The 125336-nt window shown below is 34.5% G+C and overlaps 3 pseudogenes; all 3 read right to left on the minus strand.

Moving 5' to 3' along the window:
* Positions 1 to 28334: 28334 nt before the first annotated feature.
* Positions 28335 to 28979, minus strand: LOC149223486 (L-lactate dehydrogenase A pseudogene; annotated as a pseudogene).
* Positions 28980 to 38632: 9653 nt separating this feature from the next.
* On the minus strand, positions 38633 to 83041 carry LOC149223487 (L-lactate dehydrogenase B-like; annotated as a pseudogene).
* A 20241-nt stretch (positions 83042 to 103282) lies between these two features.
* On the minus strand, positions 103283 to 104603 carry LOC149223488 (L-lactate dehydrogenase B pseudogene; annotated as a pseudogene).
* Between the last annotated feature and the right edge of the window lie 20733 nt (positions 104604 to 125336).

Below are 125336 nucleotides of genomic sequence, written 5' to 3' on the forward strand. Positions count from 1 at the left end.
CAATAAAATTAAGTATTTTTAATTTAACGCGACGAATGAATCTTGTGGCATTGCGTTATGATTGGAATCAGAGACTAATTTTAATTAAGTTGATAGAATATAGAATTTTTTGTTTTTTATTTTTAATAAAAAATTATATACATGGTTTAGATTTAATAATGTAAGAATAATTTTAGTTGTATACACTATTTAATCAATAAAATTAAGTATTTTTAATTTATTATTTTTTTATCTTTATTATTATGTTAGTATTACAAATGATACATAAATATTTTTAAATGAATATTCACTAATTATATACCATTTAATCATTTTTTTTTTACACAATACCATTTCTAACTTGGTCTGTGTTGAGAACAACAATAGTTATTGCTTCTCTAGTGAGATAAATTAATCTAATACAATAATCAATTAGGATCTAATTGTTGTTGTTTCTTCATCCATATCAAAAATTAGAGTCCCTCACCCCATTATCTATATATATATATATATATATAGCATTCATTTATATGTTAATCTTTTCATTTTACAAAAACTCATTGCCCCACTTCCATATTGTTAAATTGAATTACAAAGAAAATTGCAATTTTATCATTAGCCAAGTAGTAGCACCATGTAGCTACTCCTATTCACATATATTTAGTTGAAAGACTCATATAAGCACAATTTATTTTCTTGCAATATAGTGTTTTAAAGTCATTTTTGTTCATTCTTCAAATAAATGTGCATAAGGAAATAATTATTTAAAAAATATGCCCTAAACATATTTTAACTATGATGTTGTTAGCCTAAGGTATAAGGTTAATGGGAAGATTAATATTCAGTTTGGTTTAATACTTCTTAAATTTTGGTTTTCCTATATATTTTTGGATAATTTTTTTAGAAATTATATAGGAATTTGTTAAGATTGTAGGTTTTAGGTATGTAGTTTATAGTTTAAATATCAAATTATTTTTTCTAAAAATTAAATTTATTTATATATTCAAAAGTAAAATATAAACAATTAAAAATTACATTAATATGAAGAAAATATAACAACTTCATACAAACAAACAAAAATTAAAATGTAAAATAATTAAACTCATACTTATTTAATTATAATTTTTTAAAAATGTTGGGTCCAATTGTAATGGTTACAGCTCATTGGAGCTCTCAAATGTTTCACACTATACAATCATTTTTTATATTAATACTAACTAGTCATATTTTCAATGTTTCGTAGATGTATAGAAATCAAGTTTATAGTCATATAAAAACTTCAATAATCCAAAATCTCCAAATATTAAAATAGATTCCAACACTGAATAGCCAAGCTATTGAAAACCAAATGTATCTCTCAAACCTCTAATTAATCGAAGTCCAAATTGTATTTCCCATTGAATCTCAAGATATATTTTCCATGTAAGTTAATTTAAGATATAAATACTCAGATTTGTATGGTAAAAGGAGAAAAATATTATATAAATCTTGAATTAAAATGTCATCAAGCTATAAGGATGAAGACCTTTAAGTTTTATACTAGATGTTGAAATGTATATACAAAGGAGAAAAATATTATATAAATCTTGAATTAAAATGTCATCAAGCTATAAGGATGAAGACCTTTAATTTTTATACTAGATGTTGAAATGTATATACAAAGGAGAAAAATATTATATAAATCTTGAATTAAAATGTCATCAAGCTATAAGGATGAAGACCTTTAATTTTTATACTAGATGTTGAAATGTATATACAGTACAATGTAAAATGATGAATAAGAAAAAAATAATAAGTAGATTTTTTTGGCATCAAAGATGCACATATTATGCAAGGTAATTTGAATAAAGAAGAGTACAAATGCACTCCCAGCAAAAGAGATAAAATACAAGTAAAGGCATATAAGGTACAGCGTAAAATGGGTGAATAAAAACCAAATAACAAGTACTTTTTATGGGAATCCAAGATGCACATATTATGTAAAGTAATTTGAGTCAACGAAGAATATGAATGCACTCCAAGCAACAAACATATAATCCTCAGTTCTGGCTGAACATTCTGATAAAACTAAACACCAAATCTGTATAGAAAATGCCCATATCTTAGCTAGAAGTGATAACTACTTCTTAAGGAAATTCAAAGAAGCCATAGAAATTAGCAAACACCCTAATAACCTCAATAGAGACGACGGATGGACCATAAGCGAAAACTGGATTCCAACCCTATCATCTAAATCTACACCGAACTATAATCCTCCAATTAACCTAAAACATTCATAAAAGATCCATTATAATTAAATAACACACCTCCTTAATTAAATAAAATTTAACAAAAATCATAAGAAATAAACATTGATTGTTACTCTACAACCTAGGAAAATAGGCAATAAACCTCAACAAATAATTAAGACATTTAATTATAAACGAATATAATTAAAATTAAAACAATCCAAATAAAAGCAAGTACAATAAAACATAAAACCCTAATAAAACAATAGTAATAATTCATTAAACAAAAATGATAAATCAAAAATAAATAAATATTAAATAAATTGTAATAAATATGATTATAACAATTAATATTCAATTAATCAAAATCATTATAATAATTATAACAATTAAAATCAATAACTAATTAAAATAAAAACAATGAAAATAGCTCCACAACCTGCAAAAAGAAGCAATAAACCTTAACAAATAATTGACTTTTAATTAATTAAGAATGAATATTGAAACAAATTTAATTACAAAATAAAAATCAATAATTAATTAAAACTAATATAACAATTATAACCATTAAAATTAATAAAATTAATAATTAATTAAAATAAATACAATGAATATAATTAAAATAAACAAATAAATAAAATTAATTAAAATAACTAAATTAATTAAAATAAATATAATTGAAATAATTATAGAATTGATTATTATTAAATACAAACATAATTAATATAACCCTAATAAAATCAAGATAACCATAACCCTAATCAAGATAATAATAATCAGATAATGAAATTAGAATACCTAAAAAAAAATCCCTCAACATCACAAAATATAACTAAATTAGCAAAAAATAATAATAATAATAATAATATAACCCTAATAATAATAATAATAATAATAAAATTAATTAATTAATTAATTAATCAAAATTAAAAAATAAAATTAATTAATTAGATTCTAATATCTGTCGGCTAAGCATCTTATCTCTATGTATTTAGAAAAATGAGAATAGTCTTTCAATAATATTGCACATCCTGAAGATGAACCACCGTTACTGGTTCGAAACGTCGATAAGAAAATAAACTTAATGCGATGTATCCGGAAGATTATCTACATAATGATAAAACTCGCAGAAACCTCAAAGACCAAACATATAATCAATAAATAGATATTCCAATGAAAAAAATAAGTAAAAATATACAAAAGTCATATTTATGCTTTTCTCAAAAAATTGAATGTAAAAACCTCATATGTGATTTCCACAATTTATCATTTAGATTATTCAATTTTAAAAAAATTAACATTTCAAATATTAAATATCACTTTGATAAATCTCATTGCTAAAGCCTTTATAATTTTAAGTTTTTGAATTTGAATTCTTTAAATATCAATTTGATAAGTCTAATTACTCAAGACTTTATAATTTAGGTTTTAGATTTTAGGTGATTTAAGTTATATAATATTAGAGTTTTCTTAATATTTTATATAATTTGATTTTTTTTTATATTATTAAATATAATTTGATTTTTTTTTATATTATTAAATTTTTATAACTTGATTTTAGTTTTGTTAACTTTACTTTTTAATAAATATTATGAATAAAAAGTTATAAAAATATTTATTATAAATAAATTTATAATAAATATATCTTATATTTATAAGTTTTTAATAAATATTATCATTAAAAAATTATAATAATATTTATCATAAATAAATTTATAATAAATATTATTTTATATCTATAACTTTTTAAATTTATAATAAATATTATTTTATATCTATAACTTTTTACTCTCGATTCTTAAATTAGTTTATAATATTTTTTTATAAATTTATAATAGTTAAATTATTATAAATAAATAATATTTTTTAAAGAAAATATAAATACAAATTATTGTTAATAATAATAATAATATTCAAATTCATATTGAAATTCTTGGGTTCAAATCTTGTTTTATCCCTTCTATCTGGGTGAGAAGTCTCACATGATGAAGATGTGGTCCTACCAAGTCTAAAAAAAATATATTCAAATTCATATTGAAAACAATATTATTAATAATATTTTTAATTTAAAAACTATTAATAACATCATTAATACAATAATAATCATGCTTTAAAAATTAATGTTTATAACATTATTAATAATAATAATTATTAAAAATTATTAACATTTAATGTTATTAACTGATTAACATTAAAATTATTAATATCATTTAAATTGTAACATTAATATTAATAATATTGATCACTAGAAAAATTAACATTTAATATTATCAATATCGAATATCAAATACTATCAAAACCTATCTCTTATTTGATTAATATTATAAACATAAGCGATTAATAAATTTGATGATTTAATCCCTTCACTTTCTTAATCCCATAGTCACCATAATCAATGTTTTAAAACTGTCATCAACCCATAGTCAACCATATTTATTTCAGTCAACTATGTTTATTCTAGGGTCTATAATTTTTTTAGGATTTATATACCTTAGTTTTATAATATCAATTCCTTGGATTTAATATTATTCCCTTGGGTTTATAAAATATTGATCGATTGGTAATATACTTTTTCTGGATGGCTGTTAAAAACTTTAGATGGATACCCGGTTTCCCTTCTGGGCGGGTGGAGACCTGCCTTTGTATGTAAAATCTCTTTTTCAGTAATAGAATTCCGCCTCAGTTTACAAAAAAAAAAAAAAAATTGGGAGTTTTAGAATTATTCCCTTGGGTTTATAATATCAAAACCTTGGTTTTATTAATCTAAGGGTTCGTATTCCTAGGGTATAATATTATTCATAGGGCTTATGATATTAATCCTAGGGTTTAATATAAATCCCTTGGGTTTATAATCATGGTCAACCATGGTCCAATTTCACATTGTAACAAAGATTGTCTCAATATGAACATCAACCATGGTCTACCATGGTCAACCATAGTCCAACATCACATTGTGCCAAAGATTGTATCAATATGAAAATCAAGCATGGTAAACCATGGTCAACCATGTCTATTTTAGGGTTTATAATATTTATCTTAGGGTTTATATACCTTGGTTTTATAATATTTATCCCTTGGGTTTAATATTATTCCCTTGGGTTTATAATCCCTTGGATTTTTAGTATTAATCCCTTTCGTTTCTAATATCAATCCCTTAGATTTATTAATCTAAGGGTTCTTATTCCTAGGGCTTAATATTATTCATAGGGTTTATAATATTAATCCTTGGGTCTAATATAAATCCCCTTGGTTTATAATCATGGTCAACCATGGTCCAATGTCACATTGTGACAAAGATTTTCTCTATATGAAAATCAACCATGGTTCAACATTGCATTGTGACAAAATATTGTGTGCATATGAAAATAAATCATGGTCAACCATGTTGCAATGTCGCATTGTGACAAAGATTGTCTTGATATGAAAATCAATCATGGTCAACCATGATAATTATAGGGTTTACAATATTTATCTTAGGGGTTATATACCTTGGGTTTATAATATTTATTGCTTGTGTGTAATATTATTCCCTTGGGTTTTTAGTATTGATTCCTTGGGTTTATTATTCCTGTGGGTTTATAATATCAATCCCTTCAGTTTATTAATTTAAGGGTTCATATTCCTAGGGTGTATTATTATCCATATAATTCACAATATTAATCATTGGGTTTAATATAAATCCCATGGATTTAATTAATTAAATTGGGTTGATAATATTAATCCCTTGGGTTTAATATTACTCCCAACAATAGTCAACCATGGTCAACCATAGTCAACCATGTTTATTTTAGCGTTTATAATATTAATCCCTTGGGTATAATATCCATAGTCAACCCTGTTGCAATGTCACATTGTCACAAATATTGTCTCAATATGAAAATCAACCACGATGATTTTAGGGTTTACTTCTCATGGGTTTATAATATCAATCCCTTGGGTTTATTAATCTAAGGGTTCATATTCCTCAAGCATACTATTATTCATAGGGTTCATATTATTAATCCTTTGGTTAATATAAATGTCATTGATTTAATTAATTAAATTGGGATGATAATATTCATACCTTGGGTTTAATATTACTCCCAACCATAGTCAACCATGTTCATTTTAGGGTTTATAATATTTATTTCACAGTTTATATACCTTAGGTTTATAATATTAATCCCTTGGGTCTAATATCCATGGTCAACCATGTTGCAACGTTGCATTGTGACAAAGATTGTCTCAATATGAAAATCAACCATGGTCAACTATGATAATTTTAGTGTTTACAATATTTATCTTAGGGTTTATTTACCTTGGGTTTATAATATTAATCCATTGTTTTTAATATTATTCACTTGAACTTATAATCCCTTGGGATTTTAGTATTAACACCTTGGGTTTATTATTCCCTTGGGTTTATAATATCAATCTCTTGGTTTATTACTCTAAGGGTTCATATACATAGGGTATAATATTATTCATAGGGTTTATCATATTATTGATAGGTTTAATATAAATCCCTTGGGTTTATAATCATGGTCAATCATGGTCCAGCGTCACATTATGACAAAGATTGTCTCAATATGAGAATCAACCATGGTCAACCATAGTCAACTATGGTTAACATTGGTAAACCATTCGGTTTATTCATAGGGTTTATAATATTAATCCTTGGGTTTAATATAAATACCATGGGTTTATAATAATGGTCAACCTTAGTCAATAATTGTCCACGTCACATTGTGACAAAGATTGTCTCAATATGAAAATGAACCATTGTCAACCATCGTCAACCATCGTCAACCATCGTAAACAATGTAAACCATTGTCAACAATGCTAAACCATTGCCAATCATCGTCAACCATGGCCAATCATGGTTAACCATCGTCCAATGTCACAATGTGACACAGATTATCTCAATATGAAAATCAACCATCGTCAACTATTGTCCAACGTTGCATTGTGACAAAGATTATATCAATATGAAAATCAACCTTGGTAAACCATAGTCAACCATGTTTATTTTAGGGTTTATAATATTTATCTTATGGTATATTTACCTAGGGTTTATAATATTAATCCCTTGGGTTTATAATCACTTGGGATTTTAGTATTAACGACTTGGGTTGATTATTCCCTTGGGTTTATAGTATCAATCTCTTGGGGTTATAAATATCATGGATTTAGTTAATTAAAATGGGTTGATAATATTCATCCCTTGGATTTAATATTACTCCCAACCATAGTCAAGCATGGTCAACTATGGTAAACCATAGTCAAACATGGTCAACCATGATAAATTATAGTCAACCATTGTCAACCATATTTATTTTAGTCAACCATGTCTATTTTAGGGTTTATAATATTTATTTTAGGATTTATATACCTTACGTTTATAATACTAATCTCTTGGGTCTAATATTATTCCCTTGGGTTTATAAACTATTTGGGTTTTAGAATTAATCCCCTTGGTTTATGATTCCCTTTGGTTTTTAATGTCAATCCCTTATTAATCTAAGGGTTCATATTCCTAGGGTATAATATTATGTATAAGATTTATAATATTAATCCAAGGTTTTAATAAAAATCCCTTGGGTTTATAATTATCGTCAACGATGGTCAACCATGGCCCAATGTCACATTGTGACAAAATTGTCTCATTATGACAAGCAACCATGGCTTAATACAAATAAACCATTGGTCTAATACAAATCACCTTCATTTATAATCATGGTCAACCATGGTCCAATGCCACATTGTGACAAATATTTTTTCAATATAAACATTAACCATGGTTCAACATTGCATTGTGACAAAAGATTGTTTGCATATGAAAAACAACCATGGTCAAGCATGTTACAATGTCACATTCCCAGAAAGATTGTGTGAATATGAAAATCAATCATGGTCAACCATGATAATTCTAAGGTTTAAAATATTTATCTTAGGGTTTAAAGTATTTATCTTAGGGTTTATTTACCTTAGGCTTATAATATTAATCCCTTGGGTTTAATATTATTCACTTGGGTTTATAATCCCTTGGTTTTTTAGTCTTAACACCTTGGGTTTATTATTCCCTTGGGTTTATAATGTCAATCTCTTGGGTTTATTACTCTAAGGGTTCATATACATAGGGTATAATATTACTCATAGGGTTTATAACGATATTCATAGAGTTTAATATAAATCCCTTCGGTTTATAATCATGGTCAACAATGGTCCAACGTCACATTATGACAAATATTGTCTCAATATGAAAATCAACCATGGTCAATCATAGTCAACCATGGTCAACAATATTAGGTTTAGTCATAGGGTTTATAATATTAATCCTTGGGTTTAATTTAAATCACTTGGGTTTATAATCATGGTCGACCTTAGTCAATCATGATCCAACGTCACATTCTGATAAATATTGTCTCAATATGAAAATGAACCATTGTCAATCATAGTCAACAATGTAAACCATTGTCAATCGTCGTCGACCATGGCTAATCATGGTTAACCATCGTTGAATGTCACGATGTGACAAAGATTGTCTCAATATGAAAATAAACCATGGTCAACCATGGTACAATGTCACATTGTGATAAAGATTGTCTCAATATGAAAATCAACCTTCATAAACCATAGTCAACCATGTTTATTTTAGGGTTTATAATATTTATCTTAGGGTTTATTTACCTTGGGTTTATAATATTAATCCCTTGGGTTTAATATTATTCCCTTGTGTTTATAATCACTTGGGATTTTGGTATTAACCCCTTGAGTTTATTATTCTCTTGGGTTTATAATATCAATCTCTTGGGTTTATTAATCTAAGGGTTCATATACTTAGGGTATAATATTATTCATAAGGTTTGTAATATTAATACTTGGTTTAAATATAAATTTGTTGGGTTTATAATCATGGGCAACAATGGTCAACCATTTTCCAATGTCACATTGTGACAAATATTGTCTCAATAGGGAAATCAACCATTTTCAACCATCGTAACCCATCATCAACAATGGTAAGCCATTGTCAATCATAGTTGACCATGGTCAATCATGGGAAACCCTAGGGATTCCTGTCACATTATGACAAAGATTATATCAATATGAAAATCAACCATGATCAACCATGGTCCACGACAATCCAATGTCGCATTGTGACAAAGCTTAGCTAAATATGAAAATCAATCATGGTAAAATACAGTTAACCATGTTTATTTTAGGATTTATAATATTTATCTTAGTGTTTATATACCTTGGGTTTATAATATTAATCCATTTGGTTTATAATCCCTTCATTGGTTCAGTAGTGAAAGTCTTATAGTATTAATCCCTTGGGTTTATTATTAACTTGGGTTTATAGTATCAATCATGGTCAACCATAACCAACCTTGGTCAATCATGGTCAAATCTCACATTATGACAAAAATCGTCTCCATTCAAAAATCATGGACAATCATGGTCAACCATGGTTGATGATGGTCAACCACGGTCAATCATGGTCAAATATGTTTAAACGTCGCATCGTGACAAAAATTGTATCGATATGAAAATCAACCATGATCAACTATGGTCCAATGTCGCATTGTGACTATGATTGTCTCGATAAGAAAATTAACCATGGTCCGACATGGCATTGTGATAAGGATTGTCTCAATATGAAAATCAACCATGGTCAATCATGTTTATTTTAGTGTTTATAATATTTATCTTAGGGTTTATATACATTGGGTTTATAATATTTGTCCCTTAGGTTTAATATTATTCCCATGGGTTCATAATCCCTTAGGGTTTTAGTATTAATCCCTTGGGTTTATAATATCAATCCATTGGGTTTATAATATTAATCATGGTAAATCGTGGTCAGTCATAACCAACCATGTTCAACCATGGTCAAACCATATGGATATGGAAATCAACCATGGTCAACCATGGTCCAATGTTGTGTTCTGACAAAGATTGTCTCGATATGAAAATCAATCATGGTCAACCATGGTTAACCATGGTCCAATGTTGCATTGTGACAAGGATTATCTCTATATGGAAATCAACCATGGTCAACCATGTTTATTTTAGGTTTTATAATATTCATGTTAGGGTTTATATACCTTGGGTTTATAATTTTTATCCTTTAGGTTGATTATTCCCTTGGGTGTATAGTATCAATCCCATGGGGTTATTGATGTAAGGGCTCATATTCCTGGTGTTTAATATTAATCAACCATGTTCAATAATCGTCCAATGTCACATTGTGACAAGGATTGTCTCAAAATGAAATTAAATCATGCTCAACCATGTTTATTTTAGTATGTTTAATATTTATCCTAGGGTTTTTATACCTTCAGTTTATAATATTATTCGCCTGATTTTAATATTATTCCCTTAGGTTCATAATCCCTTGGGTTTATTATTCCCCATTCAACCATGGTTTATATGATGTCAACCATTGTCAACCATGGTCCAACATGGAATTGTGATAAGGATTGTCTCAATATGAAAATCTACGATGGTCAAACATGTTTATTTAGTGTTTATAATATTTATCTTAGGGTTTATATACGTTGGGTTTATAATATTAGTCCTTTGGGTTTAATAATATTCCCTTGGGTTCATAATCCCTTGGGGTTTTAGTATTAATCCCTTAAGTCTATTGTTCCTTTAGGTTTATAATATCAGTCCATTAGGTTTATTATTCCCTAGTCAACCATGGTTTATTATGATTTCAACCATGGTCAACTGTGGTCCAACATGGAATTGTGATGAGGATTGTCTCAATACGAAAACAAGGATGGTCAATCAAGTTTATTTTAGTGTTTATAATATTTATCATAGGGTTTATATATGTTGGGTTTATAATATTAGTCCCTTGGGTTTAATATTATTCCCTTGGGTTCATAATCCCTTAGGGTTTTAGTATTATTCCCTTGAGTTTATAATATGAATCCATTGGGTTTATAATATTAATCATTGTCAACCATTTATTTTAGTATTTTTAAAATTTATCTAAGGGTTTTATACCTTGGGTTTATAATTTTAGTCCCTTGGGTTTAATATTATTCCCTTGATTTCATAATCCCTTGGGGTTTTAGTATTAATCCATTGGGTTTATTATTCCTCTGGGTTTGTAATATCAATCCCTTGGGTTTATTATTACCTTAGGTTTATAATATCAATCATGGTCAACCATTGTCAATCATAGCCAACCATGGTTGAATGTCACATTGTGACAAAGATTGTCTCACCATGAAAGTAAACCATGTTTATTTTAGTGTTTGTAATATTTATATTAGGGTTTATGAATGTTGGTTTTATAATATTAGTCCCATGGGTTTAATATTATTCCCTTGGGTTCATAATCCCTTGGGGTTTTAGTATTAATCCCTTGGGTTTAAAATACATGGTCAACCACGGTCAACCATAACCAACCATGGTCAATCATGGTCGGATCTCGCATTATGAAAAAAATTGTCTCCATATAAAAATCATGGACAATCATGGACAATCATGGTCAACCATGGTCAGCCATGGTTGATGATGGTCAACCATGTTTTATAGAATCAAACATGGTCAACCATGGTCAATTATGGTCAAACATGTTTGAACGTCGCGTTGTGACAAAAATTGTCTCGATATGAAAATCAACCATGGTCCAACGTCGCATTGTGACAAAGATTGTCTCGATATGAAAATTAACCATGGTCCAACATGGCATTGTGATAAGGATTGTCTCAATATGAAAATCAACCATGGTCAATCATGTTTATTTTAGTGTTTATAATATTTATCTTAGGGTTTATATACGTTGGGTTTATAATATTAGTCCCTTGGGTTTAATCTTATTCCCCTGGTTCATAATCCCTTGGGGTTTTAGTATTAATTCCTTGGGTTTTTTATTCCCATGGTCAACCATGGACAATCATGGTCGGATCTCGCATTATGACAAAATTTGTCTCCAAATAAAAATCATGGACAATCATGGTCAACCATGGTCAGCCATGGTTGATGATGGTCAACCATGTTTTATATAATCAAACATGGTCAACCATGGTCAATTGTGATCAAACATGTTTGAACGCCGTGTTGTGACAAAAACTGTCTCAATATGAAAATCAACCATGATTAACCATGGTCCAACGTCGCATTATGACAAAGATTGTCTCAGTATGAAAATTAACCATGGTCCAACATGGCATTGCGATAAGGATTGTCTCAATATGAAAATCAAACATGGTTAATCATGTTTATTTTAGTGTTTATAATATTTATCTTAGGGTTTATATACATTGGGTTTATAATATTAGTCCCTCGGGTTTAATCTTATTCCCTTGGGTTCATAATCCCTTGGGGTTTTAGTATTAATCCCTTGGGTTTATAATATCAATCCATTGGGTTTATAATATTAATCATGGTAAACCATGGTCAATCATAGCCAACCATATTCAACCATGGGAAAACCATATGGATATGGAAATCAACCATGGTCCAACGCTATGTTCTGGCAAAGGTTGTCTTGATATGAAAATCAATCATGGTCAAGCAGGGTTAACCATGGTCCAATGTTGCATTATGACAAGGATTGTCTCTATATGGAAATAAACCATGGTTAACCATGTTTATTTTAGGTTTCATAATATTCATGCTAGGGTTTATATACCTTGGGTTTATAATTTTTATCCCTTAGGTTTATTATTCCCTTAGGTGGATAATATCAATCCCTTGGGTTTATTGATGTAAGGGTTCATATTCCTAGGGATTAATATTATTCAACAATGGTCAACCATAATCAACCATGTTCAACCATGGTTCAATGTCGCATTATGACAAGGATTGTCTCAATATGAAAACCAACCGTGCTCAACCATGTTTATTTTAGTATTTTTAATATTTATCGTAGGGTTTTTATATCTTGGGTTTATAATATTAGTCCCTTGGGTTTAATATTATTCCCTTGGTGTTTTAGTATTAATCCCTTGGGTTTATTTTTCCTTTGGATTTATAATATCAATCCCTTGGGTTTATTATTCACTGGTCAACCATGGTTTATTATTCCCTAGTCAACCATGGTCCAACATGGAATTATGATAAAGATTGTCTCAATATGAAAATCAATGATGTTCAATCATGTTTATTTTAGTGTTTATAATATTTATCTTAGGTTTTATATAAGTTTGGTTTATAATATTAGTCCCTTGGGTTTAATATTATTTGCTTGGGTTCATAATCCCTTGGAGTTTTCGTATTAATCCCTTGGGTTTATTATTCTCTTGGGTTTATAATACATTATGTTTATAATATTAATCATTGTCAACCATGTTCAATCATAACCAACAATATTCAACCATGGTCAAACCAGGCTGGATATGGAAATCAACCATGGTCAACCATGGTCTAACGTTGCGTTCTAACAAAGATTGTCTCGATATGACAATCAATCATGGTTAACCATGGTTAACCATGGTCCAACGTTGCATTGTGACATGGATTGTCTCTATATGGAAATCAACCATGGTTAAACATGTTTATTTTAGGGTTTATAATATTGATGTTAGAGTTTATATTCCTTGGGTTTATAATTGTTATCCCTTAGGTTTATAATTCCCATGGGATTATAATATCAATCCCTTTGGTTTATTGATCTAAGGGTTCATATTCCTAGGGTTTAATAGTATTCAACAATGGTTAATGATAATCAACCATGTTCAACCATTGTCAACCATGGTATAATGTCCCATTGCGACAACGATTGTCTCAATATGAAAATCAACCATGCTCAACCATGTTTGTTTTAGTAGTTTAATATTTATTTTAGGGTTTTTATACCTTGGGTTTATAATATTATTCCCTTGGGTTTAATATTATTCCCTTAGGTTCATAATCCCTTGGGGTTTTAGTATTAATCCCTTAGGTTTATTATTCCTTTGGGTTCCGAATGTCAATCCCTTGGCGTTTTAGTATTCCCTTAAGTTTATAATATCAATCATGGTCAACCATGGTCAATCATGGGGTTTTAGTATTAATCCCTTGGGTTCATAATATCAATCCCTTGGGTTTATTATTAACTTGGGTTTATAATATCAACCATGGTCAACCATAGTGGGATGTCTCCTAGTGACAAAAATTGTCTCCATATAAAAATCATGGACAATCATGGTCAACCATGTTTTATAGAATCAAATATGGTTAACCATGGTCAATCATGGTCAACCATGGTCAATCTTTGGGTTTTAGTATTAATCTCAATGGTTTGTTATTCCTTTCGGTCAAACATGGTGAATCATAGTCAACCATGCTCAAATGTTGCTTTGTGACAAAGATTGTCTCAATACGAAAATCGACCATGGCTAACCATGGTCCAACGTCACATTGTGACAAAGACTTAATTATTATTATGTAAAAATGAATTGATTATTATTATTTTTTTTATTTAATTAATATCAATATTTTTATTATTTAATAATATTTAATTAAAAAATAGTATTATTGTTTAACAATAATTAACTATTATTTATTTATTATTATTATTTTTGTTATAACTTATAAAATAAAAATATTTATAATTTTTCTAAAAACAATATTATTATTTTTTTAATAAAATAAGTATTTATTTATTTACATTTTATAAAAAATGAATAAATTATTATTATTATTATTATAGTTGTTTTTTTATCATGGTTTCTGTCACAGATAGAACTGAAACCTTATGTCTATATCAACCACGTCTACTAAAATAATTATTTCTTTTATTAAATAATTATTGTTATTTAGATTATTATTGTTAATAATTATTATTAAATATTTAAATTATATTAAATAATTTAAAATTAAATATTATCAAATAAAATATTATAGAGTAACTTAATATTATTTTAATATATAATATAATAATCATAAATATATAATAATAGGGTTGTTATTATTTATATAGTTATTAATAATTATAAATAGTTGGTCTTTAAAAAATACACATAATAATTATTAATGTGGATTTTAGGCATCTGTGGTTCATTTCTTTTGAGTTTAGTCTTGGAGTATCCACAGTAATAACCATATTTGTCAACGTTTCAAATCCCAACAGGGATCCATCATCAGGACAATTCTGAATGATGATAGAAGAAGAGCTTAGTGATAGGATAAATAGTTATAAGATAATTTGATTTTAAGGAGATGAAGATCGACTATTAATTTTTAATTTTAATTTATAATAATTATTAACAGTATTACAAGTTTTTTATTATAATCCTTAAATAAATTGTTGTTATATAAAATCTATTAATAATAACAAAATTTTAAAAATTTATTAAAAGAATATAATAAAAACACTTAATACTGTTAATAATTATTATAAATATAAATATAAATATAAATATAAAGAATAGCCAAACTAATTTAAGATATAATAATTTTTATTTTTATTTTTATTTTTTTAAATCTATTCTATTAATTAACTAATTAATTACAATATTCAACTAATATGAAATCTATTAATAAAAATAAAAATAAAAAACAATTTATTTAAGGATTATAATAAAAAAACTTTTAATAATGTTAACCATTATTATAAATAAAAATAAAATAAAAATTAAAAACTAATAGCTGACCTTCATCTCCTTCAAATCAAATTATCTTATAACTATTTATCTTATCACTAAGCTCTTCTTCTATCATCATTCAGAATTGCCCTGATGATGGATCCCTGTTGGGATTTGAAACATTGACAAATATGGTTATTATTGTGGATACACCGAGACTAAACTCAAAAAAAAAAGAAAAAAAAATAATGTGGCTGATATAGGCCTATTAGTGTATATCAACCATATTGGTAAATGTGGTTGTATATATGTTTCATATACGCCTATCGACGTATATCAACGACATTGGTAAAAGTGGTTGTGCTAGTCTATAATTTACAATAACATACAACTGAGTTTCAATTGCAAACTCAAGTTTCAATAGAATGCAAGTTTCCATCAATGTGAACATCATATTATGATATAAAAATGGAAGATTTTCAGCAATATTTTTACATCAATACGCTTATTTAATTTATATATATATATATATATATATATATATATATATATATATATATATGTGGATAGAAAGTTGTGATTTATTTCAAAAGTATTTGTGTAGATATATGTGTTTATTTTGAAAAAAGATTTTTAAAAATTTAATTTACTTATTAATAATTATAAAGTAAATAGTAGAAATTTAACCTTTATGAAATATTTTAGTAGTAGTTACATATCAAAGATTAAGATCTATCTCAAAAATAGTTATGTCTTTCTAATTAAATTTATTCATTAAAATATATCATATGAATGTGTGTCATATGAACACGTGTTATGGTTTTTGGGACACATGGTATTAGTAAGCCATGATATTGGAGCATGGTATTGTAATAAAACATATTTACAAATTAATAATGTCTATGGTAAAATGTGAATGGATATTTATGATTATGAATCTAATTACATGATTTTCTAATGGTATATGTTTAAATCATATGTTAATAATAATAATAATTATTATTTTTATTATTATTTTAAAATAAAATTATAATTTTTTAATTTTGACAATGTGAGATGTATCATGAGAGCAATGTTTTCATTTTTATTTACTATATTGAACTCTGGAGATCAGTCAACCACCAAACTGTAGAGAGCACTCGTGACTTCTCAATAGCAAAGGTGCTTTAACTATGGGCACTCAACCAATTGAACTATGTGTTTCTTATATATATATATTGTGTGTTCAATTCATATATTAAATAACAATAATAAAGTTATAATTTTTTCTGATTTTTTTAATTTTGACAAATGTGAAATATATTATCAGATGTGTAGTTTAATGTTTATTATGGATTATCCATGTTTATTAGTTATTTAATTTATATAACTATATTATTTTTAATAGTATTTAAAAAATTAAATTATTTATCAAATATACGGGCATATTATCTTTTAGAATGTGCAATGCTTCTATTAAACCAAAAATGCATGCAACTTTTGGTTCATATGTTTGATCATTATTAGTCCTACCATAGCAGGACTCTAGCAATCAAGTGTTGATGACCAATCCAAATTTTAATGTTTAAATTTGAAAAATAAATATTTAGTTTTCAATATTATAACAAACAAAAAAAAATCACGCATTTGATTGGACCATAACTTTGAACGTTGTATTGCAGCCTTTGCGTTATGTAGATAACTTCGTCAGGAATTTTTGTCATAATTTCTAGATGTAGTTGCAATATTTATGCCATGACTCTTAATATTTGTGCAATGATTTTTCATTAGCTACATAATTCAAATCTTTGAAAATAGCCAATACTCACATAAATAACTTATTTACAACAAGTTATGGCCCACCATAATTTAAGCAAGTATTTGCAAAAAAAATGAATAGGAACACAATAATTTAAGCAAGTAAAATAAAAAGATCATAATGAGAAAAAGTTAGTACAATTGGCAAAAAACATGTTGGCAAGCCCTTGTTTTTCCAGAATATTAGAAGTTCAATCCCCTTAAAATATTTTACCCAGAGTTTTTAACATGTAAAATCTATTTTTTATTTAATTTTTTTATTAAATTTAAAATTTTAATTTTAATAAAAAGTATTTGATTACCAATTTTATTTTTATTTTTGAAAATATTTTTATTTAATTTAAAATTAAAATGAAAAATATTGAAGAGAGAAACATATAATTTTTTTCATATGTTTTATGATTTAAAATATTTTCATAATTGTTTTAGTGAATAAAGAAATTATTTAATAAGTTTAGAAAGATCAAAGAGATGGGTTTTGATAAAAAGAATCATAGAACTACAACCTTTGGTATGATAATGATTGTAAAATTGCTAGAAAATCTTTTAGAGATGCTCCTTAATAAATCTTAAGATTTGATAAGATAAATACCTACGAGGATCCTTTTTTTACACCAATGAGTAGCTTTGATATTAATTTTGCACCCAGATGTAGTAAAATATCCGGGAAAGGTTTACAGTGATTACTAATCATCGGATCTTCAAAAAGGAACAAGAAGGTAGTTCCAAAATTCTGAACTAAAAAACTACTACTAACAAATATTCTATCTACGAGACTACAACTGTAAGCTCTGCAAAATTGACCAAACAATAAGACAACTTTACAATATGATGTCATAAATTAGGAGGGAGATCGTCAACCAAGGGCTTATTAAGATCAATTTACGGATTTTCATGTTGGCACCTAGACAAGAGGCTTGTTATGTTGTGTTGTTCACTAGTTTATCTTCGCAATTGATGCTCTTCTAATTGGTAGCGCAATGTGTCGATGTAATTAGGCTTTGATCATTTGTAGTTCCCCGACCAAGAAGAATATAGAGTTGGATTGCTGCGGAATTTTCCATTGAAGGGTCAGAGATTCAACATGCTCATTGGCAAGGAGGTGTGGGCATTGGTTATATGCATGGATACCATCATAAGCGATGAGCTCTAGTATTGCAATAATAATATTGCAACTCCCATGGCTACTAGGTTTAATTTATGATACCAAGATTCATACAAAATTAAGAGGTGACAATGTTGTATGTTCAGTAAGCTAAGTTCTACTTAAGTTGCTCTAAAGCAATGAATCAAACCAACGTGTACATAGACCATTTTGCAAATTGAATTGAGATTCTGTAAGAAGGAAAAATGATGCATAAAAGGGAATCCTAATCTACTTTCAAGTAATTGAAATGTTGCATAAAAGGAAATTCCAAGCATTTCATTCCTATTTGCAAGGAAAGAAATGCTTGGAATAGAAACCCTAACCTACTGCAGAAAATAAATGACAGTGAAATACAATTTAATCTCATTGGATAAATTAAATGGCATGAAATCAATCCTAAACTATTGCATTCAAAGAAAATCCTATTCTAATGACAAAATTCAATAAATGCTTCAAGAAGTAGCAATGTAAACTATCCCTATGCTATTAAATTCGCGAACTCAATAACTAACCCTCATATTATAAATGAACTTTTAATGATGAAAAGAAATGTTCTAAGTGGTCTCTAATCTTCTTCAAGATTAGTTCCAAGGCCTACGAGAGATTGTGGATAGCTAAGAGGTAAAAAATAAGCTTAAATGGAAATTTTGGTCAAGTTCTGATGGGTTTCGCGTGGTGCTGCAGGATTGCTACAAGATGCTACATGATTGCCCTATATTGCTATAGGATTAAATCCAAAAGCATTCCACTCGCTTAGGAAGTAATTTAAAAGTGAGGAAATATGGGACAAGGTTGGATAAGGGTGTGGGAGTCCTTTCCAAGCTTAGTACTCCTCAGGAGCTCATCTTGCACATGGGGGAATGCAAACAATAACCTCTAACATATCTTAAATGGATTTTTTTATATGTTGATTGCTTGGAGAAGTTGATGAGAATGAAAAAGGGGTGTTGATGGTAGAGTTACCAATGAAAATTATAGTACTCTTCCTTGCAAACCAATAATATTACCTACACACCAAAAGGTTACTCAACTTGCAAAACATCGAATTCTAAATAGTGCCAATAATACTAATGGCAAAAAATCAATCTAGAAAGGAAAGGATGAGTTGAATTTGATTTAATATCTAACTATTGCTTCAAGAGAAAACCTATATTTTTGTGCTTGTCAATATAAAATCTATAACTGCACTTTTTAAGAGAGATGATTCACAAATCTGCAGAGGCAATGTTTTACATAATCAAATCTTGCAAAAAAGAAACACGAGTAAACTAAGTATAGGAAAGAAAATGCTTATTAGAAATGTATAAGGGAGAGAGATCGGAGTGCTTGGATTGGACCCTAACCCAAGGGAACTAATCCCTCTAGAACACACTCAGACTGAAGGAAACAAAATGATTTTCATTGATCTCAAAAAGTGCTCAAGTACATGATATGGAAATTGAAATGACAAGTACAAGATCCTAGCTCTAGCAGTCACTATGCTCCTCTAAAAAGTCAAATCCTACTAAGCTCTTGGGCTCCTTTATTTATACAAAATGAGTGAGGGAGAAACCTCCTTGGAAGGAGGGTTGCTTCCCTCCAAAATCCCTATAAAAGTGGATCTATTTCCCTAAGATCCTCATAGTCACTGAGTGTGGTAGCTTCCCTATGGAAAACTGAGTTGTTGATGAGTTAATGCAGGGAATGATCCTCATACTTTTCCTCCAGTTGGTCTCCAACGTATTATTTCACAATAAATACTCCTTTTCCTTTACATTTAACATGTTAGTCTACAAGATATGACAAATATTCCTTAATCTCCCTAATGAACACATTATAGTCCAAAAAGGTGTCATCAAATGCAAAGAGAGAGGTAAATGTATGTTGAAGGATGGCTAGATGGGCCTTGATTTATACCTATTTAGGAGGCCCATCAATAAGTAGCTACAGTATGTTGTCAATGATCCATAAGAGGATTGACAGTGGGGAGAATGTGAAGTTCAAGGAGGGCCAGTAGCCAAGTGGTCTCGATGTTACACTCTCCTCCACATATACCCAAGCTAATCGATCCATCAGGGTAAACATGTGACGAAGAGTTACGATGATATGATTCAACTCCCCAAGTATAGTTAAGGAAATGGAATCGACTAAAAAAAACCAAAATGACCTTCCTCAGGAGCTACAAAACCTTCAAGAGCCAACTGACCCCTCCATGTGTCCAATCGCCTTAGAGAACTCGACTTTTTGCTAAACTAGTCCCATAATTTCTCCCATGACAAGACTTCCATGTGACTAAGACCCTCGATTGCTCCCACAGTAAGGACTACATGCGACTATGGCCTTTTTCAGGCAGTTTTGTGCTAGCGACCCCGAATTCTGAGCCACTTTTTCAGGGACAAGACTCATGCCTCTGCCCAGAACTTCATGAAACTTCCAGAATTGATAAATAACAAGATGACAAGACCTATAATGCAAAACTTAAACTAGGACTAGCCCAACAAGGCTTAGCCATAACATAAATTTCATCAAACAAATCATGAACATGTAGTCTGCAAGTCATATAAACACATCTAAGCATAGGGACTTCATACTTATCTGAGATTTTTCAAGAAGGTATGGTGCCCTCTCATAATAGATGCATTATCATCTATTAGGTTACACATTCATTATTCATTCATTTACTAATCATAACATGATGAGAGCCATAACTCTAGTCTGTCATAAACCATGCTTATAACCAACATATAACGAGCATAATAATAATAATAGAATAACCATTATAATCACATAATAAAAAACACATTTACACATAATACACAAGAGGAAAAGAGCTCTTATTAACATATGAAAAATGCAACTAGGCTAGGGACTTCCATGTACCACCCAACCATAGATTAGGCTGAACCAAATATTTCTTTTAGCCAATCACCCTCGTGCCGTACTCCAAGCATGAATATGGGACTTACAACAAAAAAACAAGGATTCCTCAGGCTTTACCACAATCCACCAAAGGATTCCTAGGCCCAATCCCTCATCTATATAATGAGGCTTTATCGCAATCTTGCCAAGGGATTCCTAGGCCAAAATAAGGAACATACACTACCAAGCTTTACCGCAATCCCACCATATATTAGTTCAGGGATCACTAGGCCTATACAAGCATGGATGCCTCCATATATCTCCATTTAAACCATGAGTAATTTTTTCGTCTCCAGCTCTAGGCATTAATGTATATCTCGTCATTCATCAGTCAAGGATTCCTAGGCCCAACGAAGCTCCACCCTCTAGGATTTACTGTATATCCTGCCATTCACCCATCGAGGATTCCTAGGCCTAACGAGGGCATACAAAATCAAGATTTAATACAATCCCACCTTCATTAGTCCAGGGATTCCCAGGGCTTGTGTTTCTCCCTTGATACCACCCCACTCAGTTTCAAAACCATCCGGCAATCTAGCTCAATCAAGTAAGAGAAACCCCATCACATCATGGCTATTTGTAAATGGCAAGGCAAAGTTGAAAACCTCTATCACACCTAGAAAAACCCATGCCAATGACAACAAGAGAGACAAATACATACATGCATGTACCATGCATGCCAAGAATAGCAAGGAAATCATACATGCAACTCGATACATGCAAGTAATCTTGTTGTAGCTACTTAATCCCTCCCTTCCTTTCTTGATCTTTGCTTCCATTTGATTTCTTGTCCTTCCTTTTCCTTTATTCCTCGAATGCTAGAGTTCTTCAAGAATACTCTATGTGTCCAAGAGTATGAGAGAGAGAGAGAGAGAATAGAGAGAGAAGCTAAACTGGAAAATAATGTTGTGAGCTGATCATCAAAAGCCTTTTTATTAATAAGGCCTCTATTTTCTTCATTTTCCATTATTTTCCTTCAATTTCTTCCTCACATGCAACCTGTGACTCTTCACCTTCCTTTTCTCCTAGTTTCCTTTATTTCCTTAAATAAATTGCCATTTAATTCTTCTTGTCTTTACAAAGCCTTTCCATTGTGTTTTCCAATTTCCCTTAGCCATAATAAACCAATTGAACACCCACACTAGGATGTTTTTCCCAACATTAAGCTTGGAATAAGTGTCCCATGACCTTGGTATTATTTTTCCTTTATTCTTTATTGCATGAACTTTTAACCCAGGGTTGTTACACTTGAAGCTAGAAACTAAGGAGCAAGAAGGAGGTAAGAGTCTAACCAATGAAGTGGCACCCAGAGAATCAAAATGCGTAGAGAGACAAGGACTAGGGGACTTAAAATACAAATAATTTAGTGAATAGGAAGGAGAGGAGGAAGCAGCCAACTAGAAATTCTGTGAGAGAAGTGAAGGGCAGCATAGGTCCACGTGAAATTCACCTTTTGAATTGACAAGAAAGTGTAAAGAGAGGCACCTTCGATATACTAATGAGTCACAATTAGACTAAACGAGCCTATGAAGCCTAGAACCTCCAATGTTTAGAGTTTGGAGCATATAAATCACATATGCTTGTAGAAGAGTCCAATAATATTTAGAGAATCCTTCTATTACGTTGAGAAGAAGCTTGGGAATGCGTCCCTAAACCTATAGAGAAACCAAATACAATCCATAGGGGAAGAAATCATGTCTTCAAGCCAAGAGGGAGAAAGTCTTGGTTATGAAATTGATTAGGGGCATCCACCAAACCCCAGTATTATCCTTGTGATTTAAGACCTTAGACATTATGTAAGATCAACATCTCTGGATAGGCACTGATGAAACCATAAAGTGATTTCCATACCAGGCAATGGAAATTTAACAAACAAGAATTGTCCACCAGTACCAAGCATATTTAGCACGATCCCCATAAAAGCACAAGTTACCTACAACCTGGAGTCGAATCTCCCAAACACAGTCCATCAATTTAAACACAAGACCCAAGAGCTCACATGCTACAAATATCCCTTCAACATTGAAATCCATTAACTCCCACCACACTGAAGCCATAAGTAATGCAGGTACAAGAGCAAAAATCAAATTGAAGAAATGTCCTGAGAAAGAGCTTGCCACATGCAAGCACTGAGAGAGCTATATATATGCATGGAAATATGTACCTTTTCCCACCATCACATCAATAAATATAGGCCCCCAAGTCGTTTTGTAAATCTTATGCCTTCTGGTGTAAGGAGAAGAGGGGAATGTAAGGGTGTTAACTTGGAATCCCTTATATATTTCCATTACATTTGAAATATATCCATAGGCTCCAACATTTATATGATGAGAAGGAATAGGGAAGGAATAATTCATGGAATATATTGCTATCCTACCATGCCATTGATGATGGTTTGTCCTGCTTCTAGAAGACAAGCATGATTTTCTTGCTTGTCTACTTCCTTATTTTGACCTCTCAAGATGTGATAGAACGAATTATCATGAAAATGGTCTAATATATTTTGAATTATGTGGAAAAGAAGGTTGAGATGATTATTATTAGGAATGGAGACTCTTTGCAATGTTGTATGGTGAGAAGGGAATCTCCTAGGATTACTATCTTTGAGATATTTCTTTCTTTAGCCAAGCGAAGCCCAAGCAGAAGCACATATATTTCAGCCAAATTGTTTGTCCTCTTGCCAAGTCCCCAGGAATACTTAACTTCTAGATTTCCTTCGGTATTGAAGAAAATCCTCCCCCCTCCTTCCAACCCTTACAAAGATCTTATTAAAAGAAAGAAAATGTGTTATATAAGTAGAAAGAATTTATTGCACCTCTCTAATTCTGACACTAGAAAGTATTGGAGGAAAATTATATTCATAGGACTAAAGAAAAAAATTGATTCCCTCAAAAAACTAGAAGATTTACTCTTAAAAACCTCTATGAATCCCGTGATGCCATGACACCATTTTGAATTCCCTTATTGAGGATGATATCTTTTTTTTGGAAGACATTAATTTTGGGGTTAAGAAGCTTGCCAATGGGAAAACTAAAGGCATGGAAGGCTACCTAGCTAATTTTTTTTAAAACGTGAGAACCTATCCTCATCTCACACATACACAAGCTTTTTAATTTGGCAGTGAAGCAAGGCTTCCCTGCGCCTTAGACATAGAGCCTTATTATGCTCATATTTAAGAATGAGAATATAATCATTTCCTATAATCACATGACCATTAAGAGTAGCCACATTTAGCCAATTTGTACGAGCTTATTTTAGAAAAGGAGATTAGCCTTTGACCTGAAAGCCATCGTAACAAAGCTAATGGAGAAACTAGGTTTGGGTCATATCATTCAACTGTGGACCATTTTGTTACTCTTAAGATAATTTCAAAGGAATTCCTCAATAACAAAACTTATATCCTCTATTTTTTTGTTGACTTTAGAAAAGCTTTTGACATTTTTCCTACAAAAAATTATGGAAGAGGCTAGAAGAGATAATGTTCCTCTCAAGTTGACCTGGATTTTATGACAAGGTTGTAAGAAATTAAATGCAATATTGGGTTCAAGCAAGGTTGTCCCTTATCTCCTACCCTTTTTGGCATATACATTGATCTTGGGCACTTAACCATTCACGTCCATGTGATAGGAAGGAGGCAATGAGGACAGGACCAAAGGAAATTCCTTCACACCATGAGGATTTATCTGAAGGATCCGAGCAGTCAAGTATAGATGGTGAGAAACAACACAATTTTATTCAGAAAGACTTGCAGGACAAGCCGAGGATAATCAATTATCTTGACAAAGTACATGGGAAAAGCAAGGAGGTAATTATTCATAACAATATGGTAGGCTCTTGTAGAACTAATTCCATAGATCTCTAGGAGGACATCCATGTAGAGTATGAGCTATTAAGTGTAAATAGGAGTCCACCATTGCATCCATGTCTGATAACTAAAGAGGATGGAAAACAAATTGGAGAAGGCTAGGAAGCATACATTCAAGAAGACTTAAATGAGGAGACAATGATGGTAAACTAGTATGATGAGCATGATCATAACGAGTAGCATGAAAAATAGATTATGCAAGATGATCCATTTCTAGAGATTTGATCAAAGGTTCAAGCTAGAGCTATGATAGTTGAGCATCGGGTGCAGACATATACAAAAGAATTTGGCAAGGCACCACAATTTCCAACAAAGGATTTTTGGGAAAAGATCATGCATTTCAAGACAGATCTTATGATGCTGAAGCAAAGAGTTTGAACAGTCTGAGAAACTGTCTTACAACAGCATAGGAAAATTGAGGAGCTCATAGGGGTATGTGCTGAATCAACGACCAAGCTGTCTTGTGTTGAGGAACGACTCAAGTCCCTCACAAGGCAGCAACAGGAGTACAATTGGGAGTTCCACAGCCCTCAAGAAGAATACATAGATAAGGCTTGCAACACTACCAACCCACGTTTATACATTGAGGATAATAGGGCAGAGTTCTACAAATGGATTATGTTGGGTGACCGAGTGGAGCAACATGAGTTGAGCATCAGGAAACATCAACATGGTAGACTTATTCCATGTGCAAACATTTATGGATTATATCCTTCCCATGATATGGATTGGCGAGAGATTTTGAGTTGAGACTTTATTGATGGGATACTCTTAGGCAAGGGAATATTGCAACTTAGTCCCTTAAGCACGAGAAATGATTGAGGGTTGAGATGGTATCATAACCCATAAGTCCCAAGACTTAGGTGGCATTGGGATCTAGGAGAATCCATTGGGGGCAGGATTAACCCAAGGATTGTTTGGGATCTAGGTATCGATGGATCCATTCGGGATCATTTAGCTTGGAGGCATGGAATAGCACACTTGGTTTTATGGGATCCAAGTATCAATATACAAATGTTTCTGTTGTGGATAGAATTGGATTACTTAAGGGAAAGCAATCTTTAGGCAGGAGGATTTGTAATATTCCCTTTTTTGGATATGGTCAAAGTGGATGGAATCTGCCCATGGTATTTACTGTGGTATTTTGCCATGGCATTGACCCATGCTATTTGCCTTCATTTTTCAAGGGAAAACAATAAAATAAAGTCTCTAGAGAGTCCATCAAGCCTATAAAAAGGGATACGAGCTTGACAATGTGATAATCTTGAGTTTATCTATCTTATTGTGTTTTATTGAGAACTTGGCAAGGCCAATTCTAGTTTGATCCCAAGGACGAAAACTCCGTGGGTGTGATTTGTCTGTGGATCCATTCAAGGTTCGTGATTGTGCTTCAGTATTTTGTTTTTTCTTTTGTTGAGCAGTCGTGCATGCCATTGCAGGGGCTCCAATATTTTGTATGGGCATGTACTATCTTCTTTAGTTAATAATATAAATAAAGGCTACATTTCTTTTAGGTCTCCTGTGTTCTACGTTTGGCTTGTCAGCATTTCATTTAGAACAATAAAATATTCTATATTTGTTGATTATTTTTCCATTTGGGATCTTACATAATTTTAAACTCTTAATAGTCTCTCCTCTACTTCTGTGACACACCTACCATTCTCTTAGATATTTTTGATATATTTATTTTTGGGAGGGGGAGAAGGTGATAAGTGAACAAGCAACCAGGGATCTCAAGGAGTAAGAGAGAGAAGAAAGGGAGTGGGGAGAGTGAATGGGGTTGAACTGTGCGATAGAGAGGAGGGTAAGGGGAGTTTACAAGAGTTTTTAGTTATTATTTTACTTTTCAATTACAAACCCTTAAACAAAGAACGATGAAAACATAAATATGTAATCACCTCATAATTTGTTTATGGAGTTTGAGGGACTCAACACTTAATTCAACCAGACAATACTTTTGTAAATAAATAAATAATCGAGATAGCTATATCTCAATTAAAATATATACTAATGTTCTAGATATCCAAATGAACTACCATAACTAGTGAAAAATTGGGAAAGTTGCTCCTATTAGAAAAAACTTCTTTACGCAAAGATTAGCTTTGTGAAAGGAAAAAAATAAAACATAAAATATTAAATATTAATTGAGTTAAAATTAATTAATCTAAGATTTAATAAATTTATTTACATACTAATTGAGTTAAAATTAATTAATGTCAAAAAGATTTAATAAATTTATGATTAATTATGAGAAGCCAGCCTATAGAAGTGGCCATGCTAAGGATGAAACGAACCAGCAAAACGTAATCACGTTACATCCAAAACCCTATAGAAATTTATATTTTATGATAAAAATATTTGATGGGATATAGTAGAGTAAACCTCTCAAGCAAAACCTAATCAGGTTGCATCCAAAACCCTAAAGAAAATTATATTTTATGATGAAAAATAATAGATGGGATATAGTAGAGTAGACTTTTATAGATAAAAGAGAATTTATTAAAATATGTATAGGAAATTTTTGTACAGATTGAAAATCTATAAAATAGGAATTTAAAGTATAGTTTATCCTAGGATTACCAATTTTTTTTACTATGTGAAAACTTTTAAGAAATTAGAAAAACAATTGAACTCCTCGTACAAAAAAAATATACAAGAAATACTGGAAGAAAAGGTCTTTGCAAGGAAATTTCAATAAGTAAAAACAACAGATATATAGATGGATCTCTAGCTATTTTGTTTTTTTCAATAAACAAAAACAACACCTATGAAAAATGGATGCTAGCTATGTAGAATCCAAGTCGTTTAGCAAAAGATTTCCCCGAGAAAAATCCTAAAGTCAAATCAAATCAATGTATCCATCGGAAGATTTTAAAATTAGTGTCCTGCAGTACGATATAATGCTCTCAGCTCAAATGTGGAGGTGCTTCTGAACTTCAAAGATGGCGTCCGTTGACATCTTGAGACAATGGGTTTCTTCCTCTGTCAAGTGGATGCTGGCAACGCCCAGTATCCCTCCTCTTCCCAGCTGAGCCATCACCGAAACGGGATGAACCCTCCTCTGGTTTCGAATCACACTTTTCACCAAGTTAGCATTTGAGTATCCTATAGCCCACAAAGTGTACCCCTTCAATTTGATAACCTCATAAGCACTGTTCACCACGACCTGGTGAATGGCTTCCAGATGTTCTTTCTCATACGGAATTTCCTGCTTGTCCAGGAAGCTCAACACTGGGACGCCCCCCACGCTGATGCTCGACCACAGAGCCACCGAGCTGTCGCCGTGCTCGCCTACGATGTACGCCTGCACGTCCTGCGCATTCACGTCCAGATGATCTGTGATCATGGAGCGAAAGCGCGAGGAATCGAGGTTGGTGCCGCTGCCCATCACTTTGTTAGACGGCAAACCAGAGAGCTTCCACGCGATGTATGTCAGTATGTCCACTGGGTTTGAGACGACCAGCAGGATGGTGTCGGGGTTGTATTTCACGAGCTGCGGCACGATGGACTTGAAGAGATGGAAATTGCGCTCCACCAGATTGAGGCACGAAGACATTGTTAATGGGAAAGCTTAAGAGTGTTGAACGTTGGCAAGTTGAAATTTTAAATGTCAGAACCTATTGGGTCCCTATAATACTAGTGATTACCCCATTACTATTATAGTTATACCCCTTATTTATATTGTTGTGCCCCTATTACCCCCTTATTGTTATTTCTGTGCCCCATAGAATCCCTCTATTGTTATTTTTGTGGCTTTATATTATTATTGTTAGGTCAGCTGGATTATATTGTGACTCCTTAGACTGAATTCTAAGGCGTGGATCTATCTTTTCTATCTTTTCTTGAGCTGGTTTCATAACATTTGGTATCAGAGCTTTCAGGTTCCTTACTAGGTGTTTGCATTTTCTTTCCTCGGGGCATCAGTTACCGATAATAGTGCTCTACTATGCCCTTTGAATTCCTTCAAAATAAATTTTCAAACCAAGCTTAAGCAAAAATTTAAAAAAATCTACACACCTTTTTTCACTTAAAAGAAGCCTGATATTGAATCTGATGTATCTCTGTAATTTCGGATCATCCAGTTCTGAAATTGCTACCTATAGTAGCCTTCTGCATCCTCTTTCCAATGCCACAATTCTGAGCCAAATTGGATTCTCCAAGGAAGAGTTATGTGAAATCTCCCACAGTGACTTGCTTTTAGACTGGTTCAGTAGAGCGAACTTGTACGACGTGCCATGAGTCACTGTTTCAACCTTTGAATCTGAAACACACACACAAAAAACTACAGTCCGTCCTCTTTCTGTACCTTTTTACGAAATTTCAATCCGATCCTCACAGAGAGAGTTATGATGATTTTCCCCAGGTCACCTGTTTTGAATGTAATTTAGGAGTCTGCAAAAAGGCCAACTTCCTCAGATCATATATCCGAAAATATCACGCGAAAAGATCTGAAATTCGGACCCAAGATTCAGCGCCAATTCTTCTCAAATGGGTTTTTTTTGCGACTTCTGAAACGTTACAGAAAAAAAGTTATAGCGAAAATGCCACGATGACCTGTTTGGAGCAGCGAAACCCTTTGTATGGTATCAATGGCTTTGTTCTCGTAAACAATTTATCACTTGGGCAATTTTTACGGAAGAATTGATAGCACATTATGAGGACACAAAAAGCAATACTTTTTTTAGCCAATTGATAAGTCTCAAACAAAAGGGTTCAGTAATGGAGCACATTGAGGAGTTCCAAAAATTGAACATAAGGGTAAAAGATATTCCAGAGGAGCATAGGATTGATGTGTTCATAGGGTCTTTAAAGGATAATATCCAACATGATGTTCGCCTTTGGGAACCTGATTCATTAGAGAAGGCATTCAGGTTAGCAAGAAAAATGGAAAGCAAAATTATGGCAACTAGGAAGCATACCACTCACAACTATAAAGACGGAAGTGTTGTTGCCCCTAGTCTTCCACAACCTACAAGGTTGACACCACAACAATTGGAAGAAAAAAGAGCAAAAGGGCTTTGTTACAATTGTGATAGAAAATACACAAAAGGTCATAAGTGTGTTGAGAAGAAATTATTCTACATAGATTGTGAAGAGGAAGAAGAAAAGGAGCAAGAAAGGTCAAAAGAAGAGGATATATTCCAGGAACAAAGCCTAGATGAAGAACAAATAAATCCGACCATATCTTGTAATGCATTAGCGGGAATTACCACTCCCAAACCATCAAGATAGAAGGACAAATCAAGAAGAAAAAGGTAATAGTGTTGATTGATTCAGGAAGCACCCACAATTTTATTCATTGTAGGGTAGCAAAAGAATTGAATTGCTTCCTATATCCAGCACCAGAGTGTCAAGTGATGGTTGCAAATGGAGGAACAATAAATTGCTCTGGAAAGTGCCATAATATCAAGCTATCCATGGGAGAATATGTATTGACTAGCCCAATGCTTTCCATTCCAATGGGAGGTGCCGATGTTGTACTAGGAGTCCAATGGCTACAATCCTTGGGTACAATAGCTTTTAATTTTCAAGAACTTTTCATGAAATTTTCTGTGGAAGGAAAGGAAGTTGAATTAAGGGGTATTGCAGGGAAACCAGGAAAGATAATAAGCTCTAATGGCATGACTAAGCTTCTAAAAAAGGAGCAAAGAGGTGTAATTGCACAATTATGTTCGCTAGATGTTTCCACATTGGAATCATCTATTGCTCCAGATCTCCAAAAAGTCCTGGACAATCATTCCAAGGTAATTGAGACTCCCAAAGGTCTCCCACCTATGCGTGATCATGATCATGCTATTCATCTGATTCCAGGAAGTGTTCCTCCAAACATCAGGCCGTACAGATATCCCTATGTCCAAAAAAGTGAAATTGAACGTATGGTTGCAGAAATGCTTGAGGCTGGTATAATTCAACCGAGTCAAAGTTCTTTCTCAGCTCCAGTAGTATTGGTGCACAAGAAGGATGGATCATGGCGCATGTGTCCGGATTATAGGGAGCTCAACAAGCTCACTATTAAAGATAAGTTCCCCATTCCTGTCATTGATGAATTACTGGATGAATTGCATGGATCAATTTACTTCACCAAGTTGGATCTTCGTTCGGGATATCATCAAATCAGAATGAAGATTGAAGACATTCCGAAAACGACATTTAGAACTCATGAGGGTCATTATGAATTTTTGGTCATGCCTTTTGGCCTTACCAATGCACCTTCAACATTTCAAGGTTTGATGAATTCAATTTTCAAACCATTCCTTAGAAAATTTGTGTTAGTATTTTTTGATGATATACTAATCTACAGCAAGTCTTGGAAGGATCATGTTGAACATGTTGACAGGGTGCTACAACTATTGGAGGAGAAACAATTATATGCAAAAAGATCCAAATGTTTCTTTGGAGTCCAGGAGGTGGAATATTTGGGTCATATTGTATCTCATGAAGGAGTTAAGGTAGACCCTAGCAAAATTAAAGCCATTAAGGAATGGAAAATCCCCACATCCATAAAGCATCTGCGAGGATTTCTTGGGTTGACAGGGTATTATCGCAAGTTTGTTAAGAATTATGGGAGAATAGCAGCACCTCTAACAACATTATTGAAGAAAGATTCGTTTTCATGGACTCCGGAAGCAACAAAGGCCTTTGAACATCTTAAAGAGGCAATGTGCCAAGCACCGGTCTTAGCTACACCGGACTTCACAAAAACCTTTATTGTGGAATGTGATGCTTCAAGAAATGGAATTGGTGTTGTTCTAATGCAAGATGAAAGACCCATTGCTTTTGAAAGTCGTCCAATCAAGGGAAAGTTTTTAAGTAAAGCTATTTATGAGAAGGAAATGTTGGCAATACTCCATGCACTTAAGAAATGGCGACCCTACCTAATGGGAAGACACTTCAAGGTAAAAACAGATCATGATAGCCTTAAATACTTTTTAGAACAAAGATTATCCTCTGAAGAGAAACAAAAGTGGGTCACAAAGATGTTGGGTTATGACTTTGAAATCATCTACAAAAAAGGGAAGCAAAATGTGGTGGCAGATGCACTCTCAAGAAAGGATGAGGATGTGGAAGCATTGTTGTGTGCCATTTCTATTATCCAACCAGATTGGATAATCGAAGCAAGGGAGGAATGGAAGAATGATGAAGAAGTGTGGGCACTTATTCGAAAGCTACAACAAGATTCCAGTACTTCTGATACATTTAGCTGGAAGAATGATTCGTTATGGTACAAAGATCGCTTATACCTCTGTAAGAATTCCCAGCTAAAACAAAAGATTCTTATGGAATTGCACACTTCTCCCTTAGGAGGGCACTCAGGATTTTTAAAAACTTACCACAGGGTTAAGAAGGAGTTTTTTTGGGATGGCCTTAAATTAGATATTCAAAAGTTTGTGGCGGAATGTTTGGTTTGCCAACAAAATAAAGTTGAAACAATTAAGACACCGGGTCTATTACAACCTTTATCCATTCCAAGCCAACGTTGGGAGGAGGTTTCAATGGATTTTATCACAGGTTTACCCAAGTCTGAGGGAAAGAGTGTCATCATGGTGGTAGTTGACAGTCTTACCAAGTATGCACACTTTTGTGCATTATCACACCCATTTAAAGCCAGTACAGTTTCTACTGCATTTATGGAAACAGTTCAAAAGCTACATGGAAACCCAAAGATTATTGTAAGTGACAGAGATCCCATTTTCACTGGAAATTTTTGGACAGAATTATTTTATTGTCTTGGTACTCAGTTAGCTCATAGCTCATCTTATCATCCTCAATCTGATGGGCAAACTGAGATAGTAAACAAATGTTTGGAAGGATATCTTTGTTGCTTTGTATCTGATAAACAGACACAATGGGTCAAATGGTTGCCTCTGGCTGAATGGTGGTATAACACTTCCTTCCATACGGCAACAAAAATGACCCCATTTATGGCACTTTATGGGTATCAACCACCATCCATCACATCATATTTAAGAGAAAATTCTAAGGTTCAGGCAGTGGAACATCACATCAAACATCAACAACAAGTCCTCCAACTCTTAAAGGATAACCTCGTGTTGGCACAAAATAGAATGAAACAACAGGCAGATCAACATCGCAGTGAAAGAAGTTTTGATGTAGGTGATTGGGTATTCCTACGGCTACAACCATATAAGCAAATGTCCCTAAAGCAAGCTAAGAAGGATAATAAACTATCACCAAAGTATTATGGTCCGTACAAGGTGCTGCAAAAGATTGGTACTATGGCATACAAATTGGAGCTTCCTGCAGCTTCTCGATTGCACCCAGTTTTCCATGTTTCATGTTTAAAGAAGGTTATAGGCGACAAGCTCCCAATTCAAACAATATTGCCAGAACTTGACGAGGAAGGAAAAATTATATTGGAACCGGAAGCAGTCACAGAAACAAGAACTCGACAGCTACGAAATCGATCAATTTCAGAGTATCTTATCAAGTGGAAGAACTTATCCGCTGAAGATTCCACATGGGAGGATGAGAATTTTATGCAGAAGTATCCAGAATTACTCAAGCGTTGAGGACAACACTTTTTTGAAGGAGAGGGGCATGTTGGGTCCCTATAATACTAGTGATTACCCCATTACTATTATAGTTATACCCCTTATTTATATTGATGTGCCCCTATTACCCCCTTATTGTTATTTCTGTGCCCCATAGAATCCCTCTATTGTTATTTTTGTGGCTTTATATTATTATTGTTAGGTCGGCTGGATTATATTGTGACTCCTTAGACTCCTATATATAGAAAGGAGGTTTTGTCATTTGTATCATCCAAGAATTGTTCATTTATGTAATGTAAAGGAGGTTGCCCCCTCGAAGAGGCTGAATTCTAAGGCGTGGATCTATCTTTTCTATCTTTTCTTGAGCTGGTTTCATAACAGAACCTATTCTCATTTCAAGCATACACAACCTTTTTAATTTGGCAGTGAAGCAAGGCTTCTCTAAACCTTGGACACATAAGTTTATTTTCTCTATCTTTAAGAGTGAGGATACAATTATTTCCTCTAATTACAAGACCATTATGATTAGTCACATTTTAGCCAAGTTGTACTAACTTATTTTAGAAAAAGAGATTAGCCTTTGGGTTGAAGAGCTAAAGGCTAAATTGTGTTTAGGAAGTATCATTCAACCATGGACCATTTTGTTACTCTTAAGATAATTGCAAAGGAATGCCCCAGAAATAAAACTGATATGTTGTTTTGTTGACTTTAGAAAAGTTGTTGTCATTGTTCCTAGAACAAAACTATGAAAGAGGCTAGAAGGGATAATGGTCCTCTCAAGTTGTCAGTTTTTGACAAGGTTGTGCCTAAATGTTATTTCCAAGATTAAGAAATTAAATGTGATATTGGGTCCAAGTAAGGTTTTCTCTTATCCCTTATCCATTTTGGCATATACATTAGTATGCTAGAATAGTGTTTGGAAGAGGCAGGTTGTCTTGGCCCCATGTTCACTGGTATGGTCATATGGTCATAACTCCTCTCCTTTATGCTAAATATATTGTTTTTTTGGCAAGGAGTCATTAGCATCTTAACAAGGAACTTCGAATCTTCCAAGATTTCTTCTCCAAAATGGTATAACTGTTAATACTAGAAAAACTAAGGTTATGATAATAGAAGCCAAAAGTATATGACAGTTTCATTTGAAAAGTAAAGGAAATTCTTTTATACGAATATTTGGAAAACAATGTCCATTATAGATTCAATTAGAATTATAACATCGAAAAAATAACAAATAAAACTAAAAAACTTACTATTCAACTTTTATATATATATATATATATATATTTTAAATATTTTTATGATATTTTCATTTCGAAATAAATTTTATATAATTATAATTTCTAAATATATTTAAAACTATTTAAAATATTAAATAACATTTAAAAAAACAAATGACATATCTAAACGCGAGATATATCGTTTATTAAAATGAATCTATTTGGTTTATATATAGGAGATAAAGAGGAGATAAGTATGATCGTCGATATGATACCATAATCAAAATGAATATGATAATTTATAGTTAAAAAAAAAAAAATGTGCTTCAAAATCTTATAATTGAGGATGTTATTTCATAAATTGTTTATTTTTCTCAGCGGATTTTTCCTTGAGTTATATTTATTTGATTAGGTACTTGGTAATGGTTGTATTTCAAGATATTATAAATTTTTAACTATGTTAATTTTTTCCATTTAATTTTATATGTTTAATATGTATTATAATAATTTTATATAATAGATATGGAAAATTTTAAGAATATTTGTAAAATGAAAATTTAACTTATAAGCTATTTGTTTAATTTTGTAAATGATTTTTAAAAAAATATAAATTTTTGAAACTAGTATTTTATTTTATTTTCTTTGAGAGTTAAATGGTTATATTACTAGAAAATAGAAACACTCAAACTCTTACTTCATATTATTTTGTTGTGAAGTTCATCTGCTTGTTGTTTCATCTTATTTTAGATATTTTGAAGGTTTTGTTTAATTATCAGTAAAGTGTTTTGTTTCTTCTCTTTATGTAAATCTATGGTCTATTTTTTGAAATTGTTTTGAAAATAATGTGTGATACAACAACTACTAAATATCCCAAAAGAGCTTCAAATGGGGACTTTTTTGTCTGATAAGTAGTATTACAATTTCATTTTACTAGAGGAATTGTACCAGTTGGGGAAGTTTTTTTTATAACTCTCCAAATATTTCTATTTAACTACCTATTTTTGGATGATATGATGAACTCATAGTTAATATTTTTTTTGTAATCTTCTATAATTTCTTCCAAAAATTTCCCATGAATTTTAGATTTCTATCACATATATTACCTTGGGAAATCCATGATACCTATGAATTTACTTTATGAAAACTCTATCACCTTCTTAGAGTATATGTACTTTTTCACAAAAATGTGCATATTTTGTGAGTCCACCGACTAGAATGAAAATAATTCCGTTAGCTTTTTTATTTTAGTAGTATTGTAATGAAATCCATATATATTTCTTCCCATATTTCATTAGGTATGTGTAAGGGTTGAAGTAATTTTAAACTCTTAATAGTCTCTCTTCTATTTCTTTCACACATCTACCATTCCCTTAATAAAAATTAATATCTTTATTTGTGGTAGGGTAAGAAAGGGATGGGTGAACGAGTAACTAGGGATATGGGAGGAGTATCTTTATTTGTGGGAGGGTAAGAAGGGGATGGATGAACAAGAAACCAGGGATATGGGAGGAATATATTTATCTGTGGGGCAGTAAGTTTAAGAACATGGAGGGTTATTTAAAAGAAATTAATATTAATATAGTAGTTAGCTCTTGCTCTTGCCTGCCTTACTCTTGCCTTCTTCTGCTCTCGCCTTACGGCATTCCCATTACAACATGTGGTGCAACTGCTAGTTTTAAACTCTTAATAGTCTCTCTTCTATTTCTTTCACACATCTACCATTCTCTTAATAAAAATTAATATCTTTATTTGTGGGAGGGTAAAAAGGGGATGAGTGAACAAGCAACCAGGGATATGAGAGGAGTATCTTTATTTGTGGGAGGGTAAGAAGGGGATGGATGAACAAGAAACCATGGATATGGGAGGAATATATTTATTTGTGGGGCGGTAAGAAGGGGATGGGTGAAAAAGCAACAAGGGATATGAGAGGAGTAAGAGGGAGAAGGAAGGGAGTGGGGAGAGTGGATGGGGTTGAACTTTGGGATAGGGAAAGGAGTGGGAAGAGTTAATAAATTTTTTTAGCTATTATTTTAATTTTTAAAATATGAGGTTTTTATAGATGAATTTTCCCATGTTGGATTTTCACACTCACAGTTCGGAATACATCACTTGGACTATCAACTACTCTGGGACCACTCAAAAGGTAATGATAATGGTTTGGAAGTTTACTAATGCTTGCAGGTTTTGGTGTAATGGAAAACCTCAACATGGTATCAGAGCTTGAGATCTGCCCACAAAAAGGCTAACCAAAAATTAAACATCAAATCCTCTCTTAAGGCTAATGAAAAATTAAACATAAAATCCTCTCTTAAAGCTAATGAAAAATTAAACATAAAATCCTCTCTTAAGGGTAATAAAAATTAAACATCAAATCCTCTCTTACCTCAATACCCACACAAAGACTAATGAAAAATTAAACATCAAATCCTCTTTTAATTTTTAGAGTTTGATAAACCAAACACAAGCCAAAAGGAAACTAAAGTTTTGTCATTAATCCAAGAACCCATAAGACTATTTTTGCAGATAATAAATAATAGTGGTGGTTGTATCTTCATTGAAATTTATATTAATGTTCTAGTTATCCAACTAAACTATAGCTAATAAAAAAATTGGAACATAATTCGTATTAGAAAATAATCCCTTAGTAAAATTCAAATAAGAAACATTAAGTATTTGAAAAAAAAATCATAACATCACTTAGGTTGCATAGAGAAATGACACATGTTATTTAAATCTAAATTTGATTAAAATTAGCCATTCTCAAATTATCAAATAAATTTATGATTAGTTATGTTAAAATTAACGAATGTTACTAATATTTAAAATTTAATTTGGTTAAAATTACTCATTTTCAAAATATTAAATAAATTTATGATTAATTATATTAAAATTAGTAAATCTCATAAATTGAATAAATTCATAATTAATTTAGAGAAACTACCATAAAAATTCTCATGGTAAAGCTGAAGCTATTAAGCGAAACCTAATCACAAGAATGTTATCCAAAACCATAAAAACTCTCGTGGTAAAGCTGAAGCTATTAACCAAAACCTAATCACAAGAATGTTGCATCCAAAACCCTAAAGGTAATTATGTAGAGAAGATTTTCTATAGATTGAAAAACTATAAAATAGTAACGTAAAATATAGTTGATCCAGGATTATCAAAAAAAATCGCATGGGAAATCTTATATGAAATTAGAGAAATAATTACACTCCCTATGAGAAGAAAAAATATTTACAGAGAAAATCACCAAGATAAATACAGGAAAAGGTACACGAAATACTGAAGTAAAGCTCTTTGCAGGAAATAAAGAAATTCAATAAATAAAAACAACATACATGAAAAAGGGGATGCTACTGTGTAGTATCCAAGTCGTTTTGCAAAAGATTTCTCAATAAAACCCTAAAGTCAAATCAACGCATGCATAGGAAAATTTTAAAATGTAGTGCCCCGGAGTACGATATAATGCTCTCAGCTCAAATGTGGAGGTGCTTCTGAACTTCAAAAATGGCTTCCGCTGACGTCTTGAGACAATGAGTTTCTTCCTCTGTCAAGTGAATGCTGGCAACGACCAGTATCCCTCCCCTTCCCAGCTGAGCGGGCAGGCTCAGGAACACCTCCTCTTCTATACCGTGGAAGCCCTTGGCCATCACAAAAATGGGATGAACCCTCCTCTGATTTCGATTCACATATTTCACCAAGTATGTAGTAGAGTATCTGATCGCCCACGAAGCGTACCCCTTCAATTTGATAACCTCGTAAGCGTTGTTCACCAAGGACTGGTGAATGGCTTCCAGATGCTCTTTCTCGTCCTGGATTTCCTACTTGTCCAGGAACCTCAACACGGGGACGTCCCCCACGCTAATGCTCAACAACAGAACCACCGAGCTGTACGATGTACGCCTGCACGTCCTGTGCATTAACGTTCAGATGATCTGCGGTCATGGAGGAAAAGCGCGAGGACTCGAGTTGGTGTCGTTGCCCATCGCTTTATTCGAGTGAAACCATAGTTACCAAATTCGCCTTAATCGGGTTGAATAATTCGAAAATTCAGGGTTTCGTATGAGAAATTGTAATTACTTCCACCTGAGGAGTTCGTTAAAATTAGAGAGCCAGTGAAGTGAGTGTTGGTCAAAGTGAGTGATAGATAAGTGTGAGTTCACTTTTTGTGCCTGTCAAGATATTTTAGGCAAATGGCTAGTTGGAAAAAGTTAAATATTTTTCACCTAGTTCATTGTAAAAATCAAGTCTTGTGTGATCAATAGAAGAGCCGCAGGTAGTGTGTTTTATTAGAAATTTTAATTACTCCCACATGTGAAGTTGGCTAAAATTAGAGAGTAAGTTAAGTAAGTGTTGAGGATTGAATGTTGGAGTGTTGAGTCAAGTCGAGTTTAGTGATAGAGGACTTTTAGTGTGTGGTTGCATGTCAAGGTATTTTATGTTGGTAGAATAGGAAAGAATTAAGAAAAGAAACTAAACTCATTCAGTTATACATTGACCAAGAAAAGAAACTGAATTCAAACTCATGCAAATAGACACACAGGGTTTACGTGGTAAAACCTCAACAAGGTGTCAAGGAAACATCCACAGGGCAAGGGATTGGAATTTATTAATTCAACAATGGTTCCCCACAATTACATTTCTCGGGCATTCACTAGTTTTATACCATCGACCTCCGTTACATAACTAACATTTCGGTATAGAACTGACTAGTTACATTTTACCCAAAATTACATAATTCGTTGTCAAACTAACAAACTCCACCTTGACAACAATTTTCCTAATCCCTTGCCCATGGCCATTCATCATCTTTTCTGCAAGCCAAGAGAAGCTAAACACCACCGCAGCTTCTCTACTGTAACTGGCTTTGTGAATATGTCTGCACAATTCTCTCGCGTATGGACCCTTTTAAGAGCTACTTTTCCGCCATCGATCACATGTCTCAAAGAATGATATCTTACATCAATGTGCTTGGTTCTGCTATGATACGCAGAGTTTAGAGCCAAGTGAATAGCACTTTGACTGTCACAAAGCACATTCACTTTCTCTTGCGTTCTTCCAATTTCATCGAGCAGACCCTTTAACCAGATTGCTTCTTTACTGGCATCTGAAGCAGTTATATATTCAGCTTCGGTAGTGGACAACGCAACTGTTTCTTGAATCTTTGACATCCAACTAATTGCTCCACCTGCAAGAGTAAAGACATAACCTGTAGTAGATCTTCTTTTGTCCAAATCACCTGCATAGTCAGCGTCTACATATCCACAGACTAATCCTTCACTACCATTAAAGACGATGCAATGGTCACTTGTGCCTCTTAGATATCGAAGCACCCATTTCACTACTTGCCAATGTTCTTTACCTGGATTTTCCATGAACCTGCTGACAACTCCAACTGCATGTGAAATGTCAGATCTTGTAGATACCATCGCATACATTAAGTTCCCTACAGCATTTGCATATGGTACATGAGACATACACTGCTTTTCTTCATCAGCTCTAGGACTCAAAACCGAAGAAAGCTTAAAATGGGAAGCTAGTGAAACATTAACAGGTTTCACATTGTTCATAGAGAACTTTTCAAGTACTTTCTCCACATACTTCTGCTGTGATAACCAAAGCTTACCATTTTTCCTGTCTTTGTGTATCTCCATACCCAAGATATGTTTTGCTGCTCCAAGATCCTTCATATCAAACGTCCTAGAGAGTTGAGCCTTTAACCTGTTGATCTCTTCCATGTTTTTGCTTGCAATAAGCATATCGTCAACATACGAAGCTAAAATAATGAATATGCCATTGAAACTTTTAAAGTATACACAATGATCATACTCACTTCTTATAAAGTTCTAGCTCACCATGAAGGAATCAAACTTCTTGTACCATTGTTTGGGAGACTGCCTCAGACCATACAATGATTTCCTGAGCTTGCAAACTAATTTTCTGCTGCGATCTCGTACAAAACCTTTTGGTTGTTCCATATATATCTCTTCGTTCAAATCACCATTTAGAAAAGTTGTTTTAACATCTAACTGTTCTAACTCAAGATTAAATAACGCAGTTAGTGCCAACACAGTACAAATAAAAACAAGTTTTACAACTAGAGAAAAAATGTCATGAAAGTCTATACCTTCAACATGAGAATACCATTTTGCTACCAGTCTCGCCTTATACCTCTCGATACTTCCATCAACTTTCTGTTTCAGCTTGAAGACCCATTTGCATCCAACAACACTTCTCCCTTTAGGAAGCTCTACAAGATCCTAGGTATTGTCTTGGCTAAGGAGTCCATTTCTTTCTTACGCAGAGCAGGTTGCTCCGATACACAATTTTGGCACGCTCTACGCTCAGCCACACACTCAGCCACACAGTGATCCAGTTGCTCTACGCTGAAATTGTTTCTTCACCACAGGAAGATTCACGCTCACGCTCTGATACCACTTGTTGGTAGAATAGGAAAGAATTAAAAAAAGAAACTAAACCCATTCAGTTATACATTGACCAAGAAAAGAAACTAAATTCAAACTCATGCAAATAGACACACATGATTTACGTGGTAAAACCTCGACAGAGTGTCAAGGAAACATCCACTGGGCAAGGGATTGGAATTTATTAATTCAACAAGAGATTCTCCACTAATTACATTTCTCGGACATTACACTAGTTTTATACCATCGACCTCCGTTACATAACTAAATTTCGGTAAGAACTGTCACTATTTTAGGCATTTTACCCAAAATTACATAATTCACCGGTCAAACTAACATCAATAGGCAAGGCTAGTTGGAAAAATGTGTGAAATGCCCTTCACCGGGTTCAATGAAGCATCATTTTTTGTGTGATCAATAGAAGAGCCATTTTTCAACTCATGAAGAGCTAAGAATTATGTGTGAATTCAGAAAGAAAATAAAAAATATGAAGCACAAGAAAAGAGCAAATAAGACAGTTTGAAGATGCAATTTGCGGCATTAGTACATGGTTGAACGCAACAATGGAGTCAAGTGTAGCTAAGAATTTTCTATCAAAAAATTGGCAGAAAGAAAATAAAAAATAGAAATTGCAGCAAGCAACAAGTGCAAATAAGACAGTTTGACAGATGCAATATTGAGGCAATAGTACATGGTTGAACGCATATTTGAAGAGAAAGTGTAGTAAAAAATATCAGATTTTGTTTCAGCACAAATTCAAAAAAAATCAAAGAAAAATTGCAGCAGAACAAGTGATTAAAGCCAGACAACAAGAAAGTTTAACAGAGTTATGGGAGATGATTTTGAGGATTTAAAATTTGGAAGAAGCGGAAAAATAAAATAAAAAAATTGAGTCATTGTAAGACTCGTTGAGACATAGACTAGGAGACATGTTTGATGAGTATTAAGTCAAGTCATATTATGTATTTGATTCTTATTCATAATTTATGTGGAAACATTTTTAATGAATTAATCTTATGTTTAGTCCTCGCCTACAAAGATGATGATTTTCTCAAATGTTGAATTGAGTGTTGGACTAAGTTGAGAAAAAGTGTCAAGTGTTCAGAATTCAGTGTAGAGAATTGCATGTCAAAATATTGTCAAAGTACGCTAAGGAAAAAGTCTTAAATTGATTAAGCTTGACCCTTTGACCCTGTAAACATCATGTTTTTAGTCAGTAGAAGAGCAACTCGTGTCTCTTATGTGTGAATTCATGCTTTGTCTAATTTTCCTTCCCAACATGTTTTATGTGTGAATTTGTGTTTTGTCTCCTCTGCGTTTCCTACAAATTAATATCAGAGTTAGGTTACAAAGAGCCAAATAGACCAAATAATCTGTGAGAAAAATAATTGTTCCTCAGTGTTTGAGAATTATAACGCACCATACAGCAGTGTTCAGAGCGTTATAACGCTGGTGGACTTAACATAGAGCCGCGTTAGAGCGTTACACGTTGCGCATCATAAGACGAACAACGAATTCAAATTGTCATATAACGCGAAGGTTTAAACAAGCCACCGTGAGTGAGGCAGCAGCTCGTTGAAAAATCACAATTAATTTGGAAGGTGAAAAGAAGAGCTGCCAGCTATACTTAGAAGCCACCGATTGCGTGCCATATTGAGAAGGTGTCATAGCACTGATTGAATGACGTCATCCCTGTTGCAAGCAAAGCCTATGAGAAGTCAACAAAGAAAGAGCACGTGGGCAAGGTTAAAGAAATTCGTGAACTAATGTCAAAGGGTTTTTTTTTATAGATTGAAATATGGGCTCCAAATTAGCAAAAGGTCTTGTGTAATGTTTTAAATTGGCCTCTTTCAAAGTCGTTCTTCGGGCATTGGTTGCGAAAGAATTTATATTTGGGTAATGGTGAAGCTTAAAGTTGGTGGGTAATTTTCATCCGAAATCTCTCTAAAATTTTTTTAATATAAGTTTCCTGTGACAGACCCAAGATCCCTCGAAATCTGTATGGATGGATCTTAATGCCAATGACATAAGATGCCTCACCCATATCCTTCATATCAAATGATTTTTAGAGAGGAATTGTTTCACCTCATGTAGCAAACCCTTATTATTGATTGCTAGCAAAATGTCATCCACATCATAAAACAAGAAAACAAATTTTACTCCCACTAACTTTCAGGTATATACATTGATCCATAATGTTTTCTACAAAACCGAAAGAAGAAATTACATTATGGAATTTCAAATACCATTGGTGGGATGCTTGTTTTAAACCATATAACTTGAGCTTGCAAACCAATTTCTCACCATCACTAGAGGGGAATCCTTCAGGTTGTTCATGTAAACCTCCTCCTCTAGATCTCCATTAAGAAAAGTTGTTTTCACATCCATTTGTTAGCAACTCCAAGTCAAAATGGGCTACTAATGCCATAATGATGCGCAAGGAATCTTTCTTCGCTACAGGAGAAAAAGTCTCTGTGTAGTCGATTCCTTCTTTCTGAGTGAATCCCTTAGCAACAAGTCTTGCCTTGTATCTCTCAATGTTGCCCAATGAGTCTTTCTTTGTCTTAAAGACCCATTTACATCCAACAACTTTTGCACCATCAGGCAACTCAACAAGATCCCAGACTTCGTTACTCTTTATGGAATTCATCTCTTCCTTCATGGGGTTGTACCATAGTTCTGATTCTTTGCAACTCATAGCTTGTGAAAAGACTCGGGATCATTTTCGGCTCCAAGAGTAGTCAGATTCTTGTAGATACACAACATAATCATTAGGAATTGCTGATCTCTTTGGTCTAGTAGATCTTCTTAATGTTGTACCATCATCTTCCTGAGAAGTATGTGGTTCAACTTGTTGTTCAAAGTGATATTGGCAACTCTTGAACTTCTTGATCTACTAGAATATCGTCAGCAGCTTGTGGATTTCAACAATTGGTTGTTCAACACCAATTTGTACTTGAGGGTGCTATGAACAATAACCAATCTATCACTTGAAGTGGAAGGTTGAGATTTTGAATGATCCTTCTAAGAAACTATGTTTCTGGTTTGATTGCTCCCACTGATCAAGTCATTTTCAAGAAACTTTGCATTTCTTGATTCCACAATCCTAGTGCTGTTGAAATCAACAATAAAATCTGTAATTTAGACCTTTCAGCGTATCCAATGAACAACCCACTAATGGAAGGTTCCAGCTTCTTCTCTTGTGGATTATAAATTCTCACTTCAGACGGGCATCCCCAAAGTGCATCATGTCGCAAACTCGTTTTTAACATTTTTTTAATTCAGGCGTTTTAAATAACAGCCTTGGTTGAAACTCGGTTTAATAAATTTGACTGCCATATTTGAAGTAATTCAGTACACAAACCAATAAAAAAGATTGGATGTGCTTAAGCATAGCTCCGCACCATAATTGAATAAATGTTCATGATGATTCTTGAGTGTGCACCATTCTAGTCGGTTGAACTAGGCATGATGTAAAGTGAAACAATGATATGCTCTTGAAGAAATTTAGATGAATGGCCTTGAAACCATTGTCCAGCAATGGAGTATCTAAAGATAATATTCTCCACTATTAAGATCTGGCACAAAGAAATTTGTTTGGAATATTGTTTCTCTACTTCAGCCTTAAAGATCTTAAAGGCAGTTTGAATGCTTCGCTCTTGTGGTAACAGCATGTAGAGATACATATATTGTGAGTAAGGTCTATAGATTAGATGAAGTATCTCTGACCACAAATTCCATGAAAAGTCATATAGAAAAATGTATGATCTCTAACATGTCTGAAGAATATGGCAGCCTACAACTTGAAAGTCTGCAACAGAGAATAAAGTCCACACAAGGATTTAAAATTTGGAAAAAGAGAAAAAGAAAATACAAAATTGTAAAGTCTTAAATCATTGTAAGCCTAACTAAGACATAGACCAACAGTGCATGTTTAAGTGATAATTAATTCAATTTCTATTGTAATCCTAGGAGACATTGTTGAGTCATGTTGATTCATATTGAGTCATACAATCGTAATTAAGGAGTAGTGTTAGAAATTGCAATTACTCCCGCATGAGGAGTTGGCTAAAATTCGTAATTAAGGAGGAGTGTTAGAAATTGTAATTACTCCGCATGAGGAGTTGGCTAAAATTAGAGAGTTCGTTAAGTGAGCCTTGAGTCAAGGCAAGTGATGGATGAAGAGTTGAGTGCAATCCATATTTAGAGTGTGAGTGTGTGCATGTCAAGATATTTTAGGCAAGTCCCTAGTTGGACAAGATTAAATACCCTTCACTGGGTTCATTGTAAGAATAAATTTTTGTATGATCAATAAAAGATTCGCCGCTCGTGTGTTTTATGTGTAAATTTGTGTTTTGTCTCCTCTGTCTTTCCAACAATTCGGTTCAATTCTGCCATTAATACGCTAAAATTGGGTTTAGACACATCACAATCTCCCAATTTTTTTATTTTCTTTGATTTGTATTTTTGGAAAAATTGTCCTCCATTTTTTGTGCATTAATTTTGTCATCTAGTTGTAGATATTGAACTATTGAAAGGTAATTCTCCATAATATTGAACCGTTGAAACTTAATTCTCCTTGGTGGTGGATGGATCCAGTTAGATAATACTGATGATAGAAGGGACAAGGATGTTGTTGATGATTTGTTATGTAATACAAGGATGTTATTGATGGTTTGCTCTGCCATACATGGGTGATTAATGATTAAAAAATAGTAGTTCACTTCCATCGAAGTTACTTTAATGTGTTATTATATTTTTTTTATATTAAAAAAAAATCACCAAAAGTAGATATAAAAACTAAATAAGTAATTGCTATATTAAATTTTCATTTTCATAATATTTTATTTTATTTATTTATTTTTTCTTAAATTTTAATTTTCTTATTTTTCACAATAAAATAATTTTTTTCTCACTTTTTTAAATTTTAATCTCTTTCATAGAGTACTTGGACATTCACATTGAGTATGAAATTCTAACTATTTATTCATAATAAATTTGGTTGTAATTTAGTTTTTGGCTTTTAAGAAATTTATAAGGAAAATATATTATATGGTTTTTAAATTTTTTGAATAATTAGGGAAACAACGTGATAGTTCTAATTTGATGATTTTTGATAGTTTTTTATTTGTTTTTAAATATTTTGAATAATTACGGAAACAGCAAGATAGTTCAATAATTCTTGATAGTTCTAATTTGATGTTTTTTAATCTATATTTTATTCGATTAATAATTAGAAAATTGCCTAAATATTTATCATTAAAAACTACATCATTAGCTACTTGTAATCATATGCAACGATGATTCTAATTAACAATCGAATTTCAATGAAGCCAAATCTGAAATTAATGCGAAATTAAAAAAAAAAAATACTTATTGTAAAGAATCATAAAAACTGGATGCCCACGAAAGCTTACCTCCAGACATTGATGCACCTCACTCCGATCTTGAAGCAGTCCACTTCTACTCAGCGAATCAGAAAAACAGTAGATCACTATGTGGGCACATTAACACCATGAACACAATTGCAACTTAAAAATACGCTGTCTGAAATTGTACCATTGCTTGTTGAAACAAACAAACAATACCAAAAACCAGTAGTCTCTAAAATGTGGGATCTATTCAACACATTAAAGGATCAGAATGTCATTGAAACGCTCATCGGATACCCAAAAAACAAAACAGTTGCGCACAATGTTTAGGACAATCCGAGCAGATTTCAAGCTGAAGGGATTGGCAGCGTTGCAAAAATAAAACAGCGAAGAACCCCTCTGGCCACTAAAATGAAAACCCAGAATAGTTAGAACTTAGAAATGGGCATTGACCAAGATGGGTGAAATAGCTGAATTGGGTAACCGATTGTACTCATGGAGAACAGGCTGGAAAAAAGAAAAGAAAAAAACAAGCGGAGAACCCAAGATCACTAGGGAAGGCTTTGCAAAAATGATATGCGGCCTTTTGAATAACAATGACTCGTATTTCCTCTCAGAAGATTTGAAATACGCCTGCAACCAAAAGAAAAGATTATATAAAGACAGGCAGATTGTTCCCAAGTCTTATTTGGCACTTTCAAAACAGGCAGATAAGAAAATCTGAAGGTACTTCCAGGCTCTGCTCTCTCAACTTGATGGTGTAAGTGGAGGGAATTGAGATGCAAGCTTGGGTACCAAACAGATAAATTTATAGCCAAGCTTTCATCAAGCTTCTGTTGGCTATGTGTCAGGTGTTCCACAGATCAAGGTTGAGAACTCCAGATGGAGTAATGGACCACTTCAGAAAGCTCCAACAAGAAATTAATTTAACTGCACATAGTTTCCTGAATCAATGGAATCGGTTGGCAGATGGAGCTGATTCGATGGCAGACAGATTCCAGATAGTCAGCGACCGTTATGGGAGATGGAGCTTAACATTCTCCCACTTGGTCCATACTTCCAAACTTAATGTCTCATCTTAAAACCCATTGATAATCTGTATTAAGTAATAGATACATGAATCATGGCGATAAATCCTCTAATGACGAGTATTATCTTCCATGTATTACTATGTATTTATTCTTATTATAATTTATGTGGAAACAATTTCTTAATGAATAAACCTTATGTTTATTCCTGGTCCTACACAGATGAATTTTCTCAAATCAAATTAAGGTGCACATAAATATGAGAAAAACATCACAATAATTAAGAATTTCATTAAAATAACATTGTCCATACAATGAGAAACTACATAATGGAACCAAGTCCCATGTTCATTACATGATCCTTGAATTTAAACGGTGGCATGCCCTTAGTCAAAGGATCGGCAATCATCAACTCAGTGCTGACGTGCTCAATGACCACTTTCTTTTCTTTAACACGTTCCCTTATAGCTAAATACTTAATGTCGATGTGTTTATTTCGACTCCCACTTTTGTTGTTTTTAGCCATAAAAACAGCAGCTGAATTATCACAATATCTTCTCAATGGCTTAGAAATAGAATCCATAATTCTAAGCCCAGAAATGAAACTCTTAAGCCATACACCATGTAAAGTAGCCTCAAAATAGGAGACGAACTCGACTTCCATAGTGGAAGTGGTAATCAAGGTCTGCTTGGCACTCCTCCATGATACAGCTCCACCGGCCATCATAAAAATGTAACCTGATGTTGATTTGCGTGAATCAACACATCCAGCAAAGTCAGAATCTGAGTAGCCAATTACTTCCAAATTGTCCGTCTGTCTATACATAAGCATGTAGTCTTTGGTTCCTTGAAGGTACCTCATAACTTTCTTTGCAGCTCTCCAGTGGTCTAAAGCTGGATCACTCTGATATCATCCCAACATTCCCACAACAAATGTAATGTCAAGTCTTGTGCAGACTTGAACATACATTAGGCTTCCGACAGCAGAAGCATATGGAATGTTCTTCATTTGTTCCCTTTCAAAGTCGTTCTTCGGGCATTGGTTCAAATTGAACCTATCACCCTTCACAATGGGAGCTACACTTGGTGAACAATCCTTCATCCGAAATCTCTCTAAAATTTTATTAATATAAGTTTCCTGTGACAGACCCAAGATCCCTCGAAATCTGTCTCTATGGATCTTAATGCCAATGACATAAGATGCCTCACCCATATCCTTCATATCAAAATTTTTAGAGAGGAATTGTTTCACCTCATGTAGCAAACCCTTATTATTGATTGCTAGCAAAATGTCATCCACATATAAAACAAGAAAACAAATTTTACTCCCACTAACTTTCAGGTATATACATTGATCCATAATGTTTTCTACAAAACCGAAAGAAGAAATTACATTATGGAATTTCAAATACCATTGGTGGGATGCTTGTTTTAAACCATATAATGACTTCTTGAGCTTGCAAACCAATTTCTCACCATCACTAGAGGGGAATCCTTCAGGTTGTTTCATGTAAACCTCCTCCTCTAGATCTCCATTAAGAAAAGTTGTTTTCACATCCATTTGTTGCAACTCCAAGTCAAAATGGGCTACTAATGCCATAATAACGCGCAAGGAATCTTTCTTCGCTACAGGAGAAAAAGTCTCTGTGTAGTCGATTCCTTCTTTCTGAGTGAATCCCTTAGCAACAAGTCTTGCCTTGTATCTCTCAATGTTGCCCAATGAGTCTTTCTTTGTCTTAAAGACCCATTTACATCCAATGGCTTTTGCACCATCAGGCAACTCAACAAGATCCCAGACTTCGTTACTCTTTATGGAATTCATCTCTTCCTTCATGGGATTGTACCATAGTTCTGATTCTTTGCAACTCATAGCTTGTGAAAATGACTCGGGATCATTTTCGGCTCCAATGTTGTAGTCAGATTCTTGTAGATACACAACATAATCATTAGGAATTGCTGATCTCTTTGGTCTAGTAGATCTTCTTAATGTTGTACCATCATCTTCCTGAGAAGTATGTGGTTCAACTTGTTGTTCAAAGTTTCTTGGCAACTCTTGAACTTCTTGATCTACTAGAATATCGTCAGCAGCTTGTGGAACTTCAACAATTGGTTGTTCAACACCAATTTGTACTTGAGGGGTGCTATGAACAATAACCAATCTATCACTTGAAGTGGAAGGTTGAGATTTTGAATGATCCTTCTAAGAAACTATGTTTCTGGTTTGATTGCTCCCACTGATCAAGTCATTTTCAAGAAACTTTGCATTTCTTGATTCCACAATCCTAGTGCTGTGAAATGGACAATAAAATCTGTAACCTTTAGACCTTTCAGCGTATCCAATGAAATACCCACTAATGGTCCTTGGTTCCAGCTTCTTCTCTTGTGGATTATAAATTCTCACTTCAGACGGGCATCCCCAAACGTGCATATGTCGCAAACTCGGTTTCCAACCTTTCCATAATTCAAATGGCGTTTTAGGAACAGCCTTGGTTGGAACTCGGTTTAATATATACACTGCCATCTTAAGTGCTTCAGTCCACAAGGATTTAGGAAGATTGGAGCTGCTAAGCATACTCCGCACCATGTCCAATAATGTTCGGTTTCTTCTTTCTGCTACACCATTCTAGTCGGTTGAACTAGGCATGATGTACTGGGCAACAATCCCATGCTCTTGAAGAAATTTAGTGAATGGCCTAGGTGCTTGTCCATCTTCTGTGTATCTACCATAATATTCTCCACCTCTATCTGATCTCACAATCTTAATTTGTTTGCCACATTGTTTCTCTACTTCAGCCTTAAAGATCTTAAAGGCATCTAATGCTTCGCTCTTTTTATGAAGCATGTAGAGATACATATATTGTGAGTAATCATCTATAAAGGAGATGAAGTATCTCTGACCATGTGATTCCATGTCTGGACTACATATAGCAGTATGTATGATCTCTAATATGTCTGAACTCCTATTGGCACCTTTCTTTGACTTGTTGGTCTGCTTTCCCTTAATGCAGTCCACACAAGTCTCAAAATCAGTAAAATCTAGAGTATTAAGTATTCCTTCATTTACCAATCTTTTAATTCTTTCTATGGAGATATGACCTAGTCTCCGGTGCCATAATTTAGAGGAATCTTCATTAATAACATATCTTTTAGTGCCAGTGTGAACATGCATTGAATCATAAGTGACATTGTTTTGTAAATTAATGCAATAAAGACCATTAGACAAAATACCATTCCCAACATAATCAGATTTATAAAATAGACTAAAAGATTTTTCTGAAAAGTTAAAGGAATATCCAAAAGGTACAAGCCTTGAAACTGAAATCAAGTTTCTAGAAAAACTTGGAACATAAAAGGTCTTTTCTAATTCTAAAACAAAGCCACTACTTAAAGTTAAATAACATGTTCATATAGCTTCCACATGCGAGCACATCTTGTTTCCTGATAAGATGCTTTGCTCACTTCCCACTGACTTCCTTAGGTTTTGCAAACCCTGTAAGGAATTCGAAATGTGAATTGTTGATCCAGAATCAATCCACCATGTGTTAATATTGATGTTAACCATATTAGATTCATAACAAACAAACAAGATTAAATTACCTTTGTCCGCAAGCCATTTCTGAAATTTGGCGCATTCCTTCTTCATGTGTCCCTTCTTTTTGTCATCTAGTTGTAGATATTGAACTATTGAAAGGTAATTCTCCATAATATTGAACCGTTGAAACTTAATTCTCCTTGGTGGTGGATGGATCCAATTAGACAATACTGAAGATAGAAGGGACACGGATGTTGTTGATGATTTGTTATGTAATACAAGGATGTTATTGATGGTTTGTTCTGCAATACATGGGTGATTAATGAGTGATTAATGATTAAAAAATAGTAGTTCCACTTCCATCAAAGTTACTTTAATGTGTTATTATATTTTTTTTATTTTTATTTTTTATATTAAAAAAAAAATCACCAGAAGTAGATATAAAAGCTAAATAAGTAATTGCTATATTAAATTTTCATTTTCATAATATTTTATTTTATTTATTTATTTATTTTTTCTTAAATTTTAATCTCTCTTATTTTTCACAAGAAAATAATTTTTTGCTCACTTTTTTAAATTTTAATCTCTTTCATAGAGCACTTGGACATTCACATTGAGTATGAAATTCTAACTATTTATTCATAATAAATTTGGCTGTAATTTAGTTTTTGGCTTTTAAGCAATTTATAAGGATAATATATTATATGGTTTTTAAATTTTTTGAATAATTAGGGAAACAACGTGATAGTTCTAATTTGATGATTTTTTATAGTTTTTTATCTGTTTTTAAATATTTTGAATAATTACGGAAACAGCAAGATAGTTCAATGATTCTTGATAGTTCTAATTTGATGTTTTTTAATCTATATTTTATTCAGTTAATAATTAGAAAATTGCCTAAATATTTATCATTAAAAACTACATCATTAGCTACTTGTAAGCATATGCAACGATGATTCTAATTAACAATCGAATTTCAGTGAAGCCAAATCTGAAATTAATGCGGAATTAAAAAAAATTACTTATTGTAAAGAATCATAAAAACTGGATGTCCAAGAAAGCTTACCTCCAGCCATTGATGCACCTCACTCCGATCTTGAAGCAGTCCACTTCTACTCAGCGAATCAGAAAAACAGTAGATCACTATGTGGGCACATTAACACCATGAACACAATTGCAACTTAAAAATACGCTGTCTGAAATTGTACCATTGCTTGTTGAAACAAACAAACAATACCAAAAACCAGTAGTCTCTAAAATGTGGGATCTATTCAACACATTAAAGGATCAGAATGTCATTGAAACGCTCATCGGATACCCAAAAAACAAAACAGTTGCGCACAATGTTTAGGACAATCTGAGTAGATTTCAAGCTGAAGGGATTGGCAGCGTTGCAAAAATAAAACAGCGAAGAACCCCTCTGGCCACTAAAATGAAAACCCAGAATAGTTAGAACTTAGAAATGGGCATTGACCAAGATGGGTGAAATAGCTGAATTGGGTAACCGATTGTACTCATGGAGAACAGGCTGGAAAAAAGAAAAGAAAAAAACAAGCGGAGAACCCAAGATCACTAGGGAAGGCTTTGCAAAAATGATATGCGGCCTTTTGAATAACAATGACTCGTATTTCCTCTCAGAAGATTTGAAATACGCCTGCAACCAAAAGAAAAGATTATATAAAGACAGGCAGATTGTTCCCAAGTCTTATTTGGCACTTTCAAAACAGGCAGATAAGAAAATCTGAAGGTACTTCCAGGCTCTGCTCTCTCAACTTGATGGTGTAAGTGGAGGGAATTGAGATGCAAGCTTGGGTACCAAACAGATAAATTTATAGCCAAGCTTTCATCAAGCTTCTGTTGGCTATGTGTCAGGTGTTCCACAGATCAAGGTTGAGAACTCCAGATGGAGTAATGGACCACTTCAGAAAGCTCCAACAAGAAATTAATTTAACTGCACATAGTTTCCTGAATCAATGGAATCGGTTGGCAGATGGAGCTGATTCGATGGCAGACAGATTCCAGATAGTCAGCGACCGTTATGGGAGATGGAGCTTAACATTCTCCCACTTGGTCCATACTTCCAAACTTAATGTCTCATCTTAAAACCCATTGATAATCTGTATTAAGTAATAGATACATGAATCATGGCGATAAATCCTCTAATGACGAGTATTATCTTCCATGTATTACTATGTATTTATTCTTATTATAATTTATGTGGAAACAATTTCTTAATGAATAAACCTTATGTTTATTCCTGGTCCTACACAGATGAATTTTCTCAAATCAAATTAAGGTGCACATAAATATGAGAAAAACATCACAATAATTAAGAATTTCATTAAAATAACATTGTCCATACAATGAGAAACTACATAATGGAACCAAGTCCCATGTTCATTACATGATCCTTGAATTTAAACGGTGGCATGCCCTTAGTCAAAGGATCGGCAATCATCAACTCAGTGCTGACGTGCTCAATGACCACTTTCTTTTCTTTAACACGTTCCCTTATAGCTAAATACTTAATGTCGATGTGTTTATTTCGACTCCCACTTTTGTTGTTTTTAGCCATAAAAACAGCAGCTGAATTATCACAATATCTTCTCAATGGCTTAGAAATAGAATCCATAATTCTAAGCCCAGAAATGAAACTCTTAAGCCATACACCATGTAAAGTAGCCTCAAAATAGGAGACGAACTCGGCTTCCATAGTGGAAGTGGTAATCAAGGTCTGCTTGGCACTCCTCCATGATACAGCTCCACCGGCCATCATAAAAATGTAACCTGATGTTGATTTGCGTGAATCAACACATCCAGCAAAGTCAGAATCTGAGTAGCCAATTACTTCCAAATTGTCCGTCTGTCTATACATAAGCATGTAGTCTTTGGTTCCTTGAAGGTACCTCATTACTTTCTTTGCAGCTCTCCAGTGGTCTAAAGCTGGATCACTCTGATATCATCCCAACATTCCCACAACAAATGTAATGTCAAGTCTTGTGCAGACTTGAACATACATTAGGCTTCCGACAGCAGAAGCATATGGAATGTTCTTCATTTGTTCCCTTTCAAAGTCGTTCTTCGGGCATTGGTTCAAATTGAACCTATCACCCTTCACAATGGGAGCTACACTTGGTGAACAATCCTTCATCCGAAATCTCTCTAAAATTTTATTAATATAAGTTTCCTGTGACAGACCCAAGATCCCTCGAAATCTGTCTCTATGGATCTTAATGCCAATGACATAAGATGCCTCACCCATATCCTTCATATCAAAATTTTTAGAGAGGAATTGTTTCACCTCATGTAGCAAACCCTTATTATTGATTGCTAGCAAAATGTCATCCACATATAAAACAAGAAAACAAATTTTACTCCCACTAACTTTCAGGTATATACATTGATCCATAATGTTTTCTACAAAACCGAAAGAAGAAATTACATTATGGAATTTCAAATACCATTGGTGGGATGCTTGTTTTAAACCATTTAAAGACTTCTTGAGCTTGCAAACCAATTTCTCACCATCACTAGAGGGGAATCCTTCAGGTTGTTTCATGTAAACCTCCTCCTCTAGATCTCCATTAAGAAAAGTTGTTTTCACATCCATTTGTTGCAACTCCAAGTCAAAATGGGCTACTAATGCCATAATAACGCGCAAGGAATCTTTCTTCGCTACAGGAGAAAAAGTCTCCGTGTAGTCGATTCCTTCTTTCTGAGTGAATCCCTTAGCAACAAGTCTTGCCTTGTATCTCTCAATGTTGCCCAATGAGTCTTTCTTTGTCTTAAAGACCCATTTACATCCAATGGCTTTTGCACCATCAGGCAACTCAACAAGATCCCAGACTTCGTTACTCTTTATGGAATTCATCTCTTCCTTCATGGGATTGTACCATAGTTCTGATTCTTTGCAACTCATAGCTTGTGAAAATGACTCGGGATCATTTTCGGCTCCAATGTTGTAGTCAGATTCTTGTAGATACACAACATAATCATTAGGAATTGCTGATTTCTTTGGTCTAGTAGATCTTCTTAATGTTGTACCATCATCTTCCTGAGAAGTATGTGGTTCAACTTGTTGTTCAAAGTTTCTTGGCAACTCTTGAACTTCTTGATCTACTAGAATATCGTCAGCAGCTTGTGGAACTTCAACAATTGGTTGTTCAACACCAATTTGTACTTGAGGGGTGCTATGAACAATAACCAATCTATCACTTGAAGTGGAAGGTTGAGATTTTGAATGATCCTTCTAAGAAACTATGTTTCTGGTTTGATTGCTCCCACTGATCAAGTCATTTTCAAGAAACTTTGCATTTCTTGATTCCACAATCCTAGTGCTGTGAAATGGACAATAAAATCTGTAACCTTTAGACCTTTCAGCGTATCCAATGAAATACCCACTAATGGTCCTTGGTTCCAGCTTCTTCTCTTGTGGATTATAAATTCTCACTTCAGACGGGCATCCCCAAACGTGCATATGTCGCAAACTCGGTTTCCAACCTTTCCATAATTCAAATGGCGTTTTAGGAACAGCCTTGGTTGGAACTCGGTTTAATATATACACTGCCATCTTAAGTGCTTCAGTCCACAAGGATTTAGGAAGATTGGAGCTGCTAAGCATACTCCGCACCATGTCCAATAATGTTCGGTTTCTTCTTTCTGCTACACCATTCTAGTCGGTTGAACTAGGCATGATGTACTGGGCAACAATCCCATGCTCTTGAAGAAATTTAGTGAATGGCCTAGGTGCTTGTCCATCTTCTGTGTATCTACCATAATATTCTCCACCTCTATCTGATCTCACAATCTTAATTTGTTTGCCACATTGTTTCTCTACTTCAGCCTTAAAGATCTTAAAGGCATCTAATGCTTCGCTCTTTTTATGAAGCATGTAGAGATACATATATTGTGAGTAATCATCTATAAAGGAGATGAAGTATCTCTGACCATGTGATTCCATGTCTGGACTACATATATCAGTATGTATGATCTCTAATATGTCTGAACTCCTATTGGCACCTTTCTTTGACTTGTTGGTCTGCTTTCCCTTAATGCAGTCCACACAAGTCTCAAAATCAGTAAAATCTAGAGTATTAAGTATTCCTTCATTTACCAATCTTTTAATTCTTTCTATGGAGATATGACCTAGTCTCCGGTGCCATAATTTAGAGGAATCTTCATTAATAACATATCTTTTAGTGCCAGTGTGAACATGCATTGAATCATAAGTGACATTGTTTTGTAAATTAATGCAATAAAGACCATTAGACAAAATACCATTCCCAACATAATCAGATTTATAAAATAGACTAAAAGATTTTTCTGAAAAGTTAAAGGAATATCCAAAAGGTACAAGCCTTGAAACTGAAATCAAGTTTCTAGAAAAACTTGGAACATAAAAGGTCTTTTCTAATTCTAAAACAAAGCCACTACTTAAAGTTAAATAACATGTTCATATAGCTTCCACATGCGAGCACATCTTGTTTCCTGATAAGATGCTTTGCTCACTTCCCACTGACTTCCTTAGGTTTTGCAAACCCTGTAAGGAATTCGAAATGTGAATTGTTGATCCAGAATCAATCCACCATGTGTTAATATTGATGTTAACCATATTAGATTCATAACAAACAAACAAGATTAAATTACCTTTGTCCACAAGCCATTTCTGAAATTTGGCGCATTCCTTCTTCATGTGTCCCTTCTTTTTGTCATCTAGTTGTAGATATTGAACTATTGAAAGGTAATTCTCCATAATATTGAACCGTTGAAACTTAATTCTCCTTGGTGGTGGATGGATCCAATTAGACAATACTGAAGATAGAAGGGACAAGGATGTTGTTGATGATTTGTTATGTAATACAAGGATGTTATTGATGGTTTGTTCTGCAATACATGGGTGATTAATGAGTGATTAATGATTAAAAAATAGTAGTTCCACTTCCATCAAAGTTACTTTAATGTGTTATTATATTTTTTTTATTTTTATTTTTTATATTAAAAAAAAAATCACCAGAAGTAGATATAAAAGCTAAATAAGTAATTGCTATATTAAATTTTCATTTTCATAATATTTTATTTTATTTATTTATTTATTTTTTCTTAAATTTTAATCTCTCTTATTTTTCACAAGAAAATAATTTTTTGCTCACTTTTTTAAATTTTAATCTCTTTCATAGAGCACTTGGACATTCACATTGAGTATGAAATTCTAACTATTTATTCATAATAAATTTGGCTGTAATTTAGTTTTTGGCTTTTAAGCAATTTATAAGGATAATATATTATATGGTTTTTAAATTTTTTGAATAATTAGGGAAACAACGTGATAGTTCTAATTTGATGATTTTTTATAGTTTTTTATCTGTTTTTAAATATTTTGAATAATTACGGAAACAACAAGATAGTTCAATGATTCTTGATAGTTCTAATTTGATGTTTTTTAATCTATATTTTATTCAGTTAATAATTAGAAAATTGCCTAAATATTTATCATTAAAAACTACATCATTAGCTACTTGTAAGCATATGCAACGATGATTCTAATTAACAATCGAATTTCAGCGAAGCCAAATCTGAAATTAATGCGGAATTAAAAAAAATTACTTATTGTAAAGAATCATAAAAACTGGATGTCCAAGAAAGCTTACCTCCAGCCATTGATGCACCTCACTCCGATCTTGAAGCAGTCCACTTCTACTCAGCGAATCAGAAAAACAGTAGATCACTATGTGGGCACATTAACACCATGAACACAATTGCAACTTAAAAATACGCTGTCTGAAATTGTACCATTGCTTGTTGAAACAAACAAACAATACCAAAAACCAGTAGTCTCTAAAATGTGGGATCTATTCAACACATTAAAGGATTAGAATGTCATTGAAACGCTCATCGGATACCCAAAAAACAAAACAGTTGCGCACAATGTTTAGGACAATCCGAGCAGATTTCAAGCTGAAGGGATTGGCAGCGTTGCAAAAATAAAACAGCGAAGAACCCCTCTGGCCACTAAAATGAAAACCCAGAATAGTTAGAACTTAGAAATGGGCATTGACCAAGATGGGTGAAATAGCTGAATTGGGTAACCGATTGTACTCATGGAGAACAGGCTGGAAAAAAGAAAAGAAAAAAACAAGCGGAGAACCCAAGATCACTAGGGAAGGCTTTGCAAAAATGATATGCGGCCTTTTGAATAACAATGACTCGTATTTCCTCTCAGAAGATTTGAAATACGCCTGCAACCAAAAGAAAAGATTATATAAAGACAGGCAGATTGTTCCCAAGTCTTATTTGGCACTTTCAAAACAGGCAGATAAGAAAATCTGAAGGTACTTCCAGGCTCTGCTCTCTCAACTTGATGGTGTAAGTGGAGGGAATTGAGATGCAAGCTTGGGTACCAAACAGATAAATTTATAGCCAAGCTTTCATCAAGCTTCTGTTGGCTATGTGTCAGGTGTTCCACAGATCAAGGTTGAGAACTCCAGATGGAGTAATGGACCACTTCAGAAAGCTCCAACAAGAAATTAATTTAACTGCACATAGTTTCCTGAATCAATGGAATCGGTTGGCAGATGGAGCTGATTCGATGGCAGACAGATTCCAGATAGTCAGCGACCGTTATGGGAGATGGAGCTTAACATTCTCCCACTTGGTCCATACTTCCAAACTTAATGTCTCATCTTAAAACCCATTGATAATCTGTATTAAGTAATAGATACATGAATCATGGCGATAAATCCTCTAATGACGAGTATTATCTTCCATGTATTACTATGTATTTATTCTTATTATAATTTATGTGGAAACAATTTCTTAATGAATAAACCTTATGTTTATTCCTGGTCCTACACAGATGAATTTTCTCAAATCAAATTAAGGTGCACATAAATATGAGAAAAACATCACAATAATTAAGAATTTCATTAAAATAACATTGTCCATACAATGAGAAACTACATAATGGAACCAAGTCCCATGTTCATTACATGATCCTTGAATTTAAACGGTGGCATGCCCTTAGTCAAAGGATCGGCAATCATCAACTCAGTGCTGACGTGCTCAATGACCACTTTCTTTTCTTTAACACGTTCCCTTATAGCTAAATACTTAATGTCGATGTGTTTATTTCGACTCCCACTTTTGTTGTTTTTAGCCATAAAAACAGCAGCTGAATTATCACAATATCTTCTCAATGGCTTAGAAATAGAATCCATAATTCTAAGCCCAGAAATGAAACTCTTAAGCCATACACCATGTAAAGTAGCCTCAAAATAGGAGACGAACTCGGCTTCCATAGTGGAAGTGGTAATCAAGGTCTGCTTGGCACTCCTCCATGATACAGCTCCACCGGCCATCATAAAAATGTAACCTGATGTTGATTTGCGTGAATCAACACATCCAGCAAAGTCAGAATCTGAGTAGCCAATTACTTCCAAATTGTCCGTCTGTCTATACATAAGCATGTAGTCTTTGGTTCCTTGAAGGTACCTCATTACTTTCTTTGCAGCTCTCCAGTGGTCTAAAGCTGGATCACTCTGATATCATCCCAACATTCCCACAACAAATGTAATGTCAAGTCTTGTGCAGACTTGAACATACATTAGGCTTCCGACAGCAGAAGCATATGGAATGTTCTTCATTTGTTCCCTTTCAAAGTCGTTCTTCGGGCATTGGTTCAAATTGAACCTATCACCCTTCACAATGGGAGCTACACTTGGTGAACAATCCTTCATCCGAAATCTCTCTAAAATTTTATTAATATAAGTTTCCTGTGACAGACCCAAGATCCCTCGAAATCTGTCTCTATGGATCTTAATGCCAATGACATAAGATGCCTCACCCATATCCTTCATATCAAAATTTTTAGAGAGGAATTGTTTCACCTCATGTAGCAAACCCTTATTATTGATTGCTAGCAAAATGTCATCCACATATAAAACAAGAAAACAAATTTTACTCCCACTAACTTTCAGGTATATACATTGATCCATAATGTTTTCTACAAAACCGAAAGAAGAAATTACATTATGGAATTTCAAATACCATTGGTGGGATGCTTGTTTTAAACCATATAATGACTTCTTGAGCTTGCAAACCAATTTCTCACCATCACTAGAGGGGAATCCTTCAGGTTGTTTCATGTAAACCTCCTCCTCTAGATCTCCATTAAGAAAAGTTGTTTTCACATCCATTTGTTGCAACTCCAAGTCAAAATGGGCTACTAATGCCATAATAACGCGCAAGGAATCTTTCTTCGCTACAGGAGAAAAAGTCTCCGTGTAGTCGATTCCTTCTTTCTGAGTGAATCCCTTAGCAACAAGTCTTGCCTTGTATCTCTCAATGTTGCCCAATGAGTCTTTCTTTGTCTTAAAGACCCATTTACATCCAATGGCTTTTGCACCATCAGGCAACTCAACAAGATCCCAGACTTCGTTACTCTTTATGGAATTCATCTCTTCCTTCATGGGATTGTACCATAGTTCTGATTCTTTGCAACTCATAGCTTGTGAAAATGACTCGGGATCATTTTCGGCTCCAATGTTGTAGTCAGATTCTTGTAGATACACAACATAATCATTAGGAATTGCTGATTTCTTTGGTCTAGTAGATCTTCTTAATGTTGTACCATCATCTTCCTGAGAAGTATGTGGTTCAACTTGTTGTTCAAAGTTTCTTGGCAACTCTTGAACTTCTTGATCTACTAGAATATCGTCAGCAGCTTGTGGAACTTCAACAATTGGTTGTTCAACACCAATTTGTACTTGAGGGGTGCTATGAACAATAACCAATCTATCACTTGAAGTGGAAGGTTGAGATTTTGAATGATCCTTCTAAGAAACTATGTTTCTGGTTTGATTGCTCCCACTGATCAAGTCATTTTCAAGAAACTTTGCATTTCTTGATTCCACAATCCTAGTGCTGTGAAATGGACAATAAAATCTGTAACCTTTAGACCTTTCAGCGTATCCAATGAAATACCCACTAATGGTCCTTGGTTCCAGCTTCTTCTCTTGTGGATTATAAATTCTCACTTCAGACGGGCATCCCCAAACGTGCATATGTCGCAAACTCGGTTTCCAACCTTTCCATAATTCAAATGGCGTTTTAGGAACAGCCTTGGTTGGAACTCGGTTTAATATATACACTGCCATCTTAAGTGCTTCAGTCCACAAGGATTTAGGAAGATTGGAGCTGCTAAGCATACTCCGCACCATGTCCAATAATGTTCGGTTTCTTCTTTCTGCTACACCATTCTAGTCGGTTGAACTAGGCATGATGTACTGGGCAACAATCCCATGCTCTTGAAGAAATTTAGTGAATGGCCTAGGTGCTTGTCCATCTTCTGTGTATCTACCATAATATTCTCCACCTCTATCTGATCTCACAATCTTAATTTGTTTGCCACATTGTTTCTCTACTTCAGCCTTAAAGATCTTAAAGGCATCTAATGCTTCGCTCTTTTTATGAAGCATGTAGAGATACATATATTGTGAGTAATCATCTATAAAGGAGATGAAGTATCTCTGACCATGTGATTCCATGTCTGGACTACATATATCAGTATGTATGATCTCTAATATGTCTGAACTCCTATTGGCACCTTTCTTTGACTTGTTGGTCTGCTTTCCCTTAATGCAGTCCACACAAGTCTCAAAATCAGTAAAATCTAGAGTATTAAGTATTCCTTCATTTACCAATCTTTTAATTCTTTCTATGGAGATATGACCTAGTCTCCGGTGCCATAATTTAGAGGAATCTTCATTAATAACATATCTTTTAGTGCCAGTGTGAACATGCATTGAATCATAAGTGACATTGTTTTGTAAATTAATGCAATAAAGACCATTAGACAAAATACCATTCCCAACATAATCAGATTTATAAAATAGACTAAAAGATTTTTCTGAAAAGTTAAAGGAATATCCAAAAGGTACAAGCCTTGAAACTGAAATCAAGTTTCTAGAAAAACTTGGAACATAAAAGGTCTTTTCTAATTCTAAAACAAAGCCACTACTTAAAGTTAAATAACATGTTCATATAGCTTCCACATGCGAGCACATCTTGTTTCCTGATAAGATGCTTTGCTCACTTCCCACTGACTTCCTTAGGTTTTGCAAACCCTGTAAGGAATTCGAAATGTGAATTGTTGATCCAGAATCAATCCACCATGTGTTAATATTGATGTTAACCATATTAGATTCATAACAAACAAACAAGATTAAATTACCTTTGTCCGCAAGCCATTTCTGAAATTTGGCGCATTCCTTCTTCATGTGTCCCTTCTTTTTGTCATCTAGTTGTAGATATTGAACTATTGAAAGGTAATTCTCTATAATATTGAACCGTTGAAACTTAATTCTCCTTGGTGGTGGATGGATCCAATTAGACAATACTGAAGATAGAAGGGACAAGGATGTTGTTGATGATTTGTTATGTAATACAAGGATGTTATTGATGGTTTGTTCTGCAATACATGGGTGATTAATGAGTGATTAATGATTAAAAAATAGTAGTTCCACTTCCATCAAAGTTACTTTAATGTGTTATTATATTTTTTTTATTTTTATTTTTTATATTAAAAAAAAAATCACCAGAAGTAGATATAAAAGCTAAATAAGTAATTGCTATATTAAATTTTCATTTTCATAATATTTTATTTTATTTATTTATTTATTTTTTCTTAAATTTTAATCTCTCTTATTTTTCACAAGAAAATAATTTCTTGCTCACTTTTTTAAATTTTAATCTCTTTCATAGAGCACTTGGACATTCACATTGAGTATGAAATTCTAACTATTTATTCATAATAAATTTGGCTGTAATTTAGTTTTTGGCTTTTAAGCAATTTATAAGGATAATATATTATATGGTTTTTAAATTTTTTGAATAATTAGGGAAACAACGTGATAGTTCTAATTTGATGATTTTTTATAGTTTTTTATCTGTTTTTAAATATTTTGAATAATTACGGAAACAACAAGATAGTTCAATGATTCTTGATAGTTCTAATTTGATGTTTTTTAATCTATATTTTATTCAGTTAATAATTAGAAAATTGCCTAAATATTTATCATTAAAAACTACATCATTAGCTACTTGTAAGCATATGCAACGATGATTCTAATTAACAATCGAATTTCAGCGAAGCCAAATCTGAAATTAATGCGGAATTAAAAAAAATTACTTATTGTAAAGAATCATAAAAACTGGATGTCCAAGAAAGCTTACCTCCAGCCATTGATGCACCTCACTCCGATCTTGAAGCAGTCCACTTCTACTCAGCGAATCAGAAAAACAGTAGATCACTATGTGGGCACATTAACACCATGAACACAATTGCAACTTAAAAATACGCTGTCTGAAATTGTACCATTGCTTGTTGAAACAAACAAACAATACCAAAAACCAGTAGTCTCTAAAATGTGGGATCTATTCAACACATTAAAGGATTAGAATGTCATTGAAACGCTCATCGGATACCCAAAAAACAAAACAGTTGCGCACAATGTTTAGGACAATCCGAGCAGATTTCAAGCTGAAGGGATTGGCAGCGTTGCAAAAATAAAACAGCGAAGAACCCCTCTGGCCACTAAAATGAAAACCCAGAATAGTTAGAACTTAGAAATGGGCATTGACCAAGATGGGTGAAATAGCTGAATTGGGTAACCGATTGTACTCATGGAGAACAGGCTGGAAAAAAGAAAAGAAAAAAACAAGCGGAGAACCCAAGATCACTAGGGAAGGCTTTGCAAAAATGATATGCGGCCTTTTGAATAACAATGACTCGTATTTCCTCTCAGAAGATTTGAAATACCCCTGCAACCAAAAGAAAAGATTATATAAAGACAGGCAGATTGTTCCCAAGTCTTATTTGGCACTTTCAAAACAGGCAGATAAGAAAATCTGAAGGTACTTCCAGGCTCTGCTCTCTCAACTTGATGGTGTAAGTGGAGGGAATTGAGATGCAAGCTTGGGTACCAAACAGATAAATTTATAGCCAAGCTTTCATCAAGCTTCTGTTGGCTATGTGTCAGGTGTTCCACAGATCAAGGTTGAGAACTCCAGATGGAGTAATGGACCACTTCAGAAAGCTCCAACAAGAAATTAATTTAACTGCACATAGTTTCCTGAATCAATGGAATCGGTTGGCAGATGGAGCTGATTCGATGGCAGACAGATTCCAGATAGTCAGCGACCGTTATGGGAGATGGAGCTTAACATTCTCCCACTTGGTCCATACTTCCAAACTTAATGTCTCATCTTAAAACCCATTGATAATCTGTATTAAGTAATAGATACATGAATCATGGCGATAAATCCTCTAATGACGAGTATTATCTTCCATGTATTACTATGTATTTATTCTTATTATAATTTATGTGGAAACAATTTCTTAATGAATAAACCTTATGTTTATTCCTGGTCCTACACAGATGAATTTTCTCAAATCAAATTAAGGTGCACATAAATATGAGAAAAACATCACAATAATTAAGAATTTCATTAAAATAACATTGTCCATACAATGAGAAACTACATAATGGAACCAAGTCCCATGTTCATTACATGATCCTTGAATTTAAACGGTGGCATGCCCTTAGTCAAAGGATCGGCAATCATCAACTCAGTGCTGACGTGCTCAATGACCACTTTCTTTTCTTTAACACGTTCCCTTATAGCTAAATACTTAATGTCGATGTGTTTATTTCGACTCCCACTTTTGTTGTTTTTAGCCATAAAAACAGCAGCTGAATTATCACAATATCTTCTCAATGGCTTAGAAATAGAATCCATAATTCTAAGCCCAGAAATGAAACTCTTAAGCCATACACCATGTAAAGTAGCCTCAAAATAGGAGACGAACTCGGCTTCCATAGTGGAAGTGGTAATCAAGGTCTGCTTGGCACTCCTCCATGATACAGCTCCACCGGCCATCATAAAAATGTAACCTGATGTTGATTTGCGTGAATCAACACATCCAGCAAAGTCAGAATCTGAGTAGCCAATTACTTCCAAATTGTCCGTCTGTCTATACATAAGCATGTAGTCTTTGGTTCCTTGAAGGTACCTCATTACTTTCTTTGCAGCTCTCCAGTGGTCTAAAGCTGGATCACTCTGATATCATCCCAACATTCCCACAACAAATGTAATGTCAAGTCTTGTGCAGACTTGAACATACATTAGGCTTCCGACAGCAGAAGCATATGGAATGTTCTTCATTTGTTCCCTTTCAAAGTCGTTCTTCGGGCATTGGTTCAAATTGAACCTATCACCCTTCACAATGGGAGCTACACTTGGTGAACAATCCTTCATCCGAAATCTCTCTAAAATTTTATTAATATAAGTTTCCTGTGACAGACCCAAGATCCCTCGAAATCTGTCTCTATGGATCTTAATGCCAATGACATAAGATGCCTCACCCATATCCTTCATATCAAAATTTTTAGAGAGGAATTGTTTCACCTCATGTAGCAAACCCTTATTATTGATTGCTAGCAAAATGTCATCCACATATAAAACAAGAAAACAAATTTTACTCCCACTAACTTTCAGGTATATACATTGATCCATAATGTTTTCTACAAAACCGAAAGAAGAAATTACATTATGGAATTTCAAATACCATTGGTGGGATGCTTGTTTTAAACCATATAATGACTTCTTGAGCTTGCAAACCAATTTCTCACCATCACTAGAGGGGAATCCTTCAGGTTGTTTCATGTAAACCTCCTCCTCTAGATCTCCATTAAGAAAAGTTGTTTTCACATCCATTTGTTGCAACTCCAAGTCAAAATGGGCTACTAATGCCATAATAACGCGCAAGGAATCTTTCTTCGCTACAGGAGAAAAAGTCTCCGTGTAGTCGATTCCTTCTTTCTGAGTGAATCCCTTAGCAACAAGTCTTGCCTTGTATCTCTCAATGTTGCCCAATGAGTCTTTCTTTGTCTTAAAGACCCATTTACATCCAATGGCTTTTGCACCATCAGGCAACTCAACAAGATCCCAGACTTCGTTACTCTTTATGGAATTCATCTCTTCCTTCATGGGATTGTACCATAGTTCTGATTCTTTGCAACTCATAGCTTGTGAAAATGACTCGGGATCATTTTCGGCTCCAATGTTGTAGTCAGATTCTTGTAGATACACAACATAATCATTAGGAATTGCTGATTTCTTTGGTCTAGTAGATCTTCTTAATGTTGTACCATCATCTTCCTGAGAAGTATGTGGTTCAACTTGTTGTTCAAAGTTTCTTGGCAACTCTTGAACTTCTTGATCTACTAGAATATCGTCAGCAGCTTGTGGAACTTCAACAATTGGTTGTTCAACACCAATTTGTACTTGAGGGGTGCTATGAACAATAACCAATCTATCACTTGAAGTGGAAGGTTGAGATTTTGAATGATCCTTCTAAGAAACTATGTTTCTGGTTTGATTGCTCCCACTGATCAAGTCATTTTCAAGAAACTTTGCATTTCTTGATTCCACAATCCTAGTGCTGTGAAATGGACAATAAAATCTGTAACCTTTAGACCTTTCAGCGTATCCAATGAAATACCCACTAATGGTCCTTGGTTCCAGCTTCTTCTCTTGTGGATTATAAATTCTCACTTCAGACGGGCATCCCCAAACGTGAATATGTCGCAAACTCGGTTTCCAACCTTTCCATAATTCAAATGGCGTTTTAGGAACAGCCTTGGTTGGAACTCGGTTTAATATATACACTGCCATCTTAAGTGCTTCAGTCCACAAGGATTTAGGAAGATTGGAGCTGCTAAGCATACTCCGCACCATGTCCAATAATGTTCGGTTTCTTCTTTCTGCTACACCATTCTAGTCGGTTGAACTAGGCATGATGTACTGGGCAACAATCCCATGCTCTTGAAGAAATTTAGTGAATGGCCTAGGTGCTTGTCCATCTTCTGTGTATCTACCATAATATTCTCCACCTCTATCTGATCTCACAATCTTAATTTGTTTGCCACATTGTTTCTCTACTTCAGCCTTAAAGATCTTAAAGGCATCTAATGCTTCGCTCTTTTTATGAAGCATGTAGAGATACATATATTGTGAGTAATCATCTATAAAGGAGATGAAGTATCTCTGACCATGTGATTCCATGTCTGGACTACATATATCAGTATGTATGATCTCTAATATGTCTGAACTCCTATTGGCACCTTTCTTTGACTTGTTGGTCTGCTTTCCCTTAATGCAGTCCACACAAGTCTCAAAATCAGTAAAATCTAGAGTATTAAGTATTCCTTCATTTACCAATCTTTTAATTCTTTCTATGGAGATATGACCTAGTCTCCGGTGCCATAATTTAGAGGAATCTTCATTAATAACATATCTTTTAGTGCCAGTGTGAACATGCATTGAATCATAAGTGACATTGTTTTGTAAATTAATGCAATAAAGACCATTAGACAAAATACCATTCCCAACATAATCAGATTTATAAAATAGACTAAAAGATTTTTCTGAAAAGTTAAAGGAATATCCAAAAGGTACAAGCCTTGAAACTGAAATCAAGTTTCTAGAAAAACTTGGAACATAAAAGGTCTTTTCTAATTCTAAAACAAAGCCACTACTTAAAGTTAAATAACATGTTCATATAGCTTCCACATGCGAGCACATCTTGTTTCCTGATAAGATGCTTTGCTCACTTCCCACTGACTTCCTTAGGTTTTGCAAACCCTGTAAGGAATTCGAAATGTGAATTGTTGATCCAGAATCAATCCACCATGTGTTAATATTGATGTTAACCATATTAGATTCATAACAAACAAACAAGATTAAATTACCTTTGTCCGCAAGCCATTTCTGAAATTTGGCGCATTCCTTCTTCATGTGTCCCTTCTTTTTGTCATCTAGTTGTAGATATTGAACTATTGAAAGGTAATTCTCTATAATATTGAACCGTTGAAACTTAATTCTCCTTGGTGGTGGATGGATCCAATTAGACAATACTGAAGATAGAAGGGACAAGGATGTTGTTGATGATTTGTTATGTAATACAAGGATGTTATTGATGGTTTGTTCTGCAATACATGGGTGATTAATGAGTGATTAATGATTAAAAAATAGTAGTTCCACTTCCATCAAAGTTACTTTAATGTGTTATTATATTTTTTTTATTTTTATTTTTTATATTAAAAAAAAAATCACCAGAAGTAGATATAAAAGCTAAATAAGTAATTGCTATATTAAATTTTCATTTTCATAATATTTTATTTTATTTATTTATTTATTTTTTCTTAAATTTTAATCTCTCTTATTTTTCACAAGAAAATAATTTCTTGCTCACTTTTTTAAATTTTAATCTCTTTCATAGAGCACTTGGACATTCACATTGAGTATGAAATTCTAACTATTTATTCATAATAAATTTGGCTGTAATTTAGTTTTTGGCTTTTAAGCAATTTATAAGGATAATATATTATATGGTTTTTAAATTTTTTGAATAATTAGGGAAACAACGTGATAGTTCTAATTTGATGATTTTTTATAGTTTTTTATCTGTTTTTAAATATTTTGAATAATTACGGAAACAACAAGATAGTTCAATGATTCTTGATAGTTCTAATTTGATGTTTTTTAATCTATATTTTATTCAGTTAATAATTAGAAAATTGCCTAAATATTTATCATTAAAAACTACATCATTAGCTACTTGTAAGCATATGCAACGATGATTCTAATTAACAATCGAATTTCAGCGAAGCCAAATCTGAAATTAATGCGGAATTAAAAAAAATTACTTATTGTAAAGAATCATAAAAACTGGATGTCCAAGAAAGCTTACCTCCAGCCATTGATGCACCTCACTCCGATCTTGAAGCAGTCCACTTCTACTCAGCGAATCAGAAAAACAGTAGATCACTATGTGGGCACATTAACACCATGAACACAATTGCAACTTAAAAATACGCTGTCTGAAATTGTACCATTGCTTGTTGAAACAAACAAACAATACCAAAAACCAGTAGTCTCTAAAATGTGGGATCTATTCAACACATTAAAGGATTAGAATGTCATTGAAACGCTCATCGGATACCCAAAAAACAAAACAGTTGCGCACAATGTTTAGGACAATCCGAGCAGATTTCAAGCTGAAGGGATTGGCAGCGTTGCAAAAATAAAACAGCGAAGAACCCCTCTGGCCACTAAAATGAAAACCCAGAATAGTTAGAACTTAGAAATGGGCATTGACCAAGATGGGTGAAATAGCTGAATTGGGTAACCGATTGTACTCATGGAGAACAGGCTGGAAAAAAGAAAAGAAAAAAACAAGCGGAGAACCCAAGATCACTAGGGAAGGCTTTGCAAAAATGATATGCGGCCTTTTGAATAACAATGACTCGTATTTCCTCTCAGAAGATTTGAAATACCCCTGCAACCAAAAGAAAAGATTATATAAAGACAGGCAGATTGTTCCCAAGTCTTATTTGGCACTTTCAAAACAGGCAGATAAGAAAATCTGAAGGTACTTCCAGGCTCTGCTCTCTCAACTTGATGGTGTAAGTGGAGGGAATTGAGATGCAAGCTTGGGTACCAAACAGATAAATTTATAGCCAAGCTTTCATCAAGCTTCTGTTGGCTATGTGTCAGGTGTTCCACAGATCAAGGTTGAGAACTCCAGATGGAGTAATGGACCACTTCAGAAAGCTCCAACAAGAAATTAATTTAACTGCACATAGTTTCCTGAATCAATGGAATCGGTTGGCAGATGGAGCTGATTCGATGGCAGACAGATTCCAGATAGTCAGCGACCGTTATGGGAGATGGAGCTTAACATTCTCCCACTTGGTCCATACTTCCAAACTTAATGTCTCATCTTAAAACCCATTGATAATCTGTATTAAGTAATAGATACATGAATCATGGCGATAAATCCTCTAATGACGAGTATTATCTTCCATGTATTACTATGTATTTATTCTTATTATAATTTATGTGGAAACAATTTCTTAATGAATAAACCTTATGTTTATTCCTGGTCCTACACAGATGAATTTTCTCAAATCAAATTAAGGTGCACATAAATATGAGAAAAACATCACAATAATTAAGAATTTCATTAAAATAACATTGTCCATACAATGAGAAACTACATAATGGAACCAAGTCCCATGTTCATTACATGATCCTTGAATTTAAACGGTGGCATGCCCTTAGTCAAAGGATCGGCAATCATCAACTCAGTGCTGACGTGCTCAATGACCACTTTCTTTTCTTTAACACGTTCCCTTATAGCTAAATACTTAATGTCGATGTGTTTATTTCGACTCCCACTTTTGTTGTTTTTAGCCATAAAAACAGCAGCTGAATTATCACAATATCTTCTCAATGGCTTAGAAATAGAATCCATAATTCTAAGCCCAGAAATGAAACTCTTAAGCCATACACCATGTAAAGTAGCCTCAAAATAGGAGACGAACTCGGCTTCCATAGTGGAAGTGGTAATCAAGGTCTGCTTGGCACTCCTCCATGATACAGCTCCACCGGCCATCATAAAAATGTAACCTGATGTTGATTTGCGTGAATCAACACATCCAGCAAAGTCAGAATCTGAGTAGCCAATTACTTCCAAATTGTCCGTCTGTCTATACATAAGCATGTAGTCTTTGGTTCCTTGAAGGTACCTCATTACTTTCTTTGCAGCTCTCCAGTGGTCTAAAGCTGGATCACTCTGATATCATCCCAACATTCCCACAACAAATGTAATGTCAAGTCTTGTGCAGACTTGAACATACATTAGGCTTCCGACAGCAGAAGCATATGGAATGTTCTTCATTTGTTCCCTTTCAAAGTCGTTCTTCGGGCATTGGTTCAAATTGAACCTATCACCCTTCACAATGGGAGCTACACTTGGTGAACAATCCTTCATCCGAAATCTCTCTAAAATTTTATTAATATAAGTTTCCTGTGACAGACCCAAGATCCCTCGAAATCTGTCTCTATGGATCTTAATGCCAATGACATAAGATGCCTCACCCATATCCTTCATATCAAAATTTTTAGAGAGGAATTGTTTCACCTCATGTAGCAAACCCTTATTATTGATTGCTAGCAAAATGTCATCCACATATAAAACAAGAAAACAAATTTTACTCCCACTAACTTTCAGGTATATACATTGATCCATAATGTTTTCTACAAAACCGAAAGAAGAAATTACATTATGGAATTTCAAATACCATTGGTGGGATGCTTGTTTTAAACCATATAATGACTTCTTGAGCTTGCAAACCAATTTCTCACCATCACTAGAGGGGAATCCTTCAGGTTGTTTCATGTAAACCTCCTCCTCTAGATCTCCATTAAGAAAAGTTGTTTTCACATCCATTTGTTGCAACTCCAAGTCAAAATGGGCTACTAATGCCATAATAACGCGCAAGGAATCTTTCTTCGCTACAGGAGAAAAAGTCTCCGTGTAGTCGATTCCTTCTTTCTGAGTGAATCCCTTAGCAACAAGTCTTGCCTTGTATCTCTCAATGTTGCCCAATGAGTCTTTCTTTGTCTTAAAGACCCATTTACATCCAATGGCTTTTGCACCATCAGGCAACTCAACAAGATCCCAGACTTCGTTACTCTTTATGGAATTCATCTCTTCCTTCATGGGATTGTACCATAGTTCTGATTCTTTGCAACTCATAGCTTGTGAAAATGACTCGGGATCATTTTCGGCTCCAATGTTGTAGTCAGATTCTTGTAGATACACAACATAATCATTAGGAATTGCTGATTTCTTTGGTCTAGTAGATCTTCTTAATGTTGTACCATCATCTTCCTGAGAAGTATGTGGTTCAACTTGTTGTTCAAAGTTTCTTGGCAACTCTTGAACTTCTTGATCTACTAGAATATCGTCAGCAGCTTGTGGAACTTCAACAATTGGTTGTTCAACACCAATTTGTACTTGAGGGGTGCTATGAACAATAACCAATCTATCACTTGAAGTGGAAGGTTGAGATTTTGAATGATCCTTCTAAGAAACTATGTTTCTGGTTTGATTGCTCCCACTGATCAAGTCATTTTCAAGAAACTTTGCATTTCTTGATTCCACAATCCTAGTGCTGTGAAATGGACAATAAAATCTGTAACCTTTAGACCTTTCAGCGTATCCAATGAAATACCCACTAATGGTCCTTGGTTCCAGCTTCTTCTCTTGTGGATTATAAATTCTCACTTCAGACGGGCATCCCCAAACGTGAATATGTCGCAAACTCGGTTTCCAACCTTTCCATAATTCAAATGGCGTTTTAGGAACAGCCTTGGTTGGAACTCGGTTTAATATATACACTGCCATCTTAAGTGCTTCAGTCCACAAGGATTTAGGAAGATTGGAGCTGCTAAGCATACTCCGCACCATGTCCAATAATGTTCGGTTTCTTCTTTCTGCTACACCATTCTAGTCGGTTGAACTAGGCATGATGTACTGGGCAACAATCCCATGCTCTTGAAGAAATTTAGTGAATGGCCTAGGTGCTTGTCCATCTTCTGTGTATCTACCATAATATTCTCCACCTCTATCTGATCTCACAATCTTAATTTGTTTGCCACATTGTTTCTCTACTTCAGCCTTAAAGATCTTAAAGGCATCTAATGCTTCGCTCTTTTTATGAAGCATGTAGAGATACATATATTGTGAGTAATCATCTATAAAGGAGATGAAGTATCTCTGACCATGTGATTCCATGTCTGGACTACATATATCAGTATGTATGATCTCTAATATGTCTGAACTCCTATTGGCACCTTTCTTTGACTTGTTGGTCTGCTTTCCCTTAATGCAGTCCACACAAGTCTCAAAATCAGTAAAATCTAGAGTATTAAGTATTCCTTCATTTACCAATCTTTTAATTCTTTCTATGGAGATATGACCTAGTCTCCGGTGCCATAATTTAGAGGAATCTTCATTAATAACATATCTTTTAGTGCCAGTGTGAACATGCATTGAATCATAAGTGACATTGTTTTGTAAATTAATGCAATAAAGACCATTAGACAAAATACCATTCCCAACATAATCAGATTTATAAAATAGACTAAAAGATTTTTCTGAAAAGTTAAAGGAATATCCAAAAGGTACAAGCCTTGAAACTGAAATCAAGTTTCTAGAAAAACTTGGAACATAAAAGGTCTTTTCTAATTCTAAAACAAAGCCACTACTTAAAGTTAAATAACATGTTCATATAGCTTCCACATGCGAGCACATCTTGTTTCCTGATAAGATGCTTTGCTCACTTCCCACTGACTTCCTTAGGTTTTGCAAACCCTGTAAGGAATTCGAAATGTGAATTGTTGATCCAGAATCAATCCACCATGTGTTAATATTGATGTTAACCATATTAGATTCATAACAAACAAACAAGATTAAATTACCTTTGTCTGCAAGCCATTTCTGAAATTTGGCGCATTCCTTCTTCATGTGTCCCTTCTTTTTGTCATCTAGTTGTAGATATTGAACTATTGAAAGGTAATTCTCCATAATATTGAACCGTTGAAACTTAATTCTCCTTGGTGGTGGATGGATCCAATTAGACAATACTGAAGATAGAAGGGACAAGGATGTTGTTGATGATTTGTTATGTAATACAAGGATGTTATTGATGGTTTGTTCTGCAATACATGGGTGATTAATGAGTGATTAATGATTAAAAAATAGTAGTTCCACTTCCATCAAAGTTACTTTAATGTGTTATTATATTTTTTTTATTTTTATTTTTTATATTAAAAAAAAAAATCACCAGAAGTAGATATAAAAGCTAAATAAGTAATTGCTATATTAAATTTTCATTTTCATTTTCATAATATTTTATTTTATTTATTTAATTATTTTTTCTTAAATTTTAATCTCTCTTATTTTTCACAAGAAAATAATTTTTTGCTCACTTTTTTAAATTTTAATCTCTTTCATAGAGCACTTGGACATTCACATTGAGTATGAAATTCTAACTATTTATTCATAATAAATTTGGCTGTAATTTAGTTTTTGGCTTTTAAGCAATTTATAAGGATAATATATTATATGGTTTTTAAATTTTTTGAATAATTAGGGAAACAACGTGATAGTTCTAATTTGATGATTTTTTATAGTTTTTTATCTGTTTTTAAATATTTTGAATAATTACGGAAACAGCAAGATAGTTCAATGATTCTTGATAGTTCTAATTTGATGTTTTTTAATCTATATTTTATTCAGTTAATAATTAGAAAATTGCCTAAATATTTATCATTAAAAACTACATCATTAGCTACTTGTAAGCATATGCAACGATGATTCTAATTAACAATCGAATTTCAGCGAAGCCAAATCTGAAATTAATGCGGAATTAAAAAAAATTACTTATTGTAAAGAATCATAAAAACTGGATGTCCAAGAAAGCTTACCTCCAGCCATTGATGCACCTCACTCCGATCTTGAAGCAGTCCACTTCTACTCAGCGAATCAGAAAAACAGTAGATCACTATGTGGGCACATTAACACCATGAACACAATTGCAACTTAAAAATACGCTGTCTGAAATTGTACCGCTGCTTGTTGAAACAAACAAACAATACCAAAAACCAGTAGTCTCTAAAATGTGGGATCTATTCAACACATTAAAGGATCAGAATGCCATTGAAACGCTCATCGTATACCCAAAAAACAAAACAGTTGCGCACAATGTTTAGGACAATCTGAGCAGATTTCAAGCTGAAGGGATTGGCAACGTTGCAAAAATAAAACAACGAAGAACCCCTTTGGCCACTAAAATGAAAACCCAGAATAGTTAGAACTTAGAAATGGGCATTGACCAAGATGGGTGAAATAGCTGAATTGGGTAACCAATTGTACTCATGGAGAACAGGCTGGAAAAAAAAAAAAAAAAAACAAGCGGAGAACCCAAGATCACTAGGGAAGGCTTTGCAAAAATGATATGCGGCCTTTTGAATAACATTGACTCGTATTTAGCCCACGGGGCTTTGTATTGACGGTGAATGGGTGCGCTGTTAAGGCACTCCTTGCGATAGGTCACCGGTTCAAATCCCCCGTGGGTACTTAGGTTAGTCTTAAACTAGAAAAAAAAACATTGACTCGTATTTCCTCTCAGAAGATTTGAAATACGCCTGCAACCAAAAGAAAAGATTATATAAAGACAGGAAGATAGTTCCCAAGTCTTATTTGGCACTTTCAAAACAGGCGGATAAGAAAATATGAAGGTACTTCCAGGCTCTGCTCTCTCAACTTGATGGTGTAACTGAAGGGGATTGAGATGCAAGCTTGGGGACCAAACAGATAAATATATTGCCAAGCTTCCATCAAGTTTCTGTTGGCTATGTGTGAAGTGTCCCACAGATCAAGGTTGAGAACTCCAGATGGAGTAATGGACCACTTCAAAAAGCTCCAACAAGAAATTAATTTAACTGCACATAGTTTCCTGAATTAATGGAATCGGTTGGCAGATGGAGCTGATTCGGTGGTAGATAGATTCCAGATAGTCAGCAACCATTATGGGAGATGGAGCTTAACACTACTATCTTTTGATTGACCAACAATTTTAATTTTAGTTTTCTTTTTTAAATAATGTTAAAAAATGTATTCTCCCCATTGTATCTCATTCACTTCCATTGAAAAAGAGTTATTCTACTAATTTTAATATCTCTAAGAGTTGTTTCTATTAATTTCAATATTTAAATTTATTTCCAATTTTATCATATAATTCAAAACAATTTCACTTCCATTGAAGAAGACTTCTTTCTGTTGATCTCAAAATTGCAAAATTGCAAATTTAGATTATTCAAATTTAAAAAAAAAAATATCGTTGATAATAATGTAAAATGTATATTCTTAATTTTTTCGCTACCGAATTTTAGATAGTTAAACTTTTTCCAGTATCAAATCGAATTGGAAATCGAACTTGATAACTATTTGGCAAAACAGAGAGCTTCCCCGCGATGTAGTTCAGTGTGTCCACTGGGTTTGAGACGACCAGCAGGATTGTGTATTTGACAAGCTCCGGGACGATGGATTTGAAGAGATGGAAATTGCGCTCCACCAGATTGAGGTGCGACTCGCCATCCCGCTGCCTGGCCGTAGATCCAGCATTTTGCCCCGCAGCTTATCGGCCTGGATGTCCACCAGGGCTAGCTCCGTTGAGAGCTCCACCGCCATGCCCACATTTCCCGACGACAGTTATCTTTGTGTTTCGGTTTTGTCGATGTCTAGAGATGACACTGACGATGAGCGAGTCATTGAATGCTTTTGCAGTTGTTTCTCCATTGTAACCTCACAAATGTTTCGATGCCTTAGGAAGTTTTTACGACGTCTAATAAGTTTGGATAATAAGTTAGCTGTGACTGGAGATGATAACTTTGGCTGCTAACTGGATGCCTTTTATCGGCAATGGTGTGGTGTTAGCGAGAAGTCCAGATGAGAACAACAGCCGACTTTGTGTAAAGGAGACGGCTGCCAACTCTTCTAAAGTTCGGCGGTAGAAGCGACTGGAGCAACTGTCGCCTTTCGCGACTGTAACAACATGAGCTTATCATTGCTAACTTTTTGCACATACACATATTGAACCTATCATTACCAAACCTCAACTGCTTTGACAAACAGAAGGTTTGAAAAACCCATTGAATCGAGCGCATATGTATGAGCATATTCGGGTGGATAGAGGTCCAGAGTTGCATATTCCTTACATCCAAGTCAAAAATGGATTGGAACCCACACTTCCTCGATGAACCTCTCGGTATCTTTTTGTCAAACCCTTCAAAGCTGACTAATTTATAATTTACAATAACATACAGCCGATTTTCAACCGAATAGTCGAGTTTCAACTGAATGCGAGTTTCCATCAATGTGGACAAGATATTATGATATAAAAATGGAAGATTTTCAGCGATATTTTAAACTTAATTTTTATATATATTCACAAAATAAGTATATATAGAAAGTAGGGATTTTTTTTTTTACAGTATGTCTATATATATATTTATTTTAAAATAAGAATTTTAGAAATTTTAAATTTTAATTTAATTATTAATAATTATTAAGTAAATAGTAGAGATTTAACTTTTATGAAATATTTTGGAATATTTTTAGTAGTAGTCACATATTAAAGATTAAGATTTATCTCAAAAATATATATGTTTTCCCAATTAAATTAATTTATTAGAAAAATATCATATGAATGTGTGTCATATGAACATGAGTAATGGTTTTGGGGCATATGGTATTGGAGCATGGTATCTTAACCAAGCATATTATCTTAACCAAGCATATACAAATTAATAATCTTTATGGTAAGATGTGGATAGATATTTATGGTTATGAATCTTATTACATGATTTCCTAATGGTATATATTTAATTCATATATTAATTATTATTATTATTCTTATTGTTATTATCATTATTATTATTATTATAAAATTAAATTATAAATTTTTTAATTTTGATAATGTGAGATGTATCATGAAAGCAACGCTTTCATTTTCATTTACTACATTGAACTTTAAAGATCATTCAACCAACAAAGTGGAGAGAGTTCTCATGACTTCTCAATAGCAAAGGTGCTTTAACTATAGACATTCACCAATTGAGCTAGCCCTAAGGGTTATATTTTTCATATATATATAACTGTTTTTAAATATATAATATGTGTGTTCAATTCATATATTAAATAATAATATTAATAAAGTTATAATTTTAATGATTTTTTTTTTTTTTATTTTGACAAATGTGAAATATATTATTAGGTATATGTTTTAATACTTATTATGGATTATTCATTTTATTAGTTATTTAATTTATATAATTATATTAATTGTAATAGTAATTAAAAATAACAAATTATTTATCAAATATATAAACATATTATCTTTTAGAATGTGTAATGATTTTGCTAAACCAAAAATATATGCAACTCTAGCAATAGAATGTTGATGACCAATAACTGCCCCAATATTTCTTGCTATAATTTCTAGATGTAGTTGCAATATTTATGCCATGATTTTTAAATATTTTTGAAATGAATTTTCATTAGCTACATAATTGAAATCCTTTAAAATAGCCTATTTACCACAAGTTATGGCCCACCATAATTTAAGTAAGTATTTGCATAAAAAATTAATAAGAACAACCATAATTTAAACAAGTATTTGTATAAAAAATAAATTGAAATATTATAAGAATAAATGTACTATAATTGGCAAGAAACATGTTGGCAAGCTCTTATTTATCCAAGTGAATAGAAGTTCAATCCCCTCGAAATCTTTTACCAAGAATTGTTGACATGTAATTTCTTTTTAAACAATTTTATTAAATTTAAAATAAAGTATTCCATTACCCATTTTATTTTTATATTTGAAAATATATTATTTAATATAAAATTATAATTATAAGGAAAAAAATATTGAAAATAGAAACATGTAAAATTTTTCATATGTTTTATGATTTTAAATATTTTTATAACTATATTAGTAATTAAAGAAATTATTTCATAAATTTGGAAAGATCAAAGAGGTGGGTTTTGATAAAAATAATAATACAACTACAACTATTGGTATGATAATGATTGTAAAATTGCTAAAAAAATCTCTTGGAGATGCTCCTCAAGAAATCTTTAAATTTGATAAGATAAATACCAAGGAATTTATTTTTTTAACACCAATGAATAGACTTGACATTAATTTTGCACCCAAATGCAGTAAAATACCCGGGAAATGTTTAGAATGATCATCAAGATCTTCAAAAAAAGAACAAGAAAGCCGTTCCAAAATTTTGAACCAAAAAATTACTACTTACAAACATTCTATCTACTATAGTACAATTGTAAGCTCTGCAAAATTGAACAAACAATAAGGCAACTTTACAATATGATGTCATAGATTTGGAAGCAGATCGTCAACCAAGGGCTTATTGAGATCAATTGACGGATTTTCATTTTGGCACTTTAGGTGTTTCTATGCAACTTCAACATTGCCTGCAGTATGAATATGATTCCAAACATGCTTGCTAATTCCTTTGAATCCCACACCCCTCAGCTTTATAACAAAACAAGAGTCGGTGATCGCCATGTTGCTCTTATAGCCACCATGAACATGATCATGCTCAAAGTTGCAGGTCGTTGTTCTCTTGTAGGAACCCAACCACATGAAGTGCTTGTACTTATATTTCCTCCATTAGGAAGCTACATCCCCATCTTCTTTAACCAATTCTTCACACTTTCACACATTATATTTACAATGGATTGCAATCTATTGTAACCAATTCTTCACACTTTCACACATTATATTTACAATGGATTGCAATCTATTGTATATGTTGGGAAGAAACTCAAGGAGGGTGTTTTATTCCCTCGTGGGTCTCGCTATCTCAAACTATATTATGAAATCTAAGTCCACGAACAAACCATCACTTATGCTTGATTTTGTGCTCTTCAATATCACATCCAAGTAGTCATAGTTACTTGCACAAGAAATCATATATTTTAATCAAGAATTCTTGAAAGTATATATTTGAAAATAAAAGTTTGAAGCCAAAAAGAGCCACCAACCAGGAGGAAAGCTTATGCTATAATTATCCTTGGGGTACGATTTGCAGATTGTTGCATCATGTTGCACACTTATAAGACTGAACATCACAACTGAGGCATTCTAATTGTTGTTGTTGCGGTTTCCTAGCGATTTCCAGGCACCTAGTTATTTCAGCCAATGGTTTCACCTCCATAGGACAACTGCAAGATGTGATGCCATAGGAAATATTCAGATCTTTTCAGTTGAAGATGTCAAAGGGAATACACAAATGTGTGTTAATATGAAAAGTCGCCAATTCAAAAGCCAGATGGAGGAGCGGAAAATTTTTGAATGTTTTTTATAACAACGTTATGTTTATTCTTTGAATAACATATTAGGTTATGTGGATGATATGTGTGCAGACTGTGTAGGAGCCCATGTGTGGGGTGGAAGAGTGTGATGTGTGGAAGCAGAAACAAGGAAGTGGGGTGTGAATGTGCAGAAGTACAGAGCATAGTTACCAAATTCGCCCGAATCGGGCAAAAAAATACGATAATTCGTGGATTCGGTACGAATACCTTATTATTCGTCCAAATTCGATTCGTTTGTTTAATTGATAAAGGTTACATAGTTTACCAAGACGGACAATTGTTCATTCCATAAGAACTATCAGCAGGTTGAGATCAAGGATGCTCATTTAATAAGAACTATCAGCAGGTTGAGATCATGGATGCACGGAGGAGCTGCCTGAAATACTGCATGGATTTCACCTCAGATCTTGGATTTCCTGGAGAAATGCTCTTGGAGAGACGCTTTCGGAGAGATTAAGAAAAGAGGTGGACCAGTGCAGTGCTTTCTCCTATTCTGTCACTCAGCGTACCAAGCCCAATAGGGGAATGCAATGGGGAGGTGAATAGGTTAGTTAGGCAATGTGCAAGACCTCCCAGGGACAGAGTGATGGCACTGGCCACAGCTTGTAAATTTGAAGATGTTTCTAACAACTCTGATTGGATCACAAGCCCACATCATGAGTGGATTGTTGGGAAATCCTCCTGAAGTAAATGTCCAACTTCATATAAACCTTTGTTAAAATCAGACATTAGTAATGTCTCCTCCATCTAGGAGCTTCCATTCAACAAAAGTGCAGTGCCAGCTTCGAAGTTGTCAATTGGACAGAATTGGAGCTTAAAGGTGAACTAGATCAATGCTCACAGGCTGTGGTCCGTGCAGCACAATCTCAACATCAAACAATCTTCCAACACTTCTGCCAAGACTCGGCATCATTACTTGTTTTTGGACGGCTGTGGCATCCGATTTAATTTATGAAGCTTGGGACTTGTATGGCGTCCACGCATAAGGAAAGAACATTAAAAGGCATAGTGAAATGGGAAATTTAATTTATGAAGCTTGGGACTTGTATGGTGTCCACGCATAAGGAAAGAACATTAAAAAGCATAGTGAAATGGGAAATTTACAAGTTTAAAAATAATCAGGAATGGGAAAATTTAAAAATCATAGTAAAATGTGAAAGTTTACCAATTTATCACTTAAGAGTCTCGAAAATGGGTAAAGAAAGAATTTGTTATACTGTGAAGAATTTGTGAGGTAATTTTAAGAAGAGTGATAAGTTTGGTAAGTTATTATATATTTGTTAAATGTATTTGGATTTATTATTATGAATATTTTAGATAAATAAGTGTTTGAATTAAGAATATATTTTAAAGGTAAGTTTTGAAAAATATAGAAGTTTTGTGTGATATTTAATTTAAAATAAATTCAGAAAAGAATGAATAAAAAATATTATTTTTATAAAAATAAAAAAGAAATTAAAATGTGTACTGTCAAATTTTTTTTCGAATTAAATATTTTTAATTCAAATTTTTAACGTACCAAATCGAATTCGAATCCGAACTTGGTAACTATGGTACATAGTGAGTGCGGATGTGTGGAGGTAGAAACAAGGGGGTGGGACCTGAATGTGCGGAATTGCGGAGTGTGGACGCTGAAACATCATTGTGCAGAGTGTGGAGCTCTACACTTGCATTTTAAAAAATCGTGTCACTCACATTTTAAAAAATTGTGTCCACTGAAAGTGTCACGCCCCTACACCTGCGGTAGTCTTCCAACCGCTTGTAGCAAGGTGCGGCACCACCGAACGCTTTCTTTTCACCAATACTAACATTCATGGACTACACCTACTTTCACATTAACATTACTTAGCTTGTGTTTCGCAACCAAGTAAACATACAATTATCCTTTATACTTAATGAAGCCCATACTCATTCATTATCCATAGCAATTATAACAAGAACACAACAATTGCAACAAGTATAAAGGGGAGGGGTAACTCCCCGTAATCTGAGTCTGCCCGACAATTTATTAAGAATATCAGTTTACAATAAACAAGTGTGTCTTGGCCGAACCAAGTCTCACACTTAACCGAATTTACAAAGAGAGGCAAACCTGCCTTTTACAACAGTCTTGTGCACCTCTTGCACAAAGGACGGTGCTCACCCGAGCCACCTAAAATCCCAAGCCAAGTCTTACACCAAAACCGTACTTCAGAATCCACCCCGGGCACACTTGCCCAACCTTCGACTTAATTACAAGACTCTGCCCAAGCGTACAGTCCTCTTAGAGAAATGCGCATGAGATATGCGCAGTTCCCTCTTTAACTGCGCACTTCCTTCTTGTTCCTTGCGAAGAGTGAGTGAATGCGTTGGTGATTATGAGCTCTCATGCTCCACTTATATATATGCTTCTTAACTTAGTTTACATATGGGGTGGCAGCCCCTTGGCCAACCCCCAATCCATACATAATGCGCCCCCATAAGGGCCTTTACCAAGTCGGCTTGCCCTCACCGCAAGCTCCTTCCAAGGCGTTATATAAAGGTTCAACACTTAGTCACATTCTTAAAGTGTCGTTGGTTTTGTCGCACATGACTCTTGTAAACGTCGCATTTCTTCCGCACTCCCATCGCACTTCCGTTCATCGCGGGCCCGCCGTGCGCCTGCGCCCTCATGCACGGCGACTTCACCCAACGCCCGTCGCACAATCGCCCGGAGGCCTTACATCCTCCTCCACCTGAAATCATTGTCGTCCTCGACAACATACCATCCTGGTAGCCATCCACCAAGATTATCATCATCCACGATGTTGACTTCTCCACACAAATCAAACATCCTTGCAACATATGTAGAGCCTCATCTCCATGATGCCTCGACTTAGTGACCAACTGCCACCAAGCTCACCATACCAAGGTATGCACCTCAACGGTATGCTCTCCATCAGATGTCATCTCGATCCATGATTACTGACCTCTTCGTTGCAACCTCCATTGCAACATCTCATGTTGTCTTCATCATGTGTCCCCATGTGAACTGCTGCCATGATACTCCAACATAATGCTAACACATCTCTGTACACTTCCGGACCCCATGTCTGAACTAGTCGGGTGATCAGTCCAACTATCACGCTCAAACCATGAGAGTGAACATCCTCATGTCATCATTAGTTGTTCCTCAAACATCTGCCACATCCTCAACTCATCAAGAATTCATCTCCATAATCCATGCTCAGGTCCATGGAACTCCATCCATCTCATCTGCAACATGTTTTCCATGATGTTTGGTGTCAATGTGCTATATGAAATCAGCCACATCTATCCCAACATCATCATCTATGTGTGTCTCCTCCATATGAAGAGACCCTCTCCTCAAACATCGACTCTCGATGTGCCACATCCAGATCCATGAAGCAACCTCCATCATATCTGCAATGTGCCATCCCTCAAGTCTACCATTGAAACAAGTATGCACTTGTCTCATCTCCCCATGTGCCAAAAGTAGTTGAGTTTCAGCTCAATCCATGCCCAAGTCAAGGCATCATCATCATCATTGTAACTCCATCACTTCAAAGTGTCTCATATCGATCCTCCACATCAAGTCACTCTTCCAAGCCATGCCCATACATGAACTTTGAAAGTATGCATCCCATACTGCATCAAAGTCTCCGACCTCAGCTTCTCAATGCATCAAATCCTCTAAGTCCACCATGTATGAAGTCCCTAAAAGTCACAACCTCATGTCATCATGAGCTCCATGAGTCATCTCCAACCAACATCTCCATGTAGTAGGAATGCTCCATAATCTGCTCACAACTCCATCCAAGTCCATGGTCTTTTTGTACATAAGTGCACAACCTCTCCATCGGCTTATAAGTAGTAAGTCTCCATGTCACACTAGCAAATCCATCTGCACAACATCCCTGCCTTGGCACTCCTCATTGGATGCCCATAAGTGACACCTCTACAAGTGCTCCTGCATAATGTCCCTGTATAAGACTGCCATGCTCCATGTCTCCAACCTGATGTCCATGACTAAGTTGCCCATGTAGTCCAACCAAGTAGACTCATCACAACAATCGGTCATCCTCATCCAAGTCTGTAATCTTCGGTCTAGTGAACTCGGTCACTCAACCATATCATCATGTCATGAGTCCCTCCATCATAGCTCCTCCACCAAAGTGTCCACCAAGACTATCTCTTGGTCTCGGCCATGAGAAGTCCACCCAAACATCATCAACTTGTGCCCTTCAATCTGCCCATGAGTCATGCCAAGCACTTAGCCAATCTTTCATATGGCTAAAGCATGACCCATTCATCCACAACGATCATCAAGTTCCACCCTTGTCAAGGGCCTTTGTACCTTTTACCATAAGGTCACAAACAACCCCAACAAGTCCTGCAACAATCAACAATCCTTGCTTCTCCATACAAGGTCTCATCCTAGTCATCCATGGCAAGATCCTCCATAGCATAGGCAAACTGGCTTTGCCTCTCCCTGCATATGGTCCATCCACCAAATGCCCAAATGAAACACAAGTATCAATACTTACTTCATCATCATGAGGCCCATGTTTGCAAATTGCACGATCCTGGTCCCACTTGATCATCCTCAAGTTCATCCTCCATCATGGTCATGTTTGCAACATCTTCAACTATCATCACTTCCTCTTCCTTGCCAGCACAATCTGCAACTTCATCTTGCTCCATTGTCCAACCAAGTCGAAGAAGTTCCTCTTCAACACTCTTCTCCAAGACTTCAAGTTCCTTTCGGATCCAGGGCTTCTCCTCCTTCAACCTCTTCAACCTGTATAAGGTAAGCAAGAGCTTCCCTTCACCTTCTTCCAAACTTGCCATGCCTTGTCGTTCAGCTTGGTCCAAGCACTAAGCTTCACCTCTGCTAAACCCGCTTCCACTGTCACAAGCAACCCTGCTCACCAGCTCTAGACTGAGCTCCGATACCAACTGTCACGCCCCTACACCTGCGGTAGTCTTCCAACCGCTTGTAGCAAGGTGCGGCACCACCGAACGCTTTCTTTTCACCAATACTAACATTCGTGGACTACGCCTACTTTCACATTAACATTACTTAGCTTGTGTTTCGCAACCAAGTAAACATACAATTATCCTTTATACTTAATGAAGCCCATACTCATTCATTATCCATAACAATTATAACAAGAACACAACAATTGCAACAAGTATAAAGGGGAGGGGCAACTCCCCGTAATGTTAGTCTGCCCGACAATTTATTAAGAATATCAGTTTACAATAAACAAGTGTGTCTTGGCCGAACCAAGTCTCACACTTAACCGAATTTACAAAGAGAGGCAAACCTGCCTTTTACAACAGTCTTGTGCACCTCTTGCACAAAGGACGGTGCTCACCCGAGCCACCTAAAATCCCAAGCCAAGTCTTACACCAAAACCGTACTTGAGAATCCACCCCAACCACACTTGCCCAACCTTCGACTTAATTACAAGACTCCACCCAAGCGTACAGTCCTCTTAGAGCAATGCGCATGAGATATGCGCAGCTCCCTCTTTAACTGCGCACTTCCTTCTTGTTCCTTGCGAAGAGTGAGTGAATGCGTTGGTGATTATGAGCTCTCATGCTCCACTTATATATATGCTTCTTAACTTAGTTTACATATGGGGTGGCAGCCCCTTGGCCGACCCCCAATCCATACATAATGTGCCCCCATAAGGGCCTTTACCAAGTCGGCTTGCCCTCACCGCAAGCTCCTTCCAAGGCGTTATATAAAGGTTCAACACTTAGTCACATTTTTAAAGTGTCGCTGGTTTCGTCGCACATGACTCTTATAAACGTCGCATTTCTTCCGCACTCTCGTCGCACTTCCGTTCGTCGCGCGCCCGTCGTGCGCCCGCGCGCCCACCCGCGCCCTCGTGCACGACGACTTCGCCCGGCGCCCGTCGCACAATCGCCCGAAGGCCTTACAGAAAGGCTCAAATGTGCTAGTTGGAACAACATTGTATAAAGATTATTCAGTAATTAATTTTAACCATTATGTGTCCATTGCTATGCTTTGTAGTTGAAATTTGCATAAATCACCACCTCAACGAGTATACGGTGGCATAATAAAGTATGAGTTGATTTGAAAGCTTTGATGGTGTTTCATCTCGACAATCCAAGGACAATCTCGGTGCCTTCCATCATTCATTGCACTCATAGACATAAGTTAACTGATTCTTAACAGTTTTATAAGGCCTTGTGTGCACCTCCTAAGAAATAATTTTTGTAACGGTTGATTTGTATAAGGGCGTCGTAGAATTTATAATGAGAGAGGGCTCACTAACTACGTCTTCTCTAGCTACACATTTCATCGCTTTAATCTGAAATCCTGTAGTGAGTACCCACCTTCAATTTCGGCGCTTTAACTACCCACCCACTAAAGGATTTCAAAGTAAAATACCCTATACCTCCCCCATCATCTTATTTCCTTCCGACTCTGAATTTTTTCTTATCCTTAGCCAACGCTTTATTTTGGCCTAAAACTAATGCTTAGTAAATGCTCTAGCAAGTGATTTATTAACGCTTTAATATTTAACATCTAGCCTAACTGTATCACTGAATAATACTAGTAGATACCAATGAGGGGTAGATCCTCTATCGACCGAGAGACCATCCCTTAGCCATAGGCAGAAAACTTCACTTTCGAGATGCCAGGCCATTAGGAACTATGCATGGACCCAACTCACAAGAGGCTATTATTGTTTTGTGACTTGCAGAATTTTACTGGTAGATAGCATTTATTAATGGTCATTTGAATGTACAATTTACTAATAAAGTCAATTTCGACGTCATCATATGTTTCATACTAGAAATATACCTCTTACTCAATTATTTATTTTCCTTCGTCTCTTGTCTCTCTATATTCTTATGGAAGGAGGTGTTATTCTTTATCCATGCCAAAACAATAGACTAGGACAAGTGCTATCGTTTATCTACGCCAAAACAAAGGACTATTTCTTCTTCCCTTCTATGTTTTCATATCTGGTATTATGCGTAATCGTCTGATGGTTGACTAAAAAGAGCGTATTTGCAGGTCAGTGTGCACTGAGTTGCTGAGTGAAGCGCTCGATCACATAACAAGTATTACGAAGGGCTTGATTCTTCACTTTTAAACATCAGGTTGGCTCCCTCTCTTATTTACGTAATAAGAGATGAACCCTTCGTTGAATGAAATGGAATTTAGTAGCCAGATGACCAAACGATTCTCCATTATTCAAAATAGCATACCAGATGATCAGACAATTCTCCAACGTCCTGTGTTTACCCTTAAGAAGAGCAATAATTTACAACAATTAAGGCATGCTGAGGGGTCAAACGTGTGGCACAAAGGTGATACTCTCATTTACCAAGAATCAATTGCAAGATATTATGCAAAATGAAATGCGGCAGCAATTCAAATCTCTATATTATTGTGAAAACGAGCTGCATAGTGCGGAGGTTGCGCGGAGCTTTGCACAATGAGCTTCCTCTGCACTATGGAGGGAAATGAACAGTTGCAAAAGTGGTTATAAATTTGCAATGTGGAGAAAACAAATAATCCATAATTAATGAAGTAAGCTGAACTAGGCGTAAAATATCTTACAACACGAAAGAATCTAATAATAGTTGCAACAACGTTAAAATCCATTGTTGAAACATTAATATATCTTTAATGTAACTACGGACGTTAAAACCCATCACTGAAACATTAATATTTCTTTAATGTTACTAGTTACTTTATTATATAGATTTCAATGCGGGTGGCATAATAACGTTGGTATTCACAGGACGCGTGGAAGCAGTGGATCACAGATGGATCCAGCATGACCTAGGATGGGATAACTTTGAAAGTCGTTGCAAAGATGATAAATAGAATCTATCGTTGAATCTATAACTGCATAATCTAGAACTGGTAGGAGCTCTGCATAATATAAAATTGGTACTGCTCCTACGTCTCGGTCTAGATCTAGGTCTAGAGGCTTAGGATTGATTTAACCAATAGATTTTTTTCGTCGTGCACATCCTCAAATCGAATGACTGAAAAAAGCAACCTGAATAGAACCACATGCATGTATATAATACACGTTTCAAATGCTTCTCTAAAAGTCTTTAGACCTGGAGATAGGAATATGGATTTCTCAGGTATCATTTATTGACGGGAGCAAGGGGCATTCTATCTACCTATACTGATAGTTATACGACTCATGGGACCAACGGGTAAGAAAGAGTAGTCATTCTCTTACCCGAGGGTGAGCAGCAAGAAGAGCAGGATGGAGCAACATTCTGGAAAAAGAGAAAAGGAGTTAGGGGGCTGTCCTCGCTGAATCTAAGCACTTATCTGTGGCTTTTCTATGTGAACGCATATAGGTAATTCAAACACTTATCAGTAAATGCACTTGTACATTATCTTTTTGTCTTAAAGCAAGGCATAATGACCAAGTTTTCTTGTTGTTATGTCGGGTAACGATGGGATGTGCGTACGATAGGACGTGTAGGATGGTTGTTTTATAATGTGCGGACCTGAGTACATTTCTTCACAGCTCTGCATAAGCAAAGATCTGCATAAGGCTCGTAAATATTTTTAAAGAATTTTGTTTGAACTTTTCAAATAAATCTATTTATACATTAAAATAAATTAAACAACACTATAATATTGGTTAAAATTATGAAAAGTGAAAATACCATTATTATTATGCTTTCACTTTGTTAAATCACTCCAGCGTAATCCTTAAATGTCTAGCTTAAATTGCTACGCAAAGTCAGCGAAAGGGTTGCCCATAGGAAAATAATTTATCAAACAAATAATTGCTCAATTTGACATAAAGAAGGTACTTGGCACCGTTACGATGGTTATGAAACATCTTCAACATTTAATAGGTTAATAATAAATATCGTATGGTGGCAGAGATTTCATTGCGTAGAGGAAGTTTTCTCTGCAAAGTGAAAGCTCCGCACAAGGAAGCTATGCACTTTGACAACCATGAAAGTGTTGGTGGAGTCCACCCCAGAGTATGTGCAATGGAAGTGTGTGTGGAGGAATTTGTGTGTAATTAGTAGTGAGAAAGAAGCGGATACACAAGGAGTTGTGTAGAGGTGGTTGTGCAGAACAAGCATGTGCATAAAAATATGGGCTAAATGTGAACCCCTCTTAATTAGCAATAGAGGAAAAGACTGTGCTGCATTGTAACTATTAATCTTGTTATTAATATAGAAAACAATAAGCTTGAATGCTTCCTGACTTCCTATGGTTATTAATGCTGTTCACGTTGGGAGCCATGGGCCCTATTTATTTATATAACACTCATTTCCTAGTGTGACGTTTTTAATGAATGAATGTGTGGATTTGCAATAATCTGTCATATAGGAAAGTACGATGAGAGAGTTATAATAAAGGTTAGATAACATGATTAAAAATAAATAAATTTTAAAATAATTTAATTTTAGTTTTATTAAATTTTAAATGTTATATTATGAATATAGACTTGGAATTTTTCTAACAAATTAAACTAAATTAATTGTAAATAAAAAAATCATAATCACAATAAAATTGAATATTTACAAATGATCACATTAACTTGAAATAAAATGGGTTACTAATTTTTTTATTAAATTGCATCCATGAAATATGAAGAATTCCTGAGAAAGCCCCAGGAATTCTTTCACTCATAGCTTTCACTCATTCGGGCACCATTGACGAGCTGGTCTGGTCCTTTCCGAAACCTTCCATTCCTCTCACTGTCAAAAATATCTACTCCCTCATTTCTTCTACCCTCCCGCCTCCTCTCCCCATCTTTCCTATCAAGCTATGGAAAGCCCCCTGCCCCCTCAAGGCGATCCTCTTCTCTTGGCTCCTTTTCTCCAACAAGAACCTCACCTGGGAGGTTCTCCAGAGAAAAGGTTGGCATGGTCCGAGCAGGTGTTCTCTTTGCTCAGCTCATCCTGAATCAAACTTCCATATCTTTTTTTACTGTACAGTCTCCTCATCAATTTGGTATGAGCTCTCTCTCTCTCATGGTTTTACGCATCGTTCCTTTCCTTCTGTTCTGGACGCCTTCCTTTGGTGGAGCACACAACGGCCCTCCTGGCGCGCACTCTTCATTTTAACATGCTGGCACATCTGGACTTGGCGGAATCACCGTATTTTCCAGAACTCCATCACGCCTCTGCAATCAATCTTGGTTTCCATTTTAGGATTTATGCCCTCCTCGGCGTAGCTCCTCCTTTTTATCAGGCTGTCTCTTTTTGCCTCTCTTACGGCTCATATGTGTTACTCCTAATATGTTTTCAATTCGGCAAATACATCTCTCATTCCACTGATGTTGAAACAGCAGCTGGTTTTCTGTTATAAGGGATCAGCCTTCAGTATTATGTCTCCACGGAGACAACTGTATCTGAACAATTATATCATCTTAATATAATTACATCCTGCTTTTTTCTTTTGAAAAAAAAAAGAAATATGAAGAATTCCACGCTTCTGCCGTATTTCTATGAGTTGAAAAAATCAATCACAATAAAATTAAATACTTACAAACAATCACATTAACCTCGAATAAAATGGGTTACCAAAATTTGTATTAAATTTCATCCATGAAATATGGAGGATTCCATACCTATGTTCTTCCATCCTCATTTCCATGCGTGGTCTGCTTTGTTACTCTATCTATATATATATATAAATAATGGCGTATTATTTAATATTTATTTTTTATTTTTATTTTTCTAATCTAAACGTTTTCTTTAATTTATTATGAATAATGTTAAAACGTTTTTTATTATTTTGTTTTTATTAAATATTATTTGTGAAATTTATAGTAAGTAATTGAAAAATTATATATCTCTTTTATAAAATGTTTTTAAAGATAATAAGAAAACTTTTTTTCATCATAGTTTATATTAAGAGAATATAAAGTTCATTATACATACAAAAAACTGAAGCCAAATGGATCCAATCTGATACATGTCTAGAAAAACAAAAACTGAAGAGGTGTTCAGTCCATTTTACCCAATGGTCAGATACTGGAAAAGAGATCTAGTCGAAACATAGTACTTACAATAACAGATTTTAAAAATTGAAGTCACTGTAACTTAAAAGAAGAAACACAGAGATATCATCAAAAACAGCAGTGACCTAGGCTAAAAAGAAATCACATGAAAGGAGGCCAGCAACCCAGAGCATCAAGTCAGTTCGAGAGTTCCGTAACCAAGATAATAAGAAAACTTTGCACTTAATGAATTTGATATTTCTCGATTCCTGTTGGGTTTAAAGTTAGAGATGAATCTAAGTTTTTCCATAATTACATTTAAAAAATATATAATTGGATCAATATAACATATATCATAAATTTAAAAAAAAAATATTACAAAATCATTTTTATGAAGAAGATGAAACATGATATATATATTAAAATTTTTATAAACTTTTGTGTTAAAGAAGATGAATAATAATGAATAATATGGTAAAGATAATGGAAGATAATCAAGGACATACACAATATGTTTTTAACTTTTCTCATCATCACACATTTGCATTTTTTTTAAGCAATTATATATATATATATATATGAAAATTGAAATCAAATAAAATCTAAATCTTGATTTTAATAATTATAATAAATGTAAGTACTTTCACGTCATATTTCTTATAACATTGATCTTTACTTCAATTTAATTTATTTATAACTTATAGATTTTAACATAATAATAAGATCAATATAAATGTTGATTTGTTTCTCATTCCATTTAACATATGAATAAAAGTAACTTTGTTACTCAACATAACATAATCTATCTAAAAAAATATGTTAAATAATCGCTATAAATCTAGACAACAGATCGCTATAAATAATTCATTGGACAGATCGTCACAACAGATCTCTGATAAAATTATATTTAAAATCTAAAATTCTACAATATTATATTTTGATTAGATTTTTGGATCTATAGATTTATTATTAATTGTGCATGCATGCGAATTAAAATTATGCAGAAAATAGAGAACAACAAAATAAAAGTTCTCACACACATTTAATACAAAATATGTTTTGGACACCCTTTCAGGAGAAAAACCAGCTAGAAGGTGAGGTTTCTCTACTCTCTTTTTCTGGATGGAAATATGGTTGTGTGTACAAAGAAGTATGACCTATGGCCTATGGGTTGCTACAATGCACAATTCCTCTCTATGTGCTTTGCCTTCTATCCCTCTTGGCTATTTTGGTCAGTTATGGAACAAAATCACTCAAAAGAATGGAATCCATTTTCCTCCTAATGGCTTGATTATAACACAACTTGATAGCCTACTAGTGGTTAGGTTTGACTGCCTCAACTCTTAACCAAATTTACAAAATAGACTTTTATATAGTCTTCTAAATCATAATCACTTGGCTAGCCCATTTTCCATGAATAATGAGGGTTGATGTGGCATCCTCTGGAATAATGGTGTTGAAAATAGGAAGTATGGTGTTGAAAATGGGAAAGAAACTTCTGAGTGGCGTAACTTTCGCATATAGACTCTGCGTTGTTGGAAAGGTGTTTATATTTAGAATAGGAAAAAAAAAGCGTGGCACTAAATTGACAAAGGGTCACACTCAAAAAACATCATCTAATGCCTCAAAATTCTGATAAAAGGTTTCAGACATGTTCTATTTTTTCTACTCTAAAAGTATCAAGATAGATGATAAACAATATAATGATCTAATTCGGATCAATTACAATAACATTTACTATTAATTATTTTTTGTATAAAAGACATTTACTAAGCAACAATGCATATTACACTTGTTATTATTTTATTCTTATATCATAAAATTTTGTTGTGTATGAAAAATATGTAAAAAAAATCAATGAAATGAAGAAGAAAAGGTATTAAACAAAATTTCAATAATCTCAAGTTTAAAAAATAAAAAAATAAGTGACATATTTAAACAAAAAATATATGGTTTATTTAAATGAATCTATTTGGATTACATATGGGAAATAAAAATGAGATAAGTATGATTGTCCATATGATACCATGATCAAAATGATGAATATAATAATTTATTGCTTTTAAAGAAAATGCCATTCAGTGGTATTAAAACGAATATTTTTTTCTTTTTTCTTTTTTCTGAAGAGCAATCACAACTTTCTATTATAAATAAAAGGTTATATCTACTAATGCATTGAGGTGCATTCTTGAAGCTTGTTTTTTTTTAAACTGTGTTCAGAAAAAATCGCTGAGAAGAAAATATAGATCAGTTTCATAGTCTGAAAGATACAAAAAAAATAATGTAATATAATATTTCTATCAATATTCACTTAAGGATCTCATACATATATAACGATAATAAAAATAAAAAATAAAAAATTGGTGCTGGGAGTAGAAACAAAAAGAGTTGAAAAGTAAAGTTGGAGCTTTAGACTTGCATAAAAGATTAATGTCTGCAGTTATGCTATGCCCCATTTACATGTTCTGAGACCTGCTAGTCCCCCAAAATCTGGTGAGTGTCTCTTTTGGATAACTGATCTACTCCAGAATTCCTTTCCCTGTAGATGTGACAACACACAATAAAGTTAAAGGCATGTTTGATTTTAAAAATTTCTTCAAAAATCGACAATAGTGTGTGATTGTGGCATCTTTGAAACTCATTAAATGAGTTGAGTTGATGACATTTAAGGAATCCCCAAAAATTTGAAGAGATCGACAATCATATTCAAAAGCCCAACATAATAAAAGTTCTAAGGATAAGAATTCAACATAGTTATATGTGCCCCTGCCCAACCCAATTTTTATAGTTTAGAACACGATGATCATTAAGGTATAGAATGAGCCCCTTCCCCCATTGATTCCATCCTCCAATGAAGCGTCATCAAAATATGACCATTGGATTTTGTGGTTTATTTCTTCTTTAGAGATGTTCCTATGATTTTGAATTGTTTCCATATATAGTAACAATGCATGAATCACTCTTATTTCAGCATCAACGAGGTCAGGGGTTAAGGATCATCCATAAAAGTAGATTTATTATAGGCGATCCAAATTCCCAAGCAAATGAGAGTGGGAATATTTCTTACAACTTCACTTCCTGATGCATCTCACCAATTCTTCCAAGATTCCTTAAAACTGTCCTTGACAATGCACATTAAATCCCAAAATATGTTTTGTGTTTTAATAGATGTTTAAAGCAAAAGGACATTATAAGAATAATGAAAGACTCATTTTGTCTCGTTTTTGCACAGAATACACCATCCATGGCCTTCTTTGTGCCTTTTTGCAGATTATCCCAAGTATCAAAACAAATATAATAATTTATTGTATTTAAAAAAAATGTCCTTCAAAGTTTTATAATTGAAGGTGTTATTTTATAAATTATTTATTTAAATGAATTTATTTGGTTTATATATGGGAGACAAAGACGACATAAATATGATAATTAGGTCGATAGGCCTTCCTTTGAATGAGTTTAGTCATCTACCTTTTGATTCTATGATTGACATCTAGCGTCCAACTGGAATCTGGTTTAATTGACATCTGGCATATGTTCTCAGACTATTCCTCCCTCACCAAAACTGCTTTCCGATTTCTGCTTCTCCTGCCTTCCGCTTTCTCCTCTTCCACTACTCTTCCACAACCTGCTACAATAATGTTTCTGATTTCTGCTATGCACTCTATTGTGCACGACCTGCCTTGCTGCCTAACAATGAATTTAGCTCTCGGTTATTCAGTGGTGATTCACTATTCTTCTTTACAGCTCGATCCTGCTATACCATTTTTACAACTCGATTCTATTATACCCTGTTTACAGCTCTGTTGTTCTGTTTAGAAGTTGTTCGTTCAGGTGCTCAGAGTTCTTCTGTTCAAAGTTCAGTGGTTAGTGCTCTCAAGACTGGCTTTTCTGATCCCATTCTCTCTCATTTTTCTTACACCGTTATAATCTCAGTCCAGTGTTTTGTTGTGGGTTTTTTATGGCAGGTACAGGTTAAATCAGTTTTCTGCGTCGAATAAATCAATTTTCTGCCTCGAATATGTAAGCCTTGCAAGTATCAGTGTAGCCCATTTTCTTGATTGTATTAAGTTCTTGCTCGGCTTAATGACCAATAGCACACTAGATATGGTTTGTTGCCTAGTAGCGGAATCAAAATCTCATTTTTATCGTTTCAGATATGTGGCTCGAGGGCGGGACATAGTAGGGGGCATGCATATTCATACTAGAGTAAAATCAGCTAGGCTAAAATGTCATAACATGATCGGTTATACACTTTGGAAGTAGCAGTAATCCCTCTAAGTGACCTCTACGCGGCATCTGCACTCTGAATATTAACGGTATTGAAATTTTCATTAAAACCTCTAAACCTACTACTGTCGATGGCAACGATGAAGAGCTTGCTTTCCTAGAGGTCATTCAAAGGGTTTTTGTCTCGGTTCGGTATTGAAATGCTTTGTCTGTGTTCAATTTTTTCATCTTCCTCGTCTTTTAAGAAAGAATTCAATGGTGATTATATGTACAGAAGCGACATCGACACTCGGAAATTTAATGGTATTGAAATTTTCAGTAATTTTTTTGGGAAGTTACCTAAACACCATTAGGGTTTTGCCCATTTCTATTTTAGAACCTGTAAGAGTCGATGTGGTGCAAAAAATTTAGAGGTCTATAATAAAACTGTATCTTCTAAGTTATTTTGTAACTAATTTTTCCTGGAATTCAAATGTTGAAATATTAAGGTCAAGTTCTATGCATTTTGCCCAAAATTGATAGCTTGAAAAGAGTCAATGTGGTGCAAACAAATTAGAGGTCTATAATAAAACTGTATCTTCTAAGTTATTTTGTAACTGATTTTTCCTGGAATTCAAATGTTGAAATATTAAGGTCAAGTTCTGTGCATTTTGCGCAAAATTGGAAACTTGAAAAGTCTGCAGAAATGTTTTTGTGGTCAATTCAGAGAATAGGGGTACTATAGTTAAGGTGAAATTATAACTGGGGAGGGTTTCTCTATGTGAGGTATCGTTGGTCAAATTTTTAGTTCAAAGGATTTCTCAATGTGGGTATTAAACTTGAATCAATTTTTATTGGGCAAAGAATTTCTCAGTGCGGGCATTAAACTTGAATAAATTTTTTTATTGGGCGGAGGATTTCTCAATGCGGGCATTAAACTTGAATCAATTTTTTATTAGGCTGTGGGTTTCTTCATTTGGGGTATTGAAATTTAGATGTATTTCTTTAATTGACAGGTGTTTGGGGGTAAATTTTTTTGTTGGTAGGAGGGTTTGGAATTGATAAATAGAAGGATGACATGTTGTAATTAATATCAAAACCCTATTGGTGTGTAGACAAATGTCATTCTTCATTTGAAGAATTGATTGAAGACTAAGAAAAAGGTAGAAGGGTAGCTCCTGATTTTCGAATTATGATTGTGAATAATTTGTTTGTGTTTTTTTAACAATTACATACTCACAAAGCAATTTTTCTTATGTTTAAGTCATGAAGTGGTTTATTGAGAGATTTCCATGAGCTCTTGCCGCATAAAGGAGCTGATTTTTCTTGGAGGCCAAGAAGATAGTTAATCGAGGTTAAAATTCCGTCTGCGAAAAACTTACTAAGGTTGAAAGCTGCTTTCCAAGGAAATTGCCAAAGAAATTAGAAACACCCAGAACATCAGAAGTCTGTGAGGGGTTTACTCAAAGGAGGCCATCAGTGGCCAAATATCTCATTTTCCTATTCTTTTGGCACAGATAATTTATCATCAATTGTTGGCTTACGCAATTTGGGCTGTTTCAATCAATCAAATAGATGGTTTGATCAGACATTTGATCACAAAAATACAATTTCTATGTCAGGAACTCTTTCCCCGACGTTTTCAATCCCCTCGGTCCATGGTCCTTGATGACATGTTTGCTTTCCTAAAGGTCGTTCAAAGAGTTTTGTATCAGTTTTGTATTGAAACCCTTGGTGTCTGTGTTCCATTTTTCCTTTTCCTGGTCTTTTAAGAAATAATTCAATGGTGATTACATGCAAATTGATGAGGAAATACACTATTGTTAATTTAGTTGTTTCCCAGTAAAAGGGACAAGGTATGTGGAGAACGGAGGGATTCTAAGGTGAAAACCGAGAGGATCTTATTCCAAATGTGCAAAATATATACCTTCTGCCTGAATGTTATTGAAATACATTTTTTAGTGGGTTTTACGTTGTGTAAGAAAATACATCCTCTATCCCATTTGCTTGGGTTTATTCTGAGTATTTTGTTCTACCAAATGTGTAGAATATATACCTTCTGCCTGAATGTTATTGAAACACATTTTTTAATGGGTTTTAGGTTGTGTAAGAAACATGTGGATTTTTCCTACAAGGATCGCATATCATGTGCGAACAACATATTGCTGAAAGGATCAATATTAAGTATGGCTAAGAAATGTTTCTATGTCATACATGTTTTTAAGGGACTGTAAAAGGTGTCCTCGACCATACCCTAATCATTTATGGGATTTTCCCATTTGCATACTATAAGGATCTTTGAGTCGTTTGAGCTATTTCCAAATTTTCACAATACGTACCTTGTCGTTGAATGTTATTAACAAACATTTTGTCAATGTGGTCTAGCTTGGGTGGTTAATATGAGAGGTTGTTCTCCTCCCCATCTAGGTTGGATTTCTGCTTGTGACATGCTTACCCCTTTTGGGGGTTGTCTGTCTTTGGAAGGAGTCATATTAGGTGGATGTGTCTAGGTACTAAGAGGATGCATAGCTTATGCAAAGCAAGATAGCAAATGTAGATCAAGGGAGGGAAAGTCATATTATGTTTATGGGCTGAGTTCCTTTATGAATAATGAACCAAATTGGGAAACTCATAATTGCATTAAGCAAGGCTTGAGTGGAGTAGTGACAGAGGGTATCCCATGTTGTAGACCAAATTGGCTTCTGGAGGTGGGGGGATTGTGGGAAAAATCAGATGAGTCCAAATTAATATCACATGGATCTTTTGTTGAACTAGTAGTTGTACCTTAGCTATCCTTATCTGAAAACACCTATAATTCATTACCAACTCCCGTGTTTTATGATGCTAATAAATAACTTATAGCCTTATCTATTACAAAAATGCTTCTCCACTAACAAAAGGAGCATTCTACATCTACAAGTGAATGGATTTATTTGGATTTCCATCACTCACAGGGAGGGGCCTGCAACAATCATAGTTGTTTTCCTCTTCAGAAAAATATACAAGATGAAGACAATTGCAAATTGATTAATTTTACAGATCCTTCTTTGAAAGTGACTTCAATTTTTTTGAATATAATGGAGTATTTTGATAAGCACCAGGATAATCAACCTGAAAATAATGGTCTAAAGCTCTCCGAAAGTGTTGGTATATCAGATATGAAAGCAAAAGGAGCTTAGCTTGAACAGTCAAAATCTCTTAAGCATCCTTATATCCTTTTTTAGTTAGAAAAATTGTCTCCTATGTTTCAGCAACAATATAATGTGTACTTTTCACGTCAGCGATTTTCTATGTACGTTTTATAGCCTTAGTAATATTGTCATTAAGTATCTTTGTAATGCATAAGTCTAGGTGTCATACTTGTGGGATCATCACAATCTAGGTGTTGTGGACTTCTTGAGTACAGTGAAACTGTCTACAGATAGATGATCCCGCTTGTAGGAAACTGAATCTATCAAGAAATGTAGGTCGTAATGACCCCAACAGCTCATTCTTCTTTTTGTCAATGACAAACTTCACTTGGTCATAATTCGGATCTCGAATCACGTTCTTGGTGTACTGCTAAAGCCCTTTTCTTACACCCCTTTACCCAATGTAGCATACGTGACATTAAAAGGGATATATTTTTGTTGGGCATTTTATAGAGGAGTTCCCTGGCCTCTTCCAACTTGCATTTCTTACAAAAAACTATCAATAACAACATTGTATGTGACCACAATGGGGCAAATGTTTTCGTTAGGCATTTCATATAAGGGCTTCCTAGCCTTACACAACTTGCCTTTCTTGACCATCAATAAGCACTTTGGATGTAATAGCACCAAAACAAGCACTTTGAGATCATGTCCTGAGATTTCAGAGAAGATGAAAAACCTGAACTCAGAATTTTGAGGTGCTCTATGGGATATTTTCCAGAGGGAGACTGTACCCTAATTGTGTGGAAAAGAGAATTTAGGCACATTAATAATCTTTGTCTTGATTTGCAGCAAGGGATTCATTTCGGGAAGAGCTCTTGGCGGTCAGGCTTGTTTGGTCACATGAACTGCTACTATGAAATGCATCAAGATAGACTTGGTGATGCCTGCCTTGAAGAATCAGATAAACATGAGACCCAAGACGAAGAAGAAAAAAGAGGAGATAGTGGTGGTCAAATTGAGATCGAGATTGATCAACCAAGTGGGAATTTAAGCAGGCTTGATAAGTGGGCGAAGGAAAAGAGATTTAAAAGACCTAGGTATGCACTCCAAATTACTCTGCATGAACAATTTGTTTCAGTAACCAATAATGAAGAATAGGACTTGGCCCTATGTTTTGTAATGCTTGCAAGTGGAGTAAACACTACCCAAAACCCACAATTTCACGTTGGGGCTGTAGATCCTGAAGCAGGTTCCCTCAAGCTTCCCAATATTGGTTCCCAGCTTCTAAAATCCATGACCAAGAAGGTCAAATATAAGAAAATTAATGATGATGCCAGTCTTTATGATGATGACGAGGAGGCTATGAAGGGCAAGTTCAAGTGCACCACCTGCAACAAGGTTTTTCATTACTATCAAGCTCTTGGAGGCCACAGTGCTAGCCACGTTAAGTTCAAGGGCAGTTTTACACAGACATAGGATGAGAATGAGAGCCTAGAAGAAGACATAGCTGACGAGCTCAGTACTGGATCGGGCTCTCAACTGCCTGGCAATTTCCACAAGTCTCTTGCAAAGGAGAGGACTAAGGTTTCTGGTGCCAAAGCCAAAGATGGAACGAGGACAATTGAGTCTACTGCTATTTCAGGTAAGAAGATTCCAAGGATCCATGAATGCTCAATCTGTAAAAAGGGTTTTGCTTCAGGTCAGGCTTTGGGTGGTCACAAGAGATGCCATTAGGGTAGCAGAGCTTCAGATACTATAATTACTAGTTATGGCAACAAGGAGACCCCTAAGCTGCAACAGCTGCCTGCAAGAGTGGAACTATTGGACCTAAGCATGCCTGCCCCTTTTGATGATGATGGTGATGCTAGAGACCTCAATACTCTGGATGGTAATGCAGTGGATTCTCATGGAACTTCCCATGCCCAAACCCACAACCCTCCTTCCTTGTTGTCTTCGTTGATGAGCAACCACCCGAGACAAGGACTGTTCTTGTACAATAGTGATGTTGATTTAAGTAAAGATGACAAAGCAAATAGTAAGGTAGAAAGGATATTAGATTTCGTAGAGGGAACCATTCAAAATTCCCAGCGAGGGCACAATCATGGTTGCAATTATAAGGCACACAATTCATTATCTGTAATTGACTCATTTGTGTATAGGTATGCATTGAAATTTCTTTTGTATAAGACCAATAATTGGTAAGTATAAGTATTACAACAACGAAATCATGAAACTTTGAAAATATTTAACAAATAGGTTTATAACCTTCGGATTCAAATGAGTGACTGCATTGTGCAAGATAACTAACACCAACTCAACTATCTCTTTGGTTTGTACCAAACATTGTGAACATGATTTCACCAATTCCCAACATCAATGAGAAAATTCCATTGTTAATTTGTAGTTATTTTACATTTTTGGATTAGTTAATTTAGTAGTTATTTTATGTTTTTGGATGAGTTAATTTTGTTAAATTTATTATATATTTTTAAGAATTAAATGTATGAAGATGTAGTTTTATATATATATAAAGGAAGATGTAATTTTTTTAAATGAAGGTGCAAGGGGAATTAGGGCAATAGCATAGTCCTCTTGTTCCCCACATTTGCTTGGAATAGGAGTTGTTGTTATGAAAGCTGGAAGATGCTGGACTGCTAGGTGAAAAGGGATCTCCTAGGATAACGTTTCTTTCAATTCTGTTGTTGAATTTATTTTGTAATATATATTCTTTTACTCATGCTGTTCTTATTTGCTTAATGATAATGTAAAAATAAAAAGGAAGATATTCCTTTCATCACTAATTTTGAATTGCTTGTTTGCTGGTTGAAGAGTGATCAGGAAAATATTTTTTTCCATAAGAAATATCTTTATATTCCATATGAGGAATATAAATGTTTCAGTCCTTGAGGGACTGCTCATACATTAAGGCTCGAAGCCATTACAAGAAATACTCATTATGAACTCAATACATCACATGCAAGGATTGAACGTGTTTGGGGGCGATAACAAGTTAATACTCATTATGAACTCAATACATCACATGCAAGGATTGAACGTGTTTGGGGGCGATAACAAGTTAACAACATTTATGCCAACCACCTGAGCTAAATCCGGTTGATGTGTGTGTGTATAAGTTACCAGATTTCAGATTTAAATTTGGATATGGATCCACCAGTATTTTAAACATTAATAATTTGTTTTTACATTACATTAAGTCATTTTATGAACCATGTCACTCTTAACATGTTACTTTTAAGATTACTTACTAATAACATGCATGTGGTTTATAAAGTTTACATTTAATTCAATTATATACAATGGCAGTGGTTTATAAAAATTATTTTAATATATTTAAGAGCCTAATTCAGAAAAATTACTTTAATATATTTAAGAGCCTAATTAGAATTCCACAAAAACAATTGTTGAACTTCAGACTCTCTCAATCCCCTCTTAAGGTGATATGTGAGGAGATGCCAACTGAAGGAAATATGCTACATGTAACTACCGGAATTGAAAAATGAAAAATTAGAAATGGAGTTTCTTCAAGAGTTTCATGATTTGATTTTCTCAATCAATGGTGTAGGCTTCTCTAAATCTATGGATCCCATTTTTGGTGCAACCAATTTTATGGAAAGACCATGCAAAGTACAATTTGTCAGAGCTTCATAATGAGAATGGTCCAGTTTGAACAAATAATAAGTAGAAATTTAAAAAAGATTTATGAATAATTAAGTAAATGAAATATCAAAATTATATCTTACTTGGGACAAGCACAGTAGATTTGATACAAACTGCTCATTTTTAGGTAAATTCAAAACATATTAAAAATATATATTTATATATAAAGAAAGATTTCTCAACCTTTCTTTACAATATTTCTTATTGCACTGCACTAATGTGGCAGGTTTCACAAAGAATATGAATCAATGTTGGAGAAGAGTTACAATTGTGGAAGCATATGTTTGTGTAAAAGTTAACCAATACCCAAATTGACAATACAATTGAAAATATATATATAATTTAGACTGTAGATGTTATTTAGTTTGTAATATTCATTATTTTCTGTTTTTAATTTTTTTGAAAAATAATTGTACTTTTTAATCATTCATAGAAATTCAACAATTCCAACTTCATAAGTCTATCGGTCTCTCTTTATACCTTTTAAGACAATTGCTAGTTTATATAATACTATAATATTCACAGAGTTTCTTGATTCTTTCTTGATTCTTTCGTTTATGTGAATTTATTTCCCATATTTTAGAATGGTTTTAAAAATAAGGTGCGATATTAAGAATTAAATATCTAAAAATTTGAAATAAAAACATTTTATAAATTGCGTGATAAATAGTATTACACGTCATTTTACTGGAAAACATCTTATAAGTTGTGCGATAAATAGTATTACACGTCATTTTACTAGAAAAAGTCACCTTACTCATTGAAGATGTTTTCCTAAAAATATAACAATAAATCCAAACATGTATTCAGTATTTCTATTTGGAGATGATATAATAAACTCATAACTAATGTTGTTATTGTAATCTTCTATAATTCCTTCCAAAATATCCCATGAATTTTAGATTTCTACCGATGTAAAATCGTCATTTTTCAATAAATAAAAACAATATAGATGAAAAAGGGATGCTACCAATGTAGAATCGTCATTTTGCAAAAGATTTCCCCAGGCAAAAAGCTAAAGTCAAATCAATGTATGCATAGGAAGATTTTAAAATGTAGCATCGGGCAGTATGATGTATTGCATGCGCTCAGCTCAAATGTGAAGGTGCTTCTGAACTTCAAAAATGGCGTCCGCTGACATCTTGAGACAATGGGTTTCTTCCTCTGTCAAGTGAATGCTGGCAACGCCCAGTATCCCTCCTCTTCCCAGCTGAGCAGGCAGGCTCAGGAACACCTCCTCTTCGATACCGTGGAAATCCTTGGCCATCACTGAAACGGGATGAACCCTCCTCTGGTTTCGAATCACGCTTTTCACCAAGTTAGCAGTTGAGTATCCTATAGCCCACGAAGTGTACCCCTTCAATTTGATAACCTCATAAGCGCTGTTCACCACGGCCTGGTGAATGGCTTCCAGATGTTCTCTCTCGTACAGAATTTCCTGCTTGTCGAGGAAGCTCAACACAGGGACGCCCCCCACGCTGATGCTCGACCACAGAGCCACCGAGCTGTCGCCATGCTCGCCTACGATGTACGCCTGCACGTCCTGCGCATTCACGTCCAGATGATCTGCAATCATGGAGCGAAAGCGAGAGGAATCGAGGTTGGTGCCGCTGCCCATCACTTTGTTCGACGGCAAACCAGAGAGCTTCCACGCGATGTATGTCAGTATGTCCACTGGGTTTGAGACGACGAGCAGGATGGTGTCGGGGCTGAATTTCACGAGCTGCGGTACGATGGACTTGAAGAGATGGAAATTGCGCTCCACCAGATTGAGGCGCGACTCGCCATCCCGCTGCCTGGCGCCGGCCGTGATGACGCAGATGTCGGAGCCCGCCGTGATGGCATAGTCGGTGCCGGCCACTATCTTGGTGCGGGGCAAGAAGGCGGCGGCGTGCTGTAGATCCAGCATTTCGCCCCGCAGCTTGTCGGCCTGGATGTCCACCAGGGCGAGCTCCGTTGTGAGCTCTTGTGTAAGGATCGTTTGCGCAACTGCCATGCCCACATTTCCGACGCCGACGACGGTTATCTTTGTGTTTCGCGTGCTCGGAGAAGGCGGAGCGGCGCTGTGGATGGACTTGAAGAAGGCCCCGGCCATGTCAATGCCCAGAGATGACGTTGACGATGAATGGGCTATTGAATGCTTTTGCAATTGCTTCTCCATTCTAACTTCACAAAACTTTCGATGCCTTGGACTCTCGAGGTGTGTAAGGAATCTGCAATTGATGGCTGAGGAAGCTGTTACAACTGATAATAACTTTGGCTGCTAAGTCGATGCCCTTTTATTGGCAATGCTGTGAAGTGAGCGGCAAGCCAAGACGACGACGAAGGAGAAGGACGCTGGTGACTTTGTCTACGGGAGACGGCTGCCATGTTATTTCCCTTGGATTTTGGGTTATAGACTTTGACAAGCAAATACTTGATGTGGGTCTCCTCTTCTCTTCTAGAGTTATTAGGTAGCAGCGACTGAACAAACAGCCGCCTTTAACCCCCAGAGGGTAACAAGGTAAGATAATGTCTATTTTTATGCGTACAACTAAATTATTAAGGTAGACAGGCATGAGGTTACCATTACCAAGCTTCAACAAACATAGAGTTTAAAAACCCTTTTCTTGCTGTGTAAATTGAAACTTGGGCCAAATTTCCCATCAACGCAAAAGAAAATTTCCGTCTCCTCCCCATGCAAACGTCATCGTAGACGTCGTTATAGGTCCAGAAGGTTCTGGACTTTCAGCATATTCTTCGGATCCAAGTCAAAATGGCTTTCAGCTCACGTTTGTTTTGGAGGACGAACTCGGGTATTTTCTTTCGACCAACCTTTCAAAGCTGACTAATTTATCATTTATATATACAAGTATATACAGCCGAGTTTGAACATAACGCCACGTTTTCCTTAATGCGAACAAAATGGATAAATTAAAAACCTTTTATGGATATTTTGAGAAGATAGAAAAATGAACTTAAAACCTTTGAGAAGGGGCAGAGAATTATTCTTTAATATTGAACGTTTGTTGTGAGGAAAATCTGCACGAGTCTATGGTTCTATTTCTACGGCATGGTTGTTGGGGTTTTTCTGGTCTATTTCGAACCACCTCGCCGCGTGCATTTAATCAAGCGATTTAAGGCGCAGCTCCGTTTAGTCTTAGGTGATGTTCAGGTCGGTTGACCAATTCCAATGTCCATGAGTTTTGAAAATGAATGTAAGTCTCAGTGTACATTTAAACAGATCCAAGCCACAGCTTCTCCTCAATGATATATATGCTTCTTGATGATATCTATGACAGTTAGAACAATCACAGCGTCCAAAAGTATAGATTTATTTTAACCGCAGATTCACAGTGTCCAAAACTATAAAAAGTATAGATTTATTTTAATGGCAGATTTAATACGGGTTTTAAGATTAAATTTTTAAGTACACATTTATATTTAATATGAGTTTTAAGATTAAATTTCTTTAAGTACAAATTTATTTTAGAGTGCAAAAAATAATGTGTAATTTTTTATTGTTTAAATTATATTTTTGAATGTTAAAAATTAAATAACATATGCAGTGAAATATTTTATCAATTCACATTAAACTAATTTTTTTGTTATTAATATATATTTTTAAATATATGTCAATATTAATTCTTATTAAAATATTTTATTCATAACCCATATTGTATATTCTTTTTCTGGGGAAAAATTGTAATTCTCTATTAAAAGTGGAAAATTACATGTTGTAAATGCCAGTGGCATATGCTATATGTGTGGCCATAGCCATCAAAATATATAGCTTTGTACACAATTACCCATTAAGGGCATGCCTTCAAGTTCTGTAAATATTTATACAAACATATAAAACTTTATATTGCAAAGTTTACTGATATATTTATGCTCCAAAAACTGTAAAATTAGGGCCTATCGGCCCTTTGCTGTATCTGGTCGATGTAGGGCCTGTGATAATTCTGAAAAAAAATATGCCTCCCTCTGTTCTTATATCAACCATTGACCTCTAGATTGGTTCATTGCCTCCTTGGAACGCTGATCTGCAATCTCGTTGCGCTCCTTGTAAATATGGAGACAAGAAATCTATTCAAAATGTGATTTTAATTGCAAAGCATCACCCAAAATGTTTATGAGAGAATGCACATGACATGCAGATGTGCAATTGAACCAACTAATGATGATTTTAGAGTCCCCAAAGATCTGAATTTGTCTACAATCTTGTGCCAAGGCAAAATATAATAAATGTCGGAGAGAAATGAGTTCTGCGAAGTTGTTTGTGCCAACACCCAACCCCATGTGAATTCAGAAAGAATGACTATCTCATAGGTGAAGTAATATACCCCTCCACATCCCTAGTCTGGGGCAGATCCATCAAAGTAAGCCCAGGGATGGTTATGGTTGATAGCTTCAAGAGTTATAGAGCAAGCAGGTGGGGGTTGTTCATCATCAGGGAACTCATTGAAATTATTAATTGTCCGAGTAATAACTAATGGCCAACAAATTTGCATGTTATTGAATATGAATAGTGCCAACATATAATCAGTGGGAGGTTACGGATCTTCATGTTGGAGGAAGCTACCCACCACTTGTTCCATGCCTCCTTGATATTGTGCCCATCCCAATGTTGTGTGATAGCCAGGGAGAAGAGGACTTGCTCCCAAATTTGTCGTAAGGTTGTGCAGAACAGGAATAGGTGATCATTCGATTCCTTGTCGTGTTAACAGATGACACACTAGGTCAGACCAAAGTGTGATCTCTTCGTCAAGTTGATGGCAGTAGGAGTTTTAATCATGATGACATTCCACATAAATAGATGGTTCATGGGGGTGCCTTAAGTTTCCATAGAGCTCTCCATCACCCCTCCAAACTGGGTAGCTTGTGCGCAGCATGTATAATGGGGTATCCTTCCTTGGGAGAGTATACTCTGTGTGTTGTAGGTGCCCAGATGAGATCATCTTCGTCATTAGATATGCGGATGTGTGATTCAGATAAAGCATTTATGTAACCCTCCCAATCTTGAATCCACTAATCAGGAATACCAAGTGTGTCTACTGATTTCCAGGCCTGCATGAAAATGTTAGAGCTTTCTTGATCCACTATATGTGTAATCGAAGTTATGCCCTAGTCATTTAGGAAATCAATAAGGTATAGTGGAAGTCGATATAAATTGCCACAACCTATCCATGGATCTGAGCCAATGCGGACTGATGTTCCAGCTTTAATTCGCCAGGTGAGTCCATTCCTAATGGTGGGGAGGGTTTGTAGTACAACCCTCCAGATAACTGAGATACCCTGTTTGTTCCATGCTGGGAGGTGGATCCAATCCATTTGGTTTAGCAACCATATGTATTTATTAATTATCACTTCAGTCCACCAGCTTTTGGATTTTAGGAGAAGCCATCCTAATTTGGCAGCCAATGCATGTGCGAAGGCTGGAAGATCTTTGAGGCCCCATCCTCCCCATTTCTTGGGCAATGCAATACGACTCCATCTCACCCATGCGAATGGCTTCCCCTCCTTGTGTCCATTCCATAGGAATTTGCAACATATCTTTTGGATTCTCGAAAGTATACCTTGTGGAATCCATGCTAAGGACATCCAGTAAACCAAAGTGGCTTCCAATACCGATTTGATAAGCACCAACCTCCCTGCTCTGGATAAGAAACAATGATTCCAATTTAGCAGCCTTTTTTCCACCTTAGTCACCAGCCAGATCCAATCATCTATTTTGTACCCATGGGATTTTATGCGGAACCCTAGGTATTTAAGTCCATCATCCAATTGGTGACTTTGAAAGTGGAACTTCTGATAAGCATATCTGGTTTCCTATGGACTGCATGCCGAGAAAGTGATGGTTGAATTTGGCCTGTTGATTTCCATCCCAATGGCAGCACTGAACAGTAGCACGATGTCATAGAAAGTAGTGAAGTCTCGAATGCCACCGTTGAGGAAGATAAGCACATCATTGACGAATAGGAGATGGGATATAGTACATTGATCAGTGATCTTAAGCCCTTGTAGTCGCCCTTCTCTTCTTTCATCCATGATCAACCTGCTTAGGCCTTCCATGACAAGCATAAAAAGGAAAGGGGAGGGTGGGCAGCCTTGTCTAAGGCCCCTCTCAGCATGGAAGAAGTTGAAGGCAGATCTATTAATAAGTACACTGAAAGAAATAGAGGAAATGCAACACATGATCTGTTGAACAAATGAGATAGGGAATTTGAGATGAGTATGAAGCGTTCTTAGATAGAGCCAACTCACACGATCAAATTCCTTTGAAAGGTCAATTTTGAGAATAGCTCCTTTAAGGTGCATCAATTTGATGGTGTGGGGTGCTTCCTAGGTAGTACCAATGGCCTCATGGATCTGTCGATTATGAAGGAATGCAAACTGCTTAGGTGAGATGCTGGCCGAGAGAATAGGCTTGATACAGCTGGCAATGATTTTGGCTATAATTTTATATAAACAATTGCAAGGGGATATAGGCCAAAAATCATTGGAGGATTGGGGAGAGTCCACCTTTGGGATGAGGGAAATGAAGGTGGAGTTAATAGCCTCATATATGTGCCTCGTAATTCTGCATTCCTCAACAACCTTGAGAAGGTCCATGCATAAAATCTTAAAAAATTCAAGATAGAATTCTACAGTCCATCCTTCAGGATTGGGACTTTTATCGTTCTTGAACCATTTAAGTGTACTCTCCAATTACCCCATAGGTATAGGTTTGGTAAGGTCTTCAGATATGTCAGGGTCTACAAACCGAGGGAAGGGACCAGCAATACGAATGATTTCTGCAAGTGAAGTCCCAGGTGGAGCCTTGAATAGCTGTTGAAAATGTGAACTTCACAAATGAGCCAGCTGGTGGAATGTGTGAGCATACTGTCCATGTTCAGTAAGCATCTTCCAAATATCCACATTGTATATTTTATTCTATAAAACATTAAAATATTTTCTATAAAATATTGGATATTTTATTATATAAAATATTGGATATTTTATTCTATAAAACATTAAAATAAAATATATTAAATATTAATTTAGTATTTAAATATGGTTTTGCTAGTATTTAAATATGGAGCGAAAGCCGGAGGAATCCAGGTTGGTGTCACTCCCCATCACTTTGTTGAACCGCAAACCATAGTTACCAAATTTACCATATTTACTTTGGTAAATATGGTTGTGCTAGTATTTAAATATGGAGCGAAAGCCGGAGGAATCCAGGTTGGTTTCGCTGCCCATCACTTTGTTGGACCGCAAACCATAGTTACCAAATTTGGTCGAATAAGGCTGAAGAATTCGAAAATTTGGCAATTTGGTCCGATTCGGCCATTAATAAGCTAAAATTTGGTTCAGACACATCACAGTCTCCCAATTTATTTATTTTTAATTTTCTTTTCATTTGTGTTTTTGGAGAATTCGTCATTAATTTTTTGTGAATTAGTTTCGTAATCCAGTTGTAGATATTGAACGGTTGAAACACAATTTTCCGTTTATAGATGTTTAAGAATATTGAACTGTTGAAACTTAATTCCCCGGGTGGTCAATGGATCCAGTTAGACAATACTGAAGATAGAAGGGACAAAGAATGTTATTGACAGTTTGTTCTGCAATACCAGCGTGATTAATGATTAAAAAATTAATAGTTCCATTTTTACTTCAGGGTTGTTTTTAATTTTTATATTAAAAATAGATTTTTTACTAAAAATAAATATAAAAACTAAATAAATAGGCGTGATATTAAATTTTCCTTGTCACAATAAAATAATTTTTGGTGGATTTTTTAAAATTTCAATCTCTTTTATTTTTAACAATGAAATAATTTTTTGCCCATTTTTAAAAATTTTAATTTCTTTCCTAGAGTAATTTGCCAATTGAGTAATGAAATTTTAACTATTTATTCATAATAAATTTCCTTTTAATTTAATTTTTGGATTTTAAGAAATGTGTAAAGAAAATATATTATATGGTTTTAAATTTTTTTGAATAATTAGGGAAACATTAAGATAGTTCTAATTTGATGATTGTTGATAGTTCCAATTTGATGGTTTTTTATTTGTTTTTAAATCTTTTGAATAATTAGGGAAACAACAAGATAGTTCTTATTCTTGATAATGCTAATTTGATGATTTTTTATCTATATTTTATTCAGTTAGTAATTAGGAAATTGCCTAAATATTTATCATTAAAAACTAGAGCGTTAGCTACTATCTTTTGATTGACCAACAATTTTAAGGATGTTTTTTTTTTTTAAATAACATTAAAGAGTTTGTTCTCCCCATTGTATTTCATTCACTTCTATTGAAAAGGAGTTGTTTCTACTATAATTTCAATAGGAGTTGTCTTTAGTGCGACTTTTTGGAGATTCCGGTGACAGAATCCGGCGGAAAAAAGTGAGGTTAAATCTTGATTTGTATTATTTAAAATGGTTTTTTAATTGCATATTTGGATTCAGCACCCTGAAAAACCCCTAGGACACTTTGATTGTGCAAAAATCACCTATCAACTTGCGATTTCAATAAATTGCTGTCGGATTTTAGAGAAATTTGACCGGAAAAAGCCACCGGAAATGCTTGCAAAAAGTCGCACTCAAGACTACACCATTTCAATATCTCATTTACTTCCATAGGAAAGAAGTTGTTTCTACTAATTTCAATATCTAATTTTATTTCTAATTCTATAATATAATTCAAAACAATTTCACTTCTATTGAAGAGGATTTGTTTCTACTAATCTCAATATCTAATTTTATTTTTCATTACGAAAAAACGCTATTTATATTAATATCAGAGAGAGATATACAAAATTCATAGATAGTTTGGCAATCACATGCCGATCAAAACAATAAACAATTACAATATATTCATATATTACATCATGAGACATCTCCCCCTATAAACATTATAAGGAAGGATCAAATGTAAAACAAGATATGGAATCTGTGTATGATAGTATCGTTATAGATAGAATATCACGCTGATACTAAGAAAAAAACAGATCCTGTTGTGAATACTTAGTATAAACACCATCTGCAAAGGAGAAAACTCACTTCGCAGAGGACACTGTGAGAAGCCCAATGGCCAAGCAAAAGAAAGTTCATCAACAGGGAAAAATAGGAGAAAGGATTCAGATTTATGTTCTTGGGAGGAGAAATTCCTCCATGTTATATGTGATATTTTCCAACAGTATATCCATATACCATTTACCTGACTCTTGTGATAGCCCTTTCTTTGATAAACTGTCAGCTTGTTCATTTTGGGATCTGTCCACATGTTGGATAGAGTAACCATTTTGTACTTGCCAGAAAAACTCAATTCTTTTCATCCATCCTATTAGATGGGGATTTTTTATGGAAATCTTCCCTAAGACATGATCAATTATAATTTTGGAGTCTCCATAAATATGCAGATCAGGTATGTTTAGGAATTTACTGAAACATAAGAGGCCTGAGAGTGCCATTGCCTCTGCCTTGTTATTGGTACCTTTCCCTCCGTTCCAGTAAATGTTGAAATTTAGATGTTCATTCATGGAAATGCAAACACCACAAGCACATATTCCATTTTGTGCTGCACCGTCAAAAAAACCCCTTGGGTATTCCAGCAAAAAGTTGTTATGTCCACTGGTTTTATTATTAAGCTGTTTGAGCTGTGGCATGCAACTGTTGTAATAAGAGATGACCTTGTGAGTTATTTGTTGAAACTCTTCATGTTTGTTTTGGAACAAAACATTGTTCCTCCACTTCCAGATTGTCCATATAACTATTTGTGGGATGGACCTCCAGGAGCCTTCTGCACACTCCACCATTCTAGTGAGTCTTTTAATGAAGGATGCATTATAAAACTGAAACCAAGTAAAATTGATAATTTTCTCCATACCTGAGAGGTGAGGTTGCAATGTAGGAATATATGCTCATTATTTTCCGACTCCAGCTTTGCAGATTAAACAGATACCCGACCCTTGCCACTGTCTCTTTTGCAGATTGTCCCATGTGAGATTTTTATTATGAAAAACTAACCAAGAGAAAATAATGATTTTGCTTGGAACTCCTGTTTTCCATAAAGTAGTTGGAAATTGACGTCCTGTTAGGGGAGGTTGTATCATGGATAAGGTTAAATAGGTTTCAGCAACACTTATATTATCCGTCCTCCTTTTCCCCTTCCATGTGAGATAGTCATGTGGTTCTGTACAACAGATACCAATATTTCTTATGATTGTCAATATCTTGTTCCATTGAAAAGCCAACTGTCCTTGTAGACCCAAATCTTGAGCTTCTTTCCATATAGGAGAAGGTCCCTGCCAGCCCGCAATGACCTGTCCCCAAACAAAGATGCCCGCTCGATGAAAGACATTTATAATTTGTTGAGGAATAGAGCAATCCTTCCCTACTCCAAAAATTGGGTCTAAATCAATGAACATTCTGTTCCCATTCTGAAAACTCCATGAGAGATTTTGTAAGAAGAAGGATTGTATTTTGCGGAAACTTTGCCAGATAGCAGAACCATGTATGGATCCTATTGTGCCTTTTCTGTACCAGAATGCAAAGTCTTTATTGCCCAAATACTTTCTTTTTATGGACCTACTCCAAGTGCCCTCCCCATATAAACCCCTCCATAAGGATTTGCATAATAAGGCTATTCCAAATTTTCGAAGATTCATAATCCCCCAACCTCCCAGATCCTTTGGAAGAGTAATGTTAGAAAGTTTGGTTAAATGAAATTTCTTCTTTTCATTGCATCCTCCCCAAATAAAATTTGTTGTAAGTCGATTTAGCATTTTAATAATGCTAGCTGGAATATAAAAAAGGTGAGCCCAATATACAGTCAGCTGTGCTAAAACTGATTGGGCAAGTACAACTCTTCCTCCCATCGACAGGCACTTGTTTTCCCAACCTGAGATTCTTTTATAGTAACGATCTATGATCCATTGCCAGTTTGCTCTGGTGTAGCAGGAGGGTTTAAGGTGATATCCGAGATATTTCATTCCTTCTTGTATAGGAATTGCTTTAATGTTATACAGCTCTGCAATGTAATCAATGATTTCCTTGTCACATTTTCCATGATAGATAATAGATTTACTTTCATTGATTTGTAGACCTGTAGCCATTTTGAAATTCTTTAGGATGTTGTAAAGACATATCCAGGTGAAATGACAAAGCATTCCAAAAATCAGGATGTCATCAACAAAAAGGCTGTGTGAAATGTAGTTGTTTTTGTTGATCATCAGAGGTCAGCAGTGACCCTCCGAGACAACCCTTTTTATATGCAGACTTAGGCAATCCATTGCCAGGATGAACAGTAACGGGGAAAGGGAACATCCCTGTCTCAAACCTCTAGCAGCAGGGAAGAAAAAAGTAGGATGTCCATTTATAAGGATGGAAAAATTAACCTTCTCAATGCAAGCCATAATCTAGTTTGTACAAAATGGATTGAGGCCAATTTTGGTAAGAACACATCTTAAGAAACCCCAATCTAGGCAGTCATATGCCTTCTTTAAATCAATTTGCAGAATCGCAGCATCAAGTTTTTTAGTGTGAATGGAGTGCAAACTTTCCTGTGTGTTTGCAACCGCGTCATGAATAATTCTATCTTTTAGGAAACCATGTTGTTCCTGTGAGATATAGTTTGAGAGAGTACCTCGGATTCTGCCAGCTATGATCTTAGAGATAATTTTATAAATTGTGTTGCACAAGGATATTGGTCTAAAATCCGAGAAGGAATTAGCATATTTTTTTGTGGGAATTAAGGAAATGTAGGTTGATGATATATATTAGTGAATTTTACACAACATTCTAAATTCCTCAACCATACTCAAAAGATCCTTCTTTACAAGATCAAAAAAGTGAAGGAAGAATTCGATTGTCCATCCATTGGTTCCTGGACATTTATCTTTCTTAAAAGATGGCACATACACATATTGAACCTTTTTTTTTTCTAGAAAGAAAATCTTGATATTATATTGAGGAGATATACAGACAAAAAGTTCAGGTGGTCCTGAACACCTTATAGCTCAAAACTGCTTATAGCTCAAAACAGCTTATATTGAACCTATCATTACCAAGGATAATTTTAGGGGCGAATGTTCGCCCTTTGGCGAAATTAAGGGGTTTTAAATTTTTAGTGGGCAAATATTTTGTATCATAGTACATTTTTACAAATCACCTCAAATAGCCCACCTTATTTTAAGGGAGAGGGTAAAAAAGGTAAATTTAGCCCTTGAAATTAGGACTTACAACCTTCTATTCGCCCATTTTCAAGAATAGGTTTTATTTAAGTCAATCCTATGGGCCAAATACCATATTTATAAAAGAGGTATGGTAAATAAATAAAACATTTTTTATATTTACTCCATAAGTCACCTTATATACATGTAAGGGTGTAAACAAATAAAAATATAAGTAAAGTGGAGGTATGGTAAATAAATAAAACGTTTTTTTATACTTACTCAAAAGGTATGGTAAATAAATAAAAATATAAATAAACTAGACGTATCGTAAATAAATAAAACCTCTTTTTATATTTAGTCCATAACCCTCATTCTATTTATGAAGGTTCAAGAAAGAGGTTTTATTTAAGTGAATCCTATGGGCCAAATACCATATTTGTAAAAGAGGTATGGTAAATTAATAAAAATATAAATAAAGGAGAGGTATGGTAAACAAATAAAACATTTTTTTATATTTACTCCATAAGTCACCTTATATTTACGAACACTCAAAAAATGGGTTATATTTAGGTGAAACCTATGGCCAAAATACTATGGGACAAATACCATGGACTAGATTGTTATTAATACCATGCAAAAAACCATTATTAATCCTAATATTAGAATTAATAAAAATAAAACTGGCACATGGTATTGACCCATGGTATTCACCAAAATGGCACATGGTATTGACCCATCGTATTCACCTGGAATGTAGCCTATTTAAATGGGGGAATTAAACCAACATGTAGCTTATGCTAAGATTCACTAGGACTTTACAAAGTTTTATTATTTAGTGAAAGACTCGCCAAGATCTTACAGGATTTTATAATTGAGTAAAATATTCTAATAAAAATAAAAATGGCACATGGTATTGACCCATGGTATTCACCAAAATGGCACATGGTATTGACCCATGGTATTCACCTGGAATGTAGCCTATTTAAATGAGGGAATTAAACCAGCATGTAGCCTATGCTAAGATTCACTAGGACTTTACAAAGTTTTATTATTTAGTGAAAGCCTCACCAAGATCTTACAAGATTTTATAATTGAGTAAAATATTCGCCAAAAAAAAAATTATATATACATATTATATTAATATTCGCCATGCCTAGTGAGAGATTCGCCAAAAAATTATATATACATATTATATTATTGATAAAATCGGCTTCCATTTTTCCTATATACCATGGAGATTCGTCCATTTATTATATTTATAAATTTAGGAGTTCTTAAAATTTTCCCTGATCATTACCAACCCTCAAGTTCGAAAAAACCATTGAATCGAACGCATATGTATGAGCATATTCGCGTGGATAGAGGTCCAGAGTTGCATATTCCTTACATCCAAGTCAAACATGGATAGGAATCCACACTTCCACGATGAACCTCTCGGTATCTTTTTGTCAAACCCTTTAAATGCTGACTAATTTATAACTTAAAATAACATACAACCGATTTTCAACCGAATAGTCGAGTTTCAACCGAATGCGTGTTTCCAATCAACGTGGACAAGATATTATGATATAAAGATGGAAGATTTTCAGCGATATTTTTACATCAATATGTTTCTTTAGTTTGGAATAATAGTGTCTTATAGGAGGGTAGGATCTTTAGTTTGGAATAATAGTGTCTTATAGGAGGGTAGGATCTTATTTTATATATATATATATATATATATTCACACCATAATTATGGTTAGAAAGTTGTGATTTATTTTAAAAGTATTTTGTATAGATATATGTATTTATTTTGAAATAAGATTTTTAAAAAGTTTAATTTAATTATTAATAATTATTAGGTGAATAGTAAAAATTTAACTTTTATGAAATATTTTAGAATATTTTTAGTAGTAATCACATATCAAAGAGTAAGATTTATCTCAAAAATAGAGATGTCTTTTCAATTAATTTGATTCATTAGAAAAATATCATATAAATGTATCATGTGAACATGAGTTATGGTTTTTGGGACATATGGTATTAGTAAACCATGGTATTGGAGTATGGTATTGTAACAAAACATATTTACAAATTAATAATTTCTATAGTAAAATGTGAATGGATATTTATGGTTATGAATCTTATTACATAATTCCCCAATGGTATATGTTTAACTCGTATATTAATTTTATTATTATTATTATTGTTATTATCATTATTATTATTTTAAAATAAAATTATAATTTTTTAAATTTTGATAATGTGAGATGTATCATAAAAGCAATGCTTTCATTTTTATTCACTATATTGAACTTTAGAGATTAGTCAACCACCAAAGTGTAGAGAGTTCCCATGACTTTTCAATAGCAAAGACGTTTTAATTATAGACACTCACCAATTGAGCTAACCCTAGGGTTATATTTTTCATATATATAAATATATATATATAATTGTTTTTAAATATATAATATATATAATATGTGTGTTCAATTTATATATTAAATAATAATACTAATAAAGTTATAATTTTAATGATTTTTTTTTTTTTAATTTTGAAAAATGTGAAATATATTATTAGGTATATGTTTTAATGTTTATTAGGGATTATTCAGGTTTATTAGTTATTTAATTTATATATTTATATTAATTCTAATAATAATATATATATATATATATATATATATATATATATATATATATATATATATATATTACCTTTTACAATGTGCAATGTTTCTGCTAAACCAAAAATATATGCAGCTCTAGCAATTGAGTGTTGATGACGCCTTAATATTTTTTGTCATAATTTCTAGATGTAGTTGCAATATTTATGCCATGATATTTAAATATCTTTGAAATGAATTTTCGTTAGCTACATAATTGAAAAACTTTAAAATAGCCTATTTACCACAAATTATGGCCCACCATAATTTAAGTATTTGTATAAAAAATGAATAGGAACAACCATAATTTAAGCAAGCATTTGTATAAAAAATATATAGAAATATCATTAGAATCAATGAAGAATAATTGGCAAGAAACATGTTGGTAAGTTCTTATTTATCCAAGTGAATAGAACTTCAATCCCCTATAAATGTCTTACCAAGAGATTTTGACATGTAAATTTTATTTTTTTTTAAAGGATTTTATTAAATTTAAAATAAAGTATTCCTTACCCATTTTATTTTTATATTTAAAAATATTTTACTTTTATATTTGAAAATATTTTATTTAGTATAAAATTATAATTATAATGAAAAAATATTGAAAAGGGAAACATAAAATTTTTTCCATATGTTTTATGATTTTAAATATTTTTATAACTATATTAGTAATTAAAGAAATTATTTAATAAATTTGGAAAGATCAAAGAGATGGGTTTTGATAAAAAAGAATAATACAACTACAACCCTTGGTATGATAATGACTGTAAAATTGCTAGAAAATCTCTTAGAGATGCTCCTCAAGAAATCTTAAAATTTGATAAGATACCTAGGAAAATATTTTTTTTTCACACCCGGGAAATGTTTACAATGATTTCCAGTCATGAAGATCTTCAAAAAGGAACAAGAAGGCAGATCCAAAATTTTGAACCAAAAAGCTACTACTTACAAACATTCTATCTACCAGAGTACAATTGTAAGCTCTGCAAAATTGAACAAACAATAAGGCAACTTTACAATATGATGTCATAGATTAGGAAGTAGATCGTCAACCAAGGGCTTATTAAGATAAATTAACGGATTTTCAATTTGGCACTTTAGGTGTTCCTCTGCAACTTCAACATTGCCTGCAGTATGAATATGATTCCAAACATGCCTGTTAATTCCTTTGAATCCCATACCCCTAAGCTTTATAACAAAATAAGAGTCGGTGATCGCCATGTTTCTCTTATAGCCACCATGTACATGATCATGCTCAAAGTTGCTGATCGTTTTTCTCTTGTAGGAACTGTTAGCACTCTAAAAAACTCTCCTAGGTTGTAGCTCGGAGATGCCTGGTAACATATAAGTCTTCAATATCGTTCTCTAAACTATTAGAATGGACTGGGGTTTGGATCAAGTTAGATGATTGTTCAACTTTGTTTTCACTCAAGACATGCATGAACACCCTCAGCTTGACAAGGCTTTCGACCACTAATGCTCAATAGTTTATAGATTCAGCGAATAGATGGAGAATCCTGACTGTACCAATAGATACATACATAAACACATATGAATGGCTAGCTACAGAAAGTAAATGAAGCTTGCAAATCTAATTTATTAACGCAGAGATAAGATGACAGTTATCTGGCATTAGATACAGAAGAAAACATGAATAACCTATTCAAGTGCAAGCTTTGAACAGAGGAGAAGATGGCAATTGAACATGCAACAGCAAAAGAAGCTTGTATTACTGGAATGAAAATGAGACGCTGGGAGGAACAGAGTATCCACAGTCTCCAAAAGTTGAACTGTTGTTCCTTCGATCTTGCGGCCATTTATAGGCTTTTTACAATACTCTCGAACTCTCTGAGGCTCAAGATGTCTTAATCTATCCCCTCTGTCTTCTAACTACTTGACATCATAACTAGACAAACATGAGCTCAGAGAGCTATGTTTCTAACAAACACGGTAATCAAATTCTGGTAATTTCGTCGCGCTGTCAAGTGGTTCACTAGTGCCAGCGATGCTCCATGATCATTTCTGTTGGTTCGGTTGCATCGTGTTGTTTTTCCCCTTTCGGCCATGCATTCTGTTATTTCAGTTCAATTGTTCGATTGTCAAAAACACTAACAAAGCAAACAAATTTCCTCCCGACATGACTGGTGGGAAGTGGGGTACGGGGGCCGTTGGATCGGGAGGAATGGGTGGAGGATATCAATTGTCGGAGGCTTGAAGTCGTGGTGGGAGAGGAATAAGTCTGAGCCGTCAGATCTTAGATGGGTAGATCGAACAGCTATCAGGCGGAGGAGGTGCTCGAAGGATAAATCTCGGGAGCGGTTTACTCAAGCAGAAATGGTTTATATTGGGCAGTAAGTGGTAAAGGTCGGAGCTCGCCCGATTTCATGAATCGAGCACCATGTAGCAGCGGAGGAGAGAGAGGAAACCGCTTTATTAGGCAGGTATCCCTCTCTCTTGTTGCCCGAGTGATATGCGCGATAGCCGTTAGATCTGGCGGAAATGATCTAGCAGTGGTGATTGGTCAAAGCGAGTGAGCGTATAACATTAGTCAGATGAAGTGTGGACCGTCAGATCAGTGGGAAGATCGATGGCGGGGGACACAAAGGTATGGGACGACCTCGAGAAATGTGCAAAGGGGCGCATATGGACGGAAAGGTAAGGTTTTCGGGGGCTTTTGCGCATTAGTGCATGTTTTCATGCACTCTGAAAAATAATAATACATAGGGGGGCAAAAATGGATTAATTCACGTAGGGCCAAGGCGAAAGTGAGTTTTGTTATGATGTGAGGGTTGGGTTAGGACATGAGTGAATGTGGATGGGAGTGGATGAGTGAGAAAAGTGAGGTGATGGACCATATGGGAACCTCTCCATGACAACAGAATAGACCATTTCCCTCCTTTAGTCTTCAAAATAGCAGCACTGCACCTCAGGGCTAACATTGGCTCCTTCTGGGGATGAAAGCCTCCTTGTGAGGTTTCAAGAACTACAAACTACTACCTTTTCAGTAACAACCAAAACAAACTTATCTCCTAGTGTTCCATTGGGCATGGAGTTTATTTCCATAGAAAACAAAAACTGAAAAAACCTATTAAAATATTAAGGCCTTAAAGCCTCATATGAAGTAAAGTTTCAAAAAATGCCCATTGACTGGACCATCAAAAACACCTTCCCCCTCCAAATTGTGCAGAATGAAAGTATTGTTCATCTGAACTTGAGCAATGAAAAATGGTCCTGTCCATAAGGCATCAAATTTACCATGGTTGCCCTTCTTTTCCTTCAATGCATCCCATTTGAGAACCCAGTCACCAACCTGAAAACTGTCCATTTTTGCCTTTCTATCAAAGGTTTCTTTGATCTTCTTCTGATGAATTCTTGACTTCTCAACCAGTTGTTCTCTGATTTGCTGTAATTCAACCAAGTTACTCATTCTCCTCGCCATGTCATTATCTTCATCTTGTTCTTCTTGCAAGAATTTGGCCACAGGGAGAATCAGTTGGATAGGAAAAAAAACATCAGCGCCATAAACCAGCTTAAATGGAGAATTTCCTATGGACTTCTTGTTGGTAACTCTGTCAGCCCACAATGCAAACTTCAACTTGGAATCCCAGCTCTTTTTTTTGTCCTCCAACAGTATTTTATTATCCTTACAAGACTCTTGTTAGATGATTCTGCCAGGCCATTGCCTTGAGGATAATATGAGGTAGAATGCACCAATTGAATGCCCATGGATTCACACATATCCACCAATTCTTTTGCCCTGAAAGTTGTTGCATTATCAATGACTAGTTTGGTTGCGCTACCAAATCTAGTGAAAATATTCTCATTCAAGAACTTTATGATAACCTAATGATTAGCATTTTTAGTGGGTATGGCCTCAATCCATTTGGTGAAATAATTAGTGGCTACCAGGATTGATTTGTGATGGCCACTGGAATGTGGATTGATCTCACCTATGAAGTCCAAGCCCCATTGCTGGAAGGGACCATTGGCATGTACTGGCTTGACAAGGGTAGAGATTTTAGTTGTTTTCTTCCTGCAAACCTCTGACATTTGTCACAAGACTTCACAAAACAAAACACATTAGAGAATAGAGTAGGCCAATAATACCCCGCTCTCAGGATCTTGTGGGCTGTGGTTTTCCAATAATGATGCCCTCCCCAGATGCTAGAATGGAACTGGTGCATGACTTCCATAGATTGTCCTTTGTCTAGACATCTCAAGAGGATCCCTGATGGGTCTCTCCAATAAAGCAGGTTTTTATTAATGCAGAATTTGGCTGATCTGAGCTTAATGGCCCGGGCTTGACTTAAGCTATGCCTTGGAGGGACTTCTAGCTTCTGCAAAAAATGAACTACATTGGAATACCATTCACAGGTGGCTAGATTTTTGGCCAAAGACTGATTTTTCTCTTGCTCTTCTGCTACTTCCTCTGTCCACTCACCACCTAAATTTGAACCCATGCAATTGATGTCTAATAAACTGCAATTTTCCTCATCCATAAGCTTAGCCAAGACCTGGCCTTTGACAAGCTTGGTGGGCTTCACCTCTATGTTGAACTCTATGAATTTTGCAATCCATTTAGCTCTCTTTCCATCAATATCTGGCTGAGTTAGGACATATTTTACTGAGGCTGAAGGTACATATGCAACCACTTTGGAATGCAGAATATAAATTCTGAATGCCTTTAAATATTTTATGAGAGTATAAGTTTGTTTTTCAATAAGGTCATACCTTAGTTCAGCATCCCTCAGAGTTTTGCTGAAAAAGGCCACAGGGTGCTCTACACCTTCATCATTTTTCTGCAATAGAACTGCTGCAAGTGTATCATAAGAGGCAAAAGAGAAGATATAAAACTCCCTGGTATAATCTGGACTGATTAGAGTGGGAGCTTCCATGATAGCTTCAAAAGAGCTTCCTACACCCTGTCCATTTTATTTCTAATCCTTTCTTCAGCATGGAAGTGATGTGCTTCACTAGCTCTGCAAATTTTGGAATAAACCTCCTAACAAAGTTAATCTTACCCAGGAAAGATTGAATGTCCCTTTTTGACCTTAGGATAGACAATTTTTGAATTTCTGGAACTCTTGTTGGATTGATATTCACAGCTTCAGCAGAAACAATATGTCCCAGAAGTTTTCCTTCTTCTAGAGAAAACTGTGACTTCTTTGGGTTCACAGAAATTCCAAACTGTCTGCATTTTAGAAACACCTTCTTCAAATGCTGCAAATGGTCCTTGTGACTGTTGGAAAAGACTATTATGTCATCAAGGTAAATAAGGACAAACTTGTCCTTCTCTCCCACAAAGGCTATGTCCATGGCCCTCTGAAAAGTAGCCCCAACATTCATCAGTCCAAAAGGCATCTTGGAGTACATGAAAGTGCCCTAAGGAGTAGTGAAGGCGATCTTTTCCTGATCTTCTAGATGTATATCAACCTGATCGTAACCTGAAAATCCATCTAAGAAAGACATGACTCTAGCCCCTGAAACTTTTTGCAGCAAGTGTTCCATATTAGGCAAGGGGTAGTTGTCTTTTTTAGAGCATTTGTTCAGATTCCTGAAGTCAACGCAAAGCCTGATTTCTCCATTCTTCTTTCTTACTACCACAAGGTTAGCTATCCAATTTGAATACCTTAGGGGAACTATGATCTTAGCATCCAACAGCTTCTTGATTTCCTTTTCAATCAAAGGCAATAAGAGAGGGCTGATAGGTCTCAATTTATGCTTAAAAGGTATGGTGTTCTTATCCAGTGGAACCTTATGCTGAATGATGTTGGTGTCATAGGTCCTAAGATCACTATACTCCCAAGCAAAAATATCAGCAAATTGTTTCATTAGGGTGCAATACTTGGAACTTTGGGTAGAAGACAAGTGAGTGGATAGATTTATGTACTTTGGATGGGTTGGACTCCCTACATTATGTCTATGAACTGCAGACTCATTTTCTTTTTTGCTAGGCTTATAAGGTACATCATTATGATCAAACAGCTTCTCTAGGGGCACCAATCCTTTTGGTATATGGTTACTAGGCAGCTGAACAATGCTATCCCGACCAATCTCATCCTTTAGCTTGGACTAGTTGCATTCTTCAATGGTTTCATTTTCTTGGTCAATATGCATTTCAAAAAATTCATCAATGACTTGTAAAAACCTATTAATTTCATCATCATCTTCAAAAACTTTCTAGTATTTGACATTGTCAAGCAGAGATGGTCTATATTTCACCTGAACTTCATAAGTCAATTTAGGAGGCAAAGGAGGAATAAACGTGCTAGCAGACACAGCAAGGGAATAAACAAGTTGGTTCTTCATTCTAGGGATGTAAGAAATGTTGAAACTATTAAAAGAACCCTTCAGCTTCCATACCTCATCTCTGTATGCTTTCAGCCTTGGATGCTTTTCTTGGAAAGTTTTGTTCACCTGCTGAATGATAAGGTTTGTATCTCCAAACACCTTCAGACCTTTGATGCCCATTTCTTTAGCAGCGTTTAAGCCCAATATCAAGGCTTCGTACTCTGCTATGTTATTTGTGAACTGAAAAGTTAACTTGAAAGATAAATGAATGAGTTCTTGTGTGGGGTACACAAGGACTACACCTGACCCTGCAGCTTCCTTAGAGCAAGCTACATCAAAGAACATGTCCCAAATTTGTGGGCCTTCTTCCTCTGTGATCTTGCAAACCGGTTTCCTAAGCTACATGGAGACCAACTGGGATTCTTTAATCTGAAGAATACAAGCTCCAAAATCAATGTCGACAGCATAGATGGGATGATTAGTGGGATTCCTTTCATCACTGATGATATAAGCCAACTGAGCTTCTCTGTATAATCTCCTACTCTCACCTCCAAAAACTGGGACAGTAGCATAGAACATATCATTTTGCAATGTTCCACCTAATCTCTTGATCCAACCTTTTGAAAGAAACATGCCAAACTTGGGGGGTACATCTGCTCCCACAATATCCATCATCATGATCTTCATGGGCAGCTGAGGCAAGGTGATGGCTAGGTCTTTGATTAATCCCAAACATTTCACTTTTCTAGAGTCAAAAGAAAACATGTCATGATAAGACTTGGTAATGTCAAGACCCAACTCATCCATCACAGCCTTGGGCATTACATTATGGTTGGCTCCTATGTCTAGAAGGCAATTGTGAAGGATTTTGTCATGAATAGTCAAACAAACATAGAATGATGGGGAGCTGTGTTATGAAACCAGCTTAAGAAAAGATATAAAAGATAGATCAACGCCTTAGGATTCATCCTCTTCGAGGGGGAAACCTCCTTTACATTACATAAATGAACAATTCTTGGATGATTCAAATGACAAAACCTCCTTTCTATATATAGGAGGCTAAGGAGTCACAATATAATCCAGCCGACCTAACAATAATAATATAAAGCCACAAAAATAACAATAGAGGGATTCTATGGGGCACATTAATAACAATATGGGGGCAATAGGGGCACAAAAATATTAATAAGGGGTATAACTACAATAGTAATGGGGTAATCACTAGTATTATAGGGACCCAACATGCCCCTCTCCTTCAAAAAAGTGTTGTCCTCAACGCTTGAGTAGTTCTGGATACTTCTACATAAAATTCTCATCCTCCCATGTGGAATCTTCAGCGGATAAGTTCTTCCACTTGATAAGATACTCTGAAATTGATCGATTTCGTAGCTATCGAGTTCTTGTTTCTGTGACTGCTTCCGGTTCCAATATAATTTTTCCTCCCTCGTCAAGTTCTGGCAATATTGTTTGAACTGGGAGCTTGTCACCTATAACCTTCTTTAAACATGAAACATGGAAAAATGGGTGCAATCGAGAAGCTGCAGGAAGCTCCAATTTGTATGCCATAGTACCAATCTTTTGCAACACCTTGTACGGACCATAATACTTTGGTGATAATTTATTATCCTTCTTAGCTTGCTTGAGGGACATTTTCTTATATGGTTGTAGCCGTAGGAATACCCAATCACCTACATCAAAACTTCTTTCACTGCGATGTTGATCTACCTGTTGTTTCATTCTATTCTGTGCCAACACGAGGTTATCCTTTAAGAGTTGGAGGACTTGTTGTTGATGTTCAATGTGATGTTCCACTGCCTGAACCTTATAATTTTCTCTTAAATATGATGTGATGGATGGTGGTTGATACCCATAAAGTGCCA

This window comes from Pinus tabuliformis, chromosome Q (assembly GCF_031772625.1).
Source record: "Pinus tabuliformis cultivar Carrire ecotype Pingquan chromosome Q, CPIR1, whole genome shotgun sequence".
Lineage (NCBI taxonomy): Eukaryota > Viridiplantae > Streptophyta > Pinopsida > Pinales > Pinaceae > Pinus > Pinus tabuliformis.